General features: G+C 40.3%; 1 protein-coding gene across 1 annotated transcript; it reads right to left on the minus strand.

Annotated features, from left to right (window-relative positions):
* Positions 1 to 15,312: 15,312 nt before the first annotated feature.
* Positions 15,313 to 93,065, minus strand: LOC116570003 (ras and EF-hand domain-containing protein-like). Its single transcript, XM_032306505.1, is given in 12 exon segments — positions 15,313 to 15,480; positions 15,483 to 15,603; positions 15,605 to 15,682; positions 25,025 to 25,113; positions 26,017 to 26,101; positions 34,134 to 34,180; positions 34,755 to 34,785; positions 36,650 to 36,765; positions 41,977 to 42,072; positions 47,044 to 47,164; positions 57,456 to 57,602; positions 92,974 to 93,065. Coding segments are annotated over 12 exon segments (1,191 nt in total).
* Between the last annotated feature and the right edge of the window lie 33,359 nt (positions 93,066 to 126,424).

A 126,424-nucleotide genomic window follows, 5' to 3' on the forward strand; every position in this document is an offset into this window, starting at 1 on the left:
AATTGTGTTCAATGTGTAATGTTTAACGTTCAATGTTCAATGTTTAAAATTGTGTTACAGTAACATTCTTCTTTCCTCTTTTTCTGTCTCCTTCCATCCTTCTTACCTCCATCCCTCCCACCTTCTAGGCATATCATTTGAAAATTTAATGAGTTGGTTTCTGGAAAGAGGGTTGACCAAACATTGGCATTCTGAGAGGATATAGTGTGATCTGGGTACCGGATGTCTACAGCAAATATACACAGGGAAGGTGGACAGCTCGTGCGCTCGCTCACTCGCTCTCACTCTCTCTCTCCCTCCTCCCTTTTTTTCTCGCCTAGCTACCTATGGCTTCCCATCATCTCCCAAGAGAGGAAAAAAACAGAACACTCCTATGGAATGGGCAGCTGTGAAGCAGGGAATGAAGCAGCAAGCAGGAACTTCATCAGCATAAGACAAAAACAGGAGTACACAGATCAGGATCAGGGCCAGATTTACCCTGCCATTCTGTCCTCAGATAAAAAGATGATTTATCTGCCATTACAGCCTCTGTGGTGACAGCTCTCTTAAGTCACACTGTTCCAATTGGGACCAATATCCTCTACAACTGGTGACGTCTCTCAGACAGGGATCTTCCTTCACTGTCTCTCTGGGTATTGGACTTTATACCATCCTATGCTGAATGTCTTAATTCTTGTATTCTGTGTCACATACTTTTCCTTGGTTGGAGCAAATTCTCCTAAAGCATCTTTGAAAAGGTATATAGTGTATAGTGAGAAGGTTTTTGAGACCTTGAATGTCCTGAAAATGTCATTATTACTGACCTAGTTTAGCTAGGTATAGAATTACAGTTTGGAAGTAATTTTCCTTTGGAAACTTATAGGTATTGTTACATTGTCATTTTGCTTCTGGTATTTTTGTTGAAAAATGCACAACCATTCTAATTCCTGTTTCCTATTTTTTTTTTTTTCCCTCTCTGCAAACTTGGAAAGTTTTTTCACTGGGCAAAGAACCCTAATGACAGCATGCTTTATGTCCATCGATTCTTCTGGGCTTTAGATAGGCTTTTCCAATCTAGTAAGTCATGCCTTTCAGTTCTGGAAATTTGTCTTGAATTTTTGACCATGTCAACTTGTTTTCTCTGATGTCTCCTTGTGGAACAGCTGTTTTTGGACATTGGACTTCTTTCACTCCTGGTTTCTGTGTGTTTCTTTCTGAATGACTCCTCAAATTTATCTTCCAAACCCTATAACATACTTTTTTTTATACTTCTGCTCCCATGCTTTCAATTTTGAAGAGCTTACTTTTGTTCTTGAAATGTTCCTTATTGATAGTAACTTATTCTTGTTTCCTGGCTACAAATAGTTTTGTCTATCTCTCTAAATATATTCATGATTTTTTTTCTCTTTTTCTACATGGGCTCCATTTCCCTAAGTTGCTATTTTTCTGTCTTATTTGTTCTCCACTTTCCAAGCTAGAGCCTTGCCACAAATATCCAGGGATCCTTGGGTTGTTCAGGGGAGCTAAAATCCTAATGGAAAGTGTGTGGTGTGACTTGCCAAATTTGAACTTTACTGTAGGGTGATGGGGGAGGGTTGTATTTTCTGGAATGATGTCTGTGGTCAGTATTTTAAGGTCTTCCCCTGTGGCTGGTCATACTCCAGGGGAAAGCCTTTCAGTCTTGGGAAGATAAAGGTTGTCACTGTCCTGAAAGCTGAGTGGGAAATATTGGCTTTCAGCACCAAGTACCCAGAATATGTAGTATCACTTAATTCCCTCATTTTTTTGAATAGTACCAACACTTAACTGTGTCTGGCATCCATCCCCTAATCTAGCAGCTCTGTTTTACTCCAAAGTCTCTGGACTTTGGTCTGGATAGTAGTGGCACAGCATGGGAGAAAAATACATAAGGAAAAGATAGAACTGCTTCTCAAACTGCTTTTACCCCACCTTCCCTTCTCCCACCAGTTACAGAGGCACATGCTTCCTAATTCTTTAGCCTTTTGGGAAATTCGCAATGTAAATCTAGATTATTCTCAGCCTTCTCCCATTCCTGGTTTAGGATTCAGCTTCCTTATGTTGTTAATTCAGCTCCCAATTTTCCTTCTACTTTGCAGCTTCACAATTTTGTTGTAATTGTCTTCTGTTCTTGTTGGTCTAATTATCTAAAAGAAAATCTGTATGACTCTAGATTTAATGGTATTTTAGAGAGAAGAAAATTTAAATGCTATCTTCCTCCAGAAAACATTCAGTATTTCTGAATTTTTTTTTTTTTAATATTTCTGATTCTTAACCCAATCTTATCCTCAATCTTATGCACCATGTGCCACCCTGGGGAGGTTTTGTCATCAACTTATTTTATTTTTGCTCTTGAGGGTTTAAGGGCTTTATACCTTCCTTACTTCCTCAGGCAGTATTCATGGCTATAAGAGGAATCATTAAATCAAGCTAGTTTCAGAACTGCAGTTTTGAGGCAGGAGGTGGGCTCCAACACATTTCTTCAAGGGTCCTATTTTTTCCTTAAACTTCAGTGCACATGATGGTCAAGAATGGCTGGCCACATGCATGCCTTTTCTTCTGTGATATTTATCTTGCTAATGCTTATTATCTTGCTAATGCTAATGCTTAAAACAGTATCCAAGGTGTAAGCACCATGCTTTCCTTGCCTGGAGCCTTGGAGAGTGTATCAGTAGTAAGTAGTACATTAGGGATGCAGGACAGACCAGGGCAACCAAGCCTCTTATCCCATTTCCAGTTTCCAGGATGAAGCAGGAACTGAGCTGGAGCAGAGAGAAGACTAACACTATGAAGTCAAACTTGGACTTCTGATTACTTTATGGGAATTCTCATCTGAGCATACCTTCTCACCCATGGCTAGAGGTTCTTACTCAGGGTCATGGACCCATTGCCACTATGGGTAGAAATCCATATTTCTAATTTGAGACAAAAAGCAGATGTTTATTTTCACTAACTAAACTCTAACTGAAATTTAGCATTTCATTTCACATAAAATGCAGCAAAATGTAGTAATATCACTGGTACCTGTGACTCTATGACCAACAAAACCATGGTTATTCATAATTTACTCTAGATTGGTGTAGACATCTCAAAATACAGCTTACATTCATGACTACATCATAAGTACGGTGCTTATTAGCTCTATCAACAGATCTTGTGCCAATATAGCAATACAAATACTGCGTTATTGCAAAATTTTGGAAATATCTTGAGAATAGTCTTTCAACAACATTGGTTTCCTTTATTAGAAACATTAATCTGAGGGGATCCTGGGCTTCAGAGGAGTCTGTGGTGTAGGAAAGCTGAGAGCTGACCCAGAGGACTCAGAAGAGTCATGAGCCTGCTGAAGTATGCTGCAGGGTAGAGAAAGTTTACTTCACTCAGTTAAGTTTAAAGGGCTGCAGGAGGCAGAAATCATGTAGTATGGCAAGTACACAAGTCAGCTGATCATTGCAACCACTGATGAAATGTTATGATGGGCACTACAGGGAGACATCATGGAGGAGAGGCTCTAGCTCAGACTTCAGGGACTGAGGAACCTGCTGGGAGGAACCGAGACACCCAGGGTGGACAGGAATTGGATCGGCAAATGGACACAAGCAGACACATGGTGCTCCAGGCAGAAAGCAGAGCCTGAGTAAAGGGTGGGGGAGAGAGTGTATGGCATGTCTGAGAACAGAGTTCCCCAAGCCGAAATGTAGACTCTGAGGTAGAGAAAGGGGAGGAGGAAGCAGAATGTGGATCTTCTTTATTTGTTCACAAATTTGTTGTCAACACCCACCAGAATATAATCTGCTTGAGAGTCTACCTTATTCCCCCTCCATTCCCGGTGTCTAGAATCATTGTGAGCAAACAGGTAGGAGCCAGATCACAGAGGGCCCTAGAGATCATGACAAGTTTGGGGATTTTATCTAAGAGGGAAAACATCTGTTTCTCGAATGACTGATCAAGAAAAGAAAATAGTTGTGGTGAATTAAAGAACCCCTAAAATGACACTGGAACTATTCATGAGATGCCCCCTGAAGGGATCTTTATCCAGCCCATATGTTCTGCCCTGCTGCACAGCAATGGGAGTCCCAGAAAACCTGCATGGAAAATTTTTCAGAAAGCCAAAATCCAAAGGTACAGAGAAACCCTACAAATGTATATGTCAAATGCTATGAAATATGGCTCATGAACTGCCAGCCTGAGAGGTCACAAGTTAAAGGACATTACAACTAAACCCCTATTCTACTAAAATATAAGAAATATAAATTCACAAATCTGATAGAGATGCAGAAAAAAAAATAAAGGAAATTGGTTAACTATTCGTAGAATTTTGCATTTGAAAATCCACTTGACCCTGTAATTTTGAGTTGAGGCATTTTTGCCTGTTTTCCATTTTCAGCTATGAAAACATATTTTAATATCTAGATCTGGAAAGAAAAGATGTAATTTTTACTTTAAAGCTTATGCTTTCCTGGGAATTAATTCCCCTCTTGTGGATGGTTGGATATACCCACTGGAGATCCTTCTCAACAGGCTACCTGTCATGGTATAAACATAAAGGTTACTTTTTATTTAGTTCAAGAGCCCCCTTACCCACTACCATGTCTACCGTCATTTACATTCACACTCTCAATCAGAGCTCTGGTGTTCTCTCCATCCTTTCAACTACTTGATCCAATTAGACCTTAATAAATGGTGGTCCTACACCTGAAAGGAATCCCTTCACGATTTCCCAATTTTAACTTTCAGACATTCACTTCTCTCAATGATTTCCTCCTCTTTCAATCCATCAATACAATATCCTATGCTATGTGATACCCAACTTCATGGCCATCGAAATATCAAGAATATATATGGGAAGTAGACAATGAACTTATGTCAAAGTGAATCTTCTACAATGCCCCATCCCCCAGGTAATCTGGTAAATTTGAGTTCTGCTACTCATCCATGGTGGCTCCTAAGGTCTTGACCAAAACCAATGCAATCAATGGTGTTTCAAAACCTCTTTTAAAAAAGGAAGGGAATTTTCATTTATTTATTTGAGAGAGAAAAAGAGTATGAGTGGGAGGAGGGTAGAGGAAGAGGGAGAAGCGTACTCCCTGCTGAGCAGGGACCCTCCCCACTCCCAGTGTGGCTCTCATTCCAGGACCCAGGGATCATGACCTGAGTTGAAAGCAGATGCTGAACCAACTGGGACACTGTGGTGCCCCCAAAACATCGTTTTTAATTGAGGGTGATCCAAGTGCCAGGTACTATTCCAAACCCTTCATATACACCCCATGAGAATGGTACTTTTATCTCTATTTTACCAAAGAAAACCCTGGGGTACACAGAGGGTAAGCCCCTCGTTCACTGTAACCCCAGTAGTGGGATATGAGGCTGGGTTCATACCCAGGCAGGCTGGCTGCAGAGCTCAGACCTGTGGCAACTAAAATATGCTGCCTCTTATTACACCATCCGTGACTACTGCATATGTGCCTCTGTGTGTTTGCAGAAATGCATGGCTCTGCAAAGCCTGCCTCATTTAAAGTTAATTATTTGCTCAGCCATTTCAGCACTGCATAAAGCAGAAGGGAGGCAGTGGATGAAGGGCTCAGGGCTCCAGGTATACGTCTAGTTCAGTACGTACAAGGGCAGTAAGGACGCTGTTCAGTTAAAGAGGGTGCCGCACAGGTGAGAGCAGGCAGCCTCATCCTAGTTTATAGGGGCGGAGAGGGAAGACTTCCTGAAGGAAGTGATGTTTCAGCTAAAACAGGGGGATGAGCAGGAGCTGGGGCCATGTGGGGGATGGAAGGAGCAGGATGGGTGGCAGAGAAAGGGACTAACCCCTGAGGTCCTGAGTATGGCCAGGACACGTCCTGAAATTTTTCTACAAAAGCCTCACTGTTTCTAGCTGTCACACACCAAGCTGGTCAACCTGATGCCCCGCTGGCCAAGGTGACATGGCTGGGCCACAGTACCAAATGCCACATATTCATTCTTTTCTCCAACCAGGAGCTGCCCAGGCCCGAAAAGACAACTGTTTTAAAGCCATGGTCTCATGCAGGCACACCCTAGAAATAAAGTTACTTCAGGGGTGCCTGCGGTGAAACTGAAGGGAACAGCCCGAAGACCAAAGGAAGAATGTTTTTGTTTGTGTGTTTTTGTTTTTGTTTTTGGAAGCATGCTTTATTGAATTTACAATGCAGAAAATATTTGTAGCTCCTTAGACATTTGCATTGCTATAAAAATTATACTTTATGGTATAATTATTAATGGTTTGAAGAGAAATAAACAGTATAAACAAAATATGGCCAATACTACAAAAATGTAAACCATGTAAATCAAAATCACTAAACAATTATTCTATAATCAGAGGCCTACTTAATATATACGTATGAAATTTCTTACACACATTTACAATAAAAGCCCACAAAAGCCTTCACTCTGAAGCCGATCACTGTACAAATATGAAAATAAATCTTTATCTTTTTTTAAATTAAATTTATTTATTTTCAGCATAACAGTATTCATTATTTTTTCACCCCACACAGTGCTCCATGCAATCCATGCCCTCTATAATACCCACCACCTGGTACCCCGACCTCACACCCCCTGCCACTTCAAACCCCTCAGATTGTTTTTCAGAGTCCATAGTCTCTCATGATTCACCTCCCCTTCCAATTTCCCCCAACTCCCTTCTCCTCTCTAACTCCCCATGTCCTCCATGCTATTTGTTATGCTCCACAAATAAGTGAAACCATATGATAATTGACTCTCTCTGCTTGACTTATTTCACTCAGCATAATCTCTTCCAGTCCCGTCCATGTTGCTACAAAAAGTTAGGTATTCATCCTTTCTGATGGAGGCATAATACTCCATAGTGTATATGGAACACATTTTCCTTATCCATTCGTCCGTTGAAGGGCATCTTGGTTCTTTCCATAGTTTGGCGACCGTGGCCATTGCTGCTAGAAACATTGGGGTACAGATGGTCCTTCTTTTCACGACATCTTTATCTTTGGGGTAAATACCCAGGAGTGCAATGGCAGGGTCATAGGGAAGTTCTATTTTTAATTTCTTGAGGAATCTCCACACTGTTCTCCAAAGAGGCTGCACCAACCTGCATTCCCACCAACAGTGTAAGAGGGTTCCCCTTTCTCCACATCCCCTCCAACACATGTTGTTTCCTGTCTTGTATGAAAATGCATGAGGCTAAAAGTTAACAGTGAAAAATGTCTCCTTATCTAACATTCTTTTCCATGATGAAAATAAAATATTACCAAGTGTGTCCGGATACATTAAAAAAAAAAAAAAAAAAAAAGAAGGAGCAGTGTATAATTGTGATTTTAAAAGCCCTTAAATGAAAAACTGAGTCAAGATGAATTAGTTGCTCAAGATTATATGAATGTGCCACATTAATTCTAGGCTAAAAACATTATTTTTGAATCAAAAAATACACTTGGAAAACACCTTCCTGAAATGAAATGTCGGTGATAATGATGATTTCCCACTAATGCAGCTGAAAGAGCTTCTAAGTAGCTTTTCTTTAAAGAAGATTGCTCACCAGAACTCTACCTCTGTGATTTGGATTTTGTTGCCAAAATATTTACCCAGGTTTGAATAAAGATGAGTGCTTTTGTCTATGTAATCTCCATCCAAGTCAGTTTGGGTGTACTAGCCATACAAGCCAGACATAAAAGCCAAGGCAATACTTCTGTATCAAAGATACATTCTAAGTACAAACCATCAGACAAATACAGAGAGACACCCTGGGGGGAAATAAAGGCAACACAGTAACAACTATACTCACAGAGTTTTGTGCAACTGCACCAAACACCTGAACAACTGTCCCATATGTCAACACACAGATCCTTTCTAACCCAGGTTCCAAAGATGCCGCAGAGGCAACCAGCAGTGGCAAAACGTGCATCTCATGATGGCACAGAAATAACACCTCCCCCACTGCTTAGTTTGACACTATTCGACCAGCGAGGCGCTCTTTCTGGTCAAAAATGTATACTTGGTGCAACCTAAGCCATTGAACAGAAATCCATGGTAGAGTTGCCAGGGATAGCTCAAACTTTGCGGTAAAAACACCTAGATGTCAATAGAGAGAAGGCATGCTTTTGCAAACTTGAGGATTTTGTGGTTCTTTATAATCTTGGCATGTAACATATCTGGTCAGTTTTCACTTAAAAGAAAATGAAGCTGGGGAATAAAAGATTTGATCATAAAAATAAACAGGGGAAAAACTGCTCCACGGAATTGTTTTAATTCAACAAAAAGGAATGTTATTAGCTTATGTAATACAATAAATAAGTTATTATTTAAGGTTTTTCCAGCAGACTACTTGGAAGCTGGAACTATATGAACCAAGGTAAGTTCAAACCGCTAGTTGGGAATAACTTAATTGTTTCAAGGCCACTGAGAACCAAAAGCCAAAAACCAAAAACCAGGCTTACCTAGGGTCAGGTGTTGATTCCTTCAGCTGTTAGAGACCTTTCAGTGGGGAAATCTGGGGGGCACTGCAGGTTCTAGAAGGAGAGCAAGACCCACCACATTGTTGGTGAGGAGGAGTCACTAGTCATATTAAACAAAAGACTCTGATTTCCCCTTCCTAAGGACAGTACCTCTTGTGAAGAGATGAATTTCCAAAACTATACATAACATTTTTTTCACTGTTCATTATTTCAGGTAGTGAATGCTGGCCATGACAGAGTTCAGAGATTTGTACCATATTGGAGATTATGCTTGTAAATCATGGGAAGGTCTGAAACAATCATGCACATTTTCCTTGGGCAAATGTTAAAGTGGTAGTGTGTTGGTTTTTTTTAAATGAGATATAATTCACATCCCATAACCTTTCCCCTTTTAACAATTCAGTGTTATTTCATGTTTTTACCAAGTTAGCAGCCATTATCAAAGTATATATTCCAGAACATTCTCATTCCCCAAATAAACCACATCCCCATTAGCAGTCACTCCAACTCCTGTCTTTCCCTAGCAATGGCCATGACTGGCTGGTATATATTTTGAAGTGAAGAGTGACAGCTTTCCTGGGCATTGTACTTTTACCAGTATGTGACCGCCTATGATTTTCATTAGAATTTTTAACATGAAACTTAAACCACAGACTTTGTGGAGATGTCAGTACCTTTTTTTTTTTTTTTCCTAACTTTTTGTCACACAAACGTTTTTTCCTCTGTATATAAAAATAGATTTTTCTGTCTCCACTGAAGCCTACAACATTATTTTTTCTCAATTAAATTCTGTTGTTTCAGAAATGAGAAAAATCAATGCCCCAATATTTAAGAAGTCCAACTAACCAGAGTCCTTATTAACTGAGAGTCATCGTGGTCTCCTTCCCACTCCTTACAGTGCACAGAATCCGAGAGGCCAAGGCCTACAAAGCCAAGCTACTTGTTTTGCAGGTGAGGAAACAGGTTTATCGTGGGCTGCTGACACATCTGAGACCACAGACAGCAAAGCTAGGATGATCATCCCCTTTTACTAGTATTCTAGTAACAGATACTTGAAAAAAAAAATGTTGTTTTAGGTTATCTACAAAGTCAGCTACCACGTGGATCTACATCAGGAAGTTTCTTCTACAGCTTTGATCTGAGCATATGATTTTTTTACCATTTTTTTTTTTACATGTTCTCTTTTGAGACTCTGTAAGGACAAGACAAGTACCTTCAACCATGGGGCCCAAATCATTCACTGAAACATAGCAAAGAGCCAGGGCTCCAGACGGATCTCAGAGCACAGTTCCGAGGCCCACACTGTCAGCTTCCACCTGGCCATGTCTGGAGGACGCAGGCCTCTGTGAGAAGCAAACACGTCACAGACACCCAGGGCTCTGGACCTGAAGACCTGACAGGCCAAGGATGTTTGGGATTTAACTACTGCAACAGTTCTTCGTCTGCGTTGACCTTTCTGGAACTGGTCCCGGTCTGATTGGTGATGGATTTGCTGTCATCTTCATCGGTCCTTTTTTTCACTTCCCTGCGGGAAAGGGGCAGGAGAGAGAGGGAGAGAGAGATAGAGAGAGAGAGAGAATGCATTACTGAGGTACAAAACTAAACCACAAATGGTTCTGTAGAAATAAAAACAAGACGGCTGAGCACTTGCTGTATGTCATCCAGACACCATTCTCGCGAGGACCATGTGAATTTGTTGGGCCCCATTTTATATGTGTGGAAGCAAAGGCAAAGAAAAAAAGGTGAAGCAAGTTCCCTTCAGTCATGTGGCTGGAGAAGCCACAGAAACGGGCCTGGAACCACGCCTGAACTCTGAGCACCAGCCATAATCACGCATGCACAAGGCAGGCACACACGAGACACACATGCACAGGAACACAAACACATGCACACACACACACACACACACACACACACACACACACACACACACACCCTATTGCTCTCTCCTGTGGTCTCACATGCTTTACAGTCTGCCACAGGCACAGCTCACTCCTTAGCACTCCGGAACCTGGCTTCCATCGCCGACTAGTACTTGCTAACCTTAACAAGAGCAATGATGACTTCAAGACCACTCTTTAATTATACAGGATCATGGAGATAATGATGAATGCTTAAAATCCAGGAAAAAAAAATCTTCCTTCCACCTCTTCCTAACTTTCCTTTAGAATTAACAACTAGAGGCTACAATGACAAAAGATCTTCACTTTCACAAGTGAAAACCTCCTAGGGATAGTATTCTTCCAAGCGTGTTCCCAGCGATACCTGTGAAACGTGCAGACCCTGAATGGCACTCCTGACTCTGACAGCTCATCCCCAGGAGGCCTCCAAACAATCCTACCTTCCCCATCAAGCCTGGGGAGCTCCCACTATGGGCTGTCCCTTCACAATACTGGCTCTGTGACTGCTTATATCAATAGAATGCAGGGGAAATGGAGGGCTGGGACTCCAAGCCAAGTGTTAATAAGGCCTAGCTGCTCTCAGCTGCCAGGGTCCTCAGTGGAGAGGGCCAGCAGAGAGGCCAGAAGGACAAGGACCCTGGTGGCAGACACCCAGCCTCAGCTTTACCCCCATGGCCACCTGACCGCAAATGCATGAGACACCCCAAGCAAGAACCTTCCAGCTGAGATCTAGCCAATTCTGATAATTTCAAGAAACTAAAAGGTGGTAGTTGTTTCAGGCAACCACGTTTGGTTTATTGCAGAGCAGCAGATAACTGAACCTACTAAAAACTGGCATATTCCTAGTACAGCAATACTGTTCAATCAAAATATAATGCAATCCACATGTAATCTTAAATTTTTTAGCAGCCATATTGAAAAATGTAAAAAGAAAGAGGTAAATTTAATTTTATTAATATATTTTAACTCCATATGGCAAATATATTATCATTCTATCATTTTATCAATAAAAATAATAATGAAGTATTTTATGATTTTATACTGTCTTAAAAAACTAGTACATACTCAGTACCTATAGCACATCTCAATTTGGGTTTGCCACATTCAGGTGGCCCATGGAGGCCAAATTGGTCAGCGGGACTCCAGAATGTGCTGATATGTGCTAACTTTTGAAAACCTCTATACTGTGAGTTGGAAAGAAGATATCTCAGGAGAAGGAAAAAAAAAAAAAGAGGAAGGAATTAACTCTTGCTGAAGGCCAGCTAATAAACGCTATACTATATGTTTTCACATTTTTCTTATTTAATGCACATAAACAATCACACAACACAAACACACATGCAACCCTGACAGGTGACAGGGTAGTATTATTATCCTCACTTCATGGACGAGGAAACAAAGATCCAGGAGAAGAAGGAAGGTACACCCTCATAGAACACCCCATAAGACTCGTTTCAGACTCCTGACCTCCAGAACTGGAACGTGATACACGTGCATTGCTGAAGCAACAACAGTTGTGGGAATTTGTTACAGCAACAACAGAGAACTCATACAACTTCCAACTGCATCATCTCAGACATTTGGTCATTCAACAAATGCTCAATTTATGCCAAACACTGGGACCCTCTATTAGTGAGCACTGAAGGAGAGAGAGAAGGCTAAACAAATCATTCCCAGGTCCCAAGACAGCTGCTAACACACAAGCACGGTACACCAGTCGTACTGGTCTGCGGGGAAAGAAGGCATTGTGGAGAAGGGACTGCGTGGACACTTTGACACAGGAGGGACCTCTTGAAAGAACAGGAATTGACCTTCGCTTAATGAGGAAAGGAGATTCTAGGTGCAAGGGACAGCCTGCATAAAGGCAAGGAGACATAAAAGAGCTTGGCCATAAGTGGAATTAAGTTTTCTGTGTCTACAGATTATCATTCCTTTGGAAAGTAAGATTAAGAAATGCAACCAGAAAGGTGGGTGAGGCCAGGCTGTGAGGGTTTGCACATGTTGGATACAGTCATGCCTCTGGAATTTCCTCTAGGTGGTGGGTGGGGATGTGGTTATGGAATTTTAAAAAGAGGTGGAGGTAAAAAATACAGAAATTGGAGAAGTCGTCAGCTAGAGGCAGTTCTAGAAGCCCTGGGGATAGATGACATTAGGCAGAAAGAGAGTAAAGAAGAAGAGAATGTGGAATGCAATCCTGAGATTGCCAACAGGGAAGCAACAAGCTGATGCGCCAGAGTGGTGGCAACAAGTCCCAATGTTGCCACTTAGTAGCTATGTCACTTTGAGCAGGCTGATTAAGCATTCTAGTCCTCCACTTTCTTATCTGTACAATGGGTATACTAATCATAGTGCCTTCACAAGACAACTCACATCTCTCCCTTCTAGGCAGTCCAATAGCCTCTACCAACTACAATCATCTGACTGGTCAAATGTTTTCTCTCTCTCTCTCTCTCTCTCTCTCTCTTTTGTGCCCCCTTCTCATTACACTGCATGGCCTGCAAATATTCATTTCCTTGATACCGCTAATGAACCATGTATGGGGCCTCCAGAGGCTGAGAGCTCACAATAATGCAGACATTTTATTGAACCTGAAAGCAACTATTAGGGAGGAAAAATACATACCCACATGGTCCATCTGGCCTTTGGGTTCTCTAATCCACCATAAGTCCAGGCATGTCCCTCCCACTTCAAGGAAATCAGATATTTCAAACACCTACAATAGGCGTAAGCCTGGGAAAACTACACTTTCTCACCAAAACTACCATATGCTTGGCAAGTGCATGTAAGGTGACTCTGTCTCATTGGCAGATTTCCTCCCAACAGGCTCAGCTCCTGGGCTGAATGGAAATATCAGCCTGAGCACTTTTTGTGGGTTTGTTTGGTTTTTTTTCTTCCAAATCTCAGACCATTGATCAATTAAACACTTTGGAACTTGAATCTACTGCAAAATGTATAAAGCTTGTGGTTCTGATGCTGGCAAGCTCACTTGCCAATGGACAATGATTGTGATAAAAGTCCTGTCAGCACTGCGAGGAAACTGCATTTCTAGGAAACACTTTTCCTGGGATTGAGAGGTTTCTAGAAAAAAGCAATACTAGTAGTTCAGGGTGTTAATCAAACATTCATGGCCTCCCCTCAAAACAGAATTCTGTTTCAGACAGTGCAAATCCATAAACTCGTCTAGCTCATGTTTTATGACATGAGACAGCATGAAAGCAGCCGTGATGGTAATTGTCTTGCAAGATCTAAATTGAGAACGTAACATAGTTAAATTATACGTAACTTTCTACAGGATGTAAAACCTTTTTTTAGATGATACAGACAAAAGGAAAATCTACGTTCTGTTTGTCTGTGTGATTATACAAAGTCGGTATGTCTCTGCGTGTTTATGTGTGTGCTTGTGTGCATGTGGACTTGTACGTGTGCATGTATCTGTGTGAGGATACATGGGAGGTGTGCATATACACAATACTCTTGAGCAACCAAACAAAATGTGGTGGGCTTTTCAGGAACCAAATAAAAGTGAACTTGCAATTTGTTATCTTCAGGGGTATGATGAAGGACCGTGAATTTACAAAGACGTCCATTGTAAAGAGGGTATAATCAATCTGTTCTAATATTTCTCATCATCAAAATAAGAACTCTTTAGATAAAGAAGAAAGGTGAACGATAACTTGCAAAACTTCAACTCCTTTTACTGATTAGTATGCAAATTTGGGAAATCAGGACACTTCCTCTCTTGTTCTCAGAACGGCTTACTCATGGATTCCGCTGTAAAGGAGGGGAAGGATCAGACACCTGGCTATGATTTTGACCGTGACAAAGTGGCCACCAACAATGTCACTTTGCCAAGTGACAGCTTATCAGGAAAGCTTTCCCCGGTCACCCTGTGTAGAACTGCACCTCTCTCCACACTTCATCTTTTTTTCACCCATTGCTGTCCTTTGGGGTGAAGTTTCCTTGCAGGCTGGGATTTAGTTGCCTCTGCTCTTTGTGTGTCCTGAGCACTTACAGCAGTATCGTGCTCCTAGGAGAGCTCAGGAAATGTCTGCTGAATAAATGAATCTGTCATCTCTGGCTCTAAGCTTGGTCTGGCTGCTCTGACTGGCTAAGTGGATACCTCTGTCCTTTGTCAGTCTTCTTTTCCTAAAGTTGGGCCTTCACCAAAACAGAAGACCGTTCTGTAGATAAGGATACACACACACATACACACAAACACACACACACACACCCCTATGTATTATATATGTATACAGAGAGATCTGTGTATATAGTTTCTATGGAAAATAAAATCCAGCTAAAAGAAGGTCATTTCCTCATTACCAACTGGAGAAGGAACCATACCCAGGGTGGCACTTGTATTTCCTCAAAATTCATTCTTGCAGAGCCTCATGAGGAAACATAACCTCTGCAGCATCCCCAGCAAGCACAATCTTGTAAACCTTCTGTGAGCTGGAAGATTTATGGTCGCCATCCACCATGTCTGTCTAGGGGGACAAAGCCACAGTGGGTGACAAAGGTCGGGCCAGTTGTCTTCCTAATAAGTTATAAGGCACCAAAAATTCACAGTTTTCGTGAATAAAATATCCCAGAAACTACCTACCTGTGGTGACAGAGCTGAGATGGGCTTTCTTGAAGAACTGAAGACACTGCCCTCACTAGTGGACCCCTGGGGTTTCCAGTCTAAGATGGCAGCCACACCTTCGGCACCAAACGTCTCTTCATCCCTTATATCAGGAACCTGGATTTTGTTATTATTATTATTTTTTTTTAGTCAGCCATTAAAAAACAAGTCTCTCATTACACATATATATTATGGATTAAAGAGAAGAAAAACACGCAGATGAATCTATAGTCAGTTCTGTTATGGAACAGAGGAGCCCTAAATGGCAATCTGTGAAAATTTCTCCCTACCCTGATGAAGAAAAATACATTCTACTGACTAGGTTTAATATTTATAACCTTTAAGTCATATTCCCATGACAGATACAAGTCAAACAGTTATCTGTTACCTGTTGGTAACAGATGGAAATGATAGATTTCCATCGAAGGCCCAGGAGACACTGATTTCTGGGGCTTATGTCTATGTCTGAAGCATCACCCCCAAAGCTCTCCTGCATGTCGTGTGACCTTCCTGCATGTCGTGTGACCTCTGAGGTGCCCTCTGGTGCCTGTATTCCACCTCTGAGTCATATTCATTGGAATCTCTCAGGGTAGACAAGCCGCTGTCAAAGCAGCTCTCGGGAAGGCTGTCTTTCACAATTCATCCTCTGCATAGGGTCACAGAGGGCCAACAAGTCACAGTCCTCATCCACGTAGGAGGAGTGGGATGACCTGGTGATAAAGGAGAAGACAGCTCTACCAGAGAGTTCACAAAGCTCAGGACTACACAGCAATGGACTCAAGAAGACTAACAACTCTCCCTTTTGCCAAGAATCACAATATACTCCATGATTATGCATCAGGGGAAACAAAATGTTCAGAGCAACACCAGCTCATTCTACGTAACAACCAATTAAGATAAAGACACTCAAGTCTCATATTTAATAAAAATGAAGCCATTTTTAAAAATCACATTCTGTATTTCCTAACAAGAAAGGAATTGCAGTGTTCAGAGCATAAATGCAAGTTAAGAAAAATGTATGCAGGACATGTGAACCCTTTTACTCTAATGTGGTCAGACCATACTCCAAATAGCTTGTCCATTTCCGGATAACAGCTCTACTTTTTAAAAGGGATGCTGACAAACTAGATGGGAAACATAACCATGATGACCATGATCAGACACAAGAAACTGTGCCATGAGCTCAACTTCAGTCTTATTGGTGTCCCTCTTCAAATCCTCAGAGAAGCTGACACATGAAGATAAAGAATACATTCTCTTAGGTTGCACAAGACAAAATAAGGGCCAACTGATAAACTTTTCTAGAAGTCATATTTTTTTTAATTTTATTTATTTATTTGACAGACAGAGAGATCACAAGTAGGCTGAGAGGCAGGCAGAGAATGAGGAAGGGAAGCAGACTCCCTGCAGAGCAGAAAGCCCAATGCGGGGCTCAGTCCCAGGACCCTGGGATCATGATCTGAGTTGAAGGCAGAGGCTTTAACCCATTGAGCCACCCAGGCATCCCGGGAGTTATATTTCTAATCAACATGGTAAAAATGACAGGCAATTAGAAAGGTGTAGTACCAGAATATGACACAGGGAGTTTTCTGCCACTAGGTGTTGATACATAGTCTAGTAAGAAGCTTGTACGTTTGACAGGGAGGTCTCCCGGATAAAGGCAGGAACCTCTGGCTTCTATGGATGTTTTCATTTGTGAAACTCTCTAACATCTTATAAGTGAGGGAGAAATTAACATCCGACAAAAGAATCAAAAGAAACCGTATTATTTCCCTATTTACTATTGCTTTTCCATTTGATTTTCCCAAAAACCTGTTCATACTGAAATAGTGGGGTGCGTGCATGGATCAGTCAGTTAAGTGTCAGACTCTTGATTTTGGCTCAGGTCATGACCTCATGGGCATTGAGATTGAGCCCCACATTGGGCTCTGTGCTCAGGGTGGAGGTTGCTTGAGATTCTCTCTCTCTCTCTGCACCTCCCCCTCATCGTAAGTCCTAAAGAAGAAGGAGGAGGAAGAGGAGAAGAAAGGGGGGAGGAGGAACAACAAGAACAAGAAGGAAGGAAGGAAGGAAAGAAAGAAGGAAGGAGGGAACAGGAGAGGAGATGAGAGGAAAGAAAAAAAGAAAAGAAAAGAAGAAAAACAAGGGCCACAGCCTGTTTAGCCTCCACTACACTGGAGCACCATCTTGGGTCACTTGGCAAACACTGTCTCATCAGAGTGAGGAAATGGCAGAGTACATAGTCCACAGAGATAAAAACAGAAAGAGACGAATATGTTCAGAAAACAGAGGGTGATCTCAATATAAATAAGTATAAGTGACACAAGTCTGAGAAGTCAAAAATATTTTGGTGCCGGGGTGCCTGGGTAGCGCAGTCGGCTAAGTGTCAGCCTCTTTGGTTTTGGCTCACTCATGATCTCAGTGTTGTGAGATGGATTCCCATGTTGGGCTCCGTGCTCAGCTCTGAGTCTGCTTGAAGCTCTCTCTCCCTCTCCCTCTTCCCCTCCTGCTCATGTGCTCTCTCCCCAAAATAAATAAATAAATCTTTAAAAAAACTATTTCAGTACCATTAGCAAATGCTTAAAATTAACTTAAAAAGTATGAACCACCAAACCCTCCCTAAATATGTTACTTAATTACAAAGTCTTTATCCTGGGGGCACATATTCAGACCATATTGTTAACTAGCTAGCTCTGTGTGTCTGTGTGCATACATACATTTTTTTGTTGTTTCATCATTTATGAAATTATCCTTCTAAAACTTTTAGCCACACTATAAGGAACCTAAGAAAACCATTCTCACTATAACATAGTACAAACTACTTCAGCTCCATATCATTATTAATCACAACTGTTTTTAAAAACATTCAGATTTTTGATAAGAAGGGAAGAAGTGAAATACAGAATTGAGAAATCACTTCCATGAATATCTAGACTCCTAATTTAAAATACAGGTACACATCAGATTTTCTCAAAGTCAACATATATATACCCTTTAAAAAATTAAACTATTCTTACCTGCCCAAAAAATATTTTCATAAGTAAGTATGTACTGTTGGGCTGATTCCACATTAAAACCTGTTAAACCCCTAGGGCCTACCTGGGCCTACTTAGCCATAGTGACTCCATGTTGCCTAGGTAGCCATTTTGTTGTTTAATAAATGCCTCAGCAGGGGCGCCTGGGTGGCTCAGTGGGTTAAGCCGCTGCCTTCAGCTCAGGTCATGATCTCAGGGTCATGGGATCGAGTCCCGCATCGGGCTCTCTGCTTAGCAGGGAGCCTGCTTCTCTCTCTCTCTCTCTCTGCCTGCCTCTCCATCTACTGTCAAATAAATAAATAAAATCTTTAAAAAAAATTAAAAAAATAAAAATAAATGTCTCAGCAGTTACTGATACCGGTTCCGGGTAACGTTGCTAAAACACATACCTAAAACAAGACCATTTTGTTGTTTAATAAATGCCTCAGCAGTTACTAGTATTGGTTCCGGGTAACTGTTACTAAAACACACAGGTAGGATACATCCAGTCAGCCAAAGCCACATATGTAGATGTCTGCAGTTGTGCCCTATAAAACTAGCTTGTAAGACCAAGGGGTAGTTGCTCTCTTCAGAGGTGGCCCTGGCCGGTCAGTCTGCCCCTGGCCAGTCAGTCTAACTTCTAATGCTTAGCATAGAATAAGGCTTTGCATAACTTTCACTTTGTCTCAGTCTCATTCCTTTGATAATGGACTCAACAGTACAAATATAGAACAAGCTATTTTTTTGTTACAAATCTTAGAAAAACACAACTAAACAAGTATACAAGTTAAAATCCAGTAAAGTCACAAAAGCAATAAAATTAAATTTAAAATATGCTTTTAAGTTTTTATATTAGCATCAAAAACTTCTGATACTAAACTTCTGATATTAAAATAATGACCTTCGAAAGAGGATATCAGTCCAGACCCTGGTGGCCCGCTGGTTATTATTCAGGGGGATGAGAACAAGAGTGCTCTACTTCTGTCCCTCTGAGCCACTGGGTGTGATGACTTTGTCCCTTACAACCTATTCTTGAGGAGTTCTTAATCCAGTACCAAGAGCCTTATTCATGGTGTGTAACCTTTCCCAAAATGAACCATGGTAAAATTTCTGAAATAATTTTCAGTAATGTATCTTTTCCCCTATGTGCTTAGAATTGGTCTTAAATATTAGTCCAGAAAAATCACACTGCACCCACACAGTTTTTAAAAGTAATGTATTTTTCTTAACAGAGCAACTGAGCTGCCTACATGTCTACAAACCATCAACATTTGTTATTTCACAAATCAGTGACAATAAAAACATCTCATACCTGTATAGCATTTTCCTAAAAGTGATCACCAATAAGCCCTGGTAATAAACCTTCCTGACCATTTTGCTATTGCCAGGATAGTTAAGAACATTATTCTTTATTTTTTTTGTTGATTTCTAGTTTTTACTTAAATTGTAGTTAGTTAACACATATGGTAATTGGTTTCAGTAGAATTTAGTGATTCATGACTTACATGTAATACCCAGTGCTATTTACAGCAAGTGCCCTCCTTAACACCCATCATCCATTTAACTCATCCCCCACTGTTTTCCCTCCAACAGCCCTCAGTTTGCTCTCTGTAGTTAAGTCTTTTATGATTTGTTTTTCCTCTCTCTTTTGACTATTTTTCTTCCCCTATGTTCTTCTGTTTTGTTTCTTAAATTCCACATATGAGTGAAATCATACAGTATTTGTCTTTCTGAGTTATTATGCTTAGCACAATACACGCTAGTTCCATCACCATTGCAGCAAATGACAAGATTCCATTCCTTCTGATGGCCAATAATTCATTGTATATATATATACCACCTCTTCTTTTTCCATTCATCAGTTGACAGACATTTGGGCTCTTTCTATAATTTGGCTATTGTTGATAATGCTGCTATAAACATTGGGGAGCATGTACCTGTTCAAATCAGTATTTTTGTATCCTTTGGGTAAATACCTAGTAATGTAATTGCTGGGTCACAGGGTAATTCTGTTGTGACTTTTTGAGGAACCTCCATACTGTTTTCCACAGTGGCTATACCAGTTTGCATTCCCAGCAACAGTGTAAGACGGTTCCCCTTTCTCCACATCCTCACCAACATTTGTTTCCTGTGTTGTTAGTTTCAGCCATTCTGACAGGTGTGAGGTGGTATCTCATCATGGTTTTGACTTGTAATTCCTTGATAATAAATGATCTTGAGCAACTTTTCATGTGTCTGTTAGCCATTTTGTATGTCTTCTTTGGAAAAATGTCTATTCATGACTTCTGCCCATTTCTAAACTGGATTATTTATTTTTGGGTGTTGAGTTTGATTAAGTTCCTTATAGATTTTGGATACTAATCCCTTATCAGATATGTCATTTGCAAATATCTTCTCCCATTATGTCAGTTGCCTTTTAGTTGTGTTGACTGTTTCCTTTGCTGTGTAGAAGCTTTTTATCTTGATAAAGTCCCAATAGTTCATTTTGCTTTTGTTTCTCTTGCCTCCAAAGATGTGTCTAGTTAGAAGGTGCTATGGCTAAGGTTTAAAAGGTTTCTGCCTGTGTTCTCCTCTAGGATTTTGATGGTTTCCTATTGCAATTCAGGTCTTTCATCCATTTTGAGTCTATTTTTATGTGTGGTGTCAGGAAATGGTCCAGTTTTATTCTTCCACATGTGGCTGTTCAGTTTCCCCAACATCATTGGTTGAAGAGACTTTTTTCCATTGGACATTCTTTCTTGCTTTGTCAAGAGATTAGATTCCACATAGTTGTGGGTCTGTTTCTGGATTTTCTATTTTTTCCATTGATCTATGGTCTTATTTTGTGCCAGTACCATACTGTCTTGATGATGACAACTTTGTAATAGAGCTTGAAGTCCAGAATTGCGATGCCTTCAGCTTTGGGTTTTTCTTCTTCTTCTTCTTCTTCTTCTTCTTCTTCTTCTTCTTCTTCTTCTTCTTCTTCTTCCTCTTCCTCTTCCTCTTCTTCTTCTTCTTCTTCTTCTTCTTCTTTTTTTTTTTTTTAAAGATTTTATTTATTTGAGAGAGAGTGCACAAGTGGGAAAGATCATGTGAGCATAGTGGGGGAGGGGCAAAGGGAGGGGGTCATGTGGACTCTCTACTGAGCAGGAAGCCCAACCCAGGCCTCAATCCCAGGATCCTGGGATCATGACCTGAGCTGAGGCAGACAATTAACTGATTGAGCCAGCCAGGCACCCCTTTGCTTTTCTTTTTCAAGACTTTTGACTATTTGAGGTGTTTTCTCTTTGCATACAAATTTTAGGGCTGTTTGTTCTAGTTCTGTGAAAAATGCTGGTGGTATTTTGATAGGGATTGAACTGAATGTGTAGATTGCTTTGGGTAGCATAGACATTTTAACAATATTTGTTCTTCCAATCCATGAGCATGGAATGTTTATCCATTTCTTTGTGCCTTCCTCAATATATTTCATAAGTGTCTATAGTGTTCAGAGTACAGATCTTTTACCACTTTGATTAGGTTTATATTTTGTAAGTGTTCTATAGTGTTGAGAGGACAGATCTTTTACCTCTTTGGTTAGGTTTATTCATAGGTATTTTACGGTTTTGGTACAATTGTAAATGGGATCTATCCCTTGACTTCTTTTTCTGTTGCTTCATTATTGGTGTATAGAAATGAAACAGATTTCTGTACATTGATTTTATATCCTGTGACTTTGCTGAATTCATATTACTGGTTCTAGTAATTTTTTTGGTTAAAGTATCATGTCATCTGTGAATGTGAAAGTTTACTTCTTACTTGTTGATTTGGGTGCCTTTTGTTTTTGTTGTAGGACTACTAAGGCCAGGACTTCCAGTACAACGTTAAATAACAACTGTGAGAGCAGACATCCCTGTCTTATACTTGACCATAGAGGGAAAGTTCTCAGTTTTTCCCCTTTGAAGATGATATCAGCTGTGGGTCTTTCATATATGACCTTTATGATGCTGAGGTATGTTCCATCTATGCCTACTTTGTTGAGGGTTTTCATCAAGAATGTATGCTGATCTTATCAAATGCTTTTTTGGCATCTATTGAGGGGATCCCATAATTCTTATCCTTTATTTTATCAACTGGTTGATTTGTGAATATTGAACCACCTCTGCAGCCCAGGAATAAATCCCACTTGATTATGGTGAAAAACTGTTTTACTGTATTGTTGTATTCAATTTGCTGGTATCTTGTTGAGAATTTTTACATCTGCGTTCATCAGGGATATTGACTGGCCTGTAATTCTTCTCTTTTGTAGGGGGGTTTTGTCTGGTTTTAGGATCAAGGTAATACTGGTCTTGTAGAATTAGTTTCAAGTTTTTCTTCAATTTCTGTTTTATGGAACATTGAGAAGAATAGGTATTAACTCTTCTTTAAACATCTGGCAAACCCTTTCCCTGGGAAGCCATCTGGCCCTGGGCTTTTGTTTGTTGGGAGGTTTTTAATTACTGGTTCAATTTCTTTCCTGGTTATGGGTCTGTTCAAATTTTCTATTTCTTCCTGTTTCAGTTTTGGTAGTTTGTATGATTCTAGGAATTAATCCATTTCTTAGAGATTGCCCAATTTGTTGGTATATAATATATAATACACAATATTGTCTTATAATTATTTCTATTTCTGTGGCATTAGTTGTGATCTCTCCTCTTTCTTTCATGATTTAATTTAACCTTTCTCCTTTTTTTTGTTAAGTCTGGATAAGAGTTTATCAATTTTATTAATTCTTTCAAAGAACTAGCTATTAGTTTCATTGATCTATTGTTTTTTGTTTGTTTCATATTGTTTATTTCTGCTCTAATCGTTATTATTTCCCCTTTTCTTCTGGCTTTAGGCTTTATTTACTGTTCCTTTTCTAGCTCCTTTAAAAGTAAGATTGGATTGTGCATTTGGAACTTTTCTTGCTTCCTGAAGTAGGTCTGTATTGCTATTTACTTCCCTCTTATGACTGCTTTTGCTTTATCTTAAAGGTTTTTAGACTACCATGTTTTCATTTTCAGTTGCTTCCATGCATTTTTAAATTTCTTCTTTAATTTCCTGATCTTCGTGATCTTTCCAGGTTTTTTTCTTGTGGTTGACTTCAAGTTGATATAGCATGGTGGTCTGAAAATATGAATGGTATGATCTCAATCCTTCTGTACTTGTTGAGGCCTGATTTGTGACCCAGTATGTGATCTATTCTGGAGAATGTTCCATTGGCACTTGAAAAGAATATATATTATCCTGCTTTATGATGAATTGTTCTGAGTATATCTGTTAGGTCCATCTGGGCCAGTGTGTCATTCAAAACCACCTGTTCCATGTTGATTTTCTGCTTAGATGATCTGCCCATTGCTGCATGAGGATTGTTTTAGCATCCCCTACTGTTATTGTATTATTATCAATGAGTTTCTTTATGTTTGTTACTAATTGATTCATATATTTGGGTGCTCCCAAGTTGGGGGCATAAATATTTACAATTGTTGGATCTCCTTGTTGGATAGATCCCTTAATTATGATAGAGTGCCCTTCTTCATCTCTTGTTATAGTCTTTGGTTTAATATTTATCATATCTGATATAAGTATGGCTACTCCAGCTTTCTTTTGATGTCCATTAGCATGACAGATGGTTCTCCATCCCCTCATTTTCACTCTGGAGGGGACTTTAAGTCTAAAATGTGGTCCTTGTTAGGAGCATATACATGGGTCTTGTTTTTTTATCTTTTGATACCCTATATCTTTTGACTGGAGCATTTCACTCATTTACATTCAGAGTTATTATTGGTAGATAAGAATTTAGTGCCATTGTGTTCCTGTAAAGTTGGTGCTTCTGGAGATTCTCTGTTCCTTTCTCGTCTTTGTTGCTTTTGGTCTTTCTGTCCCACAGAGAGGGTCCCCTTTAGTATTTCTTGCAGGGCTGATTTTGTGGTCAGGAACTCCTTTGGTTTTTGTTTGTCTGGGAAACTTTTTATCTCTCCTTCTACTTTGAATGCTAGCCTTGCCGGATAAAGTATTCTTGGCTGCATATTTTTCTCAGCATGTTGAATATATCATGCCACTCTCCACTGGCCTGCCAGGTTTCTATGGAAGGATCTGCAGAACCATGCCTCTGCACCTCCTACCTACTACAATGTTTTCTCCCTCTAGTTCTGCATTTTGTTCTCTCAGTATTCAGATCTATTCTTGAGTATTTGGAAAATCTGATATTTTATCTAGCTGTGTTTGAGGGACAAGGCAAGCATAGGGTGCCCCTACTGCTCTGCCGTCTTAACTCTCAATACATTTTTATTCTTTAGAACAGAAGATCTCAAATGCAAAGGGAATGAATATGAATTGGAAAGTTGCATTGGAAATGGAGAGCTAGAAGCCCATAGCTTATGCTTTAACTTCTACTTTCAAGATTTGATATCCCCCAAATTTAACTTAACTAATAACAATGGACATATGTATTTATACACACAAGTACACACATGTAATCTTTCAGTCCTTGTCGCCAGATCTCAGGTTACATAGGACCAATATAGCGCTGCATTGGATTCAAAATAGAGCTAAATTCTCACTTCTGTTAAGTCTCTCTGACTCTTTCAATACAACAGCTCACAAACATCTGCTAGTCATGTTTCTATTTGTTTTGAAAGTTTCCTCGAACACAGCTTACATAATATTATGCTGAGCTATTAAACATTTCAGATTATGCCAAGAGTCTCAACATCCCATCCCACGTATATGGCAACATCCAACACTATAGTTCTGCTTGTTTCCCTCTACGAGTTTTCAGAGTTCACTTCTCAGGAACAGGATGTAACGAGAGAACGAGGTCAGGGGAAGCATACGTAAAATCAAGTCATAACAATGTCTTAAGGAAATCACTTTGCCCTCTCTGAGACATTTCTACTTTCCATCTTTACAGGTTTCAGAAATTTTAAATAAGATAGCAGAAAATAGAAATTAGTGCCCAAAATAGATTCTACTATTTTAACTCCCCTCTAAGGAAATTTACTTTCCTTATTACTCTGATCCAGAAATTAAATGAAAAGTAAGTAGGTGTTACCATACCCGTCAAAGCTCAGAGGATGAGGAGAATGACCATTAAATTTGGGACTGCTCCTAGAAATTGTATTCCCTCGTGATATATTACTTATGTGCTGAAATACATAAAATATATAAGCAACATTTTGTTATTCCATAAACACATAATACATATACACATATATATAACACACTAATTAACTTCCAATGTAATTAAAAGTTTGGTACCCTACATGAGTAAATGTGAGCACAAACACCAAGATAACTCCTGTAGTACTCTCTTTGCATTGTGTCTTAGATCCAAATCCCACTGCATGAGCCATAAAGGGCATCCTGGTTGCCTGCATTGTCTAGGACTCTGAATACCAACGTCTTTAGGTTTATCTCTTCTCAAACCATAATTTGGCTCAGTGACTGAGCTAAAGTCTAAAGCCTAAAGCTAAGGCAAAGGGACCCTAAACTTGAACCTGACCCCCAGAAGTGGGAGAAGAGGATATCTGACAAATGCAGTCAGGAAAATTTCCTCAAAATTCCAAGATGGGCTTAGCTTGTTTCTGTAGTGGGGTTTTAAATCCAAGGCCCCCACTCTGATCATCTCACAACCTAAAGAATACTCAGTGTGTCTAAACATACTCCTCAGCCAGAAGCACATTCTCCTTCCTCTGAAATGGGAAGTATTTTCTTCCTACTTCGATAAGATTTCCCATTTTTTCTTCTATCATTGCTATCTGTGCACATCTGAACTCCCTACCACACTATAAACTCTTCCAGGACCTAGGTCACACCTTATAGATCTTTCTCTGGTTTCCTTGAACAGCTAACAGATAGTTGGTGAACATCTAGGCATTTATCTCAGCAGAAGGATAGCATATTCTTTAATTTGGGAAAATGTTGCCTCTTCTATTTAATGGAATAGTTCTGCAATTTCCTAAGTTCCCCCTATAAGAAAATACATGATCTTCATCAAAACACTCTACTATAAAAAAGAAAAGAATGTATTATAAAATTCTGCTACATACCAAAGATCCGTTGAACTTGCTGTAACGGTTTTCAAGGGCGTTCCTAAGGCCATCATTACTGTCATGTAACTTCTGGTTAGCTGTTCTACACAGCAAATAAACAAACAAAAAGATAAGGGAAGTTGGGGTAAAAGACATCTTCTTCACAGGCTGCAAAGTTCAGAATACTGGGTTACTTACCACCTCTTGCAAATTTCTACCACTCCTCTTCAAACCTCCTAAACTGAGATCATAATTCACTACTAGAACTACAACTTAATGGATTACCTCTCTTTTAAAGGTCTCAAGGCATTTCAGGAATTAGCTATGCTGTTGGAACCCGCTGTTCCCTCAGGTAGCTCCGCAGTGTCAATAGGTTTCTTGAAGTTCTCTGTTTCCTAAATGCCTGGACCCGGGTGGCCCCATGTGCTGCTCTCTGTCCCTGTGCATGTGTCCCAGCCAGGCGTAGATGTAATGTGTTATGTCACACTTCTTTCTCCTGGCTACTCCCATGTCTTCCCCGTGGCCTGATGCTGCCCACTGGGCACTGTCAGGTACCGATGAAATGTTCTGATGTTGACTCTGGGTTTAAATCCCATGGAGGCATGTACCTTCCACATCATTGATGGGAGTCATCTGACCTGTCAGAGCGGCGGCAACCTCTTCTAAAACCTGAGGACAATAACAGAGCCTCTGCCTGAGAGTGGCCATTCTGTCTCTACTGAAAGCTGATCCATTTTTCAGATCTCAACTCAGTTGCTGCGTCCGCCAGAACACTTCCTGGACCTTCCTGGTTAGGAGGAAGCTCTGCACTATATGCCCCCAGTAGGCACACCCCTTCCCTACATCCCACTTCTTTGGCATTAATGTTTATTTCTATAATAAGCCATCAGTTTCCATCTTCTTCCCCTAGATGAGCCCCATAAAGAGACAGAGAGACTTTTTTCGTTTCTTTTCCCTTGCCATTCTATGCTCAGTTCCTGGCATACCTGACCTGTAAAAGGTGTTGAATAAAGTCTGCTGGACGAATGAATAAATGAATGAGCAGGATCACTGTAACATGTCAACTCTGTAACTGCCACAGGTGAGACTTCACAATCATTCAAAATGGGGAAAACAAACTTGCTAAGTCTGATCCTCCTTCATGTGGGGAGACTAACCAGAACTTAATAGGTAGAAGAGAGCTCTGCGGGAGGAGGAGCCAAGATGGCGAAGAAGTAGCAGGCTGAGACTACTTCAGCTAGCCGGAGATCAGCTAGATTAGCTTATCTAAAGATTGCAAACACCTGAAAATCCATTGGCAGATCGAAGAGAAGAAGAACAGCAATTCTAGAAACAGAAAAACAACCATTTTCCGAAAGGTAGGACCGGCGGAGAAATGAATTCAAAGCCACGGGAAGATAGACCCTGGTGGGACGAGGCCGGCTACCGGAAAGCGGCGGAGCAACGGTGCACAAAATCAGGACTTTTAAAAGTCTGTTCCGCTGAGGGACATCGCTCCAGAGGCTAAACCGGTGCGAAGCCCACGCGGGGTCAGTGTGGCCTCAGGTTCCGCAGGGTCACAGAAGGATTGGTGGTGTCTGAGTGTCGCAGAGCTTGCGGGTATTGGAACAGGAAAGCTGGCTACAGAGACAGAGCCGACAGTAAGCTCACAACTCAGTGTTACCTTGAACCAGTCGCAGGCTCGGTGAGCTCGGAGCCCAGCCGGAGGTCAGGCAGACGGGAGTAACTGGGCGCTGTTCTCTGAGGGCGCACTGAGGAGTGTGGCCCTGGGCTCTTGGCTCCTCCAGGCCGGAGACCAGGAGGCCGCCATTTGTATTCCCGCCCTCTGGAACTCTACGGAAAGCGCTCAGGGAACAAAAGCTCCTGAAAGCAAACCCGAGTGGATTACTCACCCCAGCCCCGGGTAAGGGCGGTGCAATTCCGCCTGGGGCAAAGACACTTGAGAATCAGTACACCAGGCCCCTCCCCAAGATGATCAACAAGAAATCCAGCCGAGACCAAGTTCACCTACCAAGGAGTGCGGTTTCAATACCAAGGAGAGCAGCAGAATTCCAGAGGAGGAGAAAGCAAAGCACAGAACTCATGGCTTTTTCCCTGTGATTTTTTTTAGTCTTGCAGTTAATTTAATTTTTTTCTTTTTCATTTTTTGTTTTTTTTTCTCGCCTTCTGGTAAATTTTTTTTTAACTTTTACCTTTATCTTTTTTAAGGTTTTTTAACTAGTTTATCCAATATATATATTTTTTCTTTTTTATATTTTTCTTATTTGTTTTCTTTTTTTAAATTCTTTTCTTTTCTTTTTTTTTCTTTTTTCTTTCTTTTTCTTTCTTCCTTTTTGAATCTCTTTTTATCCCCTTTCTCCACCCTCATGATTTGGGATCTCTTCTAATTTGGTTAAAGCATATTTTCCTGGGGTAGTTGCCACCCTTTTAGTATTTTACTTGCTCCTTCATATACTCTTATCTGGACAAAATGACAAGACGGAAAAACTCAACACAAAAAAAAGAACAAGAGGCAGTACCGAAGGCTAGGGACCTAATCAATACAGACATTGGTAATATGTCAGATCTAGAATACAGAATGACAATTCTCAAGGTTCGAGCCGGGCTCGAAAAAGGCATGGAAGATATTAGAGAAACCCTCTCGGGAGATATAAAAGCCCTTTCTGGAGAAATAAAAGAACTAAAATCTAACCAAGTTGAAATCAAAAAAGCTATTAATGAGGTGCAATCAAAAATGGAGGCTCTCACTGCTAGGATAAATGAGGCAGAAGAAAGAATTAGTGATATAGAAGACCAAATGACAGAGAATAAAGAAGCTGAGCAAAAGAGGGACAAACAGCTACTGGACCACGAGGGGAGAATTCGAGAGATAAGTGACACCATAAGACGAAACAACATTAGAATAATTGGGATTCCAGAAAAAGAAGAACGAGAGATGGGAGCAGAAGGTATACTGGAGAGAATTATTGGGGAGAAATTCCCCAATATGGCAAAGGGAACGAGCATCAAAATTCAGGAGGTTCAGAGAACGCCCCTCAAAATCAATAAGAATAGGCCCACACCCCATCACCTAATAGTAAAATTTACAAGTCTCAGTGACAAAGAGAAAATCCTGAAAGCAGCCCGGGAAAAGAAGTCTGTAGCATACAATGGTAAAAATATTAGATTGGCAGCTGACTTATCCACAGAGACCTGGCAGGCCAGAAAGAGCTGGCATGATATTTTCAGAGCACTAAACAAGAAAAACATGCAGCCAAGAATACTATATCCAGCTAGGCTATCATTGAAAATAGAAGGAGAGATTAAAAGCTTCCAGGACAAACAAAAACTGAAAGAATTTGCAAACACCAAACCAGCTCTACAGGAAATATTGAAAGGGGTCCTCTAAGCAAAGAGAGAGCCTACAAGTGGTAGATAAGAAAGGAACAGAGACAATATGCAGTAACAGTCACCTTACAGGCAATACAATGGCACTAAATTCATATCTCTCAATAGTTACCCTGAATGTTAATGGGCTAAATGCCCCAATCAAAAGACACAGGGTATCCGAATGGATAAAAAAACAAAACCCATCTATATGTTGCCTACAAGAAACTCATTTTAAGCCCGAAGACACCTCCAGATTTAAAGTGAGGGGGTGGAAAAGAATTTACCATGCTAATGGACATCAGAAGAAAGCAGGAGTGGCAATCCTTATATCAGACCAATTAGATTTTAAGCCAAAGACTATAATAAGAGATAAGGAAGGACACTATATCATACTCAAAGGGTCTGTCCAACAAGAAGATCTAACAATTTTAAATATCTATGCCCCCAACGTGGGAGCAGCCAACTATAGAAACCAATTAATAACAAAATCAAAGAAACACATCAACAATAATACAATAATAGTAGGGGACTTTAACACTCCCCTCACTGAAATGGACAGATCATCCAAGCAAAAGATCAGCAAGGAAATAAAGGCCTTAAACGACACACTGGACCAGATGGACATCACAGATATATTCAGAACATTTCATCCCAAAGCAACAGAATACACATTCTTCTCTAGTGCACATGGAACATTCTCCAGAATAGATCACATCCTCGGTCCTAAATGAGGACTCAACTGGTATCAAAAGATTGGGATCATTCCCTGCATATTTTCAGACCACAATGCTCTAAAGCTAGAACTGAACCACAAAAGGAAGTTTGAAAAGAACCCAAATACATGGAGACTAAACAGCATCCTTCTAAAGAATGAATGGGTCAACCGGGAAATTAAAGAAGATTTGAAAAAAATCATGGAAACAAATGACAATGAAAATACAACGGTTCAAAATCTGTGGGACACAACAAAGGCAGTCCTGAGAGGAAAATATATAGCGGTACAAGCCTTTCTCAAGAAACAAGAAAGGTCTCAGGTACACAACCTAACCCTACACCTAAAGGAGCTGGAGAAAGAACAAGAAAGAAACCCTAAGCCAAGCAGGAGAAGAGAAATCATAAAGATCAGAGCAGAAATCAATGAAATAGGAACCAAAAAGACAATAGAGCAAATCAACTAAACTAGGAGCTGGTTCTTTGAAAGAATTAATAAAATTGATAAACCCCTGGCCAGACTTATCAAAAAGAAAAGAGAAAGGACCCAAATAAATAATCATGAATGAAAGAGGAGAGATCACAACTAACACCAAAGAAATACAAACTATTATAAGAACATACTATGAGCAACTCTATGCCAACAAATTTGACAATCTGGAAGAAATGGATGCATTCCTAGACACATATAAACTACCACAACTAAACCAGGAAGAAATAGAAAGCCTGAACAGACACATAACCAGTAAGGAGATTGAAACAGTCATTAGAAATCTCCAAACAAACAAAAGCCCAGGGCCAGACGGCTTCCCGGGGGAATTCTACCAAACATTTAAAGAAGAACTAATTCCTATTCTCCTGAATCTGTTCCAAAAAATAGAAATGGAAGGAAAACTTTCAAACTCATTTTATGAGGCCAGCATCACCTTGATCCCCAAACCAGACAAGAATCCCATCAAAAAAGAGAGATATAGACCAATATCCTTGATGAACACATGCAAAAATACTCAACAAAATACTAGCCAATAGGATTCAACAGTACATTAAAAGGATTATTCACCGGGACGCCTGGGTGGCTCAGTTGGTTGGACGACTGCCTTCGGCTCAGGTCATGATCCCGGAGTCCCGGGATCGAGTCCCGCATCGGTCTCCCAGCTCCATGGGGAGTCTGCTTCTCCCTCTGACCTTCTCCTCGCTCATGTTCTCTCTCACTGTCTCTCTCTCAAATAAATAAATAAAATCTTTAAAAAAAAAAAAAAAAAAAAAAAAAAAAGGATTATTCACCATGACTAAGTGGGATTTATTCCAGGGCTGCAAGTTTGGTTCAACATCCACAAATCAGTCAATGTGATACAACACATCAATAAAAGAAAGAACAAGAATCATGTTACTCTCAATAGATGCTGAAAAAGCATTTGACAAAGTACAGCATCCCTTCCTGATCAAAACTCTTCAAAGTGTAGGGATAGAGGGGACATACCTCAATATCATCAAAGCCATCTATGAAAAACCCACCGCAAATATCATTCTCAATGGAGAAAAACTGAAAGCTTTTCCGCTAAGGTCAGGAACACGGCAGGGATGTCCATTATCACCACTGCTATTCAACATAGTACTAGAGGTCCTAGCCTCAGCAATCAGGGAACAAAAGGAAATTAAAGGCATCCAAATCGGCAAAGAAGAAGTCAAATTATCACTCTTCGCAGATGATATGATACTATATGTGGAAAACCCAAAAGACTCCACTCCAAACCTGCTAGAACTTGAGGAAGACACAAAGAAATGGAAAAATGTTCCATTATCCTGGATTGGAAGAATAAATATTGTGAATATGTCTATGCTACCTAAAGCAATCTATACATTTAATGCAATTCCTATCAAAGAACCATCCATCTTTTTTAAAGAAATGGAACAAATAATCCTAAAATTTATATGGAACCAGAAAAGACCTTGAATAGCCAAAGGGATATTGAAAAAGAAAGCCAAAGTTGGTGGCATCACAATTCCGGACTTCAAGCTCTATTACAAAGCTGTCATCATCAAGACAGCATGGTACTGGCACAAAAACAGACACATAGATCAATGGAACAGAATGGAGAGCCCAGAAATTGACCCTCAACTCTACAGTCAACTAATCTTTGACAAAGCAGGAAAGATTGTCCAATGGAAAAAAGACAGCCTCTTCAATAAATGGTGCTGGGAAAATTGGACAGCCACATGCAGAAAAATGAAATTGGACCATTTCCTTACACCACACACAAAAATAGACTCAAAATGGATGAAGGACCTCAATGTGCGAAAGGAATCCATCAAAATCCTTGAGGAGAACACAGGCAGCAACCTCTTTGACCTCAGCCGCAGCAACATCTTCCTAGGAACAACGCCAAAGGCAAGGGAAGCAAGGGCAAAAATGAACTATTTGGATTTCATCAAGATCAAAAGCTTTTGCACAGCAAAGGAAACAGTTAATAAAATCAAAGGACAACTGATAGAATGGGAGAAGATATTTGCAAACGAAATATCAGATAAAGGACTAGTGTCCAGAATCTATAAAGACCTTAGCAAACTCAACACCCAAAGAACAAATAATCCAATAAAGAAATGGGCAGAGGACATGAACAGACATTTCTGCAAAGAAGACATGGCCAACAGACACATGAAAAAGTGCTCCATATCACTTGGCATCAGGGAAATACAAATCAAAACCACAATGAGATATCACCTCACACCAGTCAGAATGGCTAAAATCAACAAGTCAGGAAATGACAGATGCTGGCGAGGATGCGGAGAAAGGGGAACCCTCCTACACTTTTGGTGGGAATGCAAGCTGGTGCAGCCACTCTGGAAAACAGTATGGAGGTTCCTCAGAATGTTGAAAATAGAACTGCCCTATGACCCAGCAATTGCACTACTGGGTATTTACCCTAAAGATACAAACGTAGCGATCCAAAGGGGCACATGCACCCGAATGTTTATAGCAGCAATGTCCACAATAACCAAACTATGGAAAGAACCTAGATGTTCATCAATAGATGAATGGATCAAGAAGATGTGGTATATATACACAATGGAATACTATGCAGCCATCAAAAGAAATGAAATCTTGCCATTTGCAACAACATGGATAGAACTAGAGTGTATCATGCTTAGCGAAATAAGTCAAGCAGAGAAAGACAACTATCATATGATCTCCCTGATATGAGGAAGTGGTGATGCAACATGGGGGCTTAAGTGGGTAGGAGAAGAATCAATGAAACAAGATGGGATTGGGAGGGAGACAAACCAAAAGTGACTCTTAATCTTACAAAACAAACTGAGGGTTGCTGGGGGGAGGGGGTTTGGGAGAAGGGGGTGGGATTATGGACATTGGGGAGGGTATGTGCTTTGGTGAGTGCTGTGAAGTATGTAAACCTGGTGATTCACAGACCTGTACCCCTAGGGATAAAAATATATGTTTATAAAAAATAAAAAATTATAAAAAAAAATGGATGGATGACCAAAAAAAAAAAAAGAAGAATAAGAGAGCGCTGGGGTATAGGAGGGTGGTTCTTGTGGGGAAGGCCCTCAGAGGCTGGAATTACAGTACCTTGGGTGTGAAGTTGATACGCAGGTGTAATATTTCCAGTAGGGTTAAAAAAAAAAAAACCCTAAGAAAAATAGCTGCCTCACCAAGAACAATATGTTGGGCAAGAATGATCATGGGTGTCTGGTGCTCTGACATGAGCGAACAGGAGATTCCTGACAGCCTCCTGGTGTGCTGAGCTGCAGAGACAGCTGCTGAGGTCTGAGCCCTGAGTCTTTATGGAGGTGTAACAACATCTCACCTGACTGGCGAGGACTTAGAATTATACTCTAGTCCCTGGATTTGAATAGTTTATTTAGGATTAAAAGCAGGCGAAGGCCAAGTGCTGAATGCACCACAGCGAGAAGAAACCCACCTGGACCTGCAAACCCAGTCTTGAGAATATGACCACTCGTGTGACATGGGGCACATGTCTCATTCACAAAACATTAGGAAAATGTAAATGTAATGAGCGTTTTATATGAGAACTTACTGGAGTATTTCAATTTGCCTCTCAAGACTATTTCGATCTTCTGTGTACTCTCAGATTATTTCCAGATGCCTGTAAAACCGTATTTTATGTTTGAACCAGAATTAGGTATGCAGTACTGCCATACACCTATCCTCCAGAACCCCCTTCACCTTTCTCAAAGATCTGTGTCCTCGGCCATGGTTTTCTATCGTTCAGTCCCTCCATGTGGTCAGCAGCCCCACACGCCTGCATATCCCCCCTCTGCTTCCTGTGCGAGGTCTTGTTCTCCCTCCCAAAGCCAGCTCCATTCCTCACAGGACCCCGACCCTTCACCTTCTGCTAACCCCCCTCCCCCCAGGCACTCATTACCAGCCCCTTCAACCCAGCCTGCTCTCTCTACTTTGGCCCTCCCCTGCTCTTTCTCTGCTTTAGCACATTCCCAGCCCAGCTGTTTTTCTCCCTCCTTGTGATTCCTTCTCCTTTCCCTGCCTGGCTCTCCCCTCCTCACCGTAAACCAAAGAGAAGTCCATAGGACCAGGTTCTCTCCGTCTTTCATAAAACCATGCTCAGTGATTCCTGTTGCTTTATCACAAAGCTCTGGCCTCCTCTTGGTAATGTCCCCTAAGAACTTCAGTCACTCACCACCAGCCCCCATTTGGCCCCCACCTCATGTCTAAGCAGACAAACCCCATCACTAGCTTTCAAAGACTCTCAGGCCCTGAACTGTCATCCACAATAACCTGTCCACTCACTCTCTTGGTCATAAAGCGAGAAGGTTCCTGGGGTGCCTAGGTGGCTCAGTCATTAAGCGTCTGCCTTAGGCTCAGGTCATGATCCCAGGATCTTGGAATCGAGCCCCACCTCGGGCTCCCGGCTCTGCTGGGGAAGCCTGCTTCTCCCTCTTCCACTCCCACTGCTTGTGTTCTCTCTCTCACTGTCTCTCTCTATCGAATAAATAAATAAAATCTTTAAAAAAATAAAATTTGGGGGGCGCCTGGGTGGCTCAGTTGGTTAAGCAACGGCCTTCGGCTCAGGTCACGGTCCCGGAGTCCCAGGATTGAGTCCCGCATCAGGCTCCCAGCTCCATGGGGAGTCTGCTTCTCCCTCTGACCTTCTCACCTCTCATGCTCTCTCTCACTGTCACTCTCTCAAATAAATAAATAAATTAAATTCTTTAAAAAAAATAAAAACAAAAAAAAAATAAAATTTTTTGAAAAGTTCCCAATTGACGATAGGAATTCAAGCTCCTTAGCCAAAAATACTGGGCCCTTGCATTATAGCCTTAACCTGGCTTTTAAATTTTTAGATTTTGTTTAACTTTTACTCTTCCATTCGAAATACCTTTTCCTATCCAGATGTCTGAGCGCTGTGCCCCAAGCCAGTCTTATCTGTCCCTCTGTTCTTGCCTCTGCCTTGCTTACTGCTCACTTAGAGCAACTCTGAGACTCTTGAGAGTCTCTGAAATGGAGAGACTAAAAGTCTGTATCTCATAGGACATTCTATGGATTGCAAGAGTTAATGCTAGGAAGGTCCTATGCACAGTGCCTGCCAGATGGCAGGGCCGCCTGCGTAACCTCACTGACATTGCCCCTGACCTCCCCACCCCGATCAGCACAGGCCAGCTCCTCCCAAGCTGACCTCAAGCGTCTCCTCTCTAATAAATCTCTTCACCTTTTCTGAATAAAAAGGACACTTTATCTACCATCACATGGCAATGGACCCAACCAGCAACACTGCTGGGATTGTTTCTGACACTGCTCAGCTTCTACGAAGCTCCGTAACCTTTCAGCTTTGTCAAAGAACGTGAACTTCTCATACAGCAGAGACCACATCTTTGCTTTTCTTTTTTTCATATATTCCACACTCATTGCTCCTTCTATAAGTCAGGAACCTGAATACAATAAGTACTTAAATGTTTCACTGCTAACCATTACAGGACATTAATTGTGATTAAAGTTTACAAGCAAATAAAACAAAAAGCATGACATTTTCTCCAAGTGTACAAGTTTATATAGACACATGTACACATGTATGTATTTGGGGTCGATATATCTCTATATATGCATTTGTATGCAAATCTGTGATACATAAGTATCCATATATTTGGACATATATGGATATATGGATATATATGGATACTTACATAGGAATTTGCATATATATACACATATATGTATGTATATGCATACATACATATTCATGTGTGCGTGTACCTCTATGTGTGTGTACTTCAATTAGCACTGACCGCCGACATGTTAGGTATACTCTTCTCTTCCCAGTAATTCAAACATCTATTAAGCCTTGCACTCTCCAAAGCAGTCAATAATTATACTAATTAATCTTTTTGTTAAAAAAATTTTAACACAAAAAATTACCAAGAAATAGAACACTGAAGGTGAAATCTTTGGAAAGCAAAGAACATACCAGTAAGGTCAATAAATAGCCCTTTATGATTACGTAGCTGACTTCATTCATATGGATGGCCATCTAGACAAACAACCCACTCAAACTAAAGAATAAATTGCCAAGTTTCATACCTTTCTGAATTCAGAGTCTGATCAGCATAATCACTTTTCAAAGCATCTAATTCACTCTGAAGAAAGGCTATGTTTGTCTGTGCTTCTAAAAGATCTTTCTTAACTTTCTTATTTTCCTGAAGGAAAGGAACAGCACAAGCATTAGATTTCGGGCATCTTCCACCCGAGAGAGTCAAGAGTAATGGAACCTCACACCCCACCCCCACATCTCCACAGTCCTTCAAATCTTGGGTGTTCGAAGAACTAGTTACCAATTCAAGGTGATTTGAAAATATCATAAGGTAGTAAAGTCTCAAAACGCTAAATCTTTGAAATTGTTCTTTTTCTTAAATGTTTGACATTTGGTGCCAAAAACCTCAGTCAAGTTGGGATTGTGATGTACTTTAACATGTTACTGGCAAATTAACTCAGATCAAACATGTAAACATCTGTTTTACTCAATGAGAGCTACGAATCTACTGACAAATACGCTGAGGAATTAACAGTATTTATCACCGGGCAGACTGGCTAATTTTTACAATAAATCTCATCACCTAACATTTGTGATTTTTGCACTTAAAAATAGTTTGGTTTTAAAAAAAAAAGTCTATGTTTTTCTTAAAAAAGAAGGAAAAAAACACTGGAGGCTTCCAGTACAAAATGATGGACTGAACACTCTTCTTTCCCTTTGAAGACCCCATTCCCACGAAATACCAAATAACATGAAATAAACCAATACAGGTTACAAGAATGCAAGAGGGGCCCCCCAACACTCAAGTGAATTAAATACATTCCTGGAAGATGGAAACTGGATGGAAATGTGCTGACAGAAGAGAAGAGAGCAGGAGCACAGTAGGTCTGGAAGAGGCGTGGGGAAGGTTGTGCTACAGAGCAAAGGAGGAGGCAATTAGCTAGGCAGCACCCGCTTCCCAACAAGTGGAAATGGAGCTTAAAAGCAGATTAAATTTGTGTATTAAGGCACACAGCCCACAGCCCCCAGGCCATCCTCTCTTACACTAGCAAAGAATAGCAGATAGTCAGAGTCAATTCCCAAGGCAGTAAGACAGGGCTTGTCTTTTTAAAAAGAACCAAAGTGGGTGCCTGGGTGGCACAGTCAGTTAAGCATCCAACTCTTGGTTTGGGCTCAAGTCCTGATTTCAGGGTCATGAGATAGAGTCCTGCCTCACGTTCGGTGCTCAGCTGGAGTCTGTTTCAGATTCTCTGCCTCTCCTTCTGCCCCCACTTGTTCTCTCTCTCTTTCAAACAAATAAATAAAATCTTTAAAAAGAAAAAGAACTGAATGACCCCTATACAGTGTCCTAAGTCCTCTTATCCATATCCCACTAATTCCGGTCATAAGCGGTCCCCCATTCCCAAAGCCAGCTTCACACACACAGCTCCTAGAAGACACCCTCTCAGGGGAGGTCCCAAGGTCAACAGATGTATTTACCTAGCTGCACAGGAATCCTACACCAGCTACCTAAAGTGTTCAGAAATTCCAGGATGATGTATGGGTAGTGAGTTTAAAAAACAATCAGTCCAATAAGAACTGAAATTTTGGAGACTCCAAAATTAACATTTTCCAAGAGAAAAAACAAATTCCATGCATCAGGAAGAATAAATAAGAAGTTGGAAGGCATCAGTGAATGAAATCCTGAAGATGCCAGAGTTTCTTTTTACAAGAAACCAAAAACTCAACCAGGAAATGCAAGAAAAATTAGCAACTCTACAAGAAAGTCATGATGCAAATACAGAGCTAACTAAGATGTGGCAAAATTTGGAACCGATGGCACATTCCAACTTGACCATGAATCTAGGAGACTTCTGAGTGGTATGGGGATAATAAATGGAGAGAAAGAAATGCACTGGCAGCAAGCTGGCTCACTTCTGGGCTTGGCAATGAGAATATTTACAGTCCTAACAAAGGAAATGTTCGCTAGTGGTTTTTAGCTTTTCGAGAGTCCACCTAAAAACAAAATAAAGACAACTTAATGATGATGATAAAACAGATACAAAGGCTGTCAATTTGGCCACAGAAAGACCAAAGGCAGGGTCAGGAAGGTGGGAAAGGGACAGAAAGAGGAACTCTGGAGGAAGGAAAGGGCAATTATCCCCTCACCCCACAGAGCAGAGCTGAAGTTGCGGGAATGCAGAGTTAACTATGTGAAGTGCAAGGGCCATGCCACCATTGCTGTGAATAAGAAATAAATAAAAGCATTCACCACAGGTGGGGAATCATTGAGGATAATAGCCTGAATAACATGTTTGTTCAAAGGTACATCAAAGGCTTTCTTTCACTGCAGTATTAATTTCTCTCGATCCCCGGAACACCGATAAACAGCCCAATCATGTCTAGTCATCGAAGAGGAAATGTATTTCTGGGAATGAAAGGTGATTCTTACCATTGATAAATCATAAATTTCCTTTTTTAAGGCAGCCACATCTTCTTTTTTATTTAGTTGTTTTGATTGTTCTTCTAGCTGAAAGAACAAATGAAAGCTGTTCATGTACAAACTCACTTTGGATAGATTCAGTTAAGTTTATTAGTATCCTTGAATATATAGCTATAGGAATTCTAAAAGTCTTCAATTTTCAACATGATACAACTTTGTAAATCATTAAGCTACATATAATCCATGAGGATTTGAAAACTTGATTTCAATAATTTAAGCATTTAAAAAGGGTTTTTTTGTTTGTTTGTTTTTGTTTTTCTTTTGGCTTAATGAATTTCCTTTGAAACAACTGAACAGTCCTTTTGGGAAGCCATTCAACTACTAAGCGACCTAACTTCACCTTTTCAGTTACGTTGCATATGAGTCTGGACCTTTATATTCTCCTAGAAATTTATCTGTACTTAACACTTTCTACCCTGTATTATAATTATTTATGAATGCCGTACCTCTCCTACCAGAGTCCAAGGCTTTTAACAGCAGTGTTAGCGTCAGATTCACTTCTTTTTTTCATAGTGATTCCAGTAAGTGCTTATTAGAATAACTGAAATCAGTAACATTTAAGTGTGATAGGACATATGCACCCAGACTCTATGGATATATACCTGAGCTTGCTTTCTGGGTGACTTGTCAGTATCACCAGATTAAACCAGCTCAGGAACATCTCTAACATGGACAACCAAAATGTCTCTCCTACAAAGAGCCGACAGTCCCTGGAAATGGTGGGGATCCGTGGGTTTCCATTAACTGAGTAGTTGTGCAGTGACCAAAATGAATGCTAAATTTCATCACACTAAGTCAAAGCCTAAGTAATCTGATGCTGGACTTTCTTCATCTTACCAGATGGTTCTATTAAAAGTTTTCACACGAGACCATGACTCTGCCCCCTGGCCAGCTCTGAGAAGAGCCCTTGATTTTTTCAGATTCATGCCAATTTCAGAGACGAAAAATGGGAGGGAAAAACTAGGTTCTTGGGGCACCTGGGTGGCTCAGTGGGTTAAAGCCTCTGCCTGGGATGGAGCCCCGCATCGGGCTCTCTGCTCAGTGGGGAGACTGCTTCCCTTCCTCTCTCTCTGCCTGCCTCTCTGCCTACTTGTGATCTCTGTCAAATGAGTAAATAAAAATCTTAAGGAAAAAAAAAAAAAAAAACTAGGTTCCTCAGAATCCATGGCTTAGGGTAACGGCAGTCATAATCAATTTGTAATCTTTTCCATAGTTTAAGCCTTTAACATTCCCTCACGTAAATCCCCATCTGCTCTCTTATAAAAAAGCCTCCCCAGCAGGCGGGAAGTCTGGTACAAGTGAGAAAGTACAAACTGCGCAGCAAGACCACTCCATGGCTTACTGGCTCTGTGACTCGAGCACTCTGTGTCCTCAGCGGTGAAAGCAGCATATTCACCTCTCCTCAGAGAAAGCTTGAGAATTAAATTTAAAAATTGTGAAAAAGAGCTTATTAAACTATAAAGTCAGTAACGTCTCAGCTATTATGTTGAGGTGGGACAGTCAAGTATTAATCCCATTTTACAAATGAGAAACGAAATGATAAGATAACGAAGGCAATTGTCCCAGGTGTAACTGGCAGAAAGTGGCAGAGCCACGATGAGGACTCTGGTCCCATCACTTCTGATTCTTACTGTTCAGGGCCTATGTGGTCCTCATCATATGCCTCATCATGGCAAGAAATTGTGTGTCTTTTCTGCGTAACTTGCTTTTAGCCTAAAGATGTCAGAAGACAGGAAAATAACTAAGGACCAGGGTGAGGAGATCTGTGACTCTGGCATCAACAAGACATTGGTCTGTTCAAATTGTGCAATTCAAGCATCTCATGTCTGTCTAATGGCCTCTGTCAACTAGAGAAAAGGTTGACGTTGATCATAATTTCCCAAGAAGGCTATTGGGGAGAATTTTTAATAATCCCAGAGGTTTGAACTGCAATAGACTATAAAATACAGCTAATCGTCACTTAATCTCATTGACTATAAACACTGGAAAGAGCATTAAATGTGATCACATGAACAACCAGAGAAGCAAAGTGCCACAGTGCCATTTTCAGGAATGATTCTTTTTTAAGTATCCATTTTCACTTTAGCTAAGGTATTTCCACTCGCTACAGAGACAACCCACACCCAAGCGGTGGATCCAGTACCAAGCTGCAGACAGTCTGGGCCGGCAGCGGAGAGCCAATGGGACGTACCTCTTCCCAAACTCTGCTCTCAGTGATGTCAACTTGGCAGCTTAAAATTGTATGATGGGAGCGTTAACACCATGGAAGTCAGTAAATATTACAGATTTGTGCCTGACCCCCTACCCTCTCCAGAGCCTGTTGTTAAGTAGCTACCAGCATATCACAGGGTGAAGAATAACTTACTCACTAGAAACCAAACACAGCAAAGGCCAAACCCAATCACACCTTTGCTCACATTTCAGCAAGTTCTCTCCTACCTCCTGCTGATCGGGGGTGCCCTACATGTGGAACTTTCTGCACAGAACAAGAATATTTACTTTATTTAATAAATATTCACCGAATACTGACCATTGCAGTTAGCTGGGGGCAAGGATATGAGAATATGTGACCAGTAAAGACAGGATCCCTCCTGTCATGAGCAGAATCCACTGAACATGTGGGTACTGAGGGTACCCGAGGAAGGAAAACTGGGGTTTGATGGACAACTGTTCAAGGGGTCAGAAATATTTATTAGACCTGTGCAGAAGAAAGGCTGCCCTTGAAACAGAAAATCAGGGACCTTTAAAAAACCATCTTTCAGGAAGCCCAGTTTGACTCTGAAATCTGATTCCAACTGGTGCTTTAATATGATTCTCAATGTTTTCAGTTGCTAAAAACTGAAACACCCGGATATACTGAGGCTATTCCTAGAAGCCTCACTGCCACAAACCTACCTTTTTAAGTTTCTTTATTGTCACCCGTAAATCTCCTGCTTCTGTTTCATACTGACATCTGAGGTCACTGAGGGCTTCCTCAGCCTTACATTTTTCCTTTAAAAAAAAAAAAGAAAAAAAGATTTTACTGATTTAAATAGGTTTTTCAAAACCCTATTAAGCGAGAAATGTATTGTGTCAAACTAAGGCTGATCCCAAGTCTCCCACACAGGGAAGGCAAGAAGGGATGGCGGAAGTAAACCAAATGACTCTCGAGGTACAGCTCTTCTGGAACTGAAACCTGTGCAAGTGAAAGCCAACATGCACACATCACCTGGAAAGATGCCTATAAGGCTATCACTCATGTTGTAACAGGAGGCCAGGGAGCATCTATTAACTAGTTTAATTAATTACTGCTATTGTTAATTAAAAGATACAGCAAGATCCAAGGGCCCAAGTGCTTGCCTGCACCCTATCATGGCATCAGGGCCCAGGAAGGTCCAGTGGGTGTATCCTTCTTCCAAGAGCTTACACCTTACTTGAATTCAAATAACATCACCTGCAAATTTCTATGCTAAGTGCTTCTGCCTGGGGTGGCTCTTCTCAGATGTATCCTGCCTGGATCAGAGGATGCCAAGGGGCACACCAGGAGGTCAAGGGCTGTAGCTCCCAGGAGCCCAGATATCTTTAAGTTTCCCTTCCCTCTTCACAAAGCATGGAACTTTACGCCCTATGTTTAGAACTCAAATAAATTTTTAGATAATAGCCAGTGAAATTGAGTGTTCAGATATGCACTGATAGCCTCCTATATGCCAATAGTCCTGAGCACTGAGGGACAGAGCAGGAGCCATGAAGACCAACAGACATCCTGGTGGGAGAAGACAGGAAGCAAAGATGATCTCAGGAAGCAATACAAGAAGAAGCTAACAATGAGATGTGACAGGAAGTGAGTTGGGAGGTAAGGTAAGGACTCTCTGCAGGGGAGACATGACCCCATGTCTCAACACCTGCCGGAGTTACACGGTCTTACATCAAACTTACTGGCTGTCTAGCTGAGACAACTTACTTGAAGCCTCCATTTACTTATTGGATTAATGTGAGGAGTATAATAAATTATCCAAGTAAATTAAATAATCCATATAAATGAAATATTCTATGCTTAGGAGGAAATATCTGGAGGAGAACATCTTCACTCTTGGTAACCTTGTTTTAAGTGAGTCTCTTGAGTTTATTGAGCTTTACAGGTGAGGAAGCATGTGTTGCCCCCTCATAGGAAGATGAAGACATGAAGCCTTCCAATGAGCATCTACCTCGGACAGCCTTCCTGGCATCTCAGCAATTCCTCTCGCTAAAACCAGTATCATGATGCTAAACATAACAACTTTTATGGTGTGAAAATATTTGGTTCAGAGCTTAATAAAGGAAATCACCACTATGTAACTCTTTCCATTCCCAACCTGTCACGGGCAGACACCAAGAGATTGGATGGGGGTCGTTACAGTAACTTAGGTAGAAATGGTGGTGCTTCAGACCAACTCATCACAAACTTCCAGGAAACTGAAAGGGAAGGAAACCTTCCCAACTCATTCTGTGAGACCAGCACTGGACTGAGACAAAAATCAAACACATTAAGAGAAAACCACAAGCTAATATCTTTAATGAATGTGGATGCAAAAATAATAAACAGAATTTAGCAAAATGAATTAACCAAGATATAAAAATGAAAATACATCATAACTAAGTGGGGTTTATCCCCAGACTGCAAGTGTGTTTTAATACTTGAAAATCCATGTAATTACCACATTGATGGTCGAAAAAAGAGAAAATCCATGATCACTTCAATAGTTACAGGAAAAGCATTAGATGAAATCCAACATTCCATTCCTAATTAGAACAACAACTCTTAGCCAACCAGGAACATGCTCAAAATTCAATAAAAGGCATCCATGAACAATATGCCACTAACATCATACTTCTTGTTAAGAGAGAGAATGTAGATAAGGATGTCTGCTCTCACTTTTCTTATTCTAACCAGTGCAAAAAGGAGAGAAAAATGAAGTGATCATTCACGTCAGAAAGAGAGACATAAAGCTGTCTTTATTCATAGATTACATACCATTTACCTAGAATATATGATGGAATCGACCCAAAAGGCTACTGAGTGTAAGCAATATAAAGAAATATGGTAGGGTATAAGATATGTATATAAAAATCAAGTGTATTTCTATATATTCACAATGGGAAACCAGAAATTGAAATTTTTAACAACATTGTTTAGAGTAGCATTAAAATATCAAATACTTAGGAATGAATCTGAGGAAAGACTTATAAGATCTGTATGTTCTATAGTACCAAACATTGCTAAGAAAATTTAAAGAAGACCTAAATAAGGGGAGAATACATCCGGTTTATGGATCAAATTACTTATTATTGTTAAGATGCTAATTCTCACCATATTGATCTATAAATGCAATGAAATCAAATAAACCCCCAGAAGGTTTGGGTTTTGTTTTTTTGTTTTTAAGAAATTGATAAGCTGATACTATGGAAATTAAAGGATCTAAAATAGCCAAGACAACTTTGAAAAAGAACAAAGTTGAAGAACTAATATTACTTGATTTCAAGACATATTATAAAGCAATAGTCACCAAAACAATGTCATACTGGCATAAAGCAATCAAAGGAACACACCAGAGAGCCCAGAAATAAAGCCACACAAATACAGTAAACCAACGTGGAACAAAGTACAAAGGCAATTCAGTGGAGAACAAATAGTCTCCAACAAATGGTGCTGGAACAACTGGATATCCACCTGCAAAAAAATATGAACTTTGGCCCACATCTTGCAAAATGGATCCTAAATGTAAAATCTAAAACAAATAAAACTTGCAGAAGAAAACAGCAGAATAATCTTTGTGACCTTGTGTTAGGCAAAGATTTCTTAGATGCCAAAACATGATCCATTAAAGAAAAATTGACAAATCAGACCTCATCAAAATGAAAAATTTCTATTCTTCAAAATACACTGTTAGGAGAATGAAAAGACAAGTCACCGTGGGGAAAGAATTTTAAAATCAGAATATATAAAGAGCTTTCAAAACTCTGTAACAGGAGCGCTTGGGTCATGCAGTCAGTGAAGTGTTTTCTCTTGGTTTCAGGTCAGATCAGATCTCGAGGTCCTGGAGTCGGGCTGTGTACGGAGTCGGCTTGAAATTCTCTCTCCCTCTACCTCTGCCCCTCTTGCTTGTGCTCTCTCTCTCTCTCTAATAAATAAATCAGTCTAAAAGAAAACTATTTAAAAACAAATAAAACTCTGCATAGTAAGAAAACCACCTAATTTTCAAAGTGAACAAAAGATTTTAACAGACATTTCATGGAAGAAGATACACAGTGATTGCCTGGCAAGGAGGGCAGAGGAGGGAGGAAGGGAAGCATGACAAAGGGGCCTGAGGAAACTTAGATGGTGGACGGATACACCCATTATCTTGACTGTTGGTGGTGGATTCCTGAACTATGGGCACATCCAGTGTTATCGTGTTCTGTACTGTAAATATGCAGCTCCTTGTGCGTCAATTCTATTTCAAGAAAGCCATTACAGCCTAAAATACTTACCTGGAGCAATGGACTAACACTGTAGGGGCAAAAGGAGTCAAGGTCAGGAAGAGGTGGATATGACCAGAGAACTTAGAGGGAACATCAAGGAGACGGGGAGACTTTCTCTAAGCTTGGCTGAGTTTGGGAAAATGGAAAGGAGGGGCAAAGAAAGCGGATGGAGTGAAGGAAGAGTGATGATCACGCCGGACCAGAGCTGTGCGGTGCAGAACCACAGGGAGCCGAGCTGAGCCAAACAAGAAGTTACAGGGTGTGGGGCCTTGGTAAGGGCTCTAACACCAACCACAAGTCTGCTGATTAAGAAGAAGCCTAAGTGTTCGATGAAGGAATGAGCACCCAGATAAAATGCATGGAGAGGGAAACAAGGCAGAAAGAATATATGATTTTCCTGTTTCTAGACTACAACAAATGGAGTGCTATCAGAAGAATGGGATCTCCACTGCCCTAAAGCAGGCCCACGGACTCTGAGCCACTGACTCTGTTGAACATGACATTCCAACAGTTACTCAACTTGCCAGTAAGAGATAAGACAACGAAGAGACCCAAAGTCATATATGGGGTACAGCGGACCAAGGCAAAGGATCTGGAAGGACACAAAGTACGAAAAGCCATGGAAAAGAGCAGGCTGGCCACAGCCAGGATGCAGTCAGCATGCCTCAGGCCCGGTGCTAGGCACTCACGTCCATCATCAGGCTGGGCCTTGTGAAGCAGGCTGGTGCATTACCCCATTCTAAAAATGGCACCACCAAGGTCAGAGGTCCGGTTATTTTCCCTTTGCCTGGGCAAAGGCAGAGCCCGAAAGCACATTAATACCAATCAGATGCCAATACTCAGGCCCTTCTCACTCCATCCTGCTGCCTCTTGGAGGTAACAGGGCAAATGAAAAGAAAATGTTCAACCCAACATTAGCCTTACAGGTAAGTCTATTTTCCATTTCCAGTAAACATGCATCACTTAGTTGTAGTTTATAAGGAAAAAAGACAAACATTGCTTCTATGGAAATCATTGAAGGTAAGCAAGTTTCAACTATAGTGTTTACTCAGTGCTGAATAAAAGTACTTTTTATTATAAAACACTGAAGTTCTCAGACAGAATTTTTAATTTCCCTGCAATCTAGATTTAAAGTTGGCAGTGGGCATGGTCGGGGAGACTGTGGCATAAGAGCTGAAACACCCTTCTCTACCCCAGGGGGGCGCTGCCTTCTTCCTCGGGCCTCCACTCTCACAGCACCTCCACAGAGAGGCCCCTGACCCACCGACTGCTTTTCCCCATCGTTGCTGACCACACTTGCTCTTTACTCGTAGCTACTGAAATTATCTACTTTATTTGATTATTTATTATCTCTCTCCCCCGTCGCTCTCCCCCCCAAAACCATTACCAAAACTAGCCCTCATGGAAAACCCTGCCCAGTGCCTGGTCTGTAAAAGGCAATCCATCAGGAATCGTGGGAAGAAAGGGCCAATCCCACAGACTCACATCTTTACATGTCTTGTGTTCTGCTGCCTGAATCCTCTGATCCATTTCCTCTTCCAACTCACTCAGCTGCATGGCTGTCTTGTCCTGGGCTCTGACATTCAAGAGGGTGCACACCTTTTCACTGCAACATGCAGAGACAACTTCAACCTCGTCTATTTCAACCCCTATGTTACAGATGAGGAGAAACACACTATTTTAAAGAATATTCCCTGTTCTTCCACATTATAAAACAGGATTGGAACTTTGACCATTTGGGTGTAAAATAACATTAAAACTAGATATTGTAAATGGTATAAATTAGACAAAATAGTGTTAACCTAGATTGTGGCGAAGAACAGCTAAAGATATCAAATCACAGGGAAGTTCTCGATAAATTCTCAAAATCCTTTTTGCTCCCAAGACTGAGTGACAATCCTGGACCAAAAAAAAAAAAAAAAAAAGAGCCCCAGAGCAAACAGATCTTTGGATAGAATTCTGAAATGCTTTATAGAAAACACACAATGTTATATGCTATGGTTAGACTGGAAGAGATTATGCTGAGTGAAATAAGTCAAGCAGAGAGAGTCAATTATCATATGGTTTCACTTATTTGTGGAGCATAACTAATAGCATGGAGGACATGGGGAGTTAAGAGAAGGGAGTTGGGGGAAATTGGAAGGGGAGGTGAACCATGAGAGACTATAGAATCTGAAAAACAATCTGAGGGGTTTGAAGTGGCGGGGGGGGGAAGTTGGGGGAACCAGGTGGTGGGTATTAGAGAGGGCATGAATTGCATGGAGCACTGGGTGTGGTGCAAAAATAATGAATACTATTATGCTGAAAATAAATAAAAAATAAATTTAAAATAAAGAGAAGGGGAGGAGTTAAGATGGCGGAGAAGTAGCAGGCTGAGACTACTTCAGCTAGCAGGAGATCAGCTAGATAGCTTATCTAAAGATTGCAAACACCTGCAAATCCATCGGCAGATCGAAGAGAAGAAGAACAGCAATTCTAGAAACAGAAAAACAACCTCTTTCTCAAAGGTAGGACTGGCAGAGACGTGAATCCAAAGCGACGGGAAGATAGACCCCGGGGAGAGGGGCCGGCTCCCGGCAAGCGGCAGAGCAACAGAGCACAAAATCCGGACTTTTAAAAGTCTGTTCCGCTGAGGGACATCGCTCCAGAGGCTAAACCGGGGTGAACCCCACGCTGGGTCAGTGTGGCCTCAGGTCCCGCAGGGTCACAGAAGGATCAGGGGGTGTCTGAGTGTCGCAGAGCTTGCGGGTATTGGAACGGGAAAACCGGCTACAGAGACAGAGCTGACAGTAAGATCACAGCTTGGGGTTACCTTGAACCGGTCGCAGGCTCGGTGAGCTCGGAGCACGGCTGGAGGTCAGGCAGACGGGAGTAACTGGGCGCTGTTCTTTGAAGGCGCACTGAGGAGTAGGGCCCCGGGCTCTCGGCTCCTCCAGGCTGGAGACCAGGAGGCCGCCATTTGTATTCCCGTCCTCCGGAACTCTACGGAAAGCGCTCAGGGAACAAAAGCTCCTGAAAGCAAACCCAAGCGGCTTACTCAACCCTGCCCCAGGTAAGGACGGTGCAATTCCGCCTGGGGCAAAGACACTTGAGAATCAGTACACCAGGCCCCTCCCCCAGAAGAACAACAAGAAATCCAGCCAAGACCAAGTTACCTACCAAGGAGTGTGGTTTCAATACCAAGGAGAGCAACAGAATTCCAGAGGAGGAGAAAGCAAAGCACGTAACTCATGGCTTTCTCCCTGTGATTTTTTAGTCTTGCAGTTAAAGTAATTTTTTTCTTTTTCATTTTTTTCTCTTCTTTTGCTAGTTTTTTTAACTTTTACCCTTTTCCTTTTTAACATTTTTTAACTAGTTTATCTAATATATATATATTTTTCTTCCTTAGACTTTTCTTTATTTGTTTTCTTTTTAAAATTTCTTTCTTTTATTTTTTTTTCCTTTCTTTCTTTTTGAACCTCTTTCTATCCCCTTTCTCCCCCCTCACGATTTGGGATCTCTTCTGAATTGGTTAAAGCATATTATCCTGGTGTTGTGCCGCCCTTTTAGTATTTTACTTGCTCCTTCATATACTCTTATCTGGACAAAATGTCAAGGCGGAAAAATTCATCACAAAAAAAAGAACAAGAGGCAGTATCGAAGGCTAGGGACCTAATCAATACAGACATTGGTAATATGTCAGATCTAGAGTTCAGAATGACAATTCTCAAGGTTCAAGCCGGGCTCGAAAAAGGCACGGAAGATATTAGAGAAACCCTCTCGGGAGATATAAAAGCCCTTTCTGGAGAAATAAAAGAACTAAAATCTAACCAAGTTGAAATCAAAAAAGCTATTAATGAGGTGCAATAAAAAATGGAGGCTCTCACTGCTAGGATAAATGAGGCAGAAGAAAGAATTAGCCATATAGAAGACCAAATGACAGAGAATAAAGAAGCTGAACAAAAGAGGGACAAACAGCTACTGGACCACGAGGGGAGAATTTGAGAGATAAGTGACACCATAAGATGAAACAACATTAGAATAATTGGGATTCCAGAAGAAGAAGAAAGAGAGAGGGGAGCAGAAGGTATACTGGAGAGAAATATTGGGGAGAATTTCCCCAATATGGCAAAGGGAACGAGCATCAAAATTCAGGAGGTGCAGAGAACGCCCCTCAAAATCAATAAGAATAGGCCCACACCCCGTCACCTAATAGTAAAATTTACAAGTCTTAGTGACAAAGAGAAAATCCTGAAAGCAGCCCGGGAAAAGAAGTCTGTAATATACAATGGTAAAAATATTAGATTGGCAGCCGACTTATCCACAGAGACCGGGCAGGCCAGAAAGAGCTGGCATGATATTTTCAGAGCACTAAATGAGAAAAACATGCAGCCAAGAATACTATATCCAGCTAGGCTATCATTGAAAATAGAAGGAGAGATAAAAAGCTTCCAGAACAAACAAAAACTGAAAGAATTTGCAAACACCAAACCACCTCTACAGGAAATATTGAAAGGGGTCCTCTAAGCCAAGAGAGAGCCTACAAGTGGTAGATCAGAAAGGAACAGAGACAATATACAGTAACAGTCACCTTACAGGCAATACAATGGCACTAAACTCATATCTCTCAATAGTTACACTGAATGTTAATGGGATAAATGCCACAATAAAAAGACACAGAGTATCAGAATGGATAAAAAAAACTAAACCCATCTATATGTTGCCTCCAAGAAATTCATTTTAAGCCCGAAGACACCTCTAGATATAATGTGAGGGGGTGGAAAAGAATTTACCATGCTAATGGACATCAGAAGAAAGCAGGAGTGGCAATCCTTATATCAGATCAATTAGATTTTAAGCCAAAGACTAAAATAAGAGATAAGGAAGGACACTATATCATACTCAAATGGTCTGTCCAACAAGAAGATCTAACAATTTTAAATATCTATGCCCCCAACGTGGGAGCAGCCAACTGTATAAATCAATTAATAACAAAATCAAAGAAACACATCAACAATAATACAATAATAGTAGGGGACTTTAACACTCCCCTCACTGAAATGGACAGATCATCCAAGCAAAAGATCAGCAAGGAAATAAAGGCCTTAAACGACACACTGGACCAGATGGACATCACAGATATATTCAGAACATTTCATCCCAAAGCAACAGAATACACATTCTTCTCTAGTGCACATGGAACATTCTCCAGAATAGATCACATCCTCGGTCCTAAATCAGGACTCAACCAGTATGAAAAGATTGGGATCATTCCCTGCATATTTTCAGACCACAATGCTCTGAAGCTAGAACTCAACCACAAGAGGAAGTTTGGAAAGAACCCAAATACACGAAGACTAAACAGCATCCTTCTAAAGAATGAATGGGTCAACCGGGAAACTAAAGAAGAATTGAAAAAAATCATGGAAACAAATGATAATGAAAATACAACGGTTCAAAATCTGTGGGACACAACAAAGGTAGTCCTGAGAGGAAAATATATAATGGTACAAGCCTTTCTCAAGAAACAAGAAAGGTCTCAGGTACACAACCTAACCTTACACCTAAAGGAGCTGGAGAAAGAACAAGAAAGAAACCCTAAGCCCAGCAGGAGAAGAGAAATCAGATCAGAGCAGAAATCAATGAAATAGAAACCAAAAAAACAATAGAAGAAATCAATGAAATTAGGAGCTGGTTCTTTGAAAGAATTAATAAAATTGATAAACCCCTGGCCAGACTTATCAAAAAGAAAAGAGAAAGGACCCAAATAAATTACATCATGAATGAAAGAGGAGAGATCACAACTAACACCAAAGAAATACAAACTATTATAAGAACTTACTATGAGCAACTCTACGCCAACAAATTTGACAATCTGGAAGAAATGGATGCATTCCTAGAAACATATAAACTACCACTACTGAACCAGGAAGAAGTAGAAAGCCTGAACAGACCCATAACCAGTAAGGAGATTGAAACAGTCATTAGAAATCTCCAAGCAAACAAAAGTCCAGGGCCAGACGGCTTCCCAGGGGAATTCTACCAAACATTTAAAGAAGAACTAATTCCTATTCTCCTGAAACTGTTCCAAAAAGTAGAAATGGAAGGAAAATTTCCAAACTCATTTTATGAGGCCAACATCACCTTGATCCCAAAACCAGACAAGGATCCCATCAAAAAAGAGAGATATAGACCAATATCCTTGTTGAACACAAATGCGAAAATTCTCACCAAATACTAGCCAATAGGATTCAACAGTACATTAAAAGGATTATTCCCCACGACCAAGTGGGATTTATTCCAGGGCTGCAAGGTTGGTTCAACATCCGCAAATCAGTCAATGTGATACAACACATCAATAAAAGAAAGAACAAGAACCATATGATACTCTCAATAGATGCTGAAAAAGCATTTGACAAAGTACAGCATCCCTTCCTGATCAAAACTCTTCAAAGTGTAGGGATAGAGGGCACATACCTCAATATCATCAAAGCCATCTATGAAAAACCCACCGCAAATATCATTCTCAATGGAGAAAAACTGAACGCTTTTCCGCTACGGTCAGGAACATGGCAGGGATGTCCATTATCACCACTGCTATTCAACATAATACTAGAAGTCCTAGCCTCAGCAATCAGACAACAAAAGGAAATTAAAGGCATCCAAATCGGCAAAGAAGAAGTCAAACTATCACACTTCGCAGATGATACGATACTATATGTGGAAAACCCAAAATCCACTCCTAAACCGCTAGAACTTGTACAGGAATTCAGTAAAATGTCAGGATATAAAATCAATGCACAGAAATCAGTTGCATTTTTCTACACCAAAAACAAGACAGAAGAAAGAGAAATTAATCCCATTTACAATTGCACCCCAAACCATAAGATACCTAGGAATAAACCTAACCAAAGAGGTGCAGAATCTATACTCAGAAAACTATAAAGTACTCATGAAAGAAATTGAGGAAGACACAAAGAAATGGAAAAATGTTCCATAATCCTGGATTGGAAGAATAAATATTGTGAAAATGTCTATGCTACCTAAAGCAATCTACACATTTAATGCAATTCCTATCAAAGTACCATCCATCTTTTTTAAAGAAATGGAACAAATAATCCTAAAATTTATATGGAATCAGAAAAGACCTCGAATAGTCAAAGGGATATTGAAAAAGAAAGCCAAAGTTGGTGGCATCACAATTCCGGACTTCAAGCTCTATTACAAAGCTGTCATCATCAAGACAGCATGGTATTGGCACAAAAACAGACACATAGATCAATGGAACAGAATAGAGAGCCCAGAAATTGACCCTCAACTCTATGGTCAACTAATCTTTGACAAAGCAGGAAAGAAGGTCCAATGGAAAAAAGAAAGCCTCTTCAATAAATGGTGTTAGGGAAATGGACAGGCACATGCAGAAAAATGAAATTGGACAATTTCCTTACACCACACACAAAAATAGACTCAAAATGGATGAAGGACCTCAATGTGAGAAAGGAATCCATCCAAATTCTTGAGGAGAACACAGGCAGCAACCTCTTCGACCTCAACCGCAGCAACATCTTCCTAGGAGCATCACCAAAGGCAAGGGAAGCAAGGGCAAAAATGAACTACTGGGATTTCATCAAGATCATAAGCTTTTGCACAGCAAAGGAAACAGTTAACAAAACCAAAAGACAACTGACAGAATGCAAACGACATATCAGATAAAGGACTAGTGTCCAAAATCAATAAAGAACTTAGCAAACTCAACACCCAAAGAACAAATAATCCAATCAAGAAATGGGCAGAGGCCATGAACAGACATTTCTGCAAAGAAGACATCCAGATGGCCAACAGACACATGAAAAAGTGCTCCATATCACTCGGCATCAGGGAAATACAAATCAAAACCACAATGAGATATCACCTCACACCAGTCAGAATGGCTAAAATCAACAAGTCAGGAAATGACAGATGCTGGCGAGGATGTGGAGAAAGGGGAACCCTCCTACACTGTTGGTGGGAATGCAAGCTGGTGCAGCCACTCTGGAAAACAGCATGGAGGTTCCTCAAAATGTTGAAAATAGAACTGCCCTAGGACCCAGCAATTGCACTACTGGGTATTTACCTTAAAGATACAAATGTAGTAATCCGAAGGGGCACATGCACCCGAATGTTTATAGCAGCAATGTCCACAATAGGCAAACTATGGAAAGAACCTAGATGTCCATCAACAGATGAATGGATCAAGAAGATGTGGTATATATACACAATGGAATACTATGCAGCCATCAAAAGAAATGAAATCTTGCCATTTGCGACAACATAGTTGGAACTAGAGCGTATCATGCTTAGTGAAATAAGTCAAGCAGAGAAAGACAACTATCATATGATCTCCCTGATATGAGGAAGTGGTGATGCAACATGGGGGCTTAAGTGGGTAGGAGAAGAGTCAATGAAACAGGATGGGATTGGGAGTGAGACAAACCATAAGTGACTCTTAATCTCACAAAACAAACTGAGTGTTGCTGGGGGGAGTGGGGTTGGGAGAAGGGGGGTGGAGTTATGGACATTGGGGAGGGTATGTGCTTTGGTGAGTGCTGTGAAGTGTGTAAACCTGGCTATTCACAGACCTGTACCCCTGGGAATAAAAATATATGTTTATAAAAAATTAAAAAAATTAAAAAACAAAAAAGAGAAGGGGATAAGAGGAATCTCAACAACCCTTTTTTTTTTAGGATTTTATTTATTTATTTGACAGAGAGAGATCACAAGGAGGTAGAGAGTCAGGTAGAGAGAGAGAAGGATGCAGGCTCCCCGCTGAACCAAGAGCCCAATGTGGGGCTCGATCCCAGGATCCTGGGATCATGACCTGAGCCGAAGGCAGAGGTTTTAACCTGCTGAGCCATCCAGGTGTCCCTCAACAATTATTTCTAATCAGCTTCCTAAAGTTTCTCATTCATAAATCTTGTCTATTCAACTACTTGACAAGAGCCGCCATAGGATTTAGAGGGTCAATGACATGACATTGATAAAAAGTAGACAACAGAACCTAACATGGGGTGCCTGGGTGTCTCAGTTTATTAAAGCCTCTGCCTTCAGCTCAGGTCACATCCCAGGGTCCTGGGATAGAGCCCCGCATGGTGCTCTCTGCTTGGCGGGGAGCCTGTTTCCCTTCCTCTCTCTCTGCCTGCCTCTCTGCCTACTTGTGATCTCTGTCAAATAAATAAATAAAATCTTTAAAAAAATTAAAAAAAGAAAAGAACATAACAGAAGATCTCTTGTCTTCCAGTTTGATGGATCTGGGACACCATTTTTCCTGCTTTCCACTTGCTGGCTCCCTTGTTAACACGGTCTGTGTGTACATTACTTTAATATCTATGTAAAGTGCCAAGTGAGTCCTGAGGGATGGGGAGAAGACCCCATAATAAAATTCTGAGTGACTTATTGCTATTTTCCCCTTGTGTTTTCTTCATTCTTACCTGACAGCCCGCCTAAAGAGATGTTAACCTCATTTCGAAAGTTAGCTATTTCTGGTTTGTTTATAAATACCTGCTATATGACATCTAAGAACTACATATCTCCACAGAAAGTATGTTTGGTTTGCTCAACTCTGGGACTATAAAACAGCCAAGTCCCACATCCCTTTTCCCCCATTACCGTTTTTCCAACCGCTCCTTCTCGATATCGAGGTACTCCTGAATGTGTTCTTTCTGCCTTCCTCACTTCTGAGCAACATTTTTTTTTTTAATAAGTCAGGTATAAGTCTATCATGACACCATGTTTGCCCCAGCAATTCCTAGCTCATAGTGAAATGTCTGGTGTGATGAAGACTGTCCACTCTATCCAGGTCCAGGGCTCCCCTCCGGACACTGCCCATTCTTCAGGTCCAAGTGCAGAGTGAAAAGATAGAGATCCGCCCCCATCCACAACCCAGGTGAGGGTGAGGGTCCTCAGCTAAGAACACAGGAGAACTTCACAGTCATCACCGAAGCACTTCAGTGAGGTCTCTGGTAGTTGGGACAGAGCCTGACTTTGGCTCCCACTCCAACAGCTGAGCAGCAGGGAGGAGACAAGCAGGAACACAGCTCAGCACAGGGAAGACATTCCCTCTGCAGAGGGACAGCAGCCTGGCTGGTGAGGACAACATGAAGAATGACATTCTTTTTTCTCTTGTAGGTTTATATGGTACTATCCTTAAAGGTCACATATAAATTCGTGTGAGTGTGTGTGCACCTGCGTGTTCATGGAAGTTTGTCTGTTTTAACAGATATTCCTGGACACTCTAAAAACTCAATAAGAGGGTCTGTGAATCATCCCTAGGTTACAGAATTTGGAGTTCATAGGACCGCCCTACTCTCCTACTGAAAACCCCTAGAAGAGAAATTTGAGAGAAAATTTCAGAGTGAGGAACTGAAATGTTCATGATACCTCTACTCTCAAATGACTCCAGAACTATAAAAAGTCGTATGTAGCATCAATGTTTGAAAACACTCCTATATTTTAACTCCCTTCACTTAAACTACAAAAGGTTAACTAGATAGCTTGATCATCATGTGGAAGGAAAAAATAAAGAGACCGAGGCATACCCTCTCCTGCCCCCTTGCAGATGAGGTGCATCCTATCAAAGGGGCCTTTACAAGTTCTGGGCAGAGGCCAGCAGGGACACGCCTCACACTCAGAGACACTGGTGAGATGGCCACCATGAGACGCCACTACCGAACAGAACAGCAGGGAATTACAACAAACAAAATGCACTCTTTCCCACTAAAGCCAGAGGACTGTGGTCCTTCTGGGGAACAAAGAGGCTGACGTTTGGACTGTAACACACGGAATCCCTTCCTCTGCCCTGAGCTACTGGTCAGACCAGTAAGATATTCTATGAAAACCAGCTACGGCTTATACAAGCCATAGGACAGTATGGGCTTACCGCTTTCTGTCTTCCAGAGAGGAGGTGAGGAGGGCCAGAGACAGGAAGAACCCCACCACTGAGCACCCACCATGTGGTCAGCCTGGGGCGGGGGGCTCCACCAGGGACATCATCTCCTGGGCCTCCACACCCTGAGAATGTGAACGTTTACAGTCTCATTCTGTAGATGCAGGAACCTGCCCAAAGTCACACACTGGCCCATGACCAGGCCAGGCTTCAATGGCTGTCCTGTCTGCCTCTCCAGATGAGACTTTCCAGTAGGCTTCAAGAGGATGGATATACAGTAAGAAACCTGTCAGAACTGTTCTGTATGGAATCATTGGTCTTGAAAAGTTTATAGGATAAGATCACGGCGACCTACTGATGGACTGCTAGTGGTCCTTACAGCGTCCTGCTCCGCTCAGCCTTCGTGCTGGGCCCAGCTTAGGAAGCTCCAGATGCCTGATGTTCGGGAAGTCCATGCACATCATAATGGAATTGTGCAGTTCAGTCCACGTGCCTCCTGGACACAGAGCCAGTTAAAGGACCTCCCCATACCATTCAGGAAAGAAGGGCTTTGGGGCACCTGGGTGGTGCAGTCGGTTAAGCATCTAACTTTGCATTTTGGTGCAGCTCATGATCTCAGGGTCATCAACTCGAGCCCTGTGTTGGACTCTACGTCCACATATGAGCCCACTTAGGATTCTCTCTTCCTCTACCACTCTGCCACACCCCCACTCACATTCTATCTCTCTCTCTATTAAAAAAAAAGAAGAAGAAGAAGAAGAAGAGGGGTGCCTGGGTGGCTCAGTTGGTTAAACGTCTGCCTTCAGCTCAGGTCAGGATCCCAAGGTCCTGGGGTCGAGCCCCATGTCAGGCTCCCTGCTCAGCGAGAAACCTGCTTCTCCTTCTCCCACTTCTCCTTGTGTTCCCTCTCTCGCTGTCTCTCTCTGTCAAACAAGTAAAGAAATCTTTAACAAAAAAAGAAGAAAAAGAGGAAGAAAGACAGGAAGGGCTTTAATACCTCTTCACTGCAATGGCCAGGTTTTCCATTTCTGTGCTCTGCAGTTTGATCTCACGGATAAAGTTCCTTATAACATGCTTGTATGACTGAGTTAGTCTTGGCTCCACAAGGTTGATGTTTAGATACGAGGTACTAACTTGCTCTTTTCTGCCAAAAAAAAAAAAAAAAATTAAATTAAAATTAAAAGCTAAATTAAACAAAATAAAAAATAAAAAGGAAAATTTTCAGAATACTTTCAGGAATGAGACACATAAGAACCAAAAAAAGCAACAATCACAGAAGGACCATAAAGGAAAGAAGAGCAGGCAGGCAGTGATGCTGCGGCACTGTTGTTGTTTCCTGTGAAGACACAGGAAGGTGGCCATCAAAAAGCCAAGGAGACAGGCCTCATCAAGAACAAACCCCACAGGCACCTTGATCTGAGACTTCTAGCCTCCAGAACCGTATGAAAATAAATTTCAGCTGTTGAAGCCACCAGTCTGGTATTTGTTACTAGAAATTCCTAGGCAATCACAACAAACAACAAAAGGTCCAAGGTCCCAGAGTGACTTAGTGGCAGAGCTGAGTTTCCACCCCCCATCTGAAGCTAAAGACCACATGATTCGCCAGAACGTTATTTTGCTTCCCACTTGTGTTAAAGCATCTGAGCCGTGGCAGAAGAAATGGGATCCAAAATCAATTTACAGAACTACAAAACCCTGAATAATGTGAGTTACATATTAACCTAGAGGCTTAGTTAAGCATGGCCTCAAGGTGTGTCCATGAGCTATAAACTCCCCCAGGTTTACGCTTATAAATAAACTTCTCCATCTGTGCAGAGGCCAATTATGATTGAAAAGAGCTGCTCAAGTGAAATATTATTAATAAAGCTGCAGGATTAAGTCACTTCATTTGATATAAGATGCAGGAAGCGGCCATCATCCTTCCCATCTGAGCCGAATACAAACACTAGTTGCAATAGTGAGCTAGATTTACTGGAGCAGTAAACAAAACAAAACAAAAATACTCTTGGACTGTCCGATGCAATTTCTATGCATAACAGGATCATTAACTTCTTGCCTTTTGTCAGTTACTGTTTACCAGCAAGATACAAAACATAAAAACGTTCTCCTTAATAGGAACCTGCCTTTCAGAGATGACTATTAAGAAACTGTCACCTAGAGTCCGTGCTTCTCGACTAACAGCACAACAAAATGTTCACAACTACAGGTCACCAGATTTCAGGACTTTCTGCAAGTTTCAAAAATAAGAAAGAAACACAATAATTTATAAAACTTTTGCTGGTCTTGACATTATAGGTTCAGAAATGGTATTATGAAAAATGTCTGCCATTAGCAGAAAATATGTGATATGGTTAATCATCGTGCTATAGACTACATGAATACTCATCTATCCTGCTTCCTATTACAGGGCATAATTCCCAGAACCCTAGGCAGGTAGACGAGGGTCATGTGACTAGTTCTGGTAAATGGAACAGAAACAGAAATGGTGAGTTGGCCACTTCCACACTTGTTCCCTAAAATCCTTCATTAGATTCTGAGCTTCTCTTCATTCATATTCTCCCTCTTTCTCTCTCTCTCAGCATCTCTCCCTCCATCCCCCTTCCCGCTCCTTCTCTACCTTCCTGCATCTCTCTTCCTCATCTCCACAGCTGAAGTGAAGAATTCCAATATGGCAAAGCCATGGGAGAGAATGTGCTTGGCTTCCTGAATCACCACACTGAGCTTAACTGCTCTGCAGGGTTGTCTGGTCGCCTCAATCTGAATGACATACAAGAAAGAAATGTTTGTATTTTTAAAGCTACTAGGACTTGGAACTTCTTTGTTACAGTCAGTTTGAACTTATAAGGTTGGCATAATAGTTTCCTATTTTGTTTTGGGGGTTTTTAATTATCCTCTTCCAGATTAAATTACTTTCTCATCTTTTTCCTTGATAGCTTCTTAACTACGTAAAAGCTTCTATGACCAGGATAAATCTTTAGCACCACCACCAGCTCTCTCTCAGGGAACAAAAGACTACTCAGAAGCATCCTATACTGAGGTGGACACTCATTAGGCACCTTACATATGTAGTCCAGGCAGTGATCCAGAAGTCACATGCACTAGTCGCTTAATTCTCACGGCAACCCTACAAAGAAGTTATCAGCAGCATTTTGTTTACCAAAGAGGAAACTGAGGCAGAGACAGTTAAGTACTATCCTGGTAGCAGAGTCAGGATTCCAACTCAGCCCATCTGGCTCCAGAGTCCAGCTTCCCACAGAAGAACTAGCTCTTTGTGCCGAAACGAAATGCTGAACCAGTCTTAAGGGGCCCCAAGGGCAGATCTCCACTAAAGAAAACTTAACATAACAAGATTTTTTAAAAATTGCTTTGGAGGAGGCTATGCATTATTGCTGCAAGGACAGTCCACGTTACAAAGGGTATCCTTTAAAGGATGACGGCATGATGAGGATTAAAATGAGGTAATCTTATAAAATTTGGTTTACCTACAGCTATTTGGTTGGAAAGCACTATTATAGACCATAAGGCCCCCTCCCACCCTCCCCAGCCCCCATATATCTGTGTATTTCATTTGGTCTGTTTCCGTGAAACTAGAGAACCATGTGGATTATGCCAAGAGACAGCCAACAGAACACACTTGGCTATTCTGACATCTGATGGAGAAAAAAAACCCCAAAATTTAAAAAAAAAACAACCCTTACTGCAGCAAGAGATGATACCTGGTCCCTCTCTGTGAGCTTTAAATGCTATGCCTTGCCCAGGCAGCTAAACACATGCGGGTCCTTCCACTCAACAGACCTGCTCCTAAGAGTGCTGCAGGCACCAGCCTCCCCCGGTGTCCTTGCTCCCCATGTCAAAGGTTAAGCAAGCAGAGAATGCACAATGCCGCAGACAGCTCTGTTTCCTTCTGGCCTGACTCCAGATGGCACATGTGAGGACTGAGAATCATGCCTTGTGGTGACAAGGACCCAAACGCTTTTGACTCATTGAGTCTGGGGCCTCATCTCACGCAGTTACATTTGGTCACAAATACCACCCAGAGAGGCTTACAGGTGCATTTGACAAACACTCGGTAAAAATTAAGGGTCAAGCCATAGGCTTTAGTCTATCAAGACAACACATATTCTCTACCCTTCTGTGCCAAGAGAGTCTCTAATACTAAAAATAATCTAATTTATGTCTGAAGGAAAAGAGAGAACGAAAGGCAGAGAAAGACATTGGAGAAATGCAGATCAGAGAAAACACCCTGAATCACCAATTAGCTTTGGATGTTTAAAACCTGGGCCTATAATATTACACAGCCATCAAAAAGAAAGAAAGAAAGAACTAAAGGAAGGAAGGAAGGAAGGAAGGAAGGAAGGAAGGAAGGAAGGAAGAAAGAAAGAAAGAAAGAAAGAAAGAAAGAAAGAAAGAAAGAAAGAGAAATCTATCCATTTGAAATAATGTGGATGGAAGTGGAGGGTGTGTTAAGCGAATAAGTCAATCAGAGACAATTATCCTATGTTCTCACACATATGTGGAATTTAAGAAACAAAACAGGGTCATAGGGGAAGAGAAGAAAAAATAAAAGACAAAACCAGAGAGGGAGAAAAACCATAAGAGACTCTTAATCATAGAAAACAAACTGAGGGTTGCTGGAGGGCTGGGGTAACAGGGTGCTGGACATTAAGGAGGACATGTGATGTAATGAGCACTGGGTGTTGTATAAGACTGATGAATCACAGGCCTGTACCTCTGAAACAATAATACATTATGTGTTAATTAATGGCATTTAAATAAAAAATTATATTAAAAAAACCTGAGCCTATGCTTCTCGATTGATAAATTACAAGATGATTTGTTAAAAAAAAAAAAAAAAGAAAGACAGTAACACATTGGTGGTGGGTAATTACTGATGAACAATTCACAACTTAGAATTTTACAATGGTCCGGGGGGAATAAGCATTTTAAGTCACAAATATTCCTACTGAGGCTGAAAAGGCTATTACATGAACTTAGAAGAAAAACAGGTCCACTTAGGATGTATCCAAATTATAAAAGGGTGACACATTTTCACAGGATTGACACTTGACTTACTTCGTACAGATATACCTACATCAACGTGTATACACCGGAGTAGTGTACTGAGAATGCCTGGACACCTCAGCTCTACAGACACCTCTGGGCAATAGTCAAGCACAGATAAACCCACTAAGTAACATGGTGACCCAGTAAGATCATTAGGAAAACTGTCTCTTAGATCCCAAGTCTCACTGCATTAAGCATTAAAATAGGGGGCTAAAGTAGTCATTCAAGCGTAAGTCAAGTAGATCTAAAACTCAAGACAGTTTTCTATGAACAAAAACTAACAGTATAAAGTACCCAATGTCTGAATCATCCTACACCAGCATCTGACATAAGAAAACTGACATTATGACCCCACCATCTGAGTGCAGGAAATTAAAATATCCATGCCACCTAAGGCATGGATGCTAGATCCTGGAAGTAAAATGCTAAGAAACAGACTGGGGTTTTTTCCCCATTAGACCCACCATGAAGATTAAGTACAAGATATTCTGGCAGCACAGACAGGAGAACATGACTAGCACTTGGGGGATAACCTGAGGGATGAGTAGATGTCAATTAGGCAGCCAGTGGGAAAGGGGTGAGGGGGTGGTGGCCAATCCCAGGCACCAATAACCACAGACTGAAGAGGCAGGACAGGGGCGGTGGGGTGGGGTGGAGGGGATAAGGCAGTCACTCCTGTAACTAGAAGAAGCTGCTGGGACTGGACAGCCAGGAGTAGGGGAGGCGGCAACAGCATCAGATGTGGACATGGGGTGAGAAGTCAGCAGGAGCCAGAAGGCACAGCAAAGACATGGGAGGTGACAGTTATTGAGAGGGAGGGAGGCCACTGGGAGTGTTACATGGAAGCAATGACTTGATCAAGTCTGCATCTTAACTACTCCCATATTCATAAAATTTTGGCTGAAGCAGAGAAATAAGCACAGGATTTTGCAACAAGTCTGTGGGGGATAAAACTAAATCTAAACCCAGTGTCATTGAATCCAGAAATTTAACACTTCAGATGTTTTCATGAACTTTGACTTTTCTTTGCTAGAGAATGTGTAAAATTATAGACAATTAGAATCTGATCATATAAATAGATCACCTGAACAGAATAGAGAGCCCATAAAGAGACCTGCCTGAATACAGTCAACAGATATTTGACAGAGGAGCAAAGGTAACACAGGAGCAAAGATAGTCTTTTCAACAAATGGTGCTAGAACAACTGGGCTTCCTCTTGTAAAAGAACAAATCTAGACACAAACATTAAGTCATTCATCAAAATGAAGTCAAAATGGATCATAGACCTAAACATCAAATGTAAAACTATAAAACTTCTAGAAGATAATACAGATGACAAGCATATGAAAAAATGTTCCACATTATATGGCATCAGGGAAATGAAAATTAAAACAATGAGATACCACCACATACCTATTATAATGGCCAAATTCCAGAACATGACCATGTCAAATGCTGGTGAGGTTGTGGAGCAACTGGAACTCTCATTCATTGCTGTCAGGAATACAAAATGGTAGTCAGTTGGGAGCACAGCGTGACAATTTCTTAAGAGACCAAACTCACTCTTAACAACACAGTCCAGCAATCAGTGCTTCTTGGTGTTTATCCAAAGGAGTTGAAAACTTAGGTCAGCACAAAAACTTGCATATGAACCAGTACAGCCATTTCGGTCATAACCACCCAAACTGGGAAGCAACCAAGATGTTCTTCAGTGGGGTGAGTGGTTAAACTATGGTACATCCAGATGAGGAAATATTAACCAACACTTGAAAAATAAGCTACCAAGCCATGAGAAGATATAGAGGAACTTTAAATGCATATTGATATGCAAAAGAAACCAATCTGAAAAGATTACATACTACATTATTCCAACTCTATGACATTCTGGAAAATGCAGAACTTGGGGACAGTAAGAGATCAGTGGTTTCCAGGGATTGGAATGGAGGGGATAGGATGAATAGGTGAAACACAGAGGATTTTTAGGGCAATGAAGATACTCTGTAAGATAATATGATAATGGGTATGTATCACTGTACCTTTGCCTAAACCCATATAATGTACATGAGTGAACCCTAATGTAAAATAAGGAATTTGGATGGTTATAATGTGTAAATGTAGGTTTATCAATTGTAACAAATATATCATTCTTTTTTTAAAAAAGATTTTATTTATTTATTTGACAGACATAAATCACAAGTAGGCAGAGAGGCAGGTAGAGAGAGAGGAAGAAGCAGGCTCCACGCTGAGAAGGGAGCCTGATGTGGGGTTCTATCCCAGGACCCTGGAAACATGACATGAGCCAAAGGCAGAGGCTTTAACCCACTGAGCCACCCAGGTACCCCCAAATATATCATTCTGATAAGGGTTTTCTGATGATGGGGGAGGCTGTGAAGGTATGGGGGCAGGAATTATATGGGAAATCTCTATACTTTCCTCTTAATTCTTCTACAAACCTAAAACTACTCTAAAAAATAAATCTTTTTTTTTTTTTTTACTTTTTTTTTTACCTGACAGTTTATTTCTCTTTTGGGGTGAGAAAAATGGATATATTCCTACTTAGGTGACACCAGCTGATCTTTTTAGATGCCCTGAGCCAATGATATGGTCATTTGTCATTAAGTGGAAAGGCTTATCCTTTTACTCTCACACAAGTTAGATAAAAGTCACTGACTTCAAAACATACTTTTATTACATACTTTCAGGACCAACCCCAACTAACTGGAAAATAATTGCCAACAACTAAATCTAGCTCTGCCCCTACAACAGGGCGGCAGTAGCTCTCTTTGTGAAGTTCACGTCTTTCCTTCCAGACACGGTGTGCTGTGTGTGCCTCTCTGCCCACATTGGCCTGACGCCAGCCGCCTCTAACTGGAAGTGATTCTAGTCTGTGTTCTCACAAAAGCTCTTGCTTGTCATTAACTCAGTCACAAAATGATTACCTGACTCTCCCTTCTAGAGAAAATAATGGTCTCTTCAGCTTGGTTCTACCATCCCACAGAGACAAGCCAGTCCAGTGGCACGGGACCTCCTTGGCTCTGCTCTGCTGCTGCTCAGAAGACGGTCCAGCCCAGGTGTTCAACCACCAGTGCTGCACCCAGGCCCCCTGCCCAAATACATCTCCCACAGGTAACATTCTTTCGGGATTCCCATGGCCTTGAGACGTATTTTACTTCCCGAAGTACTTAGATGGGTAGCATTTCTGCCAAGATTTTAAAATGGAAACTCCCTGGGAGATGATTCAAAGTCTAGCAACATTTCAAATTGCAAATTGCTTCCTATTTGAAATCACTGACATTTAGTTACTGGGAGTTTGCCAATAGAGGGAGGAAGTCAGAAACAGCAAGAGGCGTGGTGTAGAGGTTTGGGGAGGGCACACTGCGCCCGCTGAGGGCTGCTTCAGTCAGGAGTGAATAATGCCTGGGGGAAGTGTAATGGCCTGGCTAGATCAAATGCTTCCTCCTCACATCCTGGCTTTGCGAACCAGGGCAAAACACTTAGCCTCCTGCGCTTCATTCAGTTTCCTCAGACATAAAGTGAGGAAAGTGATAGAAGCTTCCACATAACGTAATTCACCTGGACCGAAGCACACACAATCCAGGCACACTGCAGGGAACTGATAAATGTTGGCCATCATCATGATCTGTTAATGCTCTTGACTTCTCTGCCTTAATGAGTTAGAAAGAAGTAGGTATTTATCTCCTGTGTATCTCTGGGTTGTGTTTTGGGGAAAGAGCCAAAAGGGAGAAAGCAGCATGGTGTGAAACTTCATGGACAGAAATGTTGTCTTACCAGAGCCAGTGCAGGGAAAACTGAGAAATGAAAATTGGGTCATGGCTGAGGTCAGTCCTCAAAGCTCACAGTCCAAGGGTGTGATAGCATGATTTATGAAACATATATCATTCAGATGACCCCAAATGCATTTCTTAGACATATATGGTCTTCATCCACAATTCCTGAAAACTTTCAAAGCCATAAGGCTGTAATGGGACTCTCTTTATTAATGAAGGTGATTTTTTAGATGCCCCCTGCCCCAAGAGGTGGATAGTTGCCAGAAGGACCAACCATGTGATTAAATTATGCACATACAATTCTAAGAAGCACTGGACCAAAGGACATTGGAAACTTTCTTGCAATTTTATGGGCCAGTGGTATCGTAAACCAAATTAGCTTGTTATGATCTAAAGGTAAAGGAAACAAGAGCCCTCACTTGTTTTGTTTTATTTTTTAAGATTTTATTTATTTATTTGACAGAGATCACAACTTGGCAGAGAGGCAGGCACAGAGAGGGGGAAGCAGTCTCTCCACGGAGCAGAGAGCCCAATGCAGGGCTTGATCCCAGGATCCTGAGATCATGACCTGAGCCAAAAGCAGAGGTGTAACCCACTGAGCCACACAGGCACCCCAAGAGCCCTCACTTGTTAAGAATACATTTAAATCCTTAAATTCTTCAATGAGGAAGGGTACTCAGTTCGTGCTTCAATTTGTTGATGTTATTTGTAACTAAGAGTTCTTGAATTGCAGTTTCTGTGTTTGTGATTTGACTCCAGGTGGTGGGAGGGTAGAGACAGGAATTCTCCTAGATCTCCTTGTGACCCCTAATCTAGCACTATAAAAACCAAAAGGACCAACAGAGTCTTGCTAGTGAACCAAGTGGGATCTTGAGCAACAACACTATAAAGAACCAGAATATCTATATTAAAAATCTGTGTGTTCAAAAACACAGGTGAACCACAAAACATTAGGTTAAGGGAAAGAAGCCAAACTCACACGAGAAATATACACTGCTCTATAATTGTATTTAAATGAAGTTCAAGAAAATGTAAAACTAAGCTATGGTGATAGAAGAATAAAGAATGATTACTTCCAGGGAGAGAGATGATAGCTAAAGAGAAATATTAGGGAGCTTTCTGGAGTGCTGGAATATATCTTAATGTGACTGATGCTTATGTGGATGTAGACCGATTCTTTGAGTAGTACACTTAAAGCTTTGTTCATTTTACTCCATGTAAATTATACTTCACTAAGACAAAAATAAATAAATAAAAATCATTGCATTAAATCTGAGTTTCATAAAAGGGAAAACTTGAATAAACTTACTTCAGCACAGTATTTTGAAAGTTCACACTACCAAGTCATGGCTTAAGCCAGAGGTCAGAGAACCAGAGCCTACACTCACCATATTTATTTCAAAAACAACAAGAACAAAAAGTTGATTTGGAACACAGACACACCAGTTTGTTTATAGAGACTATATGTTCTTCCAAGCCTAAAATATTTGCTATCTAGTGTTTTTCATAAAAAATTTGCCAGTGGGGCACCTGGTGGCTCAGGGGTTAAACCTTTGCCTTTGGCTCATATCATGATCTCAGGGTTCTAGGATTGAGCCCAGTCCTGGGATCAAGCCCCGCGTCGGGCTCTCTGCTCAGCAGGGAGCCTCCTTCCCCCCACTCTCTGCCTGCCTCTCTGACTACTAGTGATCTCTCTGTCAAATAAATAAATAATCTTAAAAAAAATTGCCAATTACCGACCTGGGGCAATAGTTTGTAACTTCTGGGGGATTCACATTTGTCTCAGAGAATCCAGTGAAAGCTATAGATCATTTCCTCAAGAAAATATACAGGTTCTTAAATATAAAATGCTCCTTATAATTTCAGGAAGTTCTACCCTCAGAAGCACAGTCATCATCCCCAACTTGAGACCTCCTGTTTGAGTTTTCCATCACCATCTACTAAACCACTGTACTGAGAAGAGTCCACAGGTTGGCTCTATGAACCACAAATGATTGAACTTCCTCTTCACATTCTCATTCTCTCCATGGAACTACGCAGGGTATAGCCAATAAAAAAATAAAATTGCCATGTCTAGTCCTGCATCAGTCAGCATATTTTGTTCTCTTTCTAGGTGACAGTATATGTACTAATTAACCTTAGAATTTTTTCTAAAAATGTCTAGTTTGGTACCAAGGTAGACCAAGAACACCAGAAGTGATGAACTGATGGTCCTTAGCCTCAATACTAGAAAAAAAGCACAAAGCGATAGCTTACAGACAGGGGTGAGCAATGTCACATTCACATGTGAAGATATTGTAATGTTTAGTCAATAGACCAAGAATGGAGAGGAAGTAAAAACATGGGGACCAAATGATGGCGTGTCTGTGGATACCCTGAGCTCTTGCACAGCAGGGTCATCCCCACACATCTGTTCAGCTCCTGCAGCACCTTGAACATTGTAGAAAACTCATAGGCAATAAAGAAATGGATAAATTAAACCAATTTATAAAAACAAAAGTCATTATTTTATGTGTTTCAGACTTCCTGGGAGCAACACGATAGTTTAATTCATTTTGCATTACATAAAAAGACAATTATGAGCGAGGAACACCCCTTGTGTTTCTGTAATGCTTATTTCATATTAATGTGCTCACACAACATAAATCAAAGGTCTAGTGGTGGGAGGTCTGCCAACTTATTAATACCACTTATTGTCCTAAAAGAAAGCACTCACAGAGTCATTTGAGAAGGACATGGCATGTTTTGAGCAATTCCTAAATAATAATAATAATAATAATGATTATAATAATAAGAATAATAAGAAAGAATCTTCACACAAAATAAAAACACTCCAGTCAACATGATCTCTGATCTAATGCTAGTTTACAGTTTTTCATTACTGCCTTCCTAGCTGCTGTATGAACAGTGGGCGGCATTCTACAAAAGCTGATTAATGCTAGGATCTCAAATTGTTGAAAATTGAAGGAATGTGCCCCATGCTGACAATTTGCTAATCAAAAAATTGTCATTTCTATCATTGTGCAAGGCTTTAGCCTATCTTATTTTCTTCTCAAATGCCATGTTATATATTCTCCCTTCAATGAGATTGAATGCTTTTTTCCTAACAGTAAAAAGGTTTTATGGGTTCATCAGGAGGGTAAATCGCTCTAATTCCAGTGAATCAAACACCAAAGTGGAAGGAATGTATTTCTGAATACATTTGCTAATTTTGGTATCAGGTCAATAACAATCCACAGATCTGTGCTGACATGGACCTCCTAAGTTTATCATAAAAGCATTACCCACGCAATTATATTTTTTTCACAAGTTTTTTGTGACTGTTTATTTCTGTGATTAAGAACTATAATTAATAAATGAATGATAGAGATTTAGCACAAAATTCATGTATAATATGCAGGTATATACAATATATTTATATGATATAGTGATATATATGACTTATACAAGATATATTTATGTTACCTTTTTTTTATATTGCTATTCATCTTTATTTTATTTTCGTTCCTTGTTTCATTTTTTAAATTAATTTCTTTCCAGCATAGCAATTATATTTTTAAAGAAAATTAAATGTCAGTTCAAATTAAAATGACAGTTCATTTGTGGTCGTTAGAATTGTTAAGGCTTCAGAGCAATTGGTATAGATCATTCTATGCAAAGTGGCCATCTCAGTGTGGACAAATGATGACTATCAGAGCAACCATATTTAGAAGCCAAAATGGCTTCTTTAAGACTGACACTAGTCCCTATGGCTCCTAAGGCACAGGGAACATGGACCAAACTCTCAAAGTGGCTCTCCATCCCTTCCCCCATGACTTGAAGTCAAGGTACACTTCCCTTTTGGAGAATACTGCTAACTTACTCCTCAAATTCCCTTCTCCAGCTCTACAACCTTTACTTCTCCTACAGACTGAGAGTAACTGCCAATCCTGCAAAACTAACCTTACACTCTCTTAGCATGTCCTCTATGTGTGGTCTGGCATCTTAATTTAGAATGAAAATGGGGGTATTTTCTCAAACCTTGTATTTTAATGGCAACACAGAGGACAGGATCTAACACCCTAGCAGATGCAAGAAGAAGGGAGTCAGAACAGAAATGTGCACATAGAACCAGGATCTTAAATGTCTCTACCTTCAGTGAAAGAATAAACTGGGCCCACCCCAAAAAAGGAGACACTACAGAAAGTGCCCATCTGCCCTTCAGTTTATAATCACAAGTTGGCCCTCACACTGCATGGTGCCCTAAATTTGTACCACTTGTTTGATCTGAAAAAACCCCACGTCCAAGTCCAGATTTTTTTAAGGTGATTCCGATTTAGAACCAGGAAGGAAAAAAGGCAAATTCTTACTGGAGAAATGTACATTTGCCCTGTCCTCCTGGTGTTCTGAAAGGAGCTTGAAACATGAGTTGACATTAAAAACTCAGAAGCCACATGAGAAACAAAGCATCATGAGCAAGAATTGCCAGAAACAACAAGTGGCAAAGTCAGATGCACAGAAGCTGAAGATACTGGAATTTTTAGTTACAGAATATAAAATAAGAGTATATGATGATATTTCCAAAGAAATTCCAGAAAATATTAGGAGTATGTGCAAATAATAAAAAACTATCAAACTTGGATAGGCAGATTTGAAGAGAGAAAAGAAAAGAAGAAAAGAGAGAAGGAGGAAGAGAAAGAAAAATGAAAAAGGAAGGAAGGAAGGAAAGAAATTCAAGCATGAAAACGTAATAATTAAAATGTAGAATTCAGGGATGCCTGGGTGGCTCAGTAGGTTAAGTGTGTGCCTTCAGCTCAGGTCATGATCCCAGGGTCCTGGCATCCAGCCCCTCATCTAGCTCCTTGCTCAATGGGGAGCCTGCTTCTCCCTCTGCTTGCTGCACCTCCTGCTTGTGCTCTCTCTCTCTCTTTCCCTCTGGAAATAAATAATAAAATCTTTTTTAAAAATGTAAAATTCAATTGATGGATTAAAGGGCATGCAGTGGGAGAGTTAAGGAGCTAGAAATTGAGCTGAAGGTTATATGCAGAATGCAAACGTTTTCAAATTTGACAAGACACTGATCTTCCCAGGTAACATAACACTTAAAAAATTTTAATAAGAAAATTTCAGAGAGAATTTTTGGAGGAAATTGAGAAAACATTCTAAATATAATTGAGAAAAATGGAACAGGAAAGAATGGAGAATGAAATTTTTAAAATAAAATGAAGCATTCTCTTTTTATTTAATAGAAATATAATAGAGAAATGTGAGGTTAACACAAGAATTGGCAGACACATTAATGTAATAGAATGGGTAGACCCTCTATGCATTCTTATGAGGAGTAAAGCTTACTATCTAATAAACCTTCTAACCCAACAAGATACTATTTAGAAACATATCTAATACTATCCAGCAAATGGTATTAGAAGACTGGCCCCGCTCACAGAAGTCATTCTAAATTATCACTTTACACTAGTGACTGAAATAAGTAAGAATGGATTTTTCCTTCTTGCATCTTTAACATTGAATCTCTTCTCCTAGTAACCAATGAAATGAATGACCAAAACCTGAGAAAAGTGAAAACATCCACAGCTCTTCAACAACAAACCCCCCAAAAGCAAAGGTCATTGAATGTAATACACTTAAAACACCTTTGAAAGGAAATAAATAGATTCTGGAGCCAAGAAGGCTCAGTATGACTTGGTTCCCAGTCCCACCTGCAGCCCCACGATTGGTGCTGGCAACAAAATGCTGAAATTAGCAGCAATTCCTGAAAATTTGAGGAGCAAAATGATTTCTGCACAATGAGTTTGCAAATAAGACAACTTTTTCTTTGAAAAGATAAGAAAAAGGAAGGCAAAAAAATAAATACTAAGAGAAGATAGTTTGGGGTGTTAAGAATACAGGTAATTGTATTTTCTTAGTACATTTTTAGTTTCCAAAGAATAAAATCAATATAAATCAATATGAATATATATGTAAATATTTATAAATATATATATATATAAATCAATATAAATATAAATAAAGAGTTAATTGAGAAAACACATTTTAAAATAGAAAAAGTGGATGAATATTAAGTTCAGGGCTTTTGATGCTTTTTTTTTCATTTTTTTAATATTTATTTTCAGCATAACAGTATTCATTATTTTTGCACCACACCCAGTGCTCCATGCAATCTGTGCCCTCTATAATACCCACCACCTGGTACCCCAGCCTCTCACCCCCCGCCCCTTCAAAACCCTCAGATTGTTTTTCAGAGTCCATAGTCTCTCATGATTCATTCCCCTTCCAATTTCCCCCAACTCCCTTCTCCTAACTCCCCATGTCCTCCATGCTATTTGTTATGCTCCACAAATAAGTGAAACCATATGACAATTGACTCTCTCTGCTTGACTTATTTCACTCAGCATAATCTCTTCCAGTCCCGTCCATGATGCTACAAAAGTTGGGTATTCATCCTTTCTGATGGAGGCATAATACTCCATAGTGTATATGGACCGCATCTTCCTTATCCATTTGTTCATTGAAGGGCATCTTGGTTCTTTCCATTGTTTGGTGACCGTGGCCATTGCTGCTATAAACATTGGGGTACAGATGGCCCTTCTTTTCACTACATCTGTATCTTGGGTGTAAATACCCAGGAGTGCAATGGCAGGGTCATAGGGAAGCTCTATGTTTAATTTCTTGAGGAATCTCCACACTGTTCTCCAGAGAGGCTGCACCAACTTGCATTCCCACCAACAGTGGAAGAGGGTTCCCCTTTCTCCACATCCCCTCCAACACATGTTGTTTCCTGTCTTGCTAATTTTGGCCATTCTAACTGGTGTAAGGTGATATCTCAATGTGGTTTTAATTGGAATCTCCCTGAGGGCTAGTGATGATGAACATTTTTTCATGTTTTTGACACTTTTTTTAAACTAAAAACAATGGAAGAAAACAGAAAGGAGATTAATATAACTAAAGAGTTTTTATAAATCTGAACATGGGAGTTTTCAAATGTAAGTGACAATCTGGAAAAATAGCTGTAATGGAAAGTTAGTACCCCTATATTGAGACCTCTTAAAAAGAAATAAAACCTCTAAAATATGAACATATATTTCACAGAATAGAAGCAAATAATAAACTTGGGATAAACAAATGTTCTATTGGGGCCCCTGTGTGGGTCAGTCTGAAGGCTTAGCCTTCAGCTAAAGTCATGATCCTGGGGTCCTGGGATCGGGCCCTGCTTTAGGCTCCCTACTCAGCAGGAAGCCTGCTTCTCTCCCTCTGCCCTTCCTTATGCTCATGCTCTCACTCTCTTGAATAAGTAAATAAAATCTTAAAAAAAAATTCTATTAAATTTTTAACTCTGTTATCAAAGAGAAGCAAATAAAAATGGTGAAATATGGGGTGCCTAGGTGGCTCAGTGGGTTAAGGCCTCTGCCTTCGGCTCAGGTCATGATCCCTGTATCCTGGGATCAGGCCCCACATCGGGCTTTCTGCTCAGCATGGAGCCTGCTTGCTCCTCTCTCTCTGTCTGCCTCTCTGCCTACTTGTGATCTCTGTCAAATAAATAAATAAAATCTTTAAAAAATGGTTAAATATAACCTAATTCTATCTAAGAAGCAAAAAATTTTATTTAAAATTATAATAATGCTCAATGCCAGTAAAATGAGGTTTGATTGACATTTTTACATTCTGCTGAAATACATACTGTTACCACTTTCTAGAAAGCTATTTTGCAATATTTATGTTCATGCCCTTGATCCAGTAATTCCACCTCTAAGTCTCTATCCTAAGATTTTTCATCATATTACATACAATAACAAACATCCAGAAATCATCCGAATATCTGTTAGTGAGTTTGTCCATAAATTTTATGCAACCATTAAAAGTAATTCTTTCAAGGAATATTTAATGAATTGAGAATATTCTTTCAGTGCAGTCAATGAAAATAAAAACTACAAAACTATCCTAGTGATCATGGTTCTATTTAAATTATTTTTTTAATATGTAGAAAAAAGACTGAAAGAAATAGATCACATGTGAACAGTGCTCCTCACAGGGTAGTAGAATTAAGGGCCATTTTAATTTTTTTTAATCTAATTCTATATGTTTTAATTTTTTTAAAAAATATACATTGTTTTATATTTTAAAAATAAGAATTGTGGGGCACTTGGGTGGCACAGTCAGTTAAACATCTGACTCTTGGTTTCGGCTCAGGTTCTGAACTCTAGGTCCTGAGATTGAACCCTGCATTGGACTCCATGTTCAATGTGGAGTCTTCTTGTCCCTCTCCCTCCCCCCACTGCTCTTGCTTTCTCTGTCTCTCAAATAAATAAATAAAACCTTTTACAAAATAGAAGAATAAATAAAATAAAAATAAGTGTTATATTTAAAAATCCCTCTGGGTTTAAGAGTCAATTTTCAACAAATATAGAAGAAATAAAATAAAATATAGATATATTAACCTAATATCTACAGAGAAAAGAACTGTGTTATCTTAAAAGAATAAAAACTTTGTTACAAAAAACACTATGCCTTCAGGAGAACTTGAATGGAAAATGTACACATGAAGAAATGCAAAGAGCTAACATATGAATCAAGATAAAACCAAGTAATGAAATAACAGGAGTATTAAAGGAATCAGGCAACATCTTTTTCTCCCTAACATATCCGTGATGCTCAATTTGTCCTCAGCCCTCAACTCTCCACCCCATCCCAAACAACAGAGTGACTGGCCAGAGTATCATGAGCAGGCATTCTGTTCTACCATTGATGGAGTATAACTTGATGGAATCCTTGAAATCATCTGGAAATGTGAATCAAGATTTTACAGTATTTTCCTGTGGTTAGACCCAGAAATCTCCCTTTGGATATTCTAATCTAAATACATAGTCATAAAAGGAGAGGTAGGAATCTCCATGCAGAAACATCACTGGGGCTGTATTTACTTTCAAATATTAGAAACTGTTAACTATTCAACATTTGAGAGATGGATAATAAATTTTGGAAACACTAAACTGATTTTAATCACAAGTTTTCAATAATGTAGGAAAGTGTTTTCTAAAATGTTAAAGGCAAGAAAATTAAAACTATTAAAAAACAAACCTGTGTATTAAAAACAGTTAGAAGCAAATAAATGCAAATAGTAAAACCTAAAACAAAGAAACAAGGAAAATACACTGGAATTTTTCTAAACCGAAGGATTAATATTATAGAGTGAGTGAAGGTAAAATTCAAAACCATCAGGGAACATTTTGGAAATCCCTGCCAAGACTTCATTTCTAGTTTTATCTCTCCGTTTAAAGTTGACATATATCACGATTATCCAAGGACAAGGACTCAAAAAACGAGATAATTCAGAGAAACCACAGCCTGCTGCCAACTTACTCAAGAAATGTTGGCCTTCAATTTGATGAGGTTTTTTTTTTTTTATTTCAGGTGTTTATTTTTTTTTAATTTTTAATTTTTTATAAACATATATTTTTATCCCCAGGGGTACAGGTCTGTGAATCACCCGGTTTACACACTTCACAGCACTCACCAAAGCACATACCCTCCCCAATGTCCATAATCCCACCCCCTTCTCCCAAACCCCCTCCCCCCAGCAACCCTCAGTTTGTTTTTATTAGCCAGCTGTAACCGTCTTTGTTTTGATTTGTTTGTTTGTTTTTATAATCACAGAGGGCCATGCTCCTTGGTGTGTTTTTCTACCAAACAATCTATTACACAATTCATAGCCTGTTGACCTTGGGAGGATTCAGGGTATTCCCCCAAATTATTCTGTGTATTGTGCCAGATCCTGCAAGTGCAAAAGGTAGTCTTGCTTTAAAAGTTGTTTATGGAGACAAGGTTATCATTGTAGAAATACTGGGAAATAAACAGTGTATGCTACAGGCATTCAGAGAAGGGGATAATCGGTGTAGGCTGAAACAAAGGGGCATTTATTGAGCACATACTAAATACCAGTTACTGAGAGTTGTGGTTTTTTTTTCTTTAAATATACTTTCTCTTAATTTTCATAACAACTCTCCCTGATAATCATTATGACCCATATTTTATAAGTAAGGTAACTGGGGTTCAGAAAATATATATAACTTTCCTAAATCCACATAACTAATGAGCAGGCTTATATGATTCCATTTTTTGTCCTGCTACTTAAAGAACACTTCACAGAGAAAGTTTTGAGGGGGAAAAAAAGGAATAACATGTCAATATGTAAAAGGATAGATATTCTGTAAATAAATGATAATCCATCTAATACTCCCTACTCACAATAATTTGATCAATGACTGGAGTCAATTTAGTAGAATACTTTGATTCTTATAAAGTAGAAAGGCTAAGGTACCAAAAACAACCGCAGTTTTAATTAAGCAAATACCTAGTTTCTCAGTCACTCTTTCCAAAAACACAATATTAAACTGATTCCTATGCCTTGTGGTTTATGAAATTATAAGAGAGCGAATTGAAGTGATGATGTTTCAAACAGATTCTTGAGAAAATATCAAACTCCCAATTCACATCGCACTCCTTATCTGCCATGTTTTTAACACATTATCTCATAGAAGTACTATTCAATTAGACTTTCCCAGGCTGGTAACATTGGGAAATTTTATTTTTTTTATGGACACTGAAATACAAATTTAATAAAATATGCATGTATCTCAATAAATTGTTCCTATTTTGATTTTTCCTCCCATTTTATTTTCCAGCTACAATTCTTTATTAAACTCCAGAGAACAACCTACTTTAATATTAAATGTGTATGGGAAACTGTTTAAAAAGCAAATAAAAACTTGAAGAAAAGGCAGCAGGTTCTCTCCACAGGAGTGGTCATGATAAAAATCCTGTTTATCCAGGAGTTGTTCATGCCTGGACTTCAGTGCCCTCTGGTCCCCACACTGGGCAAGACTCACCAGACTCAGTTTTCAAGCTCTTTTACCTAAGGAACTCTAAATAGAGTCAAAGTTACAACTGGGACAAAGATGAGGCCAATGAGACAGTCCCTTTGGACGTAATATTGAAGATGGTGTTCAAAATTTCAGTTATCGACACATAAAATATTTACTGCAATAGTTTTTTTCATCAAAATTAATGCAAATGAAATCTATAATGAACTGATGTCAAAATTTCCAATAAAAAAGCAGGATCGATATTACTGATTTTTCTTTTTGCGTCAAGTTCCAATATGGCAAGATACAGTGCTATTATGAAGCCCTTAAGAGTAAGGTAAATTGAACACCGATTCATCACACATGATTAGTATGACAGACTAGTGATCAATACTTACATTTTTTGGGTTCCCCTCTGCAACTGAGAAACACTATTTTACATACAGAGCGTATTATTTATTTAAGTAAATTACTTTGGGTCTCTGTGCTAGTCAAAACTCTGATAGCCAAACTTAATAGCTATAGATACAGATATGGATATAGAGACAGACATATAGATAGAGATATATAGATACAGCTCTGTATTCCCAATGTACTGAAATGGATTTTTCCATCACACACAGGCTTTCTCATCCCTCTTCTCCCCTCCCTATTCTCAGTCCCCTGAACAGCTAAGGTGGCTTGACTGTACTTTCACAGATAAGTGTAACAGAGAACATACGGGATAGGAACTCAAGGACTTACACAGAGAAAACCTGTGAAGAACATGCAGTTTGCCTCTCTTCCTAGTGGGAAGAGTCCCTCACTTTGGTCAGACTGATTGGGAGAAGATTCTTTTATCCAACAAATAATTTGTTCCTTTTCGGGATGCCTGCATGGCTCAGTGCATTAAGCCTCTGCCTGCGGCTCAGGTCATGATCTCAGGGTCCTCGGATGGAGCCCCCCATTGAGCTCTCTGCTCAGCAGGGAGCCTGCTTCCCTTTCTCTCTCTGCCTGCCTCTCTGCCTACTTGTGATCTCTCTCTGTCAAATAAATAAAATCTTTGGGACACCTGGGTGGCTCAGTTGGTTAGACGACTGCCTTCGGCTCAGGTCATGATCCCAGAGTTCCGGGACTGAGTCCCTCGTGGGGCTCCCAGCTCCACGGGGAGTCTGCTTCTCCCTCTGACCTTCTCCTCGCTTATGCTCTTTCTCAAATAAATAAATAAAATCTTTAAAAATAAATAAATAAAATCTTAAAAAAATTTGTTCCTCTTTGATCATAGTAGCTTTGGATAGATGGATAGACAGGAGATAAGGTCTTTGTTAAATTTAAGGACAAAGATGGTACTCAAATGGATTTGAAGTTGCAAAATGACTGTGGTACACAGATTGGCACTCAGATTTTTAAAAAAATACCTCTCTTTTTATTATTATTAAAGTGATATATGCCCATTATAAAAGACTAAGTAAATGAAGGAAGAAAGTAAAAGCAACCTGCAAATAAGATTGTAAAATACTATAACTGCTTTGGAAAACCATTTGGCAGCACCTCAAAATGTCCAATATGTAGTTACCATGTGACCCAGCAATTTCCTTCCTAGGTATGTAGACAAGAGGATTGGAAATAAATACATGTCCACACAACAACTTGTACATGAATGCTTATAGCAGCATTGTTCATAGTAGCAAAAAAGTGGAAAAAACCCAAATGTCCGTGGATAAACAAAATGTGATATATCAATAAAATGGAATTATTCAGCCATAAAACAAGAATGAAATAACGATGCATGCTGTAATGTAGACAAACCTTGAAAACGTTACACGAAAGAAGCCAGACGCAAAAGACACCTCTAATTCCATTTATTTGAAACATCCTGAACAGTGAAATTCATAGACATGGAAGGTAGATGAGTATTGCTAGATCTAGGCTGGAGGAGGGGAGATGGGGATTGATTGCTAGTGGGCCCAGGATTTCTTTTTGGGGTACTGAAAGATAGCAGTGATGGTTGTACAACTCAGTGAATATACTAAAAACGGTTGAATTGTATGCTTTAAAGGTGGGAATTTTATGGTGGTTTGTAAATCATCTCTCAATAAACCAGTTATTCCTTTAAAATCCAACCATAAGTCCAAGACATAAAAATAAGTACAATTAATATTTTCAGTGTTGCAAGTTATGTCCTGGTGAGTATCCACCAGTGAGTTCACTCCAAAATAACCCTGTTGTCAATGCAGACACAGCCCAAATGCCTCTAAGCCTTTTTTCTCTATAGGCAGGAAACATTACCTGTATTTGTATTTCACAGACGTGTTAAGGTAGACAGTGATTCAAGAATATTTCTTCCAAGGTACCCTTCAACCCTTAGTTGAAACTGCCCTATACCTGGCTCATCAGTGTATATCAATACTCAGTGGAGAGTCCTTGGTCAATATGTAATTATTATAATTTCCCTAGAAGACCAACAGCTTCCCTAAATTCATGAGAATGTAAATTGTATGTATGTTACATATATAATATAAATAGTAGAGACATCATCTTATATATTTTAATTAAAGCTATAATATTAAAAATACATTAAAACAATAATACTAAGACCACAAGTTCATCACCCTCGTGAAATTGCTTTTATTTCTGCACATATGTCTATTGTCTTCTATCGGCTAAAAGGATGTTTTATAATTGCAATCATAATATAATAATAACATGCCTTCTTTTTTATTTAAACAGTCTCTATGCATCTTTAGCTTTACTATTATTTGCATGGTTTTATAACATACACTTGTGCAAAGTGAAAATTCCATATCCCAAATATTAAATATAACACAGTTAAAGTGAACACCTTTAATATAGAAATACATATGAATAAGGAAATACTAAATAGTTGTATCTATTTAATATACACATATGATTTATTTAACCTTTAGTACTTCATTAAGATAAATTTCTGCATGGTGGATGATTAGCTCTCATTGCAAATTATCATTTTCCTTTCACAAGGTAACCAATTTATAGAGCCACTACAAGGAATGTGTACCAATTCTACTATAACATTGCTTATATTATAAGGTATAATTTTTTTTAAAGATTTTTCTTTATTTATTCAACAGAGATCACAGGTAGGCAGAGACGCAGGCAGAGACGCAGGCAGAGAGGGGGACGCAGGCTCCCCACTGTGCAGAGAACCTGATACAGGACTCAATCCCAGGACCCTGAGATCATGACCTGAGCCAAAGGCAGAGGCTTAACCCACTGAGCCACCCAGGATGGGGAGAAGAAGGGAGTTGAGGGAAATTGGAAGGGGAGGTGAACCCTGAGAGACTATGGACTCTGAAAAACAATCTGAGGGTTTTGAAAAGGCGGGGGGTGGGAGGTTGGGGGAAACAGGTGGTGGGTATTGGGGAGGGCACGGATTGCATGGAGCACTGGGTGTGATGCAAAAATAATGAATACTGTTATGCTGAAAAAAAAATTAAAACAAAACAAAACATTTCAGTTGGCCTATTTTAGTTGTCCAGAGTTGTGTATTTCATGAATTTATTTCTGGAGTGATGAGCTCTTCTATTTCATATGTTCCCCTTTAATTAACTATTCATTCAATATTTAAGACATATGTATTAGGTGTGTAATGTAATATATGGAAATGTCCCTTTCCTTACAGACTTCAAAGTCTAGTGAAATGCATCCATATCCTCTTTAGTGAACCTTCGAAGTTTGAATGTCAGCTTCATAAATATGAGTTCTTAAAAATATTGTATATATCAGCACCTTTGGGGATTTTTTAATGGTATAGAAATTTTAAATAGTGTTGAAGTTGTCAATCATCCCTTTACAATTTATCTCGTAAAAAATGAAGTTGTTCCCTGTTGTATATTATTGACTAAAGGTCCTAGTCTTTGCCAATTTTTATTATAAACTGATATGACTTTTATATTTTTATTCTGAATGGATTGATTTTGAAACACGATAAAGCAGGGCTTCACCTTAATTTTACTGAAATGTTATCCTGTTTCTATAATACCCTCTATTAAACAACACTTCCTTAACCTTTTCAAACATATGCACAGTTTGGTACATATATCTTCATGTATCTATCACCTTATGTTGCTCTCTAATCTGTTGTGTGCATTGATAGTCCTGTTTTCATTGTAGCAAAATACTGTCTGGGGAATTGTTGGTTTATGGACTAAGCCTGATAGTACACATGATAAAAGAACATAGTCCCTGGATGCAAAATTAATAAGCTAGTAAGTACATAATGAAGATTATAATCATAAAGATGGAACCAATTGGAGTTGGGAGTTAAGTGTGGTGAAACATTCATATTAAAAAGTCAATCTTGAGAAATATTACTGCTCGGTCTGTCTCGAAGTGACATTTCCTGTAATAGTGGGACACCACTCAGTAGACAGGACAGGACAGGACAATGGTGAATGTCGAGAAGGATTAAAGAGCTAGAGGCAGCAAGACAGTAACAGACGCTGGGAAGAAAAGGCAAGTGGTCCAGATAGATATCGCAAAGCTTGCTGACTGAAGTCAGAAGCTAGATCAGCTGGGGCAGGGGCCAGTGCATGTCACTTGATTTGAATGCTATGGAAAGGCAGGAAAAGTTTATTTAAGCACAGTTTGTAGCCAGGCAGGGTAAGAAGGCTGGAAATTCAGGAGGCAGCCGTGGAGCAGCTACAAGGGATTTTTATGTATGAAGAGAATAAAAAGGAATGCACGTGGAGCAGAAAAAATGCTAAGAGGCAGGGAAGGAGGCCAGGGAGGCGGAAGGAAGGGCCAGATGGACGGATGCAGGTTAAACTGGCAACACGCTGTTGCATTTCTAAAAAAGAAAGATAAAAGATACTTAAAAGACTGTCTTGAACATTATCCATGGAAGGAGCTGCCCTATTTGAAAATATAAATGCAATTTAATTTTTAGTTACTTTACAAAGACCACACAGCATAAGAAAATAAATAGTGCCAGCAGTGATTTATCCAAAGCTACAGAACCTGGGTCAGTGGTACTTGCATTAACCTGTTTTTCCAAACATCTAAGACCCTCAAAGCTTCCCAGGCACATTGTTTTCTTACCTGCGTCTGTTGACCAAACACTCCCAGCAGGCTAGTTTCAGAAGGCACCACCTTAGAAAATGCTACCACTATCGGTCCTTTGCGTTAGGTCTCAAGTTGGCCAGTTAAGCCTTTATAGTTATGTGCCTCGCAGTTCTTAGAGTCGGCATTACTCATAAACTGCCAATGGTGAAGATGGTCCTTTAAGGAAAATGTAAGAATAAGGAAGTACTTAATGTTGGAGGAGAAGCCTGGAAAATAATGGATGTGAAGCAGGCAGTAGGGAAAAAAGCAGTCATGTCCTGAAAATTAACTCTGATTTAGGTTTGACACCCTAAAAAGGTCCAAAGGAGCAGAGAAAGGACCGCAGTGGAATCTGTTTGGAGGTTCTCCCACAATATTTCTTCTAGATCAATAGGAGCTGCTGTTGTCATTAAACGTGATGAACAGCTCAGTTCTTCTAGACTAGAGCCAACTTTTTCAGCATGGCTCTTTTTCCCATTGTGCCAAATACACCCTGGGCTATTTTACTAGGAAGACTGCGTTCCTTTCAAAAATCCCCTGCGGAGCTATGTGACCTCTGGTTCTATGTAACCTCTATCCATGCCTCAAAGAAAGGTCTGAAATTTTATGACATCAACTGTTGCAAACAAACCCTACTTCAAACTCTTAGAAGCTTTTTAAAAAATTACTTATTTACTTTTAATGATTTTATTTATTTATTTGACAGGCAGAGATCACAAGTAGGCGGAGGGGCCATGAATATTTGAACATGAAATGGAACACAGTTATTAACAGAGCAACTACTTGGGAACAACCTCCATTTGGGGGGCAAAGGTCACAGAGCACCAGGCCCTCAGTGAGTCTGGAAATGTGACATTGCAGAATTGTCCCTGTTTGTGTCTTCCTGAAGGGTAATCAAAATACGAGTGATGGGGGCTCCAAATCACGAGCAGACCAGCTCGTCTGGCACCTTACTGCTCTGAACGGCAGTGTCGACATTACCCGGGACCTTGTTACAAGTGCCGAACCTGCATTTTAACTGGATCCCCAGGGGATTTATGTGCATGTTCAAGTTTTAGAAGCACTGTATATTAATAAAAAAAAAATAGAAAGATTTACTACTCTAGAACACACCCCTCCAAAATATTTCTTGGTATATAAACTAGAACAGAAACTGTATGAACTAATAATAGAAAATGTAGAGTTTATAAATGGATTTGGGCTAAAAATCTTAAGGGTCCTGGAAATGAAAGCCCCACTTAATATGAAAACATCTCATTAGTGTAGTCAACATAAGAATATTTTTAGCATATGGTAACAGGCTGCTAATTTCCTCTTCACACTTTAAAATACCAACATATTGCGGAAATTATAACAGCGGTGGAAACTAAAGATATAAATCAACAATATTAATGATGTTTTTCAGTCACTGGGAGGAATTAGTCCTAAGTGTGGTATAGATGGTCATACTGAGACATGATGGCCAGGGAGCTCATGTATGAATGCAACACAGCCATAAAAATTCATTATTATACTAGATACCTAATTCCTGAAAAGTTCTTCCTCCCTATGAGAATTATTTCCTGAGAATTCTTCAGTCCCTCATTGTTGGGTTCACTTTAGAGTCTATAATGCCCAGTAATTCAACTTGGCCATGAGGTCATGAGTCCAGCAGTAGGGCATTGCATCCTGTCTTGTCACATGATGAGTAACTGGGGGCATAAAAAGGAAGCAGTCCACTGGGAGACCGAACTTACCCATGTTCTACCTCTAACAAAGCAGGAGCTACACACTGATTGAAATTTTTCAGTAGTAAATACACAAGCTCATAGAAAACCAAGCAATAGGAACAAAATGGCCTGCCTCAGTAAAGTAATACTGAGCAGGATAAATGTCTTCTGTTTGATCTCCGGCTTACATCTTGAAAGAGAATTCTGACTGATGTTAGTACACAGAGGATCCAAATAAAATATGGGAGTCCTATTGGCTACCAAACATCAGACTGGAAGCAATCTTCCTCATTCAAAGTTCAGAAATCAGAAAATAAAAGTATGTAAAATGTAGTTTTTGAAGATCAAAGAAGGATTAATTATTTCTCCACATGGGCAGGGGAAAATTATTCTTTTTTTTAAGATTTTATTTTTTTATTAAACAGAGAGAGAGAGAGAGCACAAGCAGGAGGAGCAGCAGGCAGAGGGAGAAAAGACTCCCTGCTGAGCAAGGAGACCAATGCAGAACTTGATCCCAGGACCCTGAGATCATGACCTGAGCTGAAGGTGGTCACTTAACCGACTGAGCCACCCAGGTGTTTCAGGAAAATTTATTCTTATTAGTACTGAAGAATCAGATACAAATTTTAGAAAGCCCTTTTATTTTCAAAACCACAGAAGAAAATAACTTTAAAAATTAAGAAAAAATGATTAAAAAAAAGAATTCACTGAGACACAAGGCTCCTGTAGAAAGGTAAATCACAAGGACATGTAAGAAATATAGAGGAAGGGATATGGCAGTAGCTAACTAAAACACAGCTGAGGCGCAGCACAAAGCAGAAAATGGAACTAGTGTGATGGCACCAACTACAAAACAGAATAAGTGAGATCAAAGACCAACTAGGAAAGCTCCAGAAGGAAAAAGAGATGAACATGATTAGATAAACAGAAAGCAATAGATCACAGAGCACAGAGATCTGAATCAGTTGGACAACTGTAAATAATAATCTGTCAAGTATTTATGCTTAAAAAACAGCTGAACTTCAGGAAGGAATAATGGGAGACTGCATGAGACCAGCCTCAGTCACTCCCCCGGCTTGTTCCAGTTCTGTAGGCATGAGGCTCGGCCAAGAAAGGGGCATGCTGTGCTTCCAGGGAAGATGGTTCAGTCCATTTGGGGTGATGGTGACCCCCATACCCAATGGCATTGGGTTTTGTTTTTTTGTTTTATTTTTTTAAGATTTTACTTATTTGAGAGAGAGAGAGCACAAGCAGCAGGGAAAGGGAGAAGGAGAAGCAGAGTCTCTGCTGAGCAGGGAGCTCAGTGCAAGACACCTTGGGGGGCTCTATAAAAGGTTCCATCCCAGGACCCCAGGACCATGGCCTGAGCTGAAGCCACCCAGGTGCCGCAGGCCCAGTGGCATTGTTGATGAAACTGATGAAAGAGGTGATTGAATGAATTGGGGATCAGGGAAGCAGTCGCTCTACTGCCTGAGGTTGAGGTCCTGATGGAGCAAGCACATTCCTGGCCCAGGACTGGCTAGGGAGGGCTGGGGAGTAGGAGCAAAGATTAGCCACAAGGGAACATGTAGGAACTGTCTGGGATCATGAAAATGTTCTGAAATCAAAAATCCCTGAACTGTACTCTTACCATGCATATGTTTTATATGACATTTATTTACCAATAAAAGTGTTTTTATTTTATTTTTATTGTCTTTTTTTACAATTTTTAAAGATTATTTTATTTAGTATTATGAATGCTGATATATCAAACAATTTTATAAAGCACAGAAGTGATACCTTCTTAACTTTGTAAGTTAATTACTTTTTAATTTAATAAATAGTTGTAAACTGCCAAAAGATAAAATATTCTTCATAAACTACTTAGCAAATTTATTCTCTCCTTAGTATATGTATTAACTTTCGGGACACCTGGGTGGCTCAGTCGTTAAGTGTCTGCCTTTGGCTCAGGTCATGATCCCAGGGTTCTGGGATCGAGCCCCACATTGGGCTCCCTGCTCTGCGGGGAGTCCACTTCTCCCTCCTCCACTCCCCCTCTCACTTTCTCTCTGTCGAATAAATAAATAAAATCTTAAAAGAAAAAAATATATATGTATTAACTTTCAATTTCTTTTCCTTTTTTAAGATTTTAAAATAATAGTTTTATACGTCAAACTATGGCCCCAACTAACCATTATTGCAACATTTAACTTCTGCAGTAAAAATTATGCTCTTATATCTCAACATATAAAGTATCTGAGCTTTTCTACCCTCAATTACATGTGTAGTATGTGCAACTGCATATTCAGATATTGACAGCTAATCCATGTGATCTCCCTTTCTGTAACACTGATTACATATGGTCGTAACCAAAGTGATCACTTGGTCATGCATAAGTCCAAGGACACCAAATATGCCACTGAAGTGGTGTTTTATTAATTGGACTTTCAAAGGCTGGGGCCAGAGTTGAAGCCAAGGAGCAGATCTTGGCTGAATAATGACATTTAAACCACACAATGAAGTCTTTCTACTTCATCTGAAATTTAAGTCTTCATGTAACGTTTAGAATTAAGACTACGTACAAAAAGGAAAACTTTCTAAGATTAAAAAACAATGTCTCAGCTGATAGCTCTAATGAACTCATCATGTATCTCGCAAAAATGAATATCTTTATATTAATTAATTAACAAGTCTTCAGCTTGTCTTGACAACAGTTTTATTATCATGATAAAAATTGTATAGGTAATACAAATCTTATCCATGTGGGAAAAGAAAACCAGAAAAACAGATAACTTGCAGAAGAAAAATAATCACTGAACCTAGTCTTCACCTGTGTGAATGTAAATATCATAATAAAAAGAAATTTTTACGTAATTTTAATAGGACAAGTTGAGCTCTCAATATTATATGCCAAGCTAAGATGTAGCTCTTTATCAAGGCCAAAGAATTATAATCGAGTGTGTTTATTTGATGCACAAAAGAGTTGGTTCACAGTTACAGTGGATTTCTCTGAACTGCAAACTACATGCAGTTCAGATGAAGTTTGATTTGTAAACAATATCTTTCCCACCTCACAGATCCACACCTACTGCAAATCTGGAGCCTCAAGTTAATTGCCTTTGGGGACAGGCAAGTAGCATACACAAGGGGAGAAGGCCAGGTGTATTACCATGGTAAAACAGCATCGTCTTTTTGGAGTGTTAACCCTCATCTTGGCACTTAGCTTCCGCATCAGGGAAATGCAGGGGTGCTGAGGACCATGGCAAACATGGGGGGCCGTGCCAGCCAATGAACACTTTGCAAGAATGGGAACCCATATTGCTGAGTCTTCTCATGTTTAAGAGAAATTTGTATCTACATTTTTATATTTTAAAAAATCTTCAGTTTCTGCATCTGAAAATGAAGGGTTTTGTCCAGAATCCGTGGCTATCATGCTATGTCATGCTACAGAAGTCTGTCTTCGAGTTAAATTCTCTGCAGAACAGAAGAATTTGAAACAGAGAGAACTAGATTATATTTCAAATCCCCATGATTTTAGGACCCTAAATAAGAGCTGGCTGAGTTATGATCTGGGATCTGGCTGGTCAGCATACTGAATGCCAATTTAATTCATTTGGTTAGCTCAACTGAACAGGCATTAAGTGACTGCTGTAGATGGACACTGTGTCCAGGTCATGATCTGTCCCTTTATGGATGTGGGCTCACACAGCTGACAGTCACACATACTTCCCCCCGAGCAAGGAAGGTAGAACACCACAGAGGCTGCTGAACATCTTGCTCCTGCTTAGGAAGGAGGGATAGAGGGAATATGTCAGCTAGGGGGACATTTCTGCTGTGCCTTACAGGCTGGGCTGAATTTTTCCGAGCAGAGATAGGCCTGGTGGTGGTTATCTGGAACAGTATGAAGAAACACACGGGGGTAAGAAAGTACACAGCACAGGCAGACAGAATGAGACAGCTGGTATACAAAAGGAAACAGCACCCCAAAAGGAAGCATTAACTTATTTACTGGAGAGCAACTGAGACACTAATCAGTTACTTTCTTAGAGTATCCCGCATGGAGGAGGAGAAAAACTAGGGCTCGGATTGTTATGATTGCAAATCCTAGTTTCCATGTATAAATCATTTATTCAATTATGCTCTTTAAATTAGAATCACAAGGATTTTACCTTAATAATCCAAATCCCCTTAAATTTTATAAATACTTAATACACAAAAGTACAATTTTTATGCAAGATATTAATAATATGGGTTCGATTCTCATCAACATTTCTAGTCTTAATCTCTAGGATTATGATCTGTGATCTCAAAAAAGATAATTTAAATCACCCCAAACTGTTAGGGTCCGTGATCAAAGGAAGGAGACTGATGCAAAGTGAAAGTCGAGCAAAGCTTTATTTCCAGCCAAGCATCGAAAATCAAACTGACCAGTTGGGGCATCTTTTACAAAGAGGCAACGAAGACCAGGACACAGACTCTGATGACGCCCCTCCCAACTCCGCTACCTGAGGACAATGCACAACCATCCCCTGCCAGCGCTGCTCCCCAAGGAGCCACTCCCGAAGAGGCAGTGACGAGTCACTTCCCCACAAAAAAAAAAATGTCTGTGATTCTTTTTATAGTTTTTATTGAAGTGTAATTGGCATACAGTGTTATATTTGTTTCAGGTGTAGGACATAGTGATTCAACAATTCTCTACATTATTCAGGGCTCACCTTAAGAATATCCAGCAACTGTCACTATGTAATGTGTTTTTTTTTTAATTTTTTCAATTTATTTATAATCAGAAAAACAGTATTCATTATTTTTTCACCACACCCAGTGCTCCAGGCAATCCGTGCCCTCTATAATACCCACCACCTGGTACCCCAACCTCCCACCTCCCGCCACTTCAAACCCCTCAGTCACTATGTAATGTTATTGCAATATTACTGAATGTATTTCCTATGCTATACTTCTCAGCTCTGGGACTTACTTAGTTTTTAAGTGAAAATTTATACCTCTTAGTCCCCTTCATCTATTTCACCCATCCCCCAACCCACCTTCCCTTTGGGCAATCACCAGTTCCCTGTATTTAAGAATCTATTTTTTTCATGTGTCTGATAGCCCTGCAATTGCACTTCTGGGTATTTACCCCAAAGAAACAGATATCGTGAAAAGAAGGGCCATCTGTACCCTAATGTTTATAGCAGCAATGGCCACAATCGCCAAACTGTGGAAAGAACCAAGATGCCCTTCAATGGATAAGGAAGATGTGGTCCATATATACTATGGAGTATTATGCCTCCATCAGAAAGGACGAATACCCAACTTTTGTAGCAACATGGACAGGACTGGAAGAGATTATGCTAAGAGAAATAAGTCAAGCAGAGAGAGTCAATTATCATATGGTTTCACTTATTTGTGGAGCATAACAAATAGCATGGAGGACATGGGGAGTTAGAGAGGAGAAGGGAGTTGGGGGAAATTGGAAGGGGAGGTGAATCATGAGAGACTATGGACTCTGAAAAACAATCTGAGGGTTTTGAAAAGGCGGGGGGTGGGAGGTTGGGGTACCAGGTGGTGGGTATTATAGAGGGCACGGATTGCATGGAGCACTGGGTGTGGTGAAAAAATAATGAATACTGTTATGCTGAAAATAAATTTAAAAAATGTATATAAGAAAAAAAAGAATCTATTTATTCATTTGTTTTGTTTTCTAGATTCCACATAAAAGTAAGATGGATTTTGTCTTTCTCTGACTTCTTTCACTTGTCATAATACCTTCTAGGTCCATTTACGTCATGGCAAATGGCAAGATTTCACTCTTTTTTATGGCTGAGTAATGTGATTCTTGGTGAAATTTTTTTACTGAGCCCCTACTATGTGATATATCTTTGGATTAAAAGGAATTCTAAACCCGCGCACATACAGGTGCACATACCCCTTTGAGTATTTCGTAATTGTGCTTTTCTGGAGAGTAGATTTGCTGCTGTTTGCCTGTTATTATAGCAGGAAAGAATCCAATATTTGCACACCAATTGATCCATGAATGTCAACAGAGAGCAGGCACCTTCTGTCCTCCTAAATTGTTAATCTTTGAACCCAGATGAAAGTTAGAAACTCTCCCTGAGTATTTAAAATTCCTTTTGAATCCTTCTGTCAGACTGAAATTTTCAAAAAAATATGTAACTGGGTGAATATGCTAAATAAGGCACTCAGCACCTCACTGTCTTTTTAAAAAATTTTTTTTAATTAAATTTAATTTTTTTTATAAACATATAATGTATTTTTATCCCCAGGGGTACAGGTCTGTGAATCGCGAGGTTTACACACTTCACAGCACTCACCATAACACATACCCTCCCCAATGTCCATAACCCCACCCACCTCTCCAAACCCCTTCCCCCAGCAACCCTCAGTTTGTTTTGTGAGATTAAGAGTCACTTATGGTTTGTCTCCCTCCCAATCTCATCTTGTTTCATTTATTCTTCTCATACCCCCTTAACCCCCACATGTTGCATCTCCACTTCCTCATATCAGGGAGATCATATGATAGTTGTCTTTCTCCGCTTGACTTATTTCGCTAAGCATGATACCCTCTAGTTCCATCCATGTCGTCGCAAATGGCAAGATTTCATTTCTTTTGATGGCTGCATAGTATTCCATTGAGCACCTCACTGTCTTAAAATCTTTGTATTCAAAATGCCAGGAATGTTTCCCACCATTAAAAAGACACAACTAGAAATGTTGGGCTTTTGAAAACGTGGGGACAAAACAGTGCAGAAAAGACAGAGCCCCCAGGATTTGGAGGAAAATTAAAGAAGTGAGACCAACAACAACTAACAATCTTTAAGAAAATTTTAAATCTTCAAGATATTGTACAAAATCATTATGTTCTGAACCTCCCCAATGCCACAAATATTTTTATGCATATATCATGCATGCATCATATATATGTATGTATATGTGTGTACACATCTCTTTGTGTATTTTTCCCATAATATTTTTGGGACGATTTTGAGAATATCTGTAAATCTGGCTTAGAACACTTTGCAATCCCATTCTTCCCACCTCAAAAGAAGAAAACTGTGTAACAAAATGAAAAGCACACTCCAGATCATTTTTACAGTTGCAGGATCCTGACATTTTTCTGTAAATGAAGCACATTTTCCGTGTGCTTGGTGATTCCAATTTTCCAAAGACACGAGCAACTCCTTGTAAATTTCCGAACAAAACAAACTCAGCAAGTATGGTAGTTGCATTTCTGAGAAATTTAGCACATATTAAAACTGTGAAAAAATTACTTTGAGTGTCTATGTAAAGTTGTCTATGCTCAGATAGTTATAAAGTGTTTTTTTACCTGCATGAAAGTCCAATCAGACATTAAAATATCATAGGGAATATGTGTTATGGGTTGAAGTGTGATTCCCAAAACTTTACATTTTGAAGCCCCATCCCCAGTGCCTCAGAATGTGACCTTATTTGGGAATAGGTCCATTGCAGATGTAATTAGTGAAGATGAGGTCGAACTGGTGTAGGGCGGGCTGATAATCCCATAAGCATGTTGGTGTTACCCTGCTATGACCATCCTCCCCAGCTAATACAACATGGATCTGGGCGCAGTCTCAGAGGATAGCGCTTCATACTCTTTTCACTTTTTACACCAAGCGAATGTAGTACCCATCCAACAGATTACATTTTTGTGCAGTCTTATGTGAAAGAAATAATGTTTTATGGGGAATGAGGGGAAAGGGAGGGAGGAAGCCATAAGAACACAATCCATACTGTTCCCCCCGGAAGAAAAAGTGTCAAGCATGTGGCCAGTACTGATACCTGAAAAGCAGCCCCACAGCTCTGGAGAAGTCTTTCCACCCTTGCTCCGTCATGGCCTGGACAGCATGGTGGCAGCAGTGCAGAGAGAGAGAACGGGGCCGGTGGCCAGCCGCAGCCGCTAGCCAGTCATCCTCTAGGATGCAGCAGTCTGTGATCCAGACCTGCTTTCCTGGGAGTTAAAAATAATAACAATAAATAAAACCAAAGACCTTAAGGAGCTCCCCTCCAATAGCACCCTCAGGATAAGGCCCATTCCAGGTGTCCTCTCTAGTGCCATCAAGGTTACTGAGCACCAGCAAGTACCAGGCACTGTGGTGCACGTGGAGAGGTAACCACACAGACAGGTCCCTGCTCTCAGGCTGCTCAGCTGGAGGAAGCAGACCTCCAAGGGAGGGTCATGTGTGCAAGGTCACCAGCAGCCCTGACCAATGCTCGAGTTAAGATGCTGGAAGATTGTATGAAGGGTAACGTCGGAGTTAGAGAAGCCTTCCCTGGGAAGAGACATATGTGCTGACGTGAGAATCTGCATGGAAGGGAGAAGGGAAAGAGCCTGGCACAGGGAAGGGAAGAAAGGCTGGTGTGACCTGCATTTGCACAGTGGGGGGATGCGGTGACCCAAGATGAGGTGGCAAAGGGTCACACTGCATGCCACCTTGTGGCCTAGGATGAGGGTCAGAACCCAGTGATTTTAAGCAAGGATCTATCTTGAGTTTTTAAAAAAGATCACTCCAGCCACCTTGTGGAGATACGATAGGTCATTGTTAACACTCCCCATTCTCTATAGGGCAAAACGATTTCCAACAATTATTGTTTCCTGGAGCTGTTCAGGTTTAGTGCAATACCTTTAAATGGACTTTCTTTTAAAGATTTATTTATTTATTTATTTATTTGACAGAGATCACAATTAGGCAGAGAGGCAGGCAGAGGGTGGGGGGCGGGAAGCAGGCTCCCTGCTGAGCAGAGAGCTGATGTGGGGCTGGATCCCAGGACTGACCTGAGCCAAAGGCAGAAGCTTAACCGCTGAGCCACCCAGGCACCCCAAATAGACTTTATTAAGACATTATCTAAAATCAGCAAATCACTTCGTGTATGAGCAAAAAAGCGGACATATCAAACTTCTGCTGTTGAAAATTTTAAGCCTGTAAATTCTCTACGTGGTTATATGAAATAATGGAACTAAAGTAAGTCTTTATCTTTATATTCCCTGTGCTGTGATCGTGCAATTTGGATCAGCCATTTAAATACTTAAATATGATGCTCCAGAAGACAAACAATCATGAACTAAACTTTCAAAAGATGTGGATTCATGAGGCCATGTGAGTCAGGGGCCCGCTGTGTTACTGAGTATTCAAGGATCCATTTCCACATAGAATATAATGTTTATCAAAGGGTAAGTATTGCAAATGGATTTATTTAAAGCTCATATATTAATTATTAGAATTCCAGAGCAACTTCAACAGTTGTATACAACTTAGGTTAAGATTTTCTTTTCCATGGGCATCTGGGTGGCTCAGTGGGTTAAGCCTCTGCCTTCAGCTCAGGCCCTGGTCTCAGGGTCCTGGGATTGAGCCTTGCATTGAGCTCTGTGCTCAGCGGGGAGCCTGCTTTCCCCTCTCTCTGCCTGCCTCTCTGCCTACTTGTGATCTCTCTCTCTGTCAAATAAATAAATAAATAAATCTTAAAAAAAAAAAAAAAGATGTTCTTTCCCAGCAATGAGTACTTCATTGCTGAAACCATTTAGAATTGCCTTTGCATGGTGATAATAGGTTTGGTAGGTAACTCTTAATAGGTTTTCTTACTGCTTTTAAACTCTTTACAGTCAATGTAACTTCTTCCTAATGCACCCAGGGCACATCTCCACCCTCTGCCCCCAGCCCTCAGGACACCACTGGTGTGGAGAAAGCGTTGAATGAGAGCAAAGCACCTGAAGAATGGCAGTAGGAGGGAAGGTTATGGCAGAGAAAATGGAGGCTTGCTAGGGCTTTGTGACAGATTGGACATTCAGGCAGGGAAGGGAATGAAGCCATGCCCAGCGGTATGTAGATGGGGACTGATGCCACAAGAATGGCCTGGGAAGGGAGGGTTGCGCAGTAGTGCTGAACTTTGATGAACTCTAACATGGAGAAGGGAGTATGTTGGCAAATATTATTTCCATTTTGCAACTGGAAAACCAAGGCACTGGGCAATTACATCACTTTTCCAAAAGCAACTTAGGAGATACCAGCGTTGATTTTTTGCCTCACCTTGCACACCCAATCACTTGGTCAAACTGTGTTTTGCGAAAGAACCATCTCTCGGAGATGTTGAAAAGAAATACAAGGTCTATCACTGCCATTGCAGTGAGGAGTTGCTTACAGACGTTACCAGTGTCTGGCACAGCTGGAACTTAGAGCTAAAGAGGACATGGTATGCAGAGAGCAATGCAGACTTGCTTCTCTCTGAAAATAGGTTTGTTTTACGTGACATGTGGTTTCAGGAAGTCCAGGAGGGCTACCAAAGACATAGAAGAAAGCCCACAGAGTCTGGCATCACCAAAACCAAGAGGAGAGGACATTTCAGGGAGAAAGACCTCTTCTCTGATATCCCTGGCACCAAAACCTGGGGTCTTCACATGTGGTAGGGGCTCAATACTTGCAAGATGGCAGGAAATCAGATAGACCAGAAGTCGCACTAGGCTAAGGATCCATCCCCTGGATCTAGATCCAGCTCTAAGGAAACTAAATGTGCAGCCTTTTTTTTTTTAAATTATTTTATTTCTTTTTCATTGTTCCAAAACTCATTGTTTATGCACCACACCCAGTGATCCATGCAATACATTCCCTCCTTAATACCCACCACCAGGCTCACCCAACCCCCGACCCCTCCCCTCCAAAACCCTCAGTTTGTTTCTCAGAGTTCACAGTTTCTAGTGGCTTGTCTCCCCTTCCAGTTTTTCCCAACTTACTTCTCTCCATCTCCCAATGTCCTCCGTGCTATTCCTCATATGCTCCACAAGTGAAACCATATGATAATTGACTCTCTCTGCTTGACTTATTTCACTCAGCATAATCTCTCCCAGTCCTGTCCATGTTGATACAAAAGTTGGGTATTCATCCTTTCTGATGGAGGTGTAATACTCCATTATAAATATATGGGCCACATCTTCCTTATCCATTCCTCCGTTGAAGGGCAGCTTGGTTCTTTCCACAGTTTGGCGACTGTGGCCATTGCTGCTATGAACATTGGAGTACAGATGGCCCTTCTTTTCACTACCTCTGTATCTTTGGGGTAAATACCCAGGAGTGCAATTGCAGGGTCATAAGGAAGCTCTATTTTTAATTTCCTGAGGAATCTCCACACTGTTCTCCAAAGTGGCTGCACCAACTTGCATTCCCACTAACAGTGGAAGAAGGTTCCCCTTTCTCCACATCCTCTCAAACACACATCATTTCCTGTCTTGCTAATTTTGGCCATTCTAACTGGTGTAAGGTGGTATCTCAGTGTGGTCTTGATTTGAATATCCCTGATGGCTAATGATGATGAGCATTTTTTCATATGTCTGTTAGCCTAAATGTGAAGCCTTAATCAAATAATTTAACTCGTCATTTTGGACCACTTCCAGAATAATTATCATTGCCTTCATTTATCGGATTGAATCACAAATTCCAAAAGCAGAGATGGAAGGGAACTTACACACCATCTTTCTTCTTTGGGCCCTTCAATCTATGGAAGCTCAGGCTAAGAAAAAGCCTCCCCTTCATAAAGGTCACGGTTCCATCTTACAGGTCCTTTGTCTTTCCTCATGTGTGGAAGAAAATGAAGAAAGACATTAGACTCTCAGAATACCTTTGTGCACATGTACACACATACACACATACTGAAAATTGTAACAGAGTCCTAACTCAGAAACCTTACCTATTTTTTCCCATCAATCTCTGTAACCTCTTGTACAGTATTGATAGGGCCTGTTGCAACAAAGAGATAATTAAAATCTCAGGCACTGTTGACAAGACTAAATCTTGCTAACCACATAACCCCCTTCTATGTAGTTATTGACACTGCACTCAGAATAAAGTGAGAATACCATTGGAGAATTTAGATGACCAGTGTTTTCTACTCCAGCCTAATGAAATATTCTATGCTGCTTGATTCTGCCAAAAGAATACCTTCCGAAAATTGTTTTGCAGAGATTAACATAAATTACATAGTCAAGCCTTGAATAACACAGGTATGAACTACACAGGTTCACTTACACACAGCATTTCTTAATAAATACAGCACATGACTAAATGTGTTTTCTCTTCCTTATGATTTTTTAAATATTTTTTCTCTAGCTTACTTTATTATAAGAATACTGTATATAAAACATTTATCACACACAACATGTGTTAATCAACTGTTTATGTTATCAGTAAGGATTTTGGTCAATAGTCAGCTACCTGGAGTTTGGGGGAATCAAGTTACACACAGATATTCTCCTGCATGAAGGGCCAGCCCTCCTTACCACTACATAAGTCAAGGGTCAATTGCAGTAGAAATTATAAATAAGTTTGATCAATTCCAACTCAACTGCTATGACTTTAGTGAAGACATATGTTACCAGGTCTCCTCAATTGTCTCTTATTACTCCTTATAAGAAATCTACTGTCCTCTGCATATTCAAGGGAACCCACTATTTACTGTAAATGTTCTAAGGCAGAACAAATCATTCCTGAGTTTAAGAAGACCATCTCTAATGCTATGGAAACCTCAGAGAAGGTTTATGTCAATTTCACATCACAAGGCGGCCTTCTGTACTTTCCCTGGAATGACATTGGCCTTTCTTCTGCGACCCAGTAATTCAGCTACCTAGGACTCTCAAACTCCACCCCATGCCAGAGAAGTCTCATACAGACCCGTTGTATGTTACTATTTAATGATAGTTTATTTCTTTTAATTTTATCTTCTAGTCTTTGGCACCAGCAAGCTTTAAGGAAGTAAAAAGATAAAACTTCAGAAGCAACACCTAAAAAAAAAAAAAAAAAAAAAAGGCAGCACCTGCCAATATAGTGAAGCGTCTGTGGCACATTCTCAGGTAAGTATGGCAGACCGAGGTGTGTTGCACATGGTCATGGAATAACATTTCACTGAGACCAGGGCCTCGCCCTGACACCTGCTTAGTGCCCAGCAGTTGTCAAATAACCTTTCCACAGCTCCTTAGGAAGGCTGCATAGAATAGTGGAGAATGCATAGAATACAGAGCCAAGGGGCCGTGTTTAAAGTTCTGGATCTGCTATTTATTGGTATGACCTTTTAAGAGTTACTTATTCTCTCTGGGCTCCAGCAACTATGAACCCTGGATGGCTTTGTGGGTAAAGAGTAGGCAATACAACAGCTCACATCCTGGTCTACATTTGGCCACTTGCCAGCTCTCAGTCAATATGGACTCAAATGCTATATTATAAAACAAGGACAATAATATCTTCCCTGTTTGCACAGTGTTGCTGTTATAACGAAAGGAGAGATGGCCTGTGAACTACACAATCTTCAAACATTGAAGGAACACCCTCCTTGGGCCTCCTTATGTTATCCTGTTTGGTCCATGGTCAAAGGAATGAGACTGATACAAAGCAAAGATCAAGCAAAGTTTTATTTTGCACCAAGCATCGAGGATCAAACTGACCGGCCAGAGCCATCTCTTACAAAGAGGCGACCCCTCCCAGCCTCACAGACTAACTTTTATAGAGTAAAGTCCATGTGCTTGAGCCTGGCCACACACAGGTGGCCAATTGAGTTACAATTCACCCTATAGTGGTTACCTGAACTAGCCTATCACTGTGGTCAGAATTGGCGCCCAAAAGGCAGGGCCCACATTCTTGGTGGTTAGGGAGGTGCTTTCCTGATTGGATGTCTCCACCTGGTTTGACTCATCCTTGTATTCTAGGCTCTGCTACTCCCCCTGACCTGACATGTCCTGGTATATGGACTCTGTTATCAGGGGCTGGTCAGTCATATTTTACTTTTTCCCAGACTTGTTTCTATGTAAGTTCCTCGGTGGTGGTGGGGGTGCAGGGTCAATCTAAGTTTACTGCATAAACAACAAAATGGCTCGCTCGGGCTATGTAGGCCCTTATAATCCATGTGCCTGTTAAGGTCTCATTTAAAAGTCCAAACCCTTCTAGAACCCTTTCTCCCCAGCACGGAAAGTACCATCCACAGTCCTGTGTGCACTAGTGTGATTCCAGATGGGTCAGGAACTCCAGAACACTGGGTCTCTGCTGCCTTACAGTCACAGCGAGAGAACTGACAGCTGGGCAGAAAGCTGATCCCTCCCCTGCCCTCACTCCCTGGGTGCACAGGTTTGCCTTTGAAATATGAGAAAAATCAAAAACTTTCAAAGCACAATAAGTTGGGGCATGATTTCTATAAGTTCTTGATCAAGGTTGGCTGACCTTCTTTCTACCCCATGGCAGTTCCCTTGCTCACAATCTGATGTTTTTTTAAGCTTGCCTTTTCCTTTCTCCACTCCAGCAGACACCTTTCCTCCTGCTTATGTTTTAAAAAAAAGAATATTTATATCCACAGACTTAATGAAGTATCCTACAAAGGTGAAATTACAAATACTATATTTTAGGTTCTCCACTATCTAAGGAAGTAATGGCAGAAGGTGCTTTTAATCCCTGTTTTAGAATTAAAAAAAGGCAAGAGTCAGAAAGGCTGGATGATGTGCTCCAAGGCCACATAGATAATATGTGGCCAAGCCTGGCCCCACATGCCAGCTTGCTGACTCAAGGTCAACATTCTGACCATTATACCTTGTGGGTTCCATAAGAAACACAAGAGGTACAGCCAAGAAGGAACATTCTAGCCACCTATAATAAACAGACAGCCTAAATCCCGAAGTAAACCAGATAGTTAAAAAAGGAAAAGGTCATTGAATCCAAGAATAACAGGGATCATTTTGGGGTCATTCAGTCTTCCAGAGTCATGTTCAGAGGGCCAAAAACACACTTCAGGGACCTTAGAATTCCTACATGCCTCTGTCTCTTCTTCCCTCTACGGTGCCTGAATTCTATACATTTTCTTCCAGTGAAAAATGCAAACAAGTGCCTCCATTTTCTTTTTAGGACTAGGATGGTGTGGAGATAGAAATACTTCAAAGTACTAATGAGAATATTCTGGAAGAAAAAATGCATATAATTTTCTCCACTTTTTGCATTCGCTCCAGCAAACAGACAGACAGAGCCAACTTGGTCCTTGGATTTGTCAGTCAGCTTCCAGCAAGGTTTGCTTTCAGAAATTTCAGGGCAGCAGTTTGGTGCAGTGAAAAGAACCCCAACTCTCTCACCAGCAAACTTGAGCTTCCATCCCAGAATCTGCCACTTAATAGCTATGTGGCCCTGTGATGCATTTATCCTGGCTGGAATCATGGGAGTATCTGTTGGAAAGTTATAGCCAGTATCACAAACTTTTTTTTTTTTTAAGATTTATTTATTTATTTGACAGAGAGATCACAATTAGGCAGACAGTCAGGTGGAGGGTGGGGAAAGCAGTCTCCCTGCTGAGCAGAGAGCCCATTGTGGGGCTCGATCCCAGGACCCTGAGATCATGACCTGAGCCGAAGACAGAGGCTTAACCCACTGAGCTACCCAGGCACCCCCTAGTATCACAAACTTATGACTCACAGGCTTTACAGTATCCACAGACATAATTTTCTCGATTCCCAGAACTGTGAAATGTACTTTATAAATTCCTTTAGAGGAGGCCTGCCTTCTCCTGTTTGGCTCACTCTGTTCTCCCCTCTGGTCTTATACTGACCTACGTTTAGGTTTGTGTTCTGCAGCAGGCCCATGGACTTCTTCTTCAGGATTCCCATGAGGGTGTAAAATCTCCTAGCATACAGCAAACCCTGAGGCAATATTCTGAGTGCTCTGTGCAACCCAAGAAGTGGCATTATGCAATTTGAGTTTCAACTTCCAGTCTCTGTTGCGGGTGCCTCCTCTTCTCCCCTTTCCCCACGATGGAGAGCCCAGGGCCTAGTCCTTTCTTATTCCCATTGGCAACCCCATCGACTCTCATGGCTTCAAATAAGATCTACATACTGATGATTCCCAAATGTGTAGATTTTACCCAATGTGTTCCAGAACAGACACATCAGGAACCCAAGTTTCATTTATCTAACTAAATGCAAGACTCTCCACTTGACTATTGAATGGTGGGATAATCATACATTGGTTTCTCTAGAACCTTTCTGGTTTGCATAGGAGAGTCTTGGATTGTGCCTGTGGTCCCAACAGCATCCCATCTGATCTAGCTCGTGTCCTGGATTTTCCATTTTTTAAATTAGATTTATTTCCTTTTTAAATAGATTTTATTCATTTATTTGAGGGAGAGAGAGCATGAGCAGGGGGAGTGATGGAGCAAGAGGGAGAATCAGGCTTCCCGCTGAGCAAGGAGCTGGAATCTAGACTCGATCCCAGGACCCTGAGGTCATGACCTGAGCTCAAGGCAGACGGCTAACCAAATGAGCCACCCAGGCACCCCAGGATTTTTCATTTTTAGTGAAATACTATTATTATTATTTTAATTACAGTGAGCTGGGATGGGTTTGTGAGGTCTCCACTTTGTACTTCCAACTCCTGCCTTGATCTTGCTTAATAATATGGAAGATACATGGGGAGTAAACAAAGTTTTCACATTAACATGTGGTTCCATTTAAAATAACCCATCTCTCTTTTCCCCACCATTTCAAGATGAAACCTAATTCCCCCTCTCAAATACAGCATTAAAGACACTCACTGCTTTAAAGAAAGTCTGGACAGAAGAGAAGGTTAACTCAGGGTGCCTGGGTGGCTCAGTCGGTTAAGCATCCAACTCTTGACTTCAGCTCAGCTCATGGTCTCAGGGTTGTAAGATCGAGTTCCATATCCAGCTCTGTGCTGGGGGTGGAGCACCGCCCTTACCTCAATCGAGCAATCAATTAATCAGTCAATGAAGTAAGAGTTGGCTAACTCCTGGTATCAGGTGGCGAAAGGAAAAACACTGGAAGCTCCTACAGCAACCAGCCGCTTGGTGCACCAGCCAGTGTTGCTCTGGAGGCTTCCGTAGCCTACCAAATGAAGACACAGCTGCCAATCAGTGAGGTCAGGGGTCAGCACAGGAATTACAGGTCAGGCGGACATAAAAAATATGCAGGAAATAGAATGAGCACAGGCTAAGAATTTTTTTTTTTTTTTATTTCTAAGAGTAGTCTTAGTAGTTTAGTGAACTTGGTTACAGAGGTCTTGTCTTTTACATGGTGTTAATCTATAACTACCTATTTATTTTATTGTTTGGGAACAGTTTTTGAGTTTTTATTATTTTTTAGATTTTTTTATTAGTTATAAAATTTTCTTTTATTTTTTCAGTGTTCCAAGATTCATTGTTTACATGATATTTTAAAATATTTATAAATACTTACAAATAGTAAATGGAAATCATTATAAATTTTTACAAATATATCTAATATTTGTAAGTAATATTTGTAAGATTTATATATACATATATAAAATTACAAAACAGTGTGTAAATAGACGTTAAGATTTTTTGCAAGGCAAAAATATGCTTTCTCTCTTCGATGCATAACCTCAAGCAAATTTAGAAAAGTCTGAGGTTTTAAAAAGCGCTTTGTAGGGTACCTGGGTGGCTCAGTTGGTTGGGCGACTGCCTTTGGGTCAGGTCATGATCCCGCACTTCCATGATTGAGTCCCTCATCAGGCTCCCAGCTCCTTGGGGAGTCTGCTTCTCCCTCTGACCTTCTCCTCTCTCATGCTCTCTCTCACTCATTCTCCCTTAAATAAATAAATAAATAAATGCTTTGTTTAGTTAACCTTAATGTTCTGCACTAACATTGAACATTTTATAAGTAAGTCCTCTAAATTGTAGGAACCCCTTGTTCTGCATCACTTGAAAATATTTAATAAAATGTTCAATGAATGGAGTATTAAAAATTTCAGCTTTTGCAATTTGCTTTTAAAAGTTTCAGTGATAAAAACTAATGCTTAAAGGCAGAAATTTCATGAACTATATTCTATAAAAACAAAGAAGGAAGGAATTGAAAAAAATTAATAGTCAGAATTCACGCAGGAAATAATATTTAGCTTTGAATTTCCCTAACTGTGCTTTTTGGATATCTTGTTGTATAGCAATGCTCTTTTCATAGAGCTCCTATTTTTAATTGGATGATTTTATATTCTATATTGAAATGAAACAAAATTGAGAAAGTACACAAATTTTCACCATTTACATTTGGAAAAACATTGAAAATAATCATAAACAACTTATTTGATGAATTTTATCTTATAAAATATTTGTTGAATAAACACAAAATTTATGAAAATGTTAAAGCTGCTATATTTATAAATTTCAGTATAGAAAAATTAGAATTTAGACTATTGTTCACCTTAGAGGATTTACTATAAGCTCACTACATATCCAGACATCTATAAAGAGAGCTGATTTAAAATATGATGGCCTACAGATGAAAATCAATAGAAATATCAGTAATTTCAAAATTGTAATTATAGAATGCAACAACTTTCTCAAGCAAAAACTAAGCAAGTTTGTTGCCAGAAGATTTTTCTTGACAGATATGTTAAAAGAAGTTATTTAGAGAGAAGGAAAATAATATAGATCAGAAACTCAGATCTGCATAAAGAAAAGAGCATCAGTAAAAGAATAAGTGAAGGTAAAATAAAACTTCTCTTTTTCTTATTTTTAATTGTTCTAACTATTACAGTTTGTTCAAAACATTAAGAGCAACAATGTGCTTGATTATGTAGGCATATGTATATGAAATGAATAGCAGCAACGATAAATGGGACAGGAAGGAAGAATTAGAATTACCTTGTTATAATGCACTGCAATGTACTCACACCACCTGTGAAGCAGTAAAGTGTGAGTTGAATGTGGACTTGGATTAGTTGTGAGTGTATATTGCTAACCCTAGGGTAATCACAAAAAAAAAAGTTATGAAAAAAAGTATAACTTACATGCTAAGAAAGGAGAAAAATGAAATCATATAAAACACTCAACAAAACCCACAAAAGGCAGAAAAGAGAGCAGAAGACAAAAATAGGAACAAAGAACAAGGACAACAAATATAAAACAGTAGGGAATGTGGCAAATATTAATCCAACTATGTCATTTGCAACAGTGCAATTGTACCAGTTAAAAGACAGAAATTGTCATAATGCATCAAAATACAAGACCCAACTACATGCTGTCTACAAGAAACCCACTCTATGTATAAAGACACATATAGATAAAAACTAAATGAATGAAGAGATATGCTATGATAACACTAATCAAAAGAAAGCAGGAGTAGTTATAATAATTTCAGACAGACTTTAGGGAAAGGAGCAGTATCGGGGATAAAGACGGTAATTACATAATTATGAAAGGGTCCATTCTCCAAGAAGACCTAATAATCCTTAACACATCTGTTCCTAACAAAAGAGCACCAAGCTTATGAGGCAAAAACTGATAGAACTGCAAGAAATAGACAAATCCACTATTCTAACTGGAGACTTCAACAACCCTCTCTCAGAACTGGAAAGATCCAGCCAGAAAATCACTACAGACACAGTTGAACTCAACACCACTGCCAATCAACTGTACACAATGGACGTCCATAGACTACGTCACCCAACAACAGCAGAATACACATTCTTCTCAAGCTCACGTGGAATATGAACCAACACAGACCACACTCTGAGCCATAAAATATATCTTAACAAATAAATTTAAAAGAACAGAAATCATACAATGTCTGTTCTCATACCATAAGGAAACTCAACTAGAAATTAATAACAGAAAAATAGCTGGAAAATCCCCAAATGCTTGGAAATTTAAAAATATACTTCTGAGTAACACACTCAGAACATCCAATATGATATTAAAGGAGAACAAGGGTGGATGACTGGTACTACCCAACTTCGAGTCTCACTGTAAATCTACAGCAATTAAGGTGTTATGCTATTATTGAAAGAATAAACAAATAGATCATTGGAAAAGAATAGAGAGCCCAGCAAAATACCTCTATAAATAGAGTCAACTGATCTTTTTTTAAAAAGGACGAAGACAATACAAAGAAGCGAAGATAGTTTATTCATGAAATGATGCTAGAACAATTGGACAGCCACATAAAAATAAAAATGAATGTCGATATAGACTTTATACCATTCACAAAATTTAACACAGAATGCATCACAAACTGAAATGTAACAGGCCAAAGTTCTAGAAGATAACATAGGAGAAAACCTAGATGACCTGAGGTGTGTTTTGCCTTTATAGATACAACACCAAAGACAGTATCCATGAAATGCATAACTGAGAAGTTGTATTTCATCAAATTTAAAATTTTTGCTCTGCAAAAGACCTATCAAAAGAATAAGAAGACAAGCCACAGACTGGGAGAAAGTATTTGCAAATGATAAATCTGATAGAGGTCTGTTATCCAAAACATACAAAGAATTCTTAAAACTCAACAACAAGAAAACAAACATCAGCATTAAAAAATGGGTCAAAGACCTCCACAGGAACCTCACACCCAAGAAGATATCCAGGTAACAAGCATATGGAAAAAATGCTCTACACCATAAGTCATCAGGGAAATGAAAATTAAAACAACAATAAGAAACCATTGCACACCTATCCGAATGACCGAAATATGGAGAGCTGACAACATCAAAGGCTGATCAGTGTGTGGAACAACAGGGACTCTCATTTGCTGCTACTGGAAATGTACAATCATTTTGGAAGGCAGCCTGGTATTTTCTTACAAAAGTAAATATGCTCTTACCATCCAATCCAGCAGTTGAGTTCCTTGGTATCTACCCAAAGGAGTTAAAAACTTATGTCCATACAAAAGCCTGCACAGAGATGTTTACTGCACTTCACCTCTGTTCATAATTGCCCAAACTCAGAGGCAAATAAATCTCCAGGAGATGAATGGGCCAACTATAGTACCTCCAGACAATGGGATATTATTGAGCATTAAACATTAAACATTAATGAGCTATCCAGCTCATTAGGTGCATATTACTAAGTCACTGAAGCCAATCTGAAAACACTACTCACTTGGATGATTAGCTCCTCCTTCATCTGCCCCAAGCTATTCTCAAACCTGAGCAAAATTTTTTTAAAAAAAATTAGTAGAATTTGAATATTACCACTTTGCAATACCTAAGGGATTAATAAACGTAAGTGTTGAACATCAACAGGTGCTAACACCACACGGAAAAAGCAACATCTAGATATTTTACTTCCTGATGGAAGAACACAATGCCATTTGAAAGGTATCTGACAGGGGCGCCTCTGTTGCTTAAAGCCTCTGCCTTCCGCTCAGGTTGTGATCTCAGGGTCCTGGGATTCAGCCCTGCATCGGGCTCTCTGCTTAGCAGGGAGCCTGCTTCTGCCCCCACCCCTACTGTCTGCCTCTCTGCCTACTTGTGATCTCTGTCAAATAAATAAGTAAAAATCTTTTAAAAAACAAGTATAATAAAAGCTTTCTGACAAAAATAAAACTTGAATCTGAGTAGACCTCTAAGCCTAATTAATAATGTATAAGAAGTACTGGGGCAGAGAGGCATGTTGGAGAGCTCCAGAAGATACCATCAGCAAATCCAGAATGTGGAAGTCTCCACAACATCAGCAACAGTAATCTGGATTTTTCCACAAATAAACTAAAGAGTTAAAGAAACAAACTAAAGGGAGAAGGAAGAACTTACAGATTAAAACAGACTAAAAGATGCCTCAACCAGTTGAATGTGTGTCCCTTATTTAGATCCTGCTTTTTTCTAAAAAAAGACTAAAATATGACATTTATGGGAGAAATAGAAGGATAAATATTGGTTGGGTATGTGATGATATTGTCATGTTATTATTAATTGTGTGGGGCATAATGGTATTGCAATTGTATTTTTTAAGTGTCTGCTCAATGAACTCCAGTAACTTCTCCCGTTCCTCAGGATTAAGGGCTATAGTTCTTACAATAGCTGTGTGGTAAAACCTACACAGACTGGCTCTTTTCCCTGTCACTTTATCTCTTATTACTCTTCCTCTTAGCTAGTAGGTAATTAGGAGTGAGAGAGGTTCCTGTGGGTGGTGGAAGCCAGATTACTAGATGGTATTAACCAGAACAAACTGGAAATCATCTAAACCTGAATTGTCCTAATATCCTAACATGTCTCAGCTGCTCTTCAACTTCCAATACAGAAGCATTTATAAACCCTTTCCCTAAAATAAAATCATAATTTAGATTTAAGTTGTACTTGAAATAAATAAAGAGTTAAATAGGACATGGAGAGGAAGATATGCCTGAGTACATTAAAGGGAGGATAAATTGCAGAAGCTCCAGATTATGAACAAACTAAGGCTCATCCCTAGCAGATGCATGGTCATCCCTCCCCCTCCCCGCAGTGACACACCGTCTCCCTCCCCTCCTCCACAATAAAGTGCACAGCCCTTGATTTAACCACGGGTGAACATCACATGATGGCTCGAGGTACAGGTCAGGTCGGTGCAGCCCTCCCCTCCCAAGTCAGCGCTAGGAACACTGCATATTCCTCCACTCCAGCCCGTGAACTCTCGGAATGGCTCAACATAATTGTGAAACGAAGCAACCTGGCCCTTGTCCACAGAGCAAATACAAGAGAGACTGCGCCTCCCCCAAGGTGGCCAGGCACAGACACCGCTGGGGAGGGCAGTATGCGTGACCTGGTAGGAACTCTTAATTACACTTGACACACATGATTGCAAATAGGGACGGGAAGTCACAAGGAAAGCACTGTTGCACCCGTAAGCCTTCTCTAAACAGTCAACCAGAAAGACAAGTCCAGGAACTGGCTGTGGACGCCCATTGACGCAAAACCCGGGAGCCACGGTATAAAGTAACGGGCAACCCTGTGGCCACGTTAGCAGTAAGATGCTGTGGGGAGTGTGGTGTGGCCATCCGCACAATGCATGTGTGTGTGGGTGTGTATGCACAGTGAGTCTTCTCGAATCCCACAGCTCTTGTTCACCATACTTCTTTAGTGGTATTATGTTTCCAGGCAGATTTGCATGGGCCTGAGGTCACAAACAATGGGCAGCTCCTCCTCTCCCCTGCCTTACCCCACCCCCACTCCAGCCGGATCACCTGATGGATGAAGGATTCCTCTAGTTACTGCAAAGCAAACTCTGCTCCCAGCTGAGCTCTGAGCCGGGAAGTCATCAGTTCTCTTATGCCATCCACCTTGGGCTCCAGTGTGGGAAACTCAAAACCACGTCAGCTCTCAGCGCAACTACACAGGGAGAGCAGGTTCTCTTCACCTCTTCCTGCAATTGAGGTTGAGGTCCAAGATCCCAACATCCAAAGAAGAGAAGCTCTCTGCCAGGTAGAGAAGTTCAAGAGCAACAGAGCCTGGATCCAGACTCCCTGGGTTCGAATTCCAGTTTTGCCACTTCCTGGCTCTGTGGTCTGGGGAAGCTCATCCCCATACTTCTATTTCTTAATCGGCAAACAAGGTCAAAGTAGCATGTTCTTCAGAACGTCCTAAAAAGGATTTAAATAGTTAATATACTTGAGGGTCTTAGAACAGTGCCAGGCACAAAAGTGAGACTTAATTACGATTCTGTAAATAAGACAATTAAGGTAAATAAGTAAGGAGTAAGCAGAAAATGCCTTGGGAAAAAACTCGTGTGATGAAAATAACACTGGAACTGGCCTCAGGAATGGTGGCTTGCATCTCCTTGCTCCACCACAAACTAGCAAATATCTTAGGTAAATCGCTTAGAGTCTTTAGAGCTTACTTTCTGGCAATACCAATCTCTTCCCGGGATTGCTGTGGAAGCCTAGGAGACGTTCAAGACAGTAATACTTTGTAAATACGTATTCTAGAAATGCTGGGGATATGCCTCTTGTATTGTCTTTCTCTTGCAACGGCTCTATTGACACAGAATTCACATACCATACAACTCACCCATTTAAAGTGTGCAGTTCAGAGACTTTTTGTACTTTCACAGTTTTGCAACCATCACTATTATCAACTGTAGAACATTTTTAACATCCCCCACAAGAAATCCCATCGGCTTTAGCAGTCACCCCCCATTACTCACTCTCCCTCCCCCAGAGCTAGGTAACTGCTAATCTACTTTCTGTCTATATAAATTTGCCTACTATAGACATTTCATAGAAATTGAATAATATAATGTATGTTTTGTGTTAGGGTTCTTGGACTTGACATAATGTTTTCAAGGTTCATCCAAGTAGTGTTAGTACTTTATTTCTTTGTATGGGTGAATAATACTCTATTATATAGATATATCACATTTTATTATCCTCAGTTGATGACCATTTGGGTCGTTTCTACTTTTTGTCTTTTATGACTAATGCTGCTCTGAACATTCATGTATGGGTTTTTGTGTGGACCTATATTTTCAGTTCTCCTGGGCATGTATCTAGACATGAAATTGCTGGGTTATAAGGCTAATTTGATACTTAACATTTTGAGGGACAGCTAAATGTTTTCCAAAGAGCCTGCTCCAGCAGTCCTACCAGTTTCTGCACATCCTTGTCAATACTTGCTACTATTTTTTTTTTTATAGTCATCTTAGTGGGTATGATGAAATGGTATCTCACCATGGTTTTGACTTGCATTTCCCTGATGGCTAATGGTGTTGATCATCTTTTAATGTGCTTCTTGGCCATTTGTGTATCTTCTTTGGAGAAATGTCTATTCAGATCCTTTGCTCATTTTTAATTGGGTTGTCTTCCTATTATTGAATGGTTGGAGTTCTTTATAAAATCTAGACACAAATCCCTTACTCTAGTATTCCTTATTCCCACCACCTCCTTTGTACCATTACTGGCAAACATATTACATTTATGTATGTGATAGATCCACAGTACAATTAAATATATATCACTTTGCAAAAAAAAAAAAAACATATCGCTTTGTATGGTTGCTTTTTAATTCCATTAATACAATAAAGAAGAAATGTGCATTCACCCTATTTTTTATAATAACATAATAACCTTTACCAGCGTTCTTTGTTTTTGTCTGTATAGATTTAAATTACTACCTAAATGGTTTGAGGAACTTCCTTTAGTATTTCTTACAGGGTGGGTTGGCTGGCAACAAATTCTTTATCTTTGTTTATCTGGGAATATCTGTATATCATTTTAATTTTTGAAAGATTGTTTCACTAAATATAAGATCCTTGATTGACAAATTTTCTTGTTTGTATGATTACTTTTCAAATTTTGACTAGGACCTCCAACTGCCTTCTGGCCTCCATTGTTTCTGGTCAAAAAAGTTTCAGGTGAGATGTTACTCTTATTGCAATTCCTTTGTATGTCATTTGTCATTCTTCTCTTGCTACTTTCAAGATTTTCTCTTTGTTTTTGTCTTTCAATATTTTTACTACAACATGTCCTTGTGTGGATCACTTTGCATTTACTACATAGAGTTTGTTGAGCTTCTTGTATGTACATGTTTTCTTATCAGTTTTCTTTCTCCCTTCTCCACTGGGGACTGGGTGTGGATGTGTTTACCGATTTTCTTCATTCTCTCCTTTTTCTCTCTGTTGGGTTCATGATCTTTGTCTTCAAGCTTGTTAATTTGTTCTTCCATCGATTCAGATCTACTGTTGAACCCCTGTAGTGCCAATTTCCAGAAACTTTAAATGGTTGTTTTTAAATAATCTTCACGAGGTGTGGTTGTTTCATTGGGGAGTAAGTCTTCAGAGCTCCTCATACTGTCATTGCAGAAGTGGAAGTCCCTCCTGTGTTCTTTATTGTTCACCTCCTCAAAGGCCTTAAATTTGAAAAACTTTTTCTCTTTATTAGCCCATTTTACTCTTAAAAAACACCATATTAGGGTGCCTGAGTGGCTCAATCAGTTAGGCATCTTGGTTTCAGCTCAGGGTTGTGATCTTGATCTCAGGGTTGTGGGATCATGCCCCTCGTTGGGCTGCACACTGTGTGCTTGGGATTCTTTCTCTCCCTCTGTCCCTCCCCTACACACTCTCCCTCTTTACCTCTCTCTCTAAAATAAATAAATAAATCTTTAAAAAAAACAACACCATATCTTACACTAAGGTACCACTCGAGCCCTTACTAGCTGATAATTCTTGTAAGCCGTTCTTGCCTCATCCTTCTGCACTATTATTTACTCCCTCCTAGAGACTTTCTTCTCCCCTGGTTTCACTATTGAGGTTACCCTGAACCATAAAATGGCTAGGTCTCCTGAATCAGGTCCTTTCCTTCTATCTACTTTTAAATGCTGGTGTAACTGGTAGAGGGTGTTTACACTGTCCCTCTGCCCTTAGTACCTGGATGCCCTGGCAGCCTCATCCATGCTGATGGCTTATACTCTCACTCATGTCTTCTTACCACCGGTTCATGCCTCCAGCCAAAACTTTCCCTTGAACCCCAGCACCCAATTGCCTACTGGACATTTCTGTTGTGACCCACAGACACCTCAAATTTACTAAACACAGCTAAGATTGGACTTCCCCTTTTCTCCAAAGCTTGTTTCTCTTTTCTCTTATATTTTGTATTCTGGTTAATTATATCCAACTATCTAGTCACCTAAACCAGGAAGCTGGGAGCTTTCCTCAGGTCCTCCTCTCTTCTCACATTCTACGGTCCTCAGAGCTGGGCTTTTTCCACAAAGTCTCTGCCTTAACTCAAGCTTTGTTTGCCAACCAGCCTAGTATAACCTTCCATTGTTCCCCGCTGCCAGTCCATTCTCTATATGGAAACCAAGGTGATCTTCCTAAACCACAAATCTGATTATGTGATTCCTTGCCAAAACATTTTTATTACCACTGCTATTGTCTACAATCATGTTCCCAAATCGCAGTGATCTAAGTATGGCCTTCAAAATATTTTACCATAAATATCATTGCTGTGATCATATATTTATTTGCATTTATTTGCATATTTATCATTATTTGTTTACCTAGATTTATTCCAAGAGGAAATTTGATCTTTATATTTGAAAAATCAGTATCATTGGTCATAAGGAAGAAAATTAGAAAAATAAATCCATAGCTATTAAAACAAAAAATACTTGTCTAAGTAGCCTTTAAACCTTCTTGCTTCACAGCATAAATACATGCTGTGAATGTATGTATGAATGTATGTATGAATGTATGAATACATGAGAAACCCAGTCTTAGAGCAAAATCATTATCACCATACAGAAAGCAAAGACTTTCAAACCTCAGATAAAGGTAAAGCAGAAGATGGCTTATTCCAAGGGATGAATATTATTGTGGGTTTTGTTTCTTCAGTATCTACAGTGCCAACCCAGTCCAATGAGAAAGGGTAACCATTAACCATTAGATAAGTTGCATCAAAGCAAGAACCATGTCTCTTTCATTTACCACCTGTCATTCATAGCCCGTCAAATACTAGAGTACCTAGAGTGTGGGAGGTGCTTAATGAATATTTCCTGAATAAATATACCTTAAAAAAAACACTATAATTGCAAAGTTTTCTCTGACAAGTTCATATTTTATCAAAAAACAAGTAACTTGATATTTTGCTAAATAAACAAGGAGATCATAGTGTGAATAATATATTGCCATTGGCATCACACATGCACACAGGCGCACACACACACACACACACACACGCATGCACACACAAATGACCGCAATAACTACCTGTTTAAAGGTAGGGTTGGTTCCAACTAGAAAAACTAAAAAATAGAAATGAAAATTTTTTTCACTATATTCCACTTGATAGCACTTGAATTTTATACTATAGGTACGTGTATTACTTTAAGAAAATGTTTTTAAGCCAAGTGCAAAATATAGGAATCCAAACCAAGAGGAAATCTTTAAAAGTCATACCACATGTACTTCTATATCAGGATAGTTAAAAATTACACTAACCTGCATCTTGCAATCAAACAAAAAATGAAGAGCAAGGATGATTAAAGAAGAAATTTCAACCTATGAGAATGAAGCAGATATAGTGAAGAATAAATAGCCAGGCACTTTAAATGCAACCGGGGGTCTAGGGCTGAAAAGTCTGTAATTTTACAGAAGTCAGTATCTTTGCCAATTATGTATAAGGAAACCAGGAATGGACCAACGGATAAATGTTACTCTTATTTCCAAACATGACGAAAGGGTAAGTTTTTGAAATATTTGATCAATAAATATGACACAAATCACAGTAAAACTTCTAGAACACGTTGATCTAAGAAAAAGAAGATCAGGGGCGCCTGATGGCTCAGTGGGTTAAAGCCTCTGCCTTCGGCTCAGGTCATGATCCCAGGGTCCCGGGCTCGAGCCCCACATTGGGCTCTCTGCTCAGCAGGGAGCCTGCTTCCTCCTCTCTCTCTCTCTGCCTGCCTCTCTGCCTACTTGTGATCTCTGTCTGTCAAATAAGTAAATAAAATCTTTAAGAAAAAGAGGGAGAGGAAGGCAGGAGAAATCTAGTGGGCGTGGAAAAATAAGTGATCAATAATAATTTACACATTCAAGATAGCGTAAGGAATTCTATGTGCCAGAGAGATCCCATTTTGCTAGTTAGTTCTGTCCCTAGAATGTTTATACAAAAAGCCACCATGAATGAATGTGATAAATGCTCGTGTCAAAGCCAATCAGAATGCACCCCCACCCCTCACTCCCTCTCTTAGGCCTCTGGAGGTAGAAGCAACACCCTGGAGCGTGTGGTTCTCATGGTGGCTGAGCCTCCACCAATCTCCTTGGCCAAGTGACCCTTCTTGTCCGGGAAGATGCTTCTAGTAGACTTTTTCTCTTGATCCTTCTTTTGTTCACAATGTTAAATGGCATCACCATGCTTTGGAAACTCATACAAACTGTGAGGGTGACGAAGTCATGTCACCATTCTAATGATGACTCCGCTTTTGTGTTTCACCACACTGGCCACACGGTCATTAGGGACTCAAGACAACTCTCTGATGTCTGCCTTCATGTCCAGCCTGCATGCCTGAAAGAAGCATTTTGTGGGAGAAAACATAAAATAGGGAAAGAGAAGACCTCAGCTGTCATGACTGCTGATCAAATGTTGATTCTGCAAGAGGTGTTTTTAGAACAGAAACTGAAGGCCTACTCCTGTCCTCTTGTTGTGGGGTCAAGGTGTAAGGTAAAAGGCAATACATAAAGTTGCCTATTAAAAAAGGGGGAGTGGGCCACATCCCCATCACTATTGACTGGTTTGAACACCTGCAGGGAAGGCAGGTTGATGGAGAGTCATCCACGGACCACTTGAGGGACTCACGGGAAACGTCTACTGCCAGCTGCTCACAAGTGGGTCTTTGAGATTTACATCCTTATTATTTTAATAGGAGAAACACAACCCTTCACTGTCAATTAACAAATGCTTTATTCAGGTATTTCACACTTATAACTATGGAGAAATGTCCTTGCCCAGCAACATCTCGCTATTTTTAGGTACTTAATTAATGGCCTTCCTCCAGGATAAACACATCATGTGGCCAATAAGAAGATGAAAGCTTTCTTTAAAAATGTATTTTGCATGCCATTATACTTGAAATTGTCCTTCAACATAAAATCGTGAACAATTACTTTAAACAAAACCGTCGTAGTAACAATTTATGACGAGGTTAATTCTGTCTGTTCTCTGATGAGTAATTCAGTCCTTACCTAGTAGATGTTGAAAGATGCTTGGCTCAAAATTTAGTGCAAGATGGTATGGTCTGCCCTATCAGAGCAGTATTCTCAATAATGCTGTGGATAAAATTGTGCAATTCTTTTTTTTTTTTAACAGCGTATTCAGAATTCACTTGTTTTCAGGGTATAATTGATTGATGTTTAGTACATTTTATGATTCCTTTTAACAGTGACTATCCCTGATAAATAAAAGCAATTACTGAGCCTTTTTCAATCATGTGAATCATTTCCAATTCAGATATGTTGGTAGTTCCTGCATCTAGTTTACTCATTCATACAGAACTCAGAGTTTCTGCTAGCTAGGAGAGAGGAAGACCTCGGTTTCCCTGATGACAGATTTCTGACAAATATCTGTTGTGTTATATCTGTATTGTAATGGGAATACCAAGAAATTCGCCTGGCTCATGCTATTTAAAATCACAGAACACTCCAAGAGCAGGCCATGATATAAGAAACATTTGCTATGCTGTGTTTAAGTTTGTCTCATGCAAATCATATTTTTAAAATGGTTTCTTTCACTGTCCAAATACAATGCATTTAGTCATCATTAAATCAATTTTTCTCTGCTATTTTGGCTGGTGTACAGCCTATCGGTCATTTGCAAAGAAGGCCGTGAAGCATAATGTGAAGATATTGTGAAGTTTGAGCCTTAGGAATACCTGAGCATTGGTGTACTTAAACAGTTTGTAATGTCTATGAGAAGCTAGCTGATCTAATTTTACACTACTGTGATCCACTTGGAAAATAGAAGGAACTGTGATGCTTTCAATTAACACATATTTAATCAGAAGGGGAGGAATAGAAGGAAGGAATGGAGGAAGGGGTTAGGAAAGAAACAATTATTTGAGTTTTAATTAAAATCCATCTGTGGGCCTTGTGTATGACAGTCCGCAGTAATATAAGGCACATTCCAGAACAAGTGAACGCTACTGAGAGATAAGATCATCAAATATGGGATAAGGAAGACTATGAAGAGGATGCATATGTGGAGGTAAATTGTGTAGATAAAACTAAAGGGTCAGAGAAGTTCAGAGAGAGAGATCAATGTAGAATATCAACATCAGGAAAAGTTTCATGGAGGTCCAGACATGAGCTAGATCTAAGGAGTGGTTAATATTCTTAACAGAAAATTTCCAAATTTGGGAAGACTCTGGTATGTACAGTCACAGTTTTAACTGAGTGGCATACCTTTATTTATAACCCCCTAAACTGATGTAGAAATAGCACATAAATAAAAATGTCTCCATCAAAACATTGGAACTGAACGATATAAAAGTAGTTTGCCAACATCTGGTGTTCCTCGCTGGTCTCAAGTTCCTGAGCAAAAATGGGGATCAAATCTCTCAGAGAGACCTGGCTTACCAATTTCCTGACTTGGAACACACCCCACACATTAGGATATTAAGGGTCTGAGAAATTGTGCTGATAAGAAACCATTCAGCTCTGTTTACTTTAGAATTCCCCAAGCTCACCTGATCATGGAATGTTCTTTTTCACAGCATAGACATGTCAAGGAACTGAACTCCATGGGACACAGACAGGGAAATAATAGTCCACTACAGCAACAAACCATCTAATTTTTGAAATGGGCCAAAGACCTTCTCAGATACCTCACCACAGAAGACATATGGATGGCAAGGGGACATATGAAAAAGATGCTCCACATTGTATGGCATTGGGGGAATGCAAATTATTTTTTTTGAAGCTTTTATTTATTTATGACAGAGAAGATAACAAGAAGTGGAACATAAGCACAGGGGAGCTGGAGAGGGAGAAGCAGGACCCCCACTGAGCAGGGAGTCCGAAATGCAAATTAAACCAGTTGGCCCTACACACCTATCAGAATGGCCCAGACCCAAAACACCAACAACACCGAATACTGGCGATGTCGTGGAGCTACAGGAATTCTTGTTCTTCACTGGGGCGGGAGGTGGGGGGGGATGCAAAAATGGTGTGGCCACTTCAGAAGACAGTTTCTTACAAAACTAAATGAGATTGAACAACTGTACTCCATGGTATTGACCCAAGTTATGGAAAACTTACCTCCACACAGATACCTGCACATAAATGTTTACAGCAGCTTTATTCAGAGTTGCCAGAACTAGGAAGAAGCCAAATGAGCCTCAGTAGTGAATGGATAAATAAACTGTTGTATATCCAGACAATAGAATACTAGTCAACTCTAAAATAGAATGCATTAAGAAGCTACGGAGAGGTATGAAGGAAACTGAAATGCGTATTACCAAGCGAAAGATGCTAATCTGAAAAGGCTGCATACTGTGGGACTGCAGCTATATATGTGACATTCTAGAAAAGGCAAATCTGTGGAGACGGTAAAATGATCAGTGGTTGTCAGAGGCTGTGAGGGCAAGAAGGTTAATAAGGGAAGCACAGAGGACGTTTGGGGCAATGAAACCTTTTGGGTAACATTGTAATGGTGGCTACATGTCATAAATTTGTCCAGACCCATAGAACGTACAACACCAAGAAAGAACCCTGATGTCAACTATGGACTTTGGGTGACAATGATGGGTCAATGCAGATTCATTGACTGTAACAAATGTACTTCACTCTGTTGAGGGATGGTGATAATAGGGAGGTTGTACATGTGCTGAGGACAGGGGTTCTTGGGAGAAATCTCTGTATTTTTGCCGCAGTGTTGCTGTGAACCTTGAAATATTCTAAAAAATAAAGTCTATTTAAAAAAAAAAATGTAATCCAGAGCACCTGGGTGACTCAGTGGTTTAAGCTTTTGCCTTTGGCTCAGGTCATCATCTCAGGGTCTTGGGATAGAGTCCCGCATCGGGCTCTCTGGTCAGCAGGGAGCCTCTTCCTCTCTCTCTCTCTGCCTCTCTGCCTACTTGTGATCTCTGTCAAATAAATAAATAAGATCTTTAAAGAAAATTAAAAAATTTTTTAAAATGTAATTCAGTGAGGAAGGCATTGCATGCTTATGAAATCTGCACCACACACACACATTTTTTGTCTTGTTTTATTTGTTTATTTATTTATTTATTTATTTATTTATTTATTGGCTACTTTACCTGTCTAGTACAAAGCTTCATTTAAAACAAACAAAACTAAACGAAAAAAGGAAAAATTGGTATTGAGAGTTGTTCTGTGGCTATTTTAATGGCCCAGTGAATGGTGAAACTCAGATCTGCTCAATGGTAGTCTTATGCTTGTTCTACAAAGTTCTATCTTATGGAAGCATACTTATCTTCATCCTGAAACTCTCAGAAAGACTGATGAACAGATTGGAACAATGTCACAACGGATCTTGAGAGGAAAAAAATAGAAGCCCAAAGTTCAACCTACTCAAGTGTGGCCAAATATAAGTTTTTTAAAATGATGAAAGGAAATGCCTTATGGTTGCAAAATGTCAAAATTGTTCAAAGGCATAGAGATGTTTCCAAAAGGAATTTACAATAACTAACCAATTCTATAATGATTTCTAGAATTAACCAATTCTATAATAGCTTCTTAGCCATTAAATCTGTGGTTTCTCATTAAGGATTAAGGCTCTTCCACCTAATTCTCACCTTGAAATAAGGGACTTTAAAAAAATGTGGCTGAACTCTGTGACTGGAGAAAGATCCAACTTGGTCAAACATACATAAGACACACAGCTCCCATGTTTCATGTCTTCTGGTGTTGAAGTCCTTGCATTTCCTACTGCCTGTCACCTACCAACCCTTTTCAATGTGTGTCTCTGATCATCTGATCAAAGTTTCTTTTTTTAAATAAGCTCTGTGCCCAAAATGGGCTTGAACTCACAACCTTGAGATCAAGAGTCACATACTTTACCAACTGAACCAGCTGGGTGCCTCTGTCTTTGAACATATTTAAGTCTGATTCTTTTGTTAATGTCGTTAATCGTTTTAAATATTCTTGTTTCACCTCCTTTATTCAATTGTCCTGTTATGTGAAGTTCTGGGGAAGGAAGCTATCCCTGTTATTTATTAAATTGGATGATTCGGAGTTTTGCTGCTGTAGTTTCTAGAGGATTTTACAGTTTAGAATTGGGGGTCATCTTCACAATAGTGGGGTTTAGTATTCTCCGTGGCATGGGGCAAGGGCAAGTGCCTCGAGAGGAGTTTACCAGTGCAGGGTCGCTCTCCTGCCCCAACACAAAGTATCCATTTTATTTAATTAATTTATTTATTTTTAAAAGATTGTATTTATTTATTTTTAAAAGATTTTATTTATTCATTTGACAGACATAGAGCACAAGTAGGCAGAGATGCAAACAGAGAGAGAAGGGAAGCAGTCTCCCCGCTGAGCAGAGAGCCTGACCCAATGCGGGCCTCAATCCCAGGACCCCGAGATCATGACCTAAGCTGAAGGCAGAGGCCTCAACCCACTGAGCCACCCAGGCACCCCCAAAGTATCCATTTTAAACTCAATTCCATTTGAGAAGGAGGCCTAAGGTTACAAATTCACATGGACTTTATGGCTGGTCCCCCTTTTTGTCATTGGCCCATGTAAATGGTGGATTTTTATCTGGTCCACCTCTTACTAAAGATTCAATCTCTTGGAGAGTGTTTTATCTAGAATTGCCAAAAGTCTCATCTCCTGTCTCACTTGTGTTAAAAATCCAATGCCTTATATTCCTGAAGCTGACACCCATCCCCAGAGCTGTTAAGAGCCACTTATATCTTTGTAACTTTCTTCTTTGGTTGTGTCTTCCCTCCTTTCTTTTGGGCACAGATGTACGTTTGAATGAGGTTGGTTGTAAGTTATTAGTGTTTCCCGAAGATCACCACTAGAGGGTTTTGGGGTTCCTTATCCCATATGCTGCCAGCTTCAAACACCCTTTGGCCTTCACTGCATGACTTCTGTCAGGGACAAAGGGTGAAGCCCAAGTTGGTTGGATTTTGATGTAACCCTTGCTTGGCAATTCTGTGAGAACATATAAAATTAGAGTAAGTTCAAAGTTTTCCAAGGAACTGGGAAAAGCTGGTGTGTGTTCTTTTCCAGGGACTTCTCTTATATGTCATAATAAAAAGCATGTTAACGGAGGAAGCAGCAAACGGTGAAGGGAGAAATTTTTGGTTAAATTTGAGATCCTTAAAAAAAACACTTCTTTGTGCAGCAACCCTCAGTGCCAACAAATAACATGTGTTGAGTACCTCACACCAGCCTCTGAAGCACACGGATGAATTACAAGGATTCTTGTTGGTTTAAGGAACTTAAAAAAAAAAAAGAAAGAAAAAAAAGGATTTATTTATTTATTTTAGGGGCAGAGCTAGTGGGTGTTGTGGGGAGGGGCTGAGAGAGAGAGAATCCTCAGGCAGATTCCCCGCTGAGCATAGAGCCCAAGGCGGGGCTCAATCCCAAGACTCTGGGATCATGATCTGAGCTGAAATTAAGAGTCAGCCATCTAAGTGACTGAGCCACCCAGGCTTACTCTAACACAGCCGTTTATGTGATATTGTATGCACGTACACACACACATGCATATATGCAACTACCGATAATGATGGGGGGCTGTGGGGGGGCGTGTGCAGTGCATCTATGCCCATTTTATTAGGCTTGGAGCAGAATTTTACTGTTTTGTATTTTCAGAGTTCCAGTTGCTGAGTCTTGGCTTTTATGATACAGTTTTGTTTACTGCCACAATTTATTTCATGCCAAACCTTTGGTCAGGAAGACGACCTCCAATTATCCTGCTTTTCCCATGGAAGAGCGCTGTTTTACCCTGGACCCCATGTTGCTCCAGTTCTCTGGAATGCATTTTGGATAAAAGCAAACACTGTCTGCATATCAGAATATTATTATAGCTAATTAATTACACTAAAAGACAATCAATCCAAGAGAAAATACTTACTGTGCTCTCATGTGCCTAGTACCACACCTTTTTAGTACTAGCTTTTTGAGTTATTCTAAGACATAAAACATGGACTTCTAACACTCAAGGGGCCAATGGATATTTTATTTTATTATTTAAAGATTTATTTATTTGAGAGAGAGAGGGCGAGTGCACTCGTGTGCAATCGGGGGAAGGGTGAAGGGAAGAGAGGGATTCCCAAACTCAGAACGTGGGGCTCGATCTCACACCCCGTGAGATCATGGCCTGTGCAGAAACCGTGAGTCAGATGCTTAACTGACTGAGCCACCGAGGCGCCCCAGAGCTTATAAGTATTTTAAAACGTTATGTAAATGCAGCTTATAATCAAGTACCCAGTCAAAATTTAAAAGACATGCTAAAGTCACTTAAGACATATTTAAGTCGATTTAAATGTAATTTTTTAATATGTGGAAGAATCTAGTTAATATTTGAAAAATTAATCACCTATGCAAAAAGTTAGAATAAGGTGGGGGGAAATCTGTGTTTTTTAAACCCTAAAAGGGTGAGGTAGACTGGAAGGAGTAGGGTGGGATTGTGCAGGAGAGGTGGGAAATGCATTTTCAATTATGGTGCCTTTTTTGGGTAACCTTGGTTTGGGACTATTTTTATTGATTGTGGTTGGAAATTTTCATTCAGGGATTTCTTCTAGGAAACCAGCAGGAAACAACAGAAAACCCAAATAGATCCTTTCCTTAAGAAAATTCTAAAGAAATGTAAATTGTAACTCCTTCTAAATCATCCATTCCTGGGTCTGCCTTAACCATTATTCTTAACATGCAATAAATAATTAAGTTAATGATGAGCACATTAGATCATGAGAAGTAATCCAGGATTTCTAAGATATTATAAACCCAGTGTAGTGTTCTTGAGGAATATTTTCTCAGAAATTTTCATCTTCTCAAAATTTCTTAAAATTGAGAGAAAATTGCAGAAATACTCAGCAGAAAATTGAATTACACCCATTGTTCTTATACAGTCTTTAAAAAAAAGAGTAAATTTAGACTCACTAAGTCCATACAAGCAGAAAACACCAATTTTATAGGTTTTATAAGTTTTAAGTTCTTGGTGGGAGAATACAGCATTGAATGGGTCAAAGACTATTGCTCTATTTGCAAATCTTCAAACTGACAGAACCTTCTGGAAAGATTTATGACAAGTTTGTCTTTTAAAAAGCGATATTTCCATAATCCTACCAAACTGCTATGAATAAGGCTATAAATCACTTCACTGACTTGATTAATGGGACTTGTATTTCATGAAACCAGTCTAAGAAACCCAGAGGCTTTCATTGATATTGAATCTTCTGTAATATCTAATACCTATCTGTTCCTCAAAAGATGAATTTTGATAATGACTGAAAGTATTTTTTACCATAATTTTTGCTGAAAGGAAAAACAAATAGAAATCAATGGTATTAGGTCCGATGGCTTTAAAGAGGTTTTTAGTCACCAGCAGAGGGGAAAAAAATTAGAAGCAGTAGAAAATAAGTATAACCACATTCACTAAATTGATGTAGCTGTAAGTTCAGATTTTATCTGCAATCATGATTGATACATCCAGTTCTAATGGATGAATAATCTTGAGTGTTTCTTTCTGCCTGACTTTCTTTTTCTTTTTATGTCTTGCTTTGAATTTGTTGGACAAAGGAGAAACTCCTTTGAATGATCTACTCTTCTTTCCAATTACAGCCACACATTCTCATAAGGAAATGGAGAAACCGGTAGCTAACTACACTAAAAATCCACCAGCGGGTAACTCCTGTGGGGAGAGAAGGGGACTTGTCCCACAAATCCAACATTTGCATACGATAACCAAGAGAGCTAAGTGTACAGCTGTGTAGAGGGAGCCCTGTGTGCCTTTAGTTAGGGACCTGACTGACATTCTGCGCCATGAGCTTTAGATAGATAGATAGATAGATAGATAGATAGATAGATAGATAGATATATTGTCCGTGTTACCAATCTTTGCCTCGGGTAGTGTCAGAACCTAGAAGAAACTGGGCCATGCACAAAAGAAATCAGGCTAAGGGCAAGAGTAAACTTTGTAGCCCCAGACGTTTATAATGTCCTATGGCCTTTCAGATCCTGGTCAATGATTTGCATGTGTTTATGTACACCCTACTTGTCTTCACGAAGAATTTGATGGGGGTCAGAGATTCATTCAACACTTTAGGTACAATAAATGAAAATTAGAAATAAGCTGAGTCAGAGGGGAAGCAGGGGCAGAGAAGTAGGCAAAATCCATTCCATGGGCTCTTAAATCTGAAGTCATATACTCCATCTCAGAGACCCTGTGGTGATGGGTAGCCTTAATATTTATACCCTTGTACTACAAAAAAAGATGAGTCTGGAACAATGGTGGGAAAAGGGGTCAGAAAGGTGCTTCAAATAATTCATAGTTCAGAAGCACGTGTGTAACCTGCACTTGGTATTTTTTGTATGTATCCAAATTCAACTTTATTACAGAAAACAAGAAAATAAATGAGATGATGAAACTCACATCTATTAGCATGGATAAGGAAGTTAGTAACCCTATAAGACCAAGAAGACAACAAATATTCATTGAGTATTATATAGAGAGGCATGTAAGGTACTCAGGATTCATGAGGTCTTAATTCAGTACCCACTGGTGGTTCCAGTTCTAGTCCCAGGAAACACAAGTAAACAAGTAAGCACAAGTAAAACCTGCTTATCAGGTTAGTTGGCAACCTATAGCTACTGACCAAACATACTTACCCCTCTGTATTTGCTTGGGTTGATAGTTTCTGCTCCCAAAAGTTTTGACCCCAAGTGCTCTTTCTAGTCCTGAATCCTCTTCCCATCTACTTCCTGCTCTGGCTTCCCTGGTGGACGCCAGAATCACCCTGTCTATCCCACGGGTCCCCATCTCTACCCCAGAGGCCCTCTAACTTCATATCCCCGAGACTGACCTCATCTTCCTTCCCCCAAACAACTTGTCCTCCTGTATTTCAGCCCCCATGGCAGCAATATCTACCTAATCACTTCACCAAAAGCTTGTATATCACCCTGACCCTATCCTTTTCCTCAAGCACAAAGTCTTTTTATTTCCACCTCCTTAAAGTATCTTTTTATTGTTCTCTACCCATCATCTCTGAGCATCTGCCAAATTAACGACATAATGGGCAAGTCTAAGAGAAAGGCTGTCAAAATCTACCTTGGTTTACCTCTCTGCTCTTACCTAAGTCCTGGATATGGTGGGAAAGACCCTTTCTCTCACTCTACTCTTCCTTTTTGCCTTTTCACAGCCTGAGCTCTATTGCTTAGAGCTCAATGATCCATTATCTATCCCAAGTCTGTGATTTTACCCTCACTATTTTTTCTCTGTCTAGATGTCCTTCTTTCCCACCCTTGGTGCCCCCCAATCCACCACGCCATCACACACCATTTTATTCTGCCAACTCTTAATCTTTTTTTCATGTTTTATTAGGATGTCAGCTCTTCTAGGAAATTTCCCTAAAACCCCAGGCCCACCCTATCATCACCCTCCATCCTTGGCCTTTATTGAATTACATGCACTCCCTTCGTGTTTTCACAGCAGTCTGAGATTCTGCTCTCATTACACTAGCAATCAGGGTCCCAGAGGAAGGAGATGGCGCTTGCTAATTAGGATGCTTCAGAGAGGTGTGGGAGAGGGGCAGGGGAACCATAAGGGATAGGGTAGGAACCCAGGTTAATAACGGTTGATCTGGCACCCACTCTAGGTCCAAATAGACAAGGTGAGAGAGTGGTTACTGACAGTCTAGACAGAGAAAATCATGTAGGAGAGGTTAACTGATGAAGACCAATGACCTTTGTTTGACAGTGACCAAAGGCAACCTTTCTGTGAAGAAAACAGAAGAGTGGGGCACCTGGGTGGCTCAGTGGGTTAAAGCCTCTGCCTTCGGCTCAAGTCATGATCCCAGGGTCCTGGGACAGAGCCCCACATTGGGCTCTCTGCTGAGCAAGGAGCCTACTTTCTCCTCTCTCCGTCTCTGCCTGCCTCTCTGCCTACTTGCGATCTCTGTCTTTCAAATAAATAAATAAAATCTTTAAAAAAAAAAAAAAGAAAGAAAGAAAGAAAAGAAAACAGAAGAACAGAAGAGTAACTCTCCTGGCTTCATTCTCCTTTTCTACTAGACTTCATACCAGGGTTTCCCACTGGCCAAACCAACCAGCAGGCAGAGGACGAGGAAATGAGTTAAATAATCTCATAGCCCAACCTGGTAACCTGTAAGTTTGGAGAAGGGTAAAGATAGGCTTTAGAGAAGTAAACAGATTATTTCTAGCAAAATCACATGGTAATGAAAATGCCTTCATTGTTCATCGGGCTCCTTCATTAGCCTGAGTTGCTTGAGGATAGAAATTATTTCTTTCATCTCTGCATCCTCGGTATCTAACATATACTAGATAACACGTGCTTATGGAACATGGGGAATTGGACATTACTCAGAGGGCTGTACTTTCTGAGCATGTCCCACATGCTTTTTGGAATCCAGGGAAAATGGAAAACAGAATGAGTTTTACGATTTTCATTGTCTCACAAAGAAGAAACATCATTTGTTCAAGAGAGATGAGTTATGTTAGTGCTCAGCACTGGGAGGGATTGGATGCAATCTTGTGACTTCCGACATAAGAGATACTCGGCTGCATAATGGGCAATTCCTCCAAGGGAAGCCACAGGCGCAGAAACAGTTTTCATGGGGCTGTTTAAAAACTATGAGCCCCTTGGGGGTGCTGGGGTGGCTCAGTTGGTTGAGCGTCTGACTCGGTTTCAGCTCTGGTCATGATCCCAGGGTTTTGGGATTGTGCTCTGAATATAGCTCTATGCTGGGCATTGGAGTCTACTTGAGATTCTCTCTTCTGCTCATGCTCATGCACACACAGGCTCTCTCTCCCAAATAAATAAATCTTTAAAAAAAATTTAAGGGGCACCTGGGTGGCTCAGTCGGTTAAGCATCTGCTTTCAGCTCAGGTCATGATCCCAGAGTCCTGGGATTGAGTCTCAGGATGCATCTGGCTCATTGCCCAGCAGGGATCCTGCTTCTCCCTCCCTGTGCCTGCTGCTCCCCCTGCTTATACTCTCTCCCTCTTTCTGTTTAATCTTTTAATCTTTTAAATATTTAATCCTTTTTTTAAATTCTTTTTTTTAATCTTTCTTTGAAGATTAAGCAAGAGAATAATTTAGTTTACATGGCATCTGGTACACGTTAAGACTTTTCTTCTTTTCTTCCTAACTCTCCGATAAGTTATTTATTGCTGTGTAACAAACCACCCCAAAATAATGACTTAAAAAGTAATAATCATTGATGGTGCTCCCAGAGCCAGGGCTGTGAAAACCAGAGTAGCTGGGAGTGGGGTGAGGTTGGAACAGCTGGCTTCCTTGGGTTTCTTTCTTTCTGTGGTCTCTCCACATGGTCTCTCCACATGGCAGCCCCAGGGTAACCATGGCAGCTGAAGGCTTCCAGTGAGAGCAGAGGGAGTGAGAGAGTAGAGCGAGAAAGAGAGAGCCAGAGTGAGTTACAGAGAAGGAGAGGGTGAGGCAGAAGCTTGTAATGCCTTATGACCTAGCCTTGGAAGGACATTATGCTGTCTCATTTCCGTCACATTTTCTGAGAAGCAAAGCATAAGAGCCAGCTCATGGTCATGGGGAGAAAAATTAGACTCCACTTCTTGATTGAATTTTTGGCCATGTTTTTTTAACTACCACATTTTCCTTCTCTAAAATGCTTGCCTGGATGAATGCAAACACAAAGCTCAGAATGTAAGGGTCACATCCAAGGTCATTCAGCCCTTAAGTGGTTCCACCAATATTAGATCCAATTTTGTGACTCCTACCTCCATGCACTTCCCAGAATCTCAGAAAAATCTCGCGTGATTAGCATGCAGAACCTGGTAGGCAAGACATGCTAGCCCCCAAACAGACCCAATGCTCACTGCCTTGGAAAACACACTTACATTTATTTTGGAGGAAAAATATTACTCAGAAAGCAGTCATCGATGAGCACTTTCCAAGTTTGTCCCAAACATAAAATTTCCCCCCCAACAGATGTATTCATTTGCATTTCCCCCAGATGAATCACTTTTTTTGTTGTTGTTATTTTTTTACTGTATTTCTCACCTCTTATGATCCTTTGGTATTAATTCTCAAACCCATCACCTAGGTTGGTACTGTCTCCTGATTTGGAAACTTCCCTTTCTTCTATTATCATGAACATTTGCCCTTCCTGTGGGCCACTAAATGAAATGTTCTTTAAGCGGATGATCTGAGGAGTACCTGGGTGGTTGAGTCCCTTAAGCATCCCACTCTTGGTTTGGGCTCTGGTCATAATCTCAGGGTCGTGAGGCTGAGCCACACCTTGGGTTTCTGCTCAGCAGCGAGTCTGCAGGAGATTTTCAATGCCTCCCCCTTGCCCTCTGACCCAACCCTGCTCTTATTAGTGTTCCCCTTCTCTCTTTCTGTCTAAAAATAAGTAAAATAAATGAAATTTTTTTTTTAAAAAGGAGGACAGTTTGATAGGTCTGAGGGGCATTGTGGTTTTTTTGCTCTATTTTGTTTTGTTTTGGCAATAGGTCAACATTTCTAGAATTGAAACTTCTGTTGACCCAGAGAGAGTTTAAAACTCATTTTAGAAAATCTGGGTTATTTGAACAGTGATATAACTCTAAAATCTCAGAGGGCTCACATAGTGCCTACAATTCGAAGCAGTAAGGTATATTTCCATGCAGGAGCTTTCCTATTTAGGGATCCCCAGGAGTCTCTATGGGAAACCATCCTTTCTCTTTCCCAGACCCAAAGTCTTGATGGGAACATGGGGTAAGAAAAAGAGAAAGTGGAAGAGTTTCCAGGAGATCTCTGTTTGGCGGTCTCTGTGCAGACCAGCACACTCTTCAGAGACATAATGCAAGCCCTGAGGGTAGTGCTATATTTTCTAGTTAAAAAGTAGAAGGTGAAATTAATTTTAATAATAGATTTTAGTTAACTCAGTATATCCAAAATACTATCATCTGAACATGTAGTTATTAAAAAAAAAAAATCCACGAGATACTTTTCATTCTTATTTCTATACCCAGTCTTGGAATCCGATGTGCATTTCACACTTCTTGAACACTTCATTTGGGACTAGCCACTTTTCAAGCCTATACCATATTGAAGAGCACACATAAACCCTTCGTTTCTATTGCTCATTGGTCCTCTGAGACCCCAATCTTTTCTCTGTTTGCATGCCTTCTTATCATTCAGATCTCAACTCAAAACACCTATTCTGGAGAGGAAAGACAAGTAAATTCGACTCCCTCCCTCCCTGCCCTCCTCTTTCCCATTCTCCTGTGTTACTGTCTCCCTAGAACTGATCTCTTCTGAAATGGTCTCACTCATTTGCTTACATATTTCTTTTCTATCTTCTCCACCAGAATGTAAGCTTCACGAGGACAGGGATTTTTAAAAATTTATTTTGGTCTCTTGAGTTCCCAGGGCCCAGCACCGTGCCTGGCACATGCCAGGCGCTCAGGACACATTTCGCTGGAGGAAGGACTCGCATTTCTCTGGAGCGCAGCGGTAGGGGCAGCCGAGCGGCGTGCGCAGGTGCGGCGTGCGCACGCGCGGCGCTCCCTCGGCTTCAGGGTGGGAGTGGGTGAGTGGGTGTGGGTGAGTGGGTGTGTGCGGGGGTGTGCGCGGTAGAGCGCGCCAGAGAGCCCCGAGCGCGGAGCTGGGAGGAGCCGTCGGCGCTGCGCAGAAAACGCAGCGCCCGCCGGGCCGGGCAGCTCGGAGGTGGGTGGGCCGTGCCGCTAGCCCGCCCGCGATGTCCCCATTGGCCGCCTGCCGGCCGCCCTCCGCCAGGAAGGCTGCGAGGAGCCGAGGGGCTGCTCCCGAGCCAGTGGGGGGAGCGCCCGATCAAGCCGACGCCGGGGCGGACGCGTGGGATCCGCGCCCCCCACTCGTTCCCTCCCCCCGCTCCCGCCACCGCCCCGCTAGTCTCCGGCGCTGGCTCCCTCGGTCGGTCTCCGACAGGTACGGAGGGACCCGGGCAGCTCCCGGGCGCCCGGGGTGAGTGGCCGCGCGCGCGCTCCCAGGCCCCTCGCGGGCCCCGCCGCCTGCTTTTGCTTTCTCGGCAGCGGCGCCGCGGGGTTTGCCCGGGCAGCGCCCAGGGCAACCGGGAAGGCCCAGGAGGGGGCGGCTGGACTGAGGGGAGA

This window comes from Mustela erminea, chromosome 12, assembly GCF_009829155.1.
Source record: "Mustela erminea isolate mMusErm1 chromosome 12, mMusErm1.Pri, whole genome shotgun sequence".
Taxonomy (NCBI): Eukaryota; Metazoa; Chordata; class Mammalia; order Carnivora; family Mustelidae; genus Mustela; species Mustela erminea.